Below are 144,179 nucleotides of genomic sequence, written 5' to 3' on the forward strand. Positions count from 1 at the left end.
TGGTGATTTCCTCTTCGGTGTTCTTTTTGTTGATGTAGAGGAATCCAAGTGATTTTTGTATGTTTATCTTATAACCTGAGACTGCCAAACTCTTCTATTAGTTTCTGTGTGTAAGATCATGTCATCTGCAAATAGAGATAATTTTACTTCCTCCTTGACAATCCGGATGCCTTTTATTTCTTTGTCTAGCCTAATTGCTCTGGCTAGGACTTCTAGCACAATGTTGAATAAGAGCGGTGATAAAGGGCATCCTTGTCTGGTTCCCGTTCTCAAGGGAAATGCTTTCATGCTCTCTCCGTTTAGAATGATGTTGGCTGTTGGCTTTACATAGATGCCCTTTATTATGTTGAGGAATTTTCCTTCAATTCCTATTTTGGTGACAGTTTTTATCATGTGGGTGTTGGACTTTGTCAAATGCCTTTTCTGCATCAATCGGTAAGATCATGTGGTTTTTGTCTTTTGTTTTATTTATATGGTGGATTACATTAATGGTATTTCTAATATTAAACCAGCCTGGCATACCTAGTATAAATCCCACTTGGTCATGGTGGATTATTTTTTTCATATGTTGTTGAATTCTATTGGCTAGAATTTTGTTGAGGATTTTTGCATCTATGTTCATGAGGGATATGGGTCTGTAATTTTCTTTTTTTGTGATGTCTTTACCTGGTTTTGGTATCAGGGAGATGGTGGCTTCATAGAATGAGTTAGGCAGTATTCCGTCATTTTCTATGCTTTGAAATACCTTTAGTAGTAGTGGTGTTATCTCTTCTCTGAAAGTTTGGTAGAACCCTGCAGTGAAGCCACCCGGGACAGGGCTTTTATTTGTTTGGAGTTTTTTGATTACCATTTCAATCTCTTTTTTTGTTATGGGTCTATTTAGTTGTTCAACTTCTGACTGTATTAGTTTAGGTAGGTAGTGTTTGTCTAGGAATTCATCCATTTCTTCTAGGTTTGCAAATTTGTTAGAGTACAATTTTTCATAATAATCTGATATGATTCTTTTAATTTCAGTTGGTTCTGTTGTGATGTGGCCCATCTCGTTTCTTATTCGGGTTATTTGTTTCTTTTCCTGTATTTCTTTAGTCAGTCTGGCCAATGGTTTATCAATTTGGTTAATTTTTTCAGAGAACCAGCTTTTGGCTTTGTTAATTCTTTCAATTGTTTTTCTGTTCTCTAATTCATTTAGTTCAGCTCTAATTTTTATTATTTGTTTTCTTCTGGTGCCTAATGGGTTCTTTTGTTGCTCACTTTCTATTTGTTCAAGTTGTCGGGACAGTTCTCTGATTTTGGCTCTTTCTTCTTTTTGTATGTGTGCATGTATCGATATAAATTGACCTCTGAGCACTGCTTTTGCTATGTCCCAGAGATTTTGATAGGAAGTATTTTTATTCTCGTTGCATTCTATGAATTTCTTTATCCCCTCCTTAATGTCTTCTATAACCCAGTCTTTTTTGAGCAGGGTATTGTTCAGTTTCCAAGTCTTTGATTTCTTTTCCCTAATTTTTCTGTTATTGATTTCCACTTTTATGGCCTTGTGGTCTGAGAAGATGCTTTGTAATATTTCGATGGTTTGGATTCTGCAAAGGTTTGTTTTATGACCTAATATGTGGTCTATTCTAGAGAATGTTCCATGTGCGCTAGAAAAAAAAGTATACTTTGCAGCAGTTGGGTGGAGTGTTCTGTATAAGTCAATGAGGTCAAGTTGGTTGATTGTGGAAATTAGGTCTTCTGTGTCTCTATTGAGCTTCTTACTGCATGTCCTGTCCTTCTCCGAAAGTGGTGTGTTGAAGTCTACTACTATAATCATGGAGGTGTCTATCTCACTTTTCAGTTCCATTAAAGTTTGTTTTATGTATCTTGCCACCCTGTCATTGGGTGCATAAATATTTAATATGGTTATATCTTCCTGGTCGATTGTCCCTTTAATCATTATGTAGTGTCCTTCTTTATCCTTTGTGGTGGATTAAACTTTAAAGTCTATTTTGTCAGAAATTAATATTGCTACGCCTGCTCCTTTTTGATTGTTGTTTGCTTGATATATTTTTTTCCATCCTTTGAGTTTTAGTTTGTGTCTCTAAGTCTAAGGTGTGTCTCTTGTAGGCAGCATATAGATGGATCATGTTTCTTTATCCAGTCTGAGACTCTCTGTCTCTTTATTGGTTTGTTTAGTCCATTTACATTCAGCGTAATTGTAGATAAGTATGTGTTTAGTGCTGTCATTTTGATGCCTTTTTGTGTGTGTTGTTGACAATTTCATTTTTCCACTTTTTTGTGCTGAGATGTTTTTCTTTGTAAATTGTGTGTTCCTCATTTTCATAGTATTTGACTTTATGTTTGCTGAGTCGTTATGTTTTTCTTGGTTTTTATTTTGAGTTACGGAGTTGTTATACCTCTTTGTGGTTACCTTAATATTTACCCCTGTTTTTCTAAGTAAAAACCTAGCTTGTATTGTCCTATATCGCCTAGTATCCCTCTCCAAATGGCAGTTCTATGCCACCTGTATTTAGTCCCTCTTTTTGATTATTGTGATCTTTTACATATTGACTTCAATGATTCCCTGTTTTGAGCATTTTTTTCTTTTTAAAATTAATCTTAATTTGTTTTTGTGATTTCCCTATTTGAGTTGATATCAGGATGCTCTGTTCTGTGGCCTTGTATTCTGCTGGTATCTGATATTCTTGGTTTTCTGACCAAACAATTTCCTTTAGTATTTCTTGTAGCTTTGGTTTGGTTTTTGCAAATTCTCTAAACTTGTGTTTATATGTAAATGTCTTCATTTCACCTTCATATTTCAGAAAGAGTTTTGCTGGATATATGATCCTTGGCTGGCAGTTTTTCTCCTTCAGTGCTCTATATATGTCATCCCATTGTCTTCTTGACTGCATGGTTTCTGCTGAGTAGTCTGAACTTATTGATTCTCCTTTGTAGGAGACCTTTCTTTTATCCCTGGCTGCTTTTAAAATTTTCTCTTTATCTTTGGTTTTGGCACGTTTGATAATAATATGTCTTGGTGATTTTCTTTTTGGATCAATCTTAAATGGGGTTCGATGAGCATCTAAGATAAATATCCTTTCGTCTTTCATGATGTCAGGGAAGTTTTCTGCCAACAGATCTTCAACTATTCTCTCTGTATTTTCTGTTATCCCTCCCTGTTCTGGGACTCCAATCACATGCAAGTTGTTCTTCTTAATAGAGTCCCACATGATTCTTAGGATTTCTTCATTTTTTAAATTCTTTTATCTGATTTTTTTCCAGCTATATTGGTGTCAATTCCCTGGTCCTCCAGATCTCCCACTCTGCATTCCAATTGCTCGAGTCTGCTCCTCTGACTTCCTATTGCATTGTCTAATTCTATAATTTTATTGTTAATCTTTTGGATTTCTGAATGCTGTCTCTCTATGGATTCTTGCAGCTTATTAATTTTTCCAGTATGTTCTTGAATAATCTTTTTGAATTCTTCAACTGCTTTATCAGTGTGTTCCTTGGCTTTTTCTGTAGATTGCCTTATTTCATTTATGAGGTCATTCCTGATGTCTTGAAGCATTCTGTAAATTAGTTTTTTATATTCTGTATCTGGCAATTCCAGGATTGTATCTTCATTTGGGAAAGAATTTGATTCTTTAGTTTGGGGAGTTGTAGAAGCAATCATGGTCTGCTTCTTTATGTGGTTTGATATCAACTGCTGTCTCTGAGCCATCACTAAGATATTGTAATGATTTATTCTATATTTGCTCATTGAGTCTTATCTTGTTTTGTTTTCTTTGAATATACATAAATGGGCTACTAGATTGGGCTGTCTTGATTGTTGTAGCCCTTGACTCACTTATGTCCTATTACCACCTGGTTTGGGCTGTTACCAGATATATAAGCCTAAGAGTCCATTCACTATTCTTGAGTAGAATCTGACTTTGGGTCATCAAGTGTGTGGTGCAGACTGTTGCCTATCCACCTAGAGAAGTAGTGGTGATAGTTGTGTGCACCAGATTCTAGTAGCAGCAGGGGTTCACACTCCGGGGGGGGCAGGATGCTGACAGGCTTCCTCCAAGTGTCAGTGAGGTAGGTGTGTCTCTATTCCTAAAGCACTTTGGTGGGTGGGCTCTGCAGCTGTACCTTAGGCCCCCAATGCAAGTACCTCTACAGATTGGTAGGTGTCACCCTCCTTAGACCCCTAAGGCAGGAGGCTAGGTGGTCTGGGGGGGAGCTTCAGTCCTCAGTTCCCCGTTAAAGGTCAGTGAGGGCTCTGTTTAATATGCAGAGATATCAGTCCTGGGAAACTTGTCTTTCCAGTAATTCGCTAAAACAATTACAGTCAGATCCCTATCAGAAATGCCTTTGCATTATAATAGCCACCTTGTTCCCTGTAGGGATGAAAGCCCAAGACTGTGGATCACATATGCTTGGCTAGAGCTGGTTCTATGTTTTTAGTCCAATTAGGGAACGATTTTTGGTCCCTGGGTTTTTTGTAGCTGCTTCTCTCAGGCCAGGAGAATGGGTTAGGAAAAGACCAAAAAAAAGAAAGAAAAACTGTAGCGCAGTTCACTCTGGCTCAGGAAATTCCAATGTTAATGAAGCTGCCTGGGAAGCGGAGGGGAGGGCTCAGATAAATAGGAGAGAGTAGCACCCCGGAATATAGACAACGTTATTTATCTTGCTTGGTGATGACAGTTTTATCTGAGATTCCCGAGGGATGTGTAGCCTGTATGCATTGGCCGGGTCGAGATTGCCCTCGAGGGTAAGGCCGGCGTCCTGTGCTTGCGCTGTCTCAGAAGCCGCAGTTAGTTCCTCCGCTCCCAGTCCAAAGCCCAGCCCCAAGGTTTCCTGGCTGGGACACTGCATTCCCAGGTCCAAAACCAGTCGCTGCCTCTCAACAACTTCTCTTTCTGTCAGCCGTGTCACTGCGCTACCTGCGTGCACTGGCTGGGCCTCCCCCGAGGTCAATTCTGGGGGCTAGGGCTGCACCCCACGTTTGCACCATCTCAGGATGCCATGCTCAGCTCCCCTGCACCCAGTCCAAAGCCCGGCATCAAGGTTTCCTGACTGGGACGCTGCCTCCAGGCTCCAAAAACAGTCGCTGCTTCCCCGTAGTTGTTCGTTCTCAGTCTCTGTCACTCAGGTCAACTCTTTAGATCTGTGTTTGATGGTCAGGGTTCGTAGATTGTCATGTATGTGATCAATTCACTTGTTTTTCTGAGTATCTGTTGAAAGAGGGATCCGATGTAGCTTCTACCTAGTCAGCCATCTTGGCCCCACCTCTCATTGGTTCTTTATTCAGCCTTGTCAAATCTATTCGTGAGTCCTATTAGATAGAATATACAGAAATCAAATTGACTACCTCCGTGGAAAGAGATGATGGAAAAGCTCAATCTCATCAGTGAGAGCAAGACCAGTGGCTGACTTTTGAACAGATCATCAATTGCTCATATGCAAGTTCAAGCTGAAACTGAAGAAAATCAGAGCGAGTCCATGAGAGCCAAAATATGACCTTGAGTATATCCCACCTGAATTTAGAGACCATCTCAAGAATAGATTTGATGCATTGAACACTAGTGACTGAAGACCAGACGAGTTGTGGAATGACATCAAGGACATTATCCATGAAGAAAGTGAGAGGTCATTAAAAAGACAGAAAAGAAAGAAAAGACCAAGATGGATGTCAGAGGGGACTCTGAAAGTTGCTCTTGAACATCGAGCAGCTAAAGCAAAAGGAAGAATTGATGAAGTAAAAGAAATGAACAGATTTCAAAGGGCGTCTCAAGAAGATGAAGTATTATAATGACATGTGCAAAGAGCTGGAGATGGAAAACCAAAAGGGAAGAACACGCTTGGCATTTCTCAAGCTGAAAGAACTGAAGAAAAAATTCAAGCCTCGAGTTGCAATAGTAAAGAAGGATTCTATGGGGAAAATATTAAACGATGCAGGAAGCATCAAAAGAAGATGGAAGGAATACACAGTCATTATACCAAAAAGAATTAGCCAATGTTCAACCATTTCAAGAGTTAGCATATGATCAGGAACCGATGGTACTGAGGGAAAAAGTCTAAGCTGCTCTGAAGGCATTGGTGAAAAACAAGGCTTCAGGAATTGATGGAATATCAATTGAGATGTTTCAACAAACAGATGCAACGCTGGAGGTGCTCACCTGTCTATGCCAAGAAATATGGAAGACAGCTTCCTGGCCAACTGACTGGGAGAGATCCATATTTATGTCTATTCCCAAGAAAGGTGATCCAACCGAATGTGGAAATTATAGAACAATATCGTTAATATCACATGCAAGCAAAATTTTGCTGAAGATCATTCAAAAACAGTTGCAGCAGTATATCGACAGGGAACTGCCAGAAATTCAGGCTGGTTCAGAAGAGGACGTGGAACCAGGGATATCATTGCTGATGTCAGATGGATCCTGGCTGAAAGCAGAGAATACCAGAAGGATGTTTACCTGTGTTTTATTGACTATGCAAAGGCATTCGACAACATGAATCATACATAACAAATTATGGATAACTTCATGAAGAATGGAAATTCCAGAACACTTAATTGTGCTCATGAGGAACCTTTACATAGGTCAAGAGGCAGTTGTTCGGGCAGAACAAAGAGATACTGATTGGTTTAAAGTCAGGAAATGTATGCATCAGGGCTGTATTCTTTCACCATACCTATTCAATCTGTGCGCTGAGCAAATAATTTGAGAAGCTAGACTATGTGAAGAAGAGCATGGCATCAGGATTGGAGGAAGACTCATTAACAACCTGCATTATGCAGACGACACAACCTTGCTTGCTGAAAGTGAAAAGGATTTGAAGCACTTACTGATGAAGATGAAAGATCACAGCCTTCAGTATGGATTGCACCTCAACATAAAGAAAACCAAAACCCTCACAACTGCATCAATGAGCAATGTCATGATAAATGGAGAAAAGATTGAAGTTGTCAAGGATTCCATTTTACTTGGATCCACAGTCAACAGCCAGTGAAACATCAGTCAAGAAAGCAAAAGACATATTGCATTGGGTAAATCTGCAGCAAAGGACTTCTTTACAGTGTTTAAGAGCAAAGATGTCATCTTGAAGACTAAGGTGCCCCTGACCCAAGCCATGGTATTTTCAATCCCATCATATGCTTGTGAAATCTGTACAATGAATAAGGAAGGCTGAAGAAGAATTGATGCCTTTGAATTGTGGTGTTGGTGAAGAATATTGAGTATCCCACCGGACTGCCAAAATAACGAACAAATTTGTCTTGGAAGAAGTACAACCAGAATGTTCCTTAGAAGCAAAGATGGCGAGACTGCATCTTACATACTTTTGACATGTTGTCAGTAGGGATCAGTCTCTGGAGGAGGACATCATGCTTGCAAAGTACAGGGTCGGTGGAAAAGAGGAAGACCCTCAACGAGGTGGATTGACACAGTGGCTGCAGCAATGAGCTCAAACATAACAATGCAGAACCGGGCAATGTTTTGTTCTGTTGTGCATGGGGTCATTATGTGTTGGAACTGACTCAATGGCACCTAACAACAACAACAAACTTGTTACAGTGTTTTTTTTTTTTTTAATTTCAAACATTTCTTTTTTATTCTTTTTTAGAATGTTTATCTCTCTGCTGACATTAGCCACCTATGCTTGTATTGTGTCTACTTTTTGCATTAAAGCCTGAACATATCAATTACGGTGATTTAAATTTCTTATCTGATAATTCCAACATCTGAGCCATATTTAGTTCTGGTTCTGATACTTCCTTTGTGTCTTAATTCTTTTTTTTTTTTTTTTCTTGACCTTTGGTATGCCTTGGAATTTTTTGTTGATATGTGCAGATATTGTGTTGGGTAAACGAAAGTGTGAGAATTTGTGTTCATTTGGCAAGGGTTTGTGATTCATGTAATGTTTGCTCTAGTTATATGTGCCAGAAGCTTTAGATTCCTTTAATATCCTTGTTTTTGTTGTTGCTCCTGACTTTGATCTTTCTTAAGAGAGAGTCTGTATCTTCCAGGGCTTTCAGCAGGAGTCCATTGCTATTATAGTGATGACCTGTTGGTGTTGTGTTAAGCTGTGGTGGAGGGGGTCATTCTGAATCTAAGTTAAATCTGGGTCTTAGAGTGAGCAGCATCTCTGGCCTTTGACTTTCACAAGTGTTTCTTCTTGTATAGCTCACCACTTCCCTTAGGTGATATTAGGCCTTTCGAGACCCAATTATTTTCTGCCTCGAGTTTTTTTTGATACCACATATTTTCATTAATGGAAGCATGCTGAGTCATGGAAGGTGTTTAAATTTTTGACTGGTATTATAGATTTTGAGAAATATTATCTGGTACTACACAGTTACCACAGAGCTTTTAAGGCTCTTGAACCCCATACTTAGCAGGCACCTGTCTGTACTTCTGGACCTCGGATGTTGATGTTTTTCATGGTGCCTTCCATTAGGTTATATGGGGAACCTCTGGTTTTCCAAATATGATGCACACACACACTAAACCTCACCAGGGCTCCCTAACTATCACACAGGGAACGATAAATGTGCTTACAAGTCTTATCCATGGGTATGAAAGGCAAATAAAATAAAATTTTTACCTCATCTCACTTCCTGGTTGCACTACCTTACTTGAAAGCCTCATACTGACATTTCTTTCATCCTTTGCTATTAAGCAACTCCCCACTGGGGGGCAGAAAATATTTACAGTGATAGAAGTATACTATCAAAAAACCTGAAAGCCAGAAAAAGTGTGTGGTATACCGTATGCACCACGAATCACGAAAGGGTTGAAAGGCGAGATGGGGCTAGAGTGAGAGGAATTCTTTTCTCTCATCCTTCTGGGACAAGGCTGGTGGAGTCTTCCCTCCTGGAGATCAGGCCTTTGTTATGGAGAAAACTTTAGCTGAATTTCACAGGGATTACTCTTCCTTTTCCCTTGCCTGAGACCCAAGGGGATATTCCTTGGATCTTTGAGAACCTAGTGGAATTCCTGGAGATCAAACCCACAAAAGTGGAGAGGACCCCCTGAAATGGCAGCCCCCAGGAGTTTCTCCCTCTCATGCTAATCCACACTAAGCCTCCAGCAATTTGTCAAGATTACCATGTAAAATTTCCTCCAGATTAAGGTTCTAGAAACTTCCTCTCCAGGTAAGCATGTCTCTGCTATGCCTCTCCAGATGTGCCTGTTCCTCCAGATCCTGAAGTGGCAGCTCCTCCTGCAAACTAAGCTCTCTGACGGGTATAACAATAGTCATTGATCTTCCATTTGTCCTCATTTTTATTGTTTCAAAGACAGGAGTGATGATGGCTTCCAAGCTGTTTACAGGTAAATTTACAGTTTTGCCAAGTTTCTCATGTGGTAGTTAAGTCAATGAATGAGAAACAATGGAATTCTGAAATTTTGGATGGAAAATTTGGGTGAACACACACTGACTGACAATATTATACTCCCAATGTATGGGAATCTTTCATATCAGTGGCAGTAGCTTGCCCTCCAGTATCTGAGACTGGCCGTTCTTTGCTCGAAAACCTTGTGATGACTTCACCTGGGCTGATGCCTTGAAAGGGGATTTTCAATTATTTTCCAGTCCCACCACAAACACAACTCGTTCTCACCTAACCCAAACCTAGGGCCAAGTATCATCACGCACCAGTGGAACAGGAGTACGATAAGACCCAGGAGTGAATACCTTACACAACAAAAGAATTGCAAAACTTTGTCGTATCAGTATAGTGTTGGCTTTATCAAAAAAAAAATTTTTTTAAACCCTCCCTCTCTCAGTATTTTGTGAGTTAAACAAAATTGAAGTTTAAAGTTGCCCGATTATTTGAACAAATTTTCCTCTTAAAATATCTAGCCCTGATACTTGTTTGATAAAATATGATAATTGTGTGATTACAGCTTATTTTCAATAAACTGTGGTAACATATTACTACATATTGTCATAGAAAACATGTTGTTGCTGTTGTTAGGTGCCGTCAAGTCAGTTCTGACTCATAGTAACCCTATGCATGACAGAATGAAACACTGCCCAGTCCTGAGCCATCCTTACAATTGTTGTTATGCTTGAGCTCATTGTTGCAGCCACTGTTGAGGGTCTTCCTCTTTTCCACTGACCCTGTACTCTGCCAAGCATGATGTCCTTCTCCAGGGACTGATCCCTCCTGACAACATGTCCAAAGTACATAAGACGCAGTCTCGCTATCCTTGCCTCTAAGGAGCATTCTGGCTGTACTTCTTCTAAGACAGATTTGTTCGTTCTTTTGGCAGTCCATGGTATATTCAATATTCTTCACCAACACCACAATTCAAAGGGGTCAATTTTTCTTCAGTCTTCCTTATTCATTGTCCAGCTTTCACATGCATATGATGCGATTGAAAATACCATGGCTTGGGTCAGGCGCACCTTAGAGTTCAGGGTGACATCTTTGCTCTTCAACACTTTGAAGAGGTCCTTTGCAGCAGATTTTCCCAATGCAATGCGTCTTTCGATATCTTGACTGCTGTTTCCATGGTTGTTGATTATGGATCCAAGTAAAATGAAATCCTTGACAACTTCAATCTTATCTCCATTTATCATGATGTTGCTCATTGGTCCAGTGTGAGGGTTTTTGTTTTCTTTATGTTGAGGTGCAATCCATACTGAAGGCTGGGGTCTTTGATTTTCATTAGAGACAAAACATACGTTTGTCCATATAACTGTAGTGAATGTACAGATAGTTGAATAAAATATTCACTTTCTTAAGTTTTCTATATATTTTTTATTTTCCCATTATTATCCTTATGACTTTTAAAATAGTCAATTATTATCAGTGTTCCTCAAACAGCTCAAAAGAAAGTGTAATCTCTGTTTTAGAGGTGGGAGAGTTTATTACTTCTATTAATTGTGCATCCAGATGAGATTTTAAAGTATTTTATTCCTATAGTGTATCTCCCTATCTCTCCTGAAGTTTCTATCATTTTGGGGTCATTATTTTTGTTTCTTGGTTCATGAAATAAGCGGCGCATCTACATTGTAGATTGTATCATTAATCATTATAAAGTGGCCAATTTCTGCTTTGTATCATGGTAAGATAATGCCCTTGCTTGCTATTTTTTCTACTTGCTTGATATGTCTTTCCCATTTCTCCATTTCCGAAGTATTTAATTGTTTTTAAAAAGATGAATCCCTTGGATAGGATATGTCAAGTGCTGGATTTTCCCAAGATCTAATTAAAGGTGTTTTTTTTTTTCCTTAGTAGTTGGTTTTATCAAATTTACATGTCTTGAACTTTTTCTGTTTCCTTTTTTAATATAATGACACAATTTCAATGTTTACTACTTAGCTTTTTAAAAATTTCTTTTGCACTTAAATAGTTTGGTAGATTACACATGCTCTTTGCTTTTTCTCTGTTAAACATTATATAATACATTTACACTTCTATTACTTGAGTTATGGTCTTTGAATTTATTTGTTCATCACTATAAAGAAAGTCTGTATACTTACATTGTCTTTTTTTTTCTTCTTAGGCCAGTGTTTTACCATAGGGGCTTAAGTATTTTTTCTATGATGTATTTTTGGTTTTTTAATCAAAAGAATGGCTAAATAAAATTATTTATTGCCTTTCTAACTTTGAGCAATATGCTGCTTTTGTTCTCTGGATTTTCGACATAACTATTGCACAGACTTGCTGGTACTTTATTATCCTGCAATTAAAATGCAGAGTTCAGATGCATTAGGTCTGTGTAATCCATTAGAAAACTTGGATTGTAGTCTGTTCTCTGATACTCACTTCTTGACTGTGGAAACCTCTGGAATATAGTTTCGTCTCTAACAAATTTAGCGGCATGGATTTAATGGTGTCATGAATTGAATTGTATCCCTCAAAAATATGTATTGTAAATTCAAACCTCGATGCCTGTGGTTATAATCCCACCTGGGAATCAGTTGTGTTTGTTATGCTAATAAAGTAGGATTAGTGTAGGGTCTGTCTTGAGCCAATCTCTTTTGCTATATAAAAGAGATTAAACAAGTGATAAGAGCAGAGACGGGAGAAGAGAGATGTCAAGCCACGTGAAGATTTCCCAGTAGCAGAAGCTTATAAGAGAAAAGGGCTTTCCTCCAGATACTACAGAGGGAGAAAGCATTCCCCAAGAGCCAGCACCCTGAATTCAGACTCCTGGCCTCCTAAACTGTGAGAAAATAAATTTCTGTTTCTTAAAGCTGGAAACCCTGGTAGTGTAGTGGTTAAGTGCTACAGCTGCTAACCAAGAGGTTGGCAGTTCAAATCCGCCAGGTGCTCCTTGGAAACTCTATGGGGCAGTTCGACTCTGTCATATAGGGTTGCTACGAGCCCAAATCAACTGGACCACAATGGGTTTTTTCTTAAAGCCACCCAACTGTGGTATTTCTGTTATAGCAGCACTGGGTAACTAAGAAAAAAAGTATCTAAATTTACTCTCCAGCACTAACCTCCTATGATTCCTGAATTATCCATTGAAAAGAACACTTAAGACTGTAGTAGGAACAGGGCTCTTTGCATAGGATGCCTTCAGCCAATGCTTGCTGATTTGATGTTTTTCTCATATTAGCTGTAGTGAGGCATATGTAATAAATGGGCCTAATAAATGTCAGGGGAAAACTCATTGAAGGGAAAATATAAAATTATAATTTACAACTATGTATTTTAAAACTGAAGAAACCAAGATGAAAAGACAAGATTATAAAGAAAGTACAGTGTTATAGAGACAAAAATATGAAATTGAATACATTCAGTAATGAAGAGAGGTAGACCACTTAGACTCGTCTTAGTTTCTTCTGAAAGCCATCTAATTACTCTAATTGACTCAAAGTTATTAGCTTTCTTTTTTTATTGGTTTAAGGCATGTTCTTTTTATTACTGAATGAATTTTAATATAACTACTAAATACTAATGTTTCTCTCTACCTGATACCATTCCCAATTTAATTCAAAAATGACTACTGAAGTTTTATTGGAATCCTGCTAAGTTATTTTCCCTTTTATAATTGCATTGTTTTGTCTATCATATTTTGAATTTCTCCTGAGTATACGACTTTACCTTCTCCTAAATTTTGATTTTTTTTTTTTTTTCATTTTTGGGAGATTGCTCACAGATAGAGAATAAAGATAGATTTTGGCTAGAATCAAGTAAAGAACAACTATCTGTACATTGATTACATTCTTGTTTAGTTCTCTTTAAAAAGAATTATATGCATTTTTAATTTAAATAAGATAATAGCTTGAAGAACAATTATATTTTTAAAAATATTCATTTAGCTTAAGTATCAGATAAAAATAACCATATATTTACGACGTTAAATAAAGCACTTACAACTGATAATGAGTTGTAAACATTATACATTTATTCAAGTGTCATTTTTATTATTGTTAGAAAACATTTTGTTCAATATCCATTTGTATTTTGCTTCTGGGATCTAATCTGCTGCATGATATGATAAATAATAAAATTGACAGACTGAGGAACTTTTCAATGAAACAAAGTATAATTCTGTTTAGTAAATTATATTTCTATAAAATACTATGAAAGTATAGTAAGAACTTTGAATCACCATCTGCTTGAGGGTACACACACACATAAAAGTATAAACTATGATAACTGACAACAATCATGCAAATATTCATTGCTATCTCATTTCTGAAAATGAGACCTTCACTGAGGCTGTAGATAACAGGGAAGTATTTAAGGAGTGAAATCCCTGGGTGGTGCAAAGGCCTAACGTGCTCTGCTGTGAACTGAAAGATTGGAGGTTTGTATCCACCCAGAAGTGCCTTGGAAGAAACACCTGGTGATCTACTTCTGAAAAATAAGCCATTGAAAACCCTGTGGAGCACAATTCTGCTCTGACACACATGGGGTTACCATGAATCAGAATTGACTAACCTGCAACTGGTTTATTTAAGGAGCAGCAAGGACTGAGTTGAACCTTTGGTTATAGGTCTCACTTGGATAAGTAGATAAGGCTAATGAAGATAAATGGTAGGAACCCAGGTCCCAGTAGAATACTGAGCAGCACACTCTGAAACAATTATAAGTCAGTATGAATAGACAAGAAAGTTTATGGCAATATCGGAGGCAATGTGTAATCGGAGGCTAAGACAGTTGATTCCCAGTATTATGTGGTTGTCCTCCATTTTGTGATCTGATGTAATTTTCTTATGTGTTGTAAATCCTAATCTCTGCCTGTGGTTAAGGAGGAAAGATTAGGTTATGCTAATGAGGATTAGGGTGAGGTGCAACGCCCCACAGGTTACAGCCCCCCTGCTCCTATGTAAGGAGAGTTTCCCTGGGGGTGTGGCCTGCATCACCTTTTATCTTATGAGAGATAAAAGGAGAAAGAAGGGAGCAGAGAGATAGGGACCTCACACCACCAAGAAAGAAGTGCTGGGAGCAGAGTGCTTCCTTTGGACCCAGGGTCCCTGTACTTAGAGGCTCCTAGACCAGGGGAAAATTGATGACAAGGACCTTCCCCCAGAGCTGAACCAGACAGAAAGCCTTCCCCTGGAGCTGGCACCCTAAATTCAAACTTCTAGCCTCCTAAACTATGAGAGAATAAATTTCTCTTCATTAAAGGCATCCATCTGTCGTATTTCTATCATAGCAGCACTAGATAACTAACACAAGTGTCTTAACTCTGTAAAAGTTTATTTCTCACATCCACATGAGTTCAGTGAGAGTGTTGCTGGTCAGTAAGAAAACTTTCAATTGGTGATATGATCGGGGTTATCTTCAGTTTAGCAAATCTACCTCCTTCTAAAGTCTCCTGTTCTTCACCATCCTGTTGGAGAGCTGAAGAGAGAGAATAAGAAGTAGTTATGGAAACTACTCATTCATATCTCATGGGCAAAAATTAATCACTTGGATCTAGCAAGATATACTTGTAGTGCTTAGCTGGGCAGGTGGTTTTCAGCAATAACATTCTACAAGGGGCACATAGGTCTTTAGGTCTTTGATGGTTAGGTAATCATCTCTGCCATTTCTGGTAATGACATAACCTTCATTTTTAAATCTATATGATAACAGAGATTTTCAACATAAAGAGATGAAAGATGCACACACACACACACACACATTCACACACCAGTACCTTTAATCCTTTGCTTTAGCCATATGCACAGGCAAGTGCCAAAAGCATTGAATAAAACAGTGACTTTAGGCCCATATCATACAACATAAATACTTTATATGGTCTGTGAAGATGACACAAAGAAATGTGAAGTACTTTCATTTGATCCTATGAATGATGAAAGAGTTTCCAGTTTTCCTGAGATTTTAGGTGAGATCTAAGAATGTTTGCCAAGATATGCCTTGTAAATAAATCAGTTCCTTCTATGCTACAAGTACTTTAGACAGATGGTCATTTAAAATTCAGTGTTTCACTGGGGAAAGAAAAGAACAGAGGAGGGAGAGAAAGAATAAAATAACATGTTAGTGCATATCTTAAACCACAGTAAACTCATTGTGAAAACACAACCAGGCAAAATATGCCAAGAGAATGGATAAATACGCAGCACTTTTTTGTATTCATAATTAGAAAATATGCATTGATGCACAATTAACATATGTATATTAACATCTATCTATGCAATCTAGAAGGATGAGTAACTTTTATTTTAATATTGACCACTAATATAAAATGTTTCAAGAACAAAGCATAGAGATAATTTGAGGTATTACTTAAAATTCTGTTTAGAAATTATGCACCTTAACTTGAATTCTAAATTAATTTTCAAGATAATGACATTTATACATATGTGTGTGTGTGTGAGAGAGATCTCATTTATCAAACGTAGTCTATCATCTGATTTTTTGAAACTATAGAAGGATAATATAGTTCTAGTGGCATTTTATCTAAAAAAAATAAGTAATTCATTGACTGCCTATCATTCTGGGAATGTTCGGTCTTACTTAGGTTTTTTTAATCACAAGTGTAGGATATGGGTATATAAATATCACCATATCCATTTCCTTGGAGGAGGAGGCTGAGACTCAGAAACATTGGTAAACCCCCTGTGGCTTCAAGTCTGGTGAAGGGAGGAGCCTGTGTTTGAATCAAGGACTGAAGATCCCCAAAGCTCATTCTCTGGAACCTTCTTTCTGTGATGTGCTCCCTGAAAAACTGAATAGAAACAGCAGATGTTGCATGGATATCTGAAATAGTAAAAAGAGTTTACTCAATAACTTTGATAAGTATAACAAATATAATAACGTATGAAAGGTTCTGTAACGAAATTTCAACCATGACATTCCCCAGATTTAAAAGGTAAGCTATTAATCCTTATTGTTTCAACTTTATCCTTGTTTGACACTTTCTGTAGAAAATTCAAATAAATTTTGAAGTACAATGTCAGACATTGTATGAAGCATAAATAAATGTGATGAATAAACGTTAGTCTGTTTTCCGCTTGATGCCTTTTTTACTTCTCAGAGTTTTTTAAAATCTAAAGCATAACATATTTCAAAACTTGACTGAAACCTGTTGCCTTCAGTCATTTTGATTGGCCTACCTTCCCCAGTACAAAAGTCACAAAGGGTAGCTTCCATCAAAATTGAGAATTATTTTTAGACCAATTGTAGTAGATCTTATGATAAGCTCTTAGAAAGTAGCGAGTAGAAGTTACTCTGAACACACTATCACTGTTGGACTGCTCCACGGAGGTCATTTTTTCCAATGAAATTAAAAAAAAAAAAAATTGATCGCCATTCAGCCATTTCAGGAGGTAGCATATGACCAAGAACTGATGGCAAAGAAAGAAGTCAAAACTGCACTGAAGGCATTATAAAAAAACAAGCCTCCAGGAATTGAAGGAATACCAATTGAGGTGTTTTGACAAATGGGCGCAACATTAGAAGTGCTCACTTGTCTATACCAAGAAATTTGGAAAACAGCTACCTGGCCAGAGAAGAGGTCCATATTTGTGCCCATTCCAAAGAAAGGTGATTCAACGGACTGCAGAAATTTTCAAACAATGTCATTAATATCACACAGAGGTAGTATTTTGCTGAAAATAATTCAGAAATGTTTGCAACAATACCTTGACAGGTAACTGACAGAGATTCAGGCCAGGTTCAGGAGAAATCCTGTTGCATGGGGTCAATTCCAACTCATAGTGACCCTATACGACAGAGTGGAACTGCCCCATAGGGTTTGCAAAGAGCAACTGGTGGATTTGAATTTCCGATCTTTTGGTTAGCAGCCGAGTTCTTAACCACGTTCCTATTCAGGCCAGATTCAGAAGAGTACATGGAATAAGGCATATCGTTACTGATGTTAAATGGATCTTGGCTGAAAGCAGAGATTATCAGAAAGATGGTTACCTGTGTTTTATTGACTACGCAGAGGTATTTGACTGTGTGGGTCATAACAAATTATTAATAACATTATGGAGAAAGGAAATTCCAGAACATTTATTTGTGCTCCTGAGGAAGTTGCAAATAGACTAAGACTCAGTCTTCTGAACAGAGCAAGGAGATAATACAAGGTTTAAAATCAGGAAGTGTGTATAAAGGTTGTATATTTCACCATACTTCTTCAATCTGTAATGCTGAGTAAATAATATGACAAGCTGGACTATATGAAGAAGAACACAGTATCAGGATTGAAGGAAGACTAATAACAGCCTGCAATATACAGATGACATAATCTTTCTTGCTGAAAATGAAGAGGACTTGAAGCACTTACTGATGGTGATCAAAGACTACAGACTTCGATATGGATTACGCCTCAACATTAAGAAAACAAAAACCCTCACAACTGGACCAATAAGTAACACCAAGATAAATGGAGAAAAGACTAAAGGATTTCATTTTACTTGGATCCATAATCAACACCCATGGAAGCAGCAGTCAAGAAATCAAATGACATATTGCATTGGGCAAATTTGCTGCAAAAGACCTCTTTAAAGTGTTGAAAAGTAAAGATGTCATTCTGTGGACTAAGGTGCACCTAACCCAAGTTTGTATACGTGCAAAAGTTGGACAATGAATAAGGAAGACAGAAGAAGAATTGATGCCTTTGAATTAAGGTGTTGGCAAAGAATATTGAATATACCATGGACTACCAGAAAAGCAACCAAATCTGTCTTGGAAGAAGTACAGCCAGAGTGCTCCTTGGAAGCGAGAATGGTTAAGACTTCCCCTCACATACTTTGGACATGTTAGTAGCCCCTGGAGAAGGACCTCATGCTTGGTAAAGTAGATGGTCAGAGAAAAATAGGAAGATCCTCAATGAGATGGACTGACACAGTGACTGCAACAATGGACTCAAACATAGGAACCATTGTGAGGATTGTGTGGGATTGGGCAGTGTTTTCTTCTATTGTACACAAGGTTGCTATGAGTCAGAACCAACTTGACAACACCTAACAACAACAACTTAATTGTCTAGCTCAGGCGATAAGAATGAACATCAGTGAGTGTGGTGGCTACTCACCTAGAAATTATTCAATAGGAAAAGGATCAAAATATTTTGTTATTTATTGAAACAAAAAGGAGCCCTAGTGGAGCAGTGGTTTAACATTTGACTGCTAACTGAATTTTATTTTTCTTGGATCTACAATCAACATCCACAGAAGTAGCAGTCAAGAAATCAAAAGACACATTGCATTAGGCAAATCGGCTGCAAAAGGCGTCTTTAAAGTGTTGAAACGCAAAGATTTCACCTTGAGGACTAAGGTGCACCTGACCCAAGGCAGGGTGTTTTCAGTCGCTTCATATCCATGCAAAAGCTGGGCAATGAATACGGAAAACTGAAAAGAATTGACACCTTTGAATTGTGGTGTTGGCAAAGAATATTGAATATACCATGGACTGCCAAAAGAACAAACAAATTTGTCTTGAAAGTACAACCAGAATGCTCCTTAGAAGCAAGGATGGTGAGACTACGACTTACATACTTTGGACATGTTATCAGGAGTGATCAGTCACTGGAGAAGGACATCATGCTTTGTAAAGTAAAAGGTCCGCAAAAAAGAGGTAGACCCTCAAAGAGATGGATTGACACGGTGGCTGCAACAATGGGCACAAGCATAACAACAGTGGTGAGAATGGCACAGGATAGGGCAGTGTTTCCGTCTGTTGCGCATAGCGTCAGTGTGAGTAGGAATCCACTTGACAGCTCCTAACAATGACAACAGCTAACCAAAAGATCATTTGTTCCAACCCATCAGCTGCTCTGCAGGAGAAAGAAGTGGCAGTTTTCTTCCATAAAGATTTCGACCTTGAAAACCCTATGAAGTGGTTCTACCTTGTCCTATAGTGTCGCTATAAGTCAGAATCGACTCTATTGCAACTTGTTTGGGTTTTTTATTTTTACAGAAACAAAAGTCGCTACTTGCTTTCATTTCTGGAATGTGTAACTAATAGACTCAGAAAAGAAATTAATTCACATAATTGTTCATGAAAATAAGTATTTCTGACTATACAGATCAAAGACTCTTGTTTAGTGACCCCCAGTTTGCTTACTTATTTGTTGATAAAATTACAAATTTATTACTATATGTAAAGTTTTTCAGGCAACAAAATAAGGTGCAGCAATATGTAACATCTTTTTCTCCTCATTTTTTTTAACTAATGGGAAAAACTCTTTTACACAGTGTGGTAGGCAAAATAGTGACCCCCCCCCCCCCGCAAAGGTGCCCATGTCCTAATCCCTGGGACCTGTGGATATAATGTTACCCTCCGCGGCAGAAGTGGCTTTGCAGATGCGATTAAGGTTAAGGGTCTTGAGCTGGGACGAGGAGCCTGGATTATCCACGTGGGCCCAATTTAATCACGTATGTCCTTAAAATAACCTTTCCCAGCTGAGGTTACAGTCACGGGGCAGAGTGGTCCAGAACTAAGAAAGAATGGTCGTAGAGAGGAACGTTAATGGCTTTGAAATGAAGAAAGTGGCCTAGAGCTAGGGAATTTCAGAATCCCTACACTCTGAAAGGAAACCCTGGTGACGTAGTTGTTAAGTGCTACGGCTGCTAACCAAGAGGTCAGCAGTTCAAATCCTTCAGGTGCTCCTTGGAAACTCTATGGGCAGTTCTACTCTGTCCTACAGGGTAACTACGAGTTGGAATCAACTCGATGGCAGTAAGCGGGTACACTCTGAAAAAGACAAGGAAACAGATTCTCCCCTAGAGCCTACAGAAAGATACGGAAGACTACTACACCTTGATTCTAGCCCTGTAAGAGCCTGGTCAGGCTTCTCACTTACAGAACTTTAATATTTGTGTTATTTAAGCCACCAAGTTCATGGTCATTTACTAGAGCAGCAGCAGAAAACTAATACACTCATATTTGGCTAATAAATTCAATGGAAACCGTGATTTTTTATTAATCCAGAGACTAGTAGATAAGACTCAACTCCTGTTTCTTTATTTCCTTTTCTCATTCCTAGACGTCATTGCACTTGCATTAACTTGATAAAGCTGAAGCCAAGGGAGCTTTATCTTTCTGGGTTTTCTCAATCTGTGGCCTGCAATTCTACTGGAAGCTTCCCAAGAATATCTCTGCACCTCCACTTCTGCCTGCTCTAAAAAACAACAAAAGCACAAAGCTTCAAACCACATCAATAAAATCACAGCCAGGATTCACAGAACCTTCTCTCCTGTGCGTGAGGGTGTCAGATGTGCAACCATATTTTTCTTTTATTTTCTTCAACTTTTTTGTTTTTTTCCTCCTTTATATGCTTTTTCTTTTCCTCTTTTTTTTTTTTTGCTTCCTTTGTTCACCTGGATTATGGTTTATCAGGCTTTTACTGAACCAGAGCTCCAACAGTCTCTGTTTCCATCCTTCCTGTTGCCTTCGCTAAGGCCACATTAAAAAGATACCATGTCACCAAAGTTGGTAGGAGTTGCCAGTCATTCATTATGTTCTTTTGTGTCCTCTCCACACTGTCTAATGTGTGTCTCAAAGCCACTGACTCCAGAGCCTTCACCTGCACCTGTCCCCTCTACACTTTTCAACTAACTTTTCTATATCTTTGAGAGCCAGAAATGAGGTCTGTCCCATAGTTTTTCCTTTTCCAGTCATGGAGCTTGGGCATTGTCTTTTCACCTCCTTGCTCAGAAAGCCGTGCTCAGGATCTAGCTGAAGTTCAAATCTGTGCCTCTCTCAGTCTCCAATCTTTTAAGGAAATTCTTCTGCAGATTCGCTTTGAAGACTCATTATTTTCCCATATTTAATTCATGTCAATAGCCTGAACTTTAAGAGAGAATGAATCCCTTTTGCTCTCATAACGTAACCTGACCTAAATCTCAGCCTCCCATGACATATACAGAGCACACAGATGTGTAGTAAGAGCATCTTGATGCAAGAGGCAACTCTAGCACATTAGAGTTCTTATTTAAGAAGTTGTCTTTATTGAAGCTCAACCCATGTTGTTCACTGCAAGAGCTACATCATGTTTTAAAATGCATGTTTCAGAAAGACCGAAAAATTAATTTAGAAAGGCTTGTGTTTTTGATTCTAGACAGTGGTCTTGATTCTACAGTAAGTAGGATCCAAATCGTTAACCTGATTAAACATTGAGTGACATCTTCTGTCCACTCAAATTCTACTTTACTTCTCACTTTCAGGAACCTCTTACCTGCTAAGACACTGGGGAAAACTCCCTCCCCTATCATAGTTTGCAGGCTTTCTTTCTCCCCTCTTCCACTCTGTGTTAAGTTCTTCCCTCCTTCATAGACCTGCCCTTCCTTGGCCAATATTGGTATCAGCATCACTGAAAAACCCAGGACCTGGCCTGGAGGGACTCAAATCTCTTAGGCAGGTAGAAAGGTAATATTAGGTGGGGGCAGTTGTGGTGGGTGAGTAATGTGCCATTGGAGCCATCATTACTGATTTTACTTTCTCAAGCACTGGGGAATCCTGAGAGGAACCAATAGAGGTCAATTCTTTCCAGTGGCAGCTGGACAGCTAGTGATCGTCAAGATCTCCAGCAGGCTAATTCTGGTGCCATCTTACTCTGTTTGCCTCATAAATAATTTCAACTCCTTAACACTCCCTGAAGTAAAGGAACAAACCCAGTCAATACCCTTAATAGACACAACTGTGTTGTAACAACACAAATATCAAAGGCAGCAGGAGCTTGAGTAACATTCTATCTGTAGCTTTTTTAACCTATCCCCTTATTAAAAAGTATTAGTAGATTTATTATTAAGTGATATTTCCATCCTTCTACTGTCAAAATTACCTAAAAACTGCCCACTGTCAGAATACTCATTGAAACCCCACAGCTGGGATGGTTCCATTTTAAGTCAGCATCACAGGATGTGATGTCTCCAGGTTCTAGGTGATAACTTTGCTTTTCTGTAGCCGGAGCTCCCCTTTGCTTGCAGTAGCAATGTGACTAGCTTGGGTTGACACAATAGAATTACATCTTGAAAAAACACATTTTCAAAAGCAAATATGGGGCTTGGGTTTCACCACTCTTTCCATCATCCCTTCCTGAAGCATTTTGCAGTTCCCACCCCTTGGCCAGAGTTCTCCAGAAATCTGCTGTACTGCATATGGATTTTTTAAATATTTGTTTGCTTTTGTTTTACGCACTAGATGCCATAGCAATTGCCATAGAGATTGAGTATGTGATAGTCATAAATTGTAACTCATATGACTGTAGCTTAGCAAGGTCTTTAGACCCAAGTAATACATGTCCTTTCTTATAAGATTTTCCATCAAAAAGAACTAAAATAAAAAAGAGAACAAAGAGATAAAAGGTGGCATAGTTTACAACAAAATATCAGCTATGTATAAATCTCTATTAGAACATAGAAATATGAAAACACCCAACATTCAAAAGGCTATGTCTACTCTTCTCATTATATGAGGAGTAGAAACTAAGGAAAGGCAAACGGTCTTTGGTAATATTGCGAATTGTACAGAGCCTAGTATTATTATCATGAGATGTGAATGAGAGGACTCCTATAGACTATGAAATAGAGCATCGTTGTTGTCGTCAGGTGCCGTCGGGTCGGTTCTGACTCATACTGACCCTATGTACAACAGAACGAAACACTGCTTGGTCCTGCATCATCCTCACAATTGTTGTTATGCTTGAGCCTGTTGTAGCCACTGTGTCAGTCCATCTCATTGACGTCTTCCTCTTTTTCACTGACCCTTTACTTTACCAAGAATGATGTCCTTCTCCAGGAACTGGTTCCTCCTGATAACATATCCAAAGTATGTGAGAAGTCTCACCATCCTTGCTTCTAAGGAGCATTCTGGCTGTACTTCTTCTAAGACAGATTTGCTCATTCTTTTAGCAGTCCATGGTATATTCAGTATTCTTTGCCAACACCATGATTCAAAAGCATCAATTCTTTTTCAGCCTTCCTTACTCATTCCCCAGCTTTCCCACACGTAAGAGAGGTGACTGGAAATACTATGGCTTAGGTGACATCTTTGTTTTATTAAGAGATATTTGTAAAGAGATATTTTGTAACAGATTTGCCCAGTGCAACACTTTCTTTGATTTCTTGACTGCTGCTTCCATGGGTGTTGATTGTGGATTCAAGTAAAATGAAATCCTTGACGACTTCGAAATTTCTCCATTTATCATAATGTTGTCTTTTGGTCCAGTTTTGAGGATTTTTTTTTCCTTTTTTATTTTTAATTTTTTTATTGTGCTTTAAGTGGAAGTTTGCAAATCAAGTTAGTCTCTCATACACATATTTATATACACCTTGCTAAGTAGTCCTAGTTGCTCTCCCCCTAATGAGAGAGCACATTCCTCCTCTCCACCCTGTATTCCCCCATGTCCATTTAGCCAGCTCCTGTCCCCCCCTTCCTTCTCATCTCCTCTCCTTACAGGAGCTGCCCACATAGTCTCATGTGTCTACTTGAGCCAAGAAGCTCACTCCTCACCAGTATCATTTTCTGCCTTGTAGTCCAGTCCAATCCCTGTCTGAAGAGTTGGTTCTGGGAATGGTTCCAGTCTTGGGCTAACAGGTCTGGGGGGCATGACCCTTGGGGCCTTTCTAGCCTCATTCAGACCGTTTAAGGCTGGTCTTTTTACGAGAATTTGAGGTCTGCGTCCCACTGTTCTTCTGCTCCATCAGGGATTCTCTGTTGTGTTCCCTGTCAGAGCAGTCATCAGTTATAGCCAGGCACCATCTAGTTCTTCTGGTCTCCCGCTGATGTACTCTTTTATTTACACGGCTGTTTCTGTCTCTTGGGCTCATAATTACCTTGTGTCTTGGTGTTCTTCATCCTCCTTTGCTCCAATTGATGCATCTTAGATGGCTGCTTGCTAATGTTTAAGACCCCAGATACCACTCACCGAAGTGGGATACAGAATGTTTTCTTAATAGATTTTATTATGCCAATTGACCTAGATGTCCCCTGAAACCATGGTCCCCAGATCCCCGCCCCTGCTACTCTGGCCTTTGAAGAGTTTGGTTTATTCGGGAAACTTCTTTACTTTTGGTTTAGTCCAGCAGTGCTGACCTCCCGTGTTGTATGTTGTCTTTCCCTTCACCTAAAAGAGTTCTTGTCTACTATCTAATTAGTGAATACCCCTCTCCCTCCCCACCCTCGTAACCACCAAAGAATATTTTCTTCTGTGTGTAAACTATTTCTTGAGTTCTTATAATAGTGGTCTCATACAATATTTGTCCTTTTGCAGCTAACTAATTTCACTCAGCATAATGCCTTCCAGATTCCTCCATGTTATGAAAATTTTCACGGATTCATCGTTGTTCTTTATCAATGCTTAGTATTCCATTGTGTGAATATACCAAAATTTATTTATCCATTTATCCATCGATGGGCATCTTTTTGCTATTGTAAACAGTGCTGCAATGAATGTAGGTGTGGATATATCTGTTCGTGTAAAGGCACTTATTTTTCTAGGATATATTCCAAGGAGTGGGATTGCTGGATTGTATGGTAGTTCTATTTCTAGCTTTTTAAGGAAGAGCCAAATCGATTTCCAAAGTGATTGTACCATTTTACATTCCCGCCAGCAGTGTATAAGTGTTCCAGTCTCTCCACAACCTCTCCAGCATTTATTATTTTGTGTTTTTTGGATTAATGCCACCCTTGCTGGAGTGAGATGGTATCTCATTGTAGTTTTGATTTGCATTTACTAATGGTTAATGATCATGAACATTTCTTCATGTATATGTTGGGTACTTGAATGTCTTCTTTAGTGAAGTGCCTGTTCATATCCTTTGCCCATTTTTTAACTGGTTTATTTGCCTTTTTGTAGTTGAGTTTGTACAATATCTTGTAGATTTTAGAGATCAGACACTGATCAGAAATGTTATAGCTAAAAACTTTTTCCCAGTCTGTAGATAATTTTCTTACTCTTTGGTGAAGTCTTTGGATGAGCATAGGTATTTGATTTTTAGAAGCTTCCTGTTATCTAGTTTCTCTTCTGGTGTTTGTACATTGTCAGTAATGTTTTGTAAACTGTTTATACCATGTATTAGGATTCTTAGCCTTGTCCCTATTTTTTCTTCCATGCTCTTTATTGTTTTAGATTTTATATTTCAGTCTTTGCTCCATTTTGATTTAGTTTTTGTGCATGGTGTGAATTATAGGTCTTGGGATTTTTGTTTTCTTTATGTTGAGGTGTAATCTGTAATGAAGGCTGTGATCTTTGATCTTCATCGTAAATGCTTCCAGTCCTCCTCACTTTCAGCAAACAAGTTGTGCCATCTACATGTCACAGGTTGCTAATGAGCTTTCCTCCAATCCCGATTCTTTATTCTTCTTCATATAGCCCAGCTTCTTGGATTATTGAAAAAGAGCATGAAACATGTTTAATTCCCAGTCTTGACTTTTCCTTTATGTAAAAATTATGCAATTTTTTATTTCGTGTTGTTTTTGTTTTAATTATGTACATTGATAGAAATTTGGAATAGACCTTCTCTATATTTATCTAAACACCCCTTGAGTGAAATATACTGTGCTTAATGTCTGAGTAACTGAACACATTTGAAACTTTTTAATAAGAAGAAAAACAGTCACAGGTGCTGAGAGTAATGGCCACCATCCTTGAAGTTATACCATTCTCCCAGGGACTCGCAGGGTTTCAGGTTCATTTTTCAAGTGTGTGTTAAGGAAGACAGTTACCACTTCAGCTGAAGCCTCTTTCTTCAGTGTCATTGGGGTGCCATTAATCAAAAAGGAACCTTTTGAAAAAAAACCCTACAATCATCCTTGACTTAGTGGGTTTTGAGAAATACAGGCACTAAAGACTATTTAGGATTTTTATAACCATTTATTTATTTTTGTTGCTTTTTAATCCTGTATGTTAAAATTTACAACAAACCATACCGTGGAATACATATAAAAACTATTCAAAAATAATGCAGGTAAACTCTATACCTGTTATGGGAAGTAGACCACAATATATTGCTGAATTTTTAAAAACCCACTTGCATAATGGTATATTTAGTACAACCCTATTTTTGTAAGCTGTGAGTGCTCAAGAGCGTGTATGTGTTGCAAAAGGTCTGAAAAGACACACATCCACCTATTAACAGCATTTTCCAGTGGAGAGTGGGATTGTGTAATTGTATATATATTTTAGCTTTCTAATTTTAGCAACAAACATAGGCCTTTTGTAAAAATAAAATCAACTTAAAAAAGTAAAAAACAACTCCACATTTATTTCAAGATTATATTTACATAATAATCCATTACTTTGTCATTTTACTTCCCTCAAAATTTAGACAGGATGAGGAACTGATGCAGATTATATATTTATTCATACAAATAAATTCCACCCCAGACTTCCTAAGTGTCCTGTTTAGATGCCCTGGGAAAATAGTTGTTTTCATGGCAATGCCAGGGAAATCCTCCAAGTAGCAATATTTTCCTCAAGGCAAGAAGCATGCAGTAGTCAATGATGGGAAAGGAAAGTGTTCGTGGCATTGGAAGGAAATTTCAGTTAATGAAATTTGTCGGAATATATTGTAAATATGTCAGAGCTTAGAAAGAAAGACTTTATGTGAACAAATCCACAGTGTTGGGAAATATTTAGAGTGCTGTAGAGCTGGCCCCTACATGATGCTGATGTTCAAATTCTGCTGCAAAGATAGGACAAGGCTCAGAGCAAAGACTGTCCATCAGACACAGGGATGGTTAGTAATGGCTGCAGAGTGGATAAAATGAAGTGTTGATTTAAATAGGAAGTTGACTGTCAATGGCACTGTAATTCAGAAAGGGCTGCAGAAAATGGCCATGTGAATTACCATCTTTCATTCAAGATGCTGCAGCAGTATTTGGCACCTTTTTTCCTTTTATTCTCATTCGAATTTAAAAAATGCATTCCTGCCAGAGTGTGACCTACCTGTCGTCTCATCTCAGGCGCTTTCCTTGGATGGTGACAGAAAAGCCCAAGGCACAACCATGCAGCATCCTTATTCTTTAAATTTCTGGTTTTGTCAACATCTTTACTTTTATATTTACTCTCAGAGATAAATACCATTAGCATGTAGAACAGAAGGTGATTTCACAGACGGAACAGAATACAATCATAAATTGTGATCCAAAGATAAGATTAGTTTTATCTCCACAATATTTCTTGCATCCATTTCCATAATGTCACCCCCCACTAGCACTTCTCTTCACCACTCACCTCAATATGTCTTTTCTAAATTATACCACGGCTACTCACTTATCTAAAATATTTAGAATAGTGTATTTAAAATTACCTTAGAAGATTGCTTCATGGATACATTTGGGGGAAAAAAATTTTATTGGGGACCTAGAGTTCCTGGGTGGTGCAAAGGGTCAAAGTGCTCAGCTGCTAACCAAAAGGTTGAAGGACCAAATTCACCCAGAGGTGCCTTGGAAGAAAGGCCTGGCAATTTACTTCCAAAAAGTCTGCCACTGAAAACCCTACAGAGCACAGTTCTACTCTAACACAAATGAGGTTGCCATGAGTCAGGGTTGACTTGACAGCAACTGGTTAGGAGTCCCTGGCTGGTACAGTTATTGTGCACAGCTGCTAACTGAAAGATTGGAGGTTTGAGTTCACTCAGAGCACCTCAGAAGAAAGGTCTGGTGATCTATTTTCAAAAAATCAACCCCTGAAAACACTACGGAGTACAGATTTACTCTGACACTACAAGGGGTTGCTATGAGTTGGAATTAGCTCCGCAGCAACTAGTGGTGCCTTGTGGAGCCTTAGAGGAAGGAGGTGCTGACCTGTAGACCTGATATCACAGAAGAAGACAACCAGTGCCAGAAACAGAACAAAACAAAACTCAAAGTGGAGTTAGAGTTGGAGAAAAAAATCCCTGTCTCCACTCTCTCCCTACCCTTCCACCTACCAGTGCCTCTCATGGCCTGGACTCAACTAGAACCCACAATAGTCCATGTGATGTGGGCATAGGGTCAGATGTTCGTGAGGCAGGGGGGACAATGGATGGAAGAAGAAAAATAACTTGTTTATGATCAGAGACTCAGTGAGGAAAATCTAGGACTAGAGCTCCACTTGCGGTGTATTTTTTATTTACCCCATACCCTACTCTTATTCTCCTTCCTTCAAACATAGGTTGTTGTTGTTAGATACCTTTGAGTCGGTCCTAACTTACAGCGACCCTACATATAACAGAATGAAATAGTGCCTGGACTTGTACCATCCTCACAATAGTAAGTATGTTTGAGCCCATTGTTGCAGCCATTGTGTCAATCCATCTCATTGAAGGTCTTCTTCTCTTTTGCTGACCCTTTACTTTACCAAGCATGAGGTCCTTCTCCAGGGACTGGTCCCTCCTGGTAAGTGTCCAAAGTACTTGAGATGAACTCGCACCACCCTCACTTCTAAGGAGTGTTCTGGCTGTACTTCTTCCAAGACAGATTCATTTGTTCTTCTTGCAGCCCATGGTATATTCAATATTCTTCGTCAACACCGTAATTCAAATGCGTCAATTCTCCTTCAGTCTTCCTTGTTTTCCAGGTTTCACGTGCATATGAGGTGACTGAAAAGATTACGCTTGGGTCAGGAGCACTTTTGTTATCACAGTGACACATCCACAGATTAAAAAAAAAAAAAAACCTGTTTCTGTGGCGCTGATTCAGACTCACAGAGACCTCACAAGACAGATCAGAACTGCCCCATGGACTTTCCAAGGAGTGCCTCGTGGATTTGAACTGCTGACCTTTTGGTTAGCAGCCAGAGCACTTAACCACTACGCCATCAGGGTTTAACCATAGGTAGTGTGACCATATAATTTATTTTCCAAATCTGGATCCTTTTTTGAGATTGACTGAACTGGGCTGAAGGATCACCTTACTCTTAACATTCTGGTACGTTTAACGCATACCTTCCCTTTGTCTCTCTTCTTGCCAGAATGTTACATATAGACCTTTTGGTCATCCTTCATTATATTTCTATATCCTTTGAGTATAAGGCTCCGACTTTGCTTTAATCATATTCATCAATTTTTACCATATGCTTCGTGCTTTTGAAGTTTTGTGTAAGATGTCATTTCCCCTTCTTAGGTCACAAATAAGTGTTTCTATATTTTTTTCTATTAACCTTATACAGTGAAACCTGTGAGAGTTGGAACATGACAGAACTGCCTTGTTTTTCTGGGTCTCACAAATTTTCCACCTTTTACAGGCTGCAGTCTTAACACTTTTCTATCACTCGTTTTAGTGGAAAATATTTGAGGTTTCTTTCTCTGACAGATTTCCACTTTCCACAGGGTCTGGCTTTCACGGTTTTACTGTAACTTTATCTTTCAAATGTTGGTCTTCAAGACAACTAGAATCCACCCAAGTAGCTAGTATGAGGTGGGGAATCATTTCCAACCTTCACCTAACACTCTGGATTTTCCCCATTGACTTATGGTATTAGCTCTTTTTGCATTAAATTTCCAAATATTTATGTATTTCCCTTTGGGTTCAACTCAATTATTCTCACCTATTTGCCTGTACTCACACCGAAACCACTCCTTTTTTCCCCCTATGGATTCATAATATATCTTAGCTTCTGGTAGAGCAAACTTCCCAGTTTTGTTCTTATTTGTCACAGGTATTCCTTGGTGCATGGGCAAAAGGAAATGAGATAAGAAAGCAGGAGGCAGGGACCTTTAGAAAACATTGACTCATTTACTAAATGCTGGCTTCGTTCTCAAATCAGTGCCACTGGCTTTATGAACTTTTTATTACTCCTTAAATGGACCAGAGAGTAACTGACAGTATGATTCTCGGATTGTTTAAAAAGGTCAAAGAGGATATTTAGGAGAAGAAAATGAAGTCATAGTTTGTTAAGTAGAAGTGGATTTTATGTCAAAATTCTGTATGCTTCTCAGCCTCAAATGAACTAATTCCTGATGCATCTATCAGTCTATCGATCTATCGGTCTGTCTATCTATCTATCTTTCTATCTATCTGTCTGTCTATCTATCATCTATCTATCTATCATCTATCTGTCATCTATCTATCATCTATCTATCTATATCTATCAATCTACCTATCTACCTATTATCTATCTATCTATCATCTATCTATGTATGTATCTATCTACCTACCTACCTATCTATCTATCTATCTATCTATTTATCTATCTGGAGTCCCTGGGTAGTGCAAAAAGTTAACATGCTAGACTTCTAACTGAAAGGTTGGAGGTTCACGTCCACACAAAGACACTTTGGAAGAAATTTCTGGCAGTCTGCTTCCAAAAAAATCACAGCCATTGAAAACTTTATGGAGCATAGTCCTACTCTGACACACATGGGGTCACTGTGAATTGGAATTGGTTTGGTTATAGTACTCTGAGCTCAGTCAGTTTTGCCTTTTCTTCTTTTAATCCAGGGTCTACATTGCTGGCAGTGTAATCATATGAAAATGTAAACCTGGCCAGATGACTCTTCTGCTTCCTGTTGTTTTTAGGATAACATCAAAGTTCTTACAAGTTCTTGTGTTACCTGGCCCCTGCCTTCCTCTCGGGGCTCCTTAAACATATCTCTCACCCTGGCTTGGTAACTGCTGGACTTAATAAGTTCTTTCCATTTCTTGAAAGGAACATAGTCCTTCTACCTTTAAGGATTTTGGCCCTGTAGTTCCCTTTGCCTGGAACATCATCACCATATAGTGAATTCCTATGTATCATCTCTCAGATCTCAGATCAAGAATTGCTTTGTCAGGGAAGCGTTCCCTGAACGTATGAACAAAATCTTACCATCTTGCTACATGTGCTCACATCTGTCTTCATTTTTAAGTCAGAGCACTTATTGCAGCATGTGTTTACTGAAAAAGTTGAAAATAATCTCCCTTTTTCAGAGTCTGTAAATTCCACAAGGGTCGGGATGCTTCCTGTTTTGCCCACTTAGTGTTTCTATTGTGTGACAGATTTAAGTTCTGGGGAATATTTGTAAAATAGACGTAGGTTAAGAAAAACAATCTGTTTCACGACTAGGTATATATTGTCCTCTAACCAATTGTGTTTGCTTAGTTAAAGGGCTTGGCAGGTGGTCACTTTCTTTTACTGACTTAGAGGCACAAGGCTCTAAGAAAGAAAATAACTGGGCAGTTGCCTGGCTACTGAGTAATGAGGTGAGTTACAAACGTATATACTATAATTAATATGAAACAGTTCATATGTGTGATTATTAAAAATAAGTGTTATCACAACAATATCCAAAATTAAACTGATGGGAAAAAAAGCATTAATCAGTAGTAAAGACCTAGGACTTAATCTCATATTCACTTAATAGAGAATGGGAAGAGAAACGGAAGACGAGAGCACACCATGCTAGAAATGTTTTCTTCTGTATTTATGTATTTTCTCAGCCTGCTTTGATTATAAGGGAGTATCTCCTATAAGTACTACAGGGGTAAACAGTTTATGTGAAAAGTAGGTCTTTCGTAAAAGTGGAGGAAGCTGGTGGGTAAAGATCTAGAAGGACACAGTTGGAGGATTGAAGAAAACAGCCATTTTGACACCATCTTGACACTTAAACATAGAAGAAAGCCTTCAGCTATAGGGAAGTTTGTATTTTCATGTCTGAAAAGTGGAAGCTTATTAAGAGGCTTCAAAACCTGCCATCGCTGACAATCCTTCATGGCCTCTTGGGAAAAACAACGGCTTCCGGTTCACTCCTACGTTCCAAATCTTATGTGCCTTCTCCTCACTGAAAGATTTTAATTCACAACAATAGGGAAGGGGGTTTTAGGAGAAGGCGGAGTAAGCGTAATGTTGAGTTGAGCTGATGTTTTTATATAAGCACATTAATCAGAAATTCTGGAATCAATGTGTTAGTTTTAGCAGGTGGGAGAGGCACTGACAAATTTTCTCAGTTGGTTTACTGACACTTGTACAAAATGGCGGTCTATATTTGAGATGCTGGAAATTGCTTAATTCACAGTAGAGGAAAGAATAACTTAATATGGGGAGTTAGTTAAACAAGTTTTGGAGGACAGAACATGCAAATAGAGAATGTGGAGTTAATACAGAGGTGGTAACAAAGGAAAAAGTTGAGGTTAGTGCTACCTGGAAGCATTGAAGAAGGGCTCTGTGGTTGACAGCCTAAACTGTAAGAAGTGGTTCCAATCCTGTGTTTATACATCAGGAGACAGAAGGAGGAGGCTTACGAATCAGCGATACCAATTTTTTAATGGTACTGGCACGCCCTGGCAGTGCTGAGGGTGTGAGTTCAGATTGGTTGTTAAGAGTGAACAGGGAAATACTGAAGTGTGGAATCAAATTTTCACTAAAAAGGAAAAAATGTATATTGGTGTGATGCTGAGAGTAATCACAAACCAACAGGCAACAGGGAAAAGAATTTTTTTCTCTTTCCTCCTGAATTTTAGTCTCCCTAGTATTCTTTATTAGCAGAACAAAGGGAGCTAGGTTAAAAAAAAAAAAAAACTCTGAACCAAACTGGTTGCTATCAAGTTGATTCTGACTCATAGCAACCCTATGGGACAGAGCAGAACTCCTTGGAAAAGGAGTGACTGGTGGATTCCAGCTCCCAACTTTTTGGTTAGCAGCCAAGCCCTTAACCACTGCACCACCAGGGCTTCCAGGAAGCCAGCTAGTCAAGTTTCAATATAGCACTCAGAATCCTAGCTCTAGAATCAACATGCAAAATATAGCAGCATAATAACCTACATAGTCCATCCCTTTGGTAACCCAGCATCCATAAAAGCTTTCTACACATATTTGAATTTCTGAACAATAACATTAATAAGTTTATACTGTTGTCTACAAGATGGACATATTGCTTTCACAAACCAAGATATTATCATTGTCTCTCCAAAATGGGCAAACGAAAAGTTCCAGTAGTTACTGTATCATTCATGTTATCTATCTCTGGAAAATGTTAATTACTTCTCAAATTTAGCCAGTGATTCTCCTTATTATTCTGTCAGTTAAAAACTAAGTTGCAAAATGAACCACTAAAGCCATTCTTATTTGAAATAAGAAGGCAATGAGAGAGAAAAAAAGTTAATATTACAAATATTTCCAATGTGTGATATATATGCGTAGATATTGATAAGTATAGAGATATTGATACAAATGCAGAGAAGGATACAGATATAGAAATAGGCATACATGCAAGTACAGAAAAATACATACACACAACTATGGAAAAATATGTACATACTCACTACAGCCCTCATTTAGGTAACTGATTGCCCTGGTTGCTATTTATAAAAGCTATTTATAAATTCTTTCCCTTTCAGGAGAAAAAAAAAAATTTTTTTTTCAGTGCCTCACAATATTCAAAACCATAGGGTGGCTATGAGTTGGAATCGACTAGATGGCACTGGGTTTTTTTGGGGGGGGTTCACAATATTCAACATATAAGTACTGAGAAGCACTACACAGCATTCCAAAGAATGTCCTGAATTCCAGATCTAGGCCTTCCTGACCCCACCGTACAGCAAACAAATTTCCCTTTGATAATCACAGTCCATCACTTTGCATATCACTTCAGTGGCGTGTGTAATCCAAAGTGGCCAGATGACAGCTCAACGGAACCACTCTTGTTCAGCGGAAACACTCTTCTGTCCCAATGTGGAAACATTCTTCACTTTGTAAACACGATCTCCAAAACAGTCAGTAGAGTTCAAGGTGATGGAGACAGAAAACAACAATAACAACAACAACAAAAAAGCTTTAAGGGGGTTATTAGGTAATTTTATGAATTGTTTTCATCGACATTTAAACGATTATCCCTATACCATTTTATTTCCAAACGAAGACATGTTCAATAACTAAAGATTTTGTTGAAAACAGAAGTCATTTTTTTTAAAAGTAAACTTCAAGTGGTTTAAATAAATGGTGTGAGATATTGTTACTAAAAGTAATAGATCAAAATTTGAGAATTATCATGAAAGACCTTTAATTTATAAAGTGATAAAAAGATCCTAGAAATTAAATCCATATGTGCAGAATTTAAAATCTCTTTCTCATATAAAGGTATCTCTGTATAAAAGCACACATATTGCTTTCGTAAAACATTTATATGTTACTATCATATCCTCCTCTTTTATATCTATAGATTCCTTTTTTTTTAACAGTCACAAGATATGATTTTTCACCTTATTAAAAAAAAAAAAAAACCAGTGACATAGGCAAGCAGGAGATTTGCTTGAATAAACCTCAGTATTTTTTTTTTTTCAAATCAGGAAAATAATTTTTTCTCTCTCTTTTTTCTTTAACCAATAACATTTAGCACGAGTTCAAAAAGAGAGTTGCTGGAAAATATTTCTATAGATGGCTGAGAGTTAGTAGCAGATTTAAATTATATAAATAAATTCTTATTTTATACAGAGGTGGCTTTCCTCTGAGAAGTCTCTCTGAGGAAACGAGCCCAGCTTCTATGGCCATGGCATCTTCAACACTGTATTTTTGTACATTTATTTTTTTGTTAGCCAGTTTAATTGGATTAGTTATAAATTCATATGGAAAATATTCCAACACTACGAAAGAGTGCATAATCAACAGTGAGGCAGGGCCCCATCTTCCCCAGAAAACTGGTTTGCCTCACAAAGTAAAACACTGTTAATTTTTTTATGTCAATAAAGCATATTATCATATGCTTTATATGATGTATATTGTATGTACCGTGGAATGCCAAAAGAATGAACAAATCTGTCTTGGAAGAAGTACAGCCAAAACGCTCCTTAGAAGCAAGTATGGTGAGACTGCATCTCACATACTTTGAACATGTTATCAGGGGGGACCAGTCCCTGGAGAAGGACATCATGCTTAGTAAAGCAGAGGGTCAGCAAAAAGAGGAAGACCCTCAACGAAATGGATTGAACAGTGGCTGTAACAATGGACTCGAGCATAATAATGATTGTAAGGATGGCTCAGGACAAGGCAGTGTTTCATTCTGTGCCAACTCAATGGCACCTAATAACAACAAAAACTACAGCACACAATATAAAGCAAATTATACACATATAAAACATTTTTTTCACCAGTGGGAGCATATTCCACATTGTATCTTGACCCGTTGCTGTCAAGTTGATTTCAACTCATAATGACAAAATAGGACAGAGTAGAACTACCCCACAGGGTTTCCAAGAAGCGGCTGGTGGATTTGAACTGCCAACCTTTTTGTTAGAAGCTGTAGCTCTTAACCACTATGTCACCAGGGCTCCTCATTGTATCTTAGTAAGTGTTTACTTCTCTATATCCGCTTGAAGATTATAAACTCTAAAAGTTCAGGAAAAGTGTACTTACCCTTCTTAATTTTAACTTTTCTTCCTATCATGGCACCTGGCTCTTGGCAGTCACTCAACATATATTTGTTAAAGAAATGGCTGAAAATTTGGAATATATATAAAATCATCCATGATGGAAAGAATTATGTACATGCATTTGAAAATGCCATTCAGCCTGTTAAGGAAGTAAAGTGAACAAAATAAGGTTTTATAAAACTAACAATTTTATAGTAAACTATTTTTTTTTTTCTTCACACATCACAGTGGTTTATGCATCTGTGGGGCCCAGTATGCCCTATTGTTCCAATCATTATCAAATGATACTTGCAAACTGTTGCAACTTAAGAGTACTATTGCCTTGAAAGTAATAATCCATTACGGACTTAAGAACAATAACAGAGGGAAAAAAAGAATTGTCCCATTTATTCTTCCATCATGACTATGCCTGAGTATCCTAAAAATGCCAACTCTATAGTTTTATTTAAAGTACAAAAGATATACAGACACACACATAAAAGATGAACTATGAATTTCCATGACAGGAAATAGTCAAAAATTTCAGAAAGTGCAGGGTTTAAAAGCAGTGGATAAATATTTATAAATGTCAACTCAAAAAACTGTAGTCAACAGAATTCTCCAGAAGAAGTTTGCGCTCGATGTTTTTTCTTTGTATCATTAGGCTGCTCCTTGAACTTTAGATCTAAGAATAAACGTTACTTTCACTCCAGCATGCTTTCCGGTTTTCCTATAATTTCTGGAAACAGTTAGTTGTTAAAATACTGTCAAATTGGATTTTTAGTAAGTTTTCTGGTTACTAATGATACACTCTTTCTTGTAATCCAAAATCTTGTCTGTTAATATTTCGAGAGTAACAATACATAGGTCCAAAGATAAAAAATATAAATTTAGCTTTCATTTGTGTATTAATAATACATGTGCATGTTTAATAGAATAGACAATAGCATTAGCATTTGTTTTAAATAATGGACACAATATTCTGCATCAGGCACAGATCTCTCTCTGCCATTTCAATGCTCTTTGGTGTTGACAACATTAATGAAAGCCATCAGTTAAAGTTATGAGTTTGTTGTACCCCAAACTGAGCATAGTCATTGGCACATTCTAGGCCCTCAAAGTATTTGTTAAGTAAGGAATCATTAAAAACATAAAATGTTATTTCTTAAAATATAGTTGATAGTCATTTTTGTTTTTTGCATACAATAAAATTTTAAATATAATTGATAACCTGTTCAGTTTTTGACTATAAGTTTACAGTTATTGATTTCAAAATAATTTGTTTTATATGCAGTGGATAACCAAATTCATGAAGATTTGTTGTTTGGAATTCTGAAAGAAAACCTTTCCCGCGATAATTTAGCTAGCAATTAGCAGAGCTCTGATTTTTACGCAGGGAGTTTAAAATTGGGAGTGCAAAGCAACAGATATAAAATGAGGCTTAAGCAATACCATTCAAAGAATCACAGGCAAACAAGGAAGAGAATAGGAGTGGCCGATAATCAATTTTAAGACATGGAAGAAAGTCTTAAGTAATTGCAATGAAAATGTACCAGGGAAATACGTACTAATGAATTAAAGCAACTAGAAATAAGGGCATAGAGGTAGAGGCAAAGTAAAATAGTGTACAATACTTTAGGTACCAAATCTCCAAATAGAACTTTTGTTGATATAAAAGAAAATTTATTTTCTAAATTGAAATCAAAACTAAATCTTCAGATACAAAGATGACACAGTAGTCTCTGATATTTGGTAAATGACACAAAGACACAAGTCATTAAAAGCATTGCATATCAAGGAAAGAAGTAAAACAAATGCTCAGGTAAACAGAAAAACACTCAATCTAACCACATTGAGTAAGAGCTCAGTCAGGTCTTAGGATCCTCCACAAATATTCCAATGCCACACATCTTTTAAGGTGGCAGTGAGGGCAAATCCAGAGAAAAGGAAGTATGAGTCAAGAATACTACATCCTCTAGGATTTCCACTGGTCTCACTCATTAGGGAGAAAGGAAGAATGAAGAAAACTAAAGATACAAAGAAAAGATTAATCCAAAGGACTAATGGACCACATCTACCACCGCCTTCACCAGACTGAGTCCAGTACAACTAGATGGTGTCCAGCTACCACCACTGACTGCTCTGACAGGAATCACAATAGAGGGTACCGACGGAGCTGGAGAAAAATGTAGAAGAAAATTCTAACTCAGAAAGAAAGACCGGATTTGCTGGTCTGAAAGAGACTGGAGAAACCCTGAGAGTATAGTCCCTGGACACCCTTTCAGCTCAGTAATGAGGTCACCGCTGAGGTTCACCCTTCAACCAAAGATTGAATAGGCCCATGGAACAAAACAAGACTAAAGGAGTGCACCAGACCTGGGGCAGGGACTGGAAGGCAAGAGGGAACAGGAAAGCTGGTAATAGGGAACCCAGCTTTTGTTAAGAAGGGAGAGTGTTGACATGTCATGGGGTTGTTAACCAACGTCATAGAACAATGTGTGTACTAACTGTTGACGAGCAACTAGTTTCATCTGTAATCCTTCATCTAAAGTACAATTAAAAAAAAAAAGAATACTACATCCATCTAAGTTCAAACACATATGTAACTGTCATACTCCCAAGTATGAGATAACTCAAATTGTAGGGTTTAGGAGTACTTCTTGAATAAAGCTATTTGAAGATGAATTTCAAACAATGGAAAGATAAATGAAGAAGATATTGTAGACATCATAATCACTACTGATGGGCTCTGAACAATTTTACATAACTAAAAACTAAGACCAAACAACTGTGGGAAATAGAGTCACAGCGGGGATGTTTTATAAAACTTGAATACATAAAAATAATGTAGCAAAAAAAAGTGTGAAATAACCTATAAATACAGGGACATGGTACAACAGAGGTCTGGGAGAGAATTTATTAATTGCTTCATTCATATTAAAAGGGAGTTAATCATATTTTCTAATTTCAGTGAAGCTGGAATAATGCTTTAAGCATATCACTTTCAACTTATAAAAAAAAACTAAAAAAAATTTCCACATTTCTTGAAAGATTTCCCAAAAGACTGTTTAAGCTTATCAGTGTTAAGAAGAATTAGAACGTAGAGGCTATGAAAAGAATAAACACTTCAATCATGGACAAATATTAACATTATTTTCCAATTAAACATTGGAATTTATAAAATGATACATTGTGGTTGTTAGACGCCCTTGAGTTGGCTCTAACTCATAAAAAAAAATACAACAGAATGAAACACTGCCTCGTCCTGTGCCATCCTCACAAGTGTTGCTATGTTTGAGCCCATCGTTGCAGCCACTGTGTCAATCCATCTCCTCAAGGGTCTTCATCTTTTTCACTGACCCTTACTTTACCAAGTACGATGTCCTTCTTCAGGAACTGAAAATGCCCAAATTATATGAGATTACATCTTGCTATCCTCACTTCTAAGGAGCATTTTGGCTATATTTCTTCCAAGACAGATTTGTTTATTCTCCTGGCATTCCGTGATGTATTCAATATTCTTCAACAACACCATAATTCAAAGGCAGCAATTCTTCTTCGATCTTCTTTATTCATTGTTCAGCTTTCTCATGTACATGAGGTGATTGAAAGTACCATGACTTGGATCAGGCTTATTTTAGTCTTCAAAGTGACGTCTTTGCTTTTTCACACTTTAAAGCGGTCTTTTGCAGATTTGCCCAATGCAGTACGTTGTTTAAAAACCATTTAAGGACAAATAGAGTAATTATATTTTAAAGTGGTTTCCTTATATTGATACGTTTCCATGTAACATTCACTATATGATGTCTGGAATGGGGATTGACTTTTTTAAGAATCAACTCAATGGCACTGGGTTCTTATAGTTAACTAGCATTTTAATTTTAAAAAGGGAACTTAATGTTTCTGAATAAAATTTCTATTTTCAGCAAATCAAATATTTAAAGGAATGAGGTGATTGTAATTTCATTTTTGAATGTTTCAATACTTTGTTCCTTTTTGTTGCTGAGCTGTATTCCATTGTATGGATATGTCACATTTTGTGTAATTATTTAGTCACCAACTGATTGACACTTGGGTTATTTCCTGTGTGGTGCTATGAGGAAAAAGCAATCATCAATTCATTATAATGTCATTTACCTTAGGTAAATATCTAGTAGTAAAATTCCAGGGTGCTATGCTAAGTTGTAAAGGAGCCCTGGTAGCACAATGGTTAAAGCACTAAGCTGCTAAGAGATAGGTTGGTTGTTAGAAGCCATCAGCCGCTCTGCAGGAGAAAGATGTGGCAGTCAGGCTTCCATGAAGATTACAGCCTTGAAAACCCTATGTGGCAGTTTTACTCTGCTCTACAGGGTTGCTAAGAGTAGGAATTGACTCGATGGCAATGGGTTTGTTTGTTTTGGTTTATGCTAAGTGTACATTTAACTCCATGATAAACTGCCAGAAAGTTTTCCAAAATGGCTTTAGACTATTATATTACCTGGAGCCGAGTATGAGAGATCTAGTTGCTCCACAAACTTGCCTGAACTTCGTTTTATCAATGATTTTAATATTTTCATTCCAGAGGTTGGGTGTTGGATCACACTGGGGGTTAATTTGCATTTTCCTATTGATCAATCCCCACGTCTGTCATTTTGTAGTACTGTGGTGGCTTGCATGATGCTGTGAGTTATCAACATAAATGGCAATTATACACATGGAGTTCACTGGATGGAATACACAGAAATCAAGTTTACTACATCTGTGGAAAGAGACAATGGAAAAGCTCAATTTCATCAGATAAAACAAGGCCAGAGGCCAACTGCAGAGCAGATCATTAATTGCTCATGTTCAAGTTCAAGTTGAAGCTGAAGAAAATTAGAACAAGTCGACGAGAGTCAAAGTATGACCTTGAGTATATCCCAACTGAATTTAAAGACCATTTCAAGAATAGATTTCGGACATTGAACACTAACAGTCCAGTTATAGAATGACATCAAGGGCATCATACAAGAAAAAAGCAAGAGGTCATTGAAATGACAGGAAAGAAAGAAAGAAAAGATCAAAATGGATGCTAGAAGAGACTCTGAAACTTGCTCTTGAACTTGGGGAAGCTAAAGAGAAAGGAAGAAGTGATGAACTAAGAGAGCTGCACAGAAGATTTCAAAGGGTGGCTCCAGAAGACAAAGGAAAGTATTATCGTGAAATGTGTAAACATGTGGAGTTGGAAAACCAAAAGAGAAGAAAAGGCTTGGCATTTCTCAGGCTGAAAGAACTGAAGAAAAAATTTAAGCCTCTAGTTGCAGTACTGAAGGCTTCTACAGGGAGAATATTAAATGACTCAGGAAGCATCAAAAGAAGGTGGAAGAAATACAGAGTCACTGTACCAAAAAGAATTGATCGATGTTCAACCATTTCAGAAGGTAGCATATGATCAAGGACTGAGGGTGATGAAGGAAGAAGCCCAAGCTGCACTAAAGGCAGTGGCGAAAACAAGTCTCCAGGAATTAACAAATACCAATTGAGATGTTTCAACAAATGTAGGCAGCACTAGAATGCTCACTCATCTATGACAAGAAATTTGGAAAAGAGCTTACTGGCCAACTGACTGGAAGAAATCCATATTTGTACCCATTCAAAAGAAAGGTGATTCAATAAAATATGGAAATGTGGAAATGTCAATCACAATGTGATTAATATCACACAGAAGTAAAATTTTGCTGAAGATCATTCAAAAGTGGTTGCAGCAGTACATCAACAGGGAACTGCGAGAAATTCAAGCCGAGTTCAGAAGATATCCTGGAATGAAGGATACCGTTGCTAATGCCAGATGGATCTTGCCTGAAAGCAGAGGACACCAGAAAGATTCCAACTGTGCTTTATTGACTGTGGAAGAGAATTGTCTGTGTGTATCGTAGCAAATTACTAATAACATTACAAAGATTAGGAATTACAAAACACATAATTGTGCTGATAAGGAACTTGTAGATAGACCAAGAGGCAGCCACCAGAACAGAACAAGGGCATGCCGAGAGGTTTAAAATCACGAAAGATCGGTGTGTATTCTTTCATCATATCTATTCAATCTGTATACTGAGCAAATAATCCAATAAACCGGACTATATGAAGAAGAACGTGGCATCAGGATTGGAGGAAGACTAATTAACAACCTGAGATATGCAAATGACACAACCTTGCTTGCTGAAAGTGAAGAGAAACTGAAGCACTTACTGATGAAGATCAAAGACCACAGCCTTCTCTATGGATTACGCCTCGACATAAAGAAAATGAAAATCCTCACAACTAGACCAATAAGCAACACCATAATAAATGGAGAAAAGATTGAAGTTGCCAAAGATTTCATTTTACTTAGATCCACAAACAACACCCGTGGAAGCAACAGTCAAGAAATCAAAGGATGTATTGCATTGGGCAAATCTGCTGCAAAAGACTTCTTTAAAGTATTAAAGAGCAAAGATGTCACATTGAAGACTAAGATTCACCTGACCAAAGACATGGTATTTTCAGATGCCTCATATGCATGATAAAGCTGGACAATGAAAAAAAAAAGAACAAAGAAGAATTGATGTCTTTGAATTATGATGCTGGTGAAGAATACTGAATATACCCTGGACTTCCAGAAGAAGGATCAAATCTGTCTTGGAAAAAGTACAGCCAGAATGCTCTTTAGAAGCGAGGGTGGTGAAGCAGTCTCACGTACTTTAGACATGTTATCAGGAGGGGCCAGTCCCTGGAAAATGATATCATGCTTGCTGAAGTAAAGGGTCAGTGAAAAAAGAGGAAGATGCTCAATGAGCAGGATTGACACAGTGGCTGCAACAATGGGCTCGATCATAGCAATGATTATGAGGATTTTGCAGGACTGGGCAGTGTTTCCTTCTGTTGTCCATAGGGTTGTTATGAGTCAGAACAGACTGGACAGCACCTAACTGTAATAACAACAACACTGACCAAAACAACATATTTCCATGTGCTTTTTCACCATTTGTAACTTTGTGATATTTATTTTCAGAATTTTCACCTGTAATTTTTACTGTGCATTGTTTTCTTATAGTTGAGTTTTAAATATCATTTATATTTTCTGCATATAAGTCCTTTGTCAAATATGTTTTATAAATATTTTTTGTAGTATATAGCTTTCATTTTCTTCATGATGTCTTTAATGAGAAAAATATTTTTATTCGATAAAACCCAAATGTACCAGTTTTATTTTTTGACATTTTTGTGTGTGTGTGTGTGTGTGTGTTTTGTTAAAGAAATGTTTGCCTACCCAAGATTACAAAGACTTTTTCCTCTGTTTCTTTTAGACGTCTTATGGTTTTTAGCTCTAATGTTTAGGCCTACGATCCATACTGAACGTATTTTTTTGTACAATATGAGAGACTGTCAAGATATATTTTTGCCCATATAGATATCCAGTTATTTGAGTATTATTTATTGAAAGCACTTAATTTCCCCATTAAACAACTTTGGCAGCTTTGTCAAAATAAATTGAGCATCTAAGTTTCATTAGGGTTCATTCCTGGATTCTCTGTTCTACAGTATTGAAATATATGACTGTTCTTATGTCAATAACACAGTGTCTTCATCAATGTTGCTTTGTGATGATTAATGTTATACGTCAACTCGGCTAGGCCATGATCCACAGTGGTTTGGCAGACATTATGTTATCATCCTCCATCTTGTGATGTGTTGTGTGTAGCCAGTCAGTTCAAACAGGAGTTTCCTTGGGAGTGTGGCCTGCATCCAATATTTATGGATGCTCATTCTCTGTGTCCTGCTTTTGTCTCGTCATCTTCTGACCTCCAGTTCTTGGGACATGAGCCAGCAGCCTGCCTCCTGTCCTGCAAGATTTTGGGTTCATCAGCCCCTGCAACCACGTGAGTCAGGAGAAGCCTCCAGCCTGCTGCCTGACTCACAGATTCCTGGGACTTGTCAGCCTCCACATTTGTGTGAGCCATTTCCTTGAAATAAATCTCTCTATTTTTTATATATTTATACATACACTTCACTGGTTTTCCTCCTCTAGAGAACCCATCCTAAGATGCTCACGTATTATAAATGAATTGAACTTGATGTGCTTTTTTAAAATGATTTTGGCCATATTAGATCCTTCAATTTGGCTATACATTTCAAAATAATTTTGTAAATGTATATTAAAAAAGCCTGCTGGGATTTTGGTTGAAGTTGCTCTGAAACAATAGATCAATTTGGGGAGATTTTCCATCCTAAAAATATTGAGTCTCCCGATCCAAGCACATAGTGTATCTCTCTATTTATTCAGATCTCCTGAAATTTTTCTAAGCAATGTGTTGTTGTTTTCAGTGTACAGGTCTTTTGCACCTTTTATTAAATGTTTTGACACTACTTTGGGAGTCCTGGTGGCACAGTGGTTAAGAGTTACGGGTGCTAACCACAAGGTCGACAGTTTGGATCCACCAGCCACTCCTTGGAAACCCTATGGGGCAGTGCTACTATCTCCTGTAGGGTTGCAATGAGTCAGAATCGACTCCGTGGCAACAGGCTTTTTTGGTTTGGTGATTGAAGTTGAAATTTTGAGTACCATTTTTGGCTTATTCTTTGCCAGTACATAGAAAATAGTAATTTTGCCTCTCTTTTTTTTTTCTATTCTACACCACTAAAACCATTACCCTCAAGTTCCCATCATAGGTGAGGACCCCACATGTGTCAGCAGAACTGTGCTCCACAGGATTCTCAATGGCCTGTTTTTCCGAAGTAGATCGCCAGGCCTTTCTTCTGGAGGTGACTACAGGTAGATTCAAAACCCCAAACTTTCAGTCAGCAGCTGAGCATGTTAACTGTTTGCACTACCCAGAGACTCCATCTTCTATTTTAAAGCTGCTAATTTCGCTTTCTATTTCTAATATTTCTTTTTTCTTGGTTCATTAGGATTTTTCGTGCCATTGGCAAATAAAGTTTTATGTACGCTTTTCCAATCTGTATGCCTTTTATTTATTTTTAGTGGATGCACGAAATGGTGGTAGTTAGGGTTTGTTTGATAAAGAATACTATTAGAATGACCCAAAATGGCAATGCTTATTAATAAAAGATTTATTGCAGGAAAATAATACAGTATAGCAAGAACATTAAAGTAAAGATATGCATCTCACTCCAAAGCTACCTCACAGCAAAGCACCTGAAGACTCAGGCAAGCTCTACATATCCCTCTCTGCAGGGCCATAAAGGGGGGGTTGCCCTCTTGGATCAGAAACCAACAACCATCAGCTTGGAACCTGAAGCCCCAAATGGAGTTCAGCTGGAAATTCTTATTCCCTGCTGGTATCATAGGCTTTTTTTTCACTATGTAATCAGTCCCGACAGCAGAGACCTCTGGGAGCATCACTAAGACTAGGTATAAATCATCATTCTTACTGCTATCTTATGCAGGCACAAAGTGTTCCCAAAGCACCTTGAACCAATGGTTACCCAGCAACAGTATTAATGGGCACATTCCATTCCTTGACCAGGGGTCAGTGTCATGCAAGTGTGTCTCTTATTTCCACAAAACAGTTCAAGTGCATTCCCAGCCCACTGGAATTAATTCTCAGGGCCCAGTGCCTTACTAATTGGCTAGGGCCTGCAGTACAATGTTAGACAAAAGTATTGAGAGTGGACGCCCTTGCCCCGTTTCTCATCATAAGTATTCAGTCTTTGACTATTCAGTTTTTAGAGAATTTTATTAAAAATCGATGTTGAGTTCATCAAATATTTACTCAAACCTATTGAAAATATCACTGGAGTCCTGTTGGCTCAGTAGTTAAGAGCTCAGCTGATAACGAAAAGGTCAGTAGTTCGAATCCACCAGCTGCTCGTTGGAAACTCTATGGGGCAGTTCTACTCTGTCCTATGGAGTTGCTATGAGTTGGAATCATCTTCCTGGCAACAAGTTTATTGCAACTACCATGTTCTCCCCCTCCCCACTTTTCTGTTTAACAAGTTGAATCACATTACTTAATTTTAGATGTTAAAACAAGTTGTCACACTTGACATAATCCTCAGTTGGTCAAGATACATTACAATTTTTATACATTGCTTGGATTCTATTTGCTAACATTTTGTTCAGGGTGTTTGTGTCTATATCCCTAAAGGTCCCCAGTTTTACTTGACATATCTGGATTTGGTATATGTTATGGATTTGTTATAAGAATAATAATAACCATATAAAATGAGTTGTGAATTACAGAGTCCTGTATTATTTTAATAATGTGTACAAGATTGTTAACACTGCTTCCTTAAATTTTTAAGATAATTTCTATTGAAAGAATCTTGGTGTATATATTTTTGGAGGAAAATTACTAGTTACTAATTTATTTCTTTATTTGATAAGTCTATACATTGTTGGATTTCTTCTTAAGTATATTTAATTAATTTGTGTTTTCAAGGAATTTTTCTATTTCATCTAATGTGTCAAATTAATTGGCATAATGTTGCTTATAAAAAAAGCAATTCCTATCAAAGGGACCCTATAGGACAGGATAAAACTCCCCCAAAAGTTTTCCAAGGCTGTAATCTTTAGAGAAGCAGACTGTCACATTTCCTCCCATGAAGTAGCTGATGGATTCAAACTACTGATGTTTTGATTAGCAACCGAGCTCTTAACCACTGAGACAGGGCTTCTTAAAGTTGCTTATAACATTCCTTTATTTTCCCTTTAATATCTATAGCCTTAGTAGTAAAGTCAGTCCTTTCAATACTGATATTGGTAATGTGTGCCTTCTCTCTGTTTTTTTCATTATCAGGCTCACAGGTCTTTATCTTTTACTTGATTTTTAAATATTATGCTTTAATTGTATTGATTTCTGTTTTTTTTTTATCCTTTCCACCCTTTTACTTATTTTTTTGCTTAATTTTCTCTTCCTTTCCTGGATTACTAAGGTTTAAGTTTACCTTATTCATTTTTTATTTATCTTTTTTCTAATATAAGCATTTAGAGCTATAAATTTTCCTCTAAACACTACTATAGTTGCTACTCACATATTTTGATTTTTGCATTTTCATTCAATTATTTTATAATTTCCATTTTGATTTCTTTTTTGAAGAATGGGATTTTTTTTTTTTTTAGAAGTGAGTTTAATTACCACCTATGTGGAAATTTCATAAGTTGCTTTAATTTATTAATTTATGATTTAATTTTGTTTTGTTGAAGAGCATACTTGATATTATTTCAATCCATTTACATGTATTAAGCCTCATTTTATAGTGCAGGATATAATTTATCCTGATGACAGTTCTATGTGCACTTGCAAAAAAAAGTTGTATAATTTTTTTTTGAGGGTGAGGCATTTTTTAATTGTCAGTTACATCAATTTGTTTGATAGTTGTTCTTATTTTCTATACCCTTATTGATTTTCTACCTACTTGTTCTATCAATTACTAAGAATAGAATTTGTAATAATATCATGATAAACAGAGAAAAGATTGAAGTTGTCAAGAATTTCATTTTACTTGGATCCACAACCAACACCCATGGGAGCAGCAGTCAAGAAATTAATCCACAATCAACACCCATGGGAGCAGCAGTCAAGAAATTAAAAGGCACATTGCATTGGGCAAATCTGCTGCAGAAGACCTCTTTAAAGTGTTAAAGCAAAGATGTCACCTTGAAGACTAAGGTTCACCTGACCCAAACCATGATATTTTTAGTTACCTCAGATGCATGTGAAAGCTGGACAAAGAAAAAGGAAGACCAAAAAATAATTGACACCTTTGAATTATGGTATTGGCAAAGAAAATTGAGTATAACATGTACTACCAAAGGAACAAACAAATCTGTCTTGGAAGACGTACAGCCAGAATGTTCCTTAGAAGCGAGCATAGTGAGACTATGTCTCATATACTTTGAACATATTATCAGGAGGAATTAGTTCCTGAAGAAGGACATCATACTTGGTAAAGTAGAGGGTCATTGAAAAAGAGGAAGGCCCTCAATGAGACGGATTGACACAGTGGCTGCAACAATGGACTCAAGCTTAACAAAGATCATAAGGATGGTGCAGGACCAGGTATTATTTAGTTCTGTTGTACACGCTGACTAGATGGCACCTAACTACAACAACGACAAACTAAATATCTTATTGTGATTTCAACATTTTTTTCCTTTTCTTTAAGATCCAATTTTCTGTACCAAGGTCATAAACAGGATCCCACTGTGCACGTAGCTGTTATTTCTCCTTAATCCTTTGTAGTCTTTAGAGGCTCCTCATCTTTTCTTTCATTATCTTGATGCATTTCAAGGTGGGTGACCATAAATTTTGTTCAATTAATTTTGAGTTTTCCATGTATTTTCTCATATTTGTACTGAGATTATGCATTTTGGCCAAGAATGTCTTAACTTTCTAAATGCCTTATATTACAGTTGTTGATTTTGATACGTCTTAAAACTCGTAATTTGTACCTTCATCTATTAGTTAGGGTAATTTCAACCAAGTTTATCCAGTGTAAAGTTACTAACTTTTCCTTAGAAATTAATGAATATGAGTAAAATGGAGTAAAAATGAGACTATGCAAATTCAGTTTTCCTTGAAATCTTTACTCATTAATTTCAGCAATGATTAGTGAACCTTGCCGTAAAACTTATCACTGGAGAGTGGAGCCAAGATGGCGGACTAGGCAGACGCTACCTCGGATCCCTCTTACAACAAAGACATGGAAAAACAAGTGAATCGATCACATACATAACAATCTACGAACCCTGAACAACAAACACAGATTTAGAGATGGAGAACGAACTAATACGGGGAAGCAGCGATTGTTTCCAGAGCCTGGAGCCAGCGCACCAGTCAGGTAAGGCACAAGCACAGAAAGCTGCTCCACCCCCATGAACTAACCCCGGGAGGGGGACAAGCCGGTTCCGTGGGCGGTGTGGGACGCAGCCGGTAGGAGAAGTCCCCGGGAGGCAGTGACTGGTCTCTGAGCAGGAAGAGCAGTGTCCCAGCCGGGCAACCGTCCCGCCGGGATTTGGACTGGACGCAGGTACGGCATAAACACGGAGAACTGCTCCACCCCCCTGAACTAACCTCGGGAAGGGGCCCAGCCGGGTTGCGTGGGCGGCGTGGGACGCAGCCGATAGGAGCAGTCCCTGGGAGGCAGCGACTGGTATTGGAGCAGGGAGATCAGCTTCCCAGCCGGGACAACGGTCACGGCACAAGCACGGGGAGCTGCTCCACCCATCTGAACTAACCCTGGGAGGCGGCCCAACTGGTTCGCGGAGGCGGCACGGCCATGCGGCTGGAGGGACGAGAAGTCCCCGGGAGGCAGCGACTGATTTTGGAGTCGAGAGTGCACCGTCCCAGTAGGGGAGCCTTGACACTGGGCGTGCGGCCGGAAGCGGAGGATCTGACCGTGACTCCAGCGGGCCAGACCCCCCAGGGGCAATCTCCACACAGCCAGCACACATAGGCGACACGCCCGCGGGAATCTCAGATATAATAGTCATTCCAAGCAAGACAAGCAACTCTGGCTATATTCTGAGGTGCTACTCTCCTATCTCTCTGTTCCCTCCCCACCCTCCCCAGGAGGCTTCATTAACATCTGGATAGCCTGAGCCAGAGGGAGAACTCTGATAGGGATCTGACTGCATTTTTTTTTAGCAGATTTTCTGGAAAAACTAGTTTCCCAGTGATGGCTCGGAGACAACAATCCATCTCAAACCACTTAAAGAAGCAGACCATGACAGCTTCTCCAACCCCCCAAACAAAAGAATCAAAATCTTTCCCAAATGAAGATACAATCCTGGAATTATCAGATACAGAATATAAAAAACTAATTTACAGAATGCTTAAAGATATCACAAATGAAATTAGGATAACTGCAGAAAAAGCCAAGGAACACACTGATAAAACTGTTGAAGAACTCAAAAAGATTATTCAAGAACATAGTGAAAAAATTAATAAGTTGCAAGAATCCATAGAGAGACAACATGTAGAAATCCAAAAGATTAACAATAAAATTACAGAATTAGACAATGCAGTAGGAAGTCAGAGGAGCAGACTCGAGCAATTAGAATGCAGACTGGGACATCTGGAGGACAGGGAATCAATACCAACATAGCTGAAAAAAAATCAGATAAAAGAATTAAAAAAAATGAAGAAACCCTAAGAATTATGTGGGACTCTATCAAGAAGGATAACCTACGGGTGATTGGAGTCCCAGAACAGGGAGGGATAACAGAAAACACAGAGAGAATAGTTGAAGAACTCCTGACAGAAAACTTCCCTGACATCATGAAAGACGAAAGGATATCTATCCAAGATGCTCATCGAACCCCATTTAAGATTGATCCAAAAAGAAAAACACCAAGACATATTATCATCAAACTCACCAAAACCAAAGATAAAGAGAAAATTTTAAAAGCAGCCAGGGAGAAAAGAAAGGTTTCCTTCAAGGGAGAATCAATAAGAATAAGTTCAGACTACTCAGCAGAAACCATGCAGGCAAGAAGGGAATGGGACAACATATACAGAACACTGAAGCAGAAAAACTGCCAGCCAAGGATCATATATCCAGCAAAACTCTCTCTGAAATATGAAGGCGAAATTAAGATATTTACAGACAAACACAAGTTTAGAAAATTTGCAAAAACCAAACCAAAGCTACAAGAAATACTGAAGGATATTGTTTGGTCAGAGAACCAATAATATCAGATATCAACACAACACAAGGTCACAAAACCGAACGTCCTGATATCAACTCAAATAGGGAAATCACAAAAACAAACAAATTAAGATTAATTAAAAAAAAAAAATACACATAACAGGGAATCATGGAACTCAATAGGTAAAAGATCACAATAATCAAAAAGAGGGACTAAATACAGGAGGCATTGAACTGCCATATGGAGAGTGATACAAGGCGATATAGAACAATACAAGTTAGGTTTTTACTTAGAAAAATAGGGGTAGATAATAAGGTAACCACAAAAAGGTATAACAACTCTATAACTCAAGATAAAAGCCAAGAAAAACGTAACGACTCAACTAGCATAAAGTCAAACACTATGAAAATGAGGATCTCACAATTTACTAAGAAAAACGCCTCAGCACAAAAAAGTATGCAGAAAAATGAAATTGTCAACAACACACATAAAAAGGCATCAAAATGACAGCACTAAAAACTTATTTATCTATAATTACCCTGAATGTAAATGGACTAAATGCACCAATAAAGAGACAGAGAGTCACAGACTGGATAAAGAAACACGATCCATCTATATGCTGCCTACAAGAGACACACCTTAGACTTAGAGACACAAACAAACTAAAACTCAAAGGATGGAAAAAAGTATATCAAGCAAACAATAAGCAAAAAAGAAGAGGAGTAGCAATATTAATTTCTGACAAAATAGACTTTAGACTTAAATCCACCACAAAGGATAAAGAAGGACACTATATAATGATAAAAGGGACAATTGATCAGGAAGACATAACCCTATTAAATATTTATGCACCCAATGACAGGGCTGCAAGATACATAAATCAAATTTTAACAGAATTGAAAAGTGAGATAGATACCTCCACAATTATAGTAGGAGACTTCAACACACCACTTTCGGAGAAGGACAGGACATCCAGTAAGAAGCTCAATAGAGACACGGAAGATCTAATTACAACAATCAACCAACTTGACCTCATTGACTTATACAGAACTCTCCACCCAACTGCTGCAAAATATACTTTTTTTTCTAGCGCACATGGAACATTCTCTAGAATAGACCGCATATTAGGTCATAAAACAAATCTTTGCAGAATCCAAAACATCGAAATATTACAAAGCATCTTCTCAGACCACAAGGCAATAAAACTAGAGATCAATAACAGAAAAACTAGGGAAAAGAAATCAAATACTTGGAAAATGAACAATACCCTCCTGAAAAAAGACTGGGTTATAGAAGACATCAAGGAGGGAATAAGGAAATTCATAGAAAGCAACGAGAATGAAAATACTTCCTATCAAAACCTCTGGGACACAGCAAAAGCAGTGCTCAGAGGCCAATTTATATCAATAAATGCACACATACAAAAAGAAGAAAGAGCCAAAATCAGAGAACTGTCCCGACAACTTGACCAAATAGAAAGTGAGCAACAAAAGAATCCATCAGGCACCAGAAGAAAACAAATAATAAAAATTAGAGCTGAACTAAATGAATTAGAGAACAGAAAAACAATTGAAAGAATTAACAAAGCCAAAAGCTGGTTCTTTGAAAAAATTAACAAAATTGATAAACCATTGGCTAGACTGACTAAAGAAATACAGGAAAGGAAACAAATAACCCGAATAAGAAACGAGAAGGACCACATCACAACAGAACCAAATGAAATTAAAAGAATCATTTTAGATTATTATGAAGAATTGTACTCTAACAAATTTGAAAACCTAGAGGAAATGGATGAATTCCTGGAAAAACACTACCTACCTAAACTAACACATTCAGAAGTAGAACAACTAAATAGACCCATAACAAAAAAAAGAGATTGAAACGGTAATCAAAAAACTCCCAACAAAAAAAAAGCCCTGGCCCGGACGGCTTCACTGCAGAGTTCTACCAAACTTTCAGAGAAGAGTTAACACCACTACTTCTGAAGGTATTCCAAAGCATAGAAAATGACGGAATACTACCTAACTCATTCTATGAAGCCACCATCTCCCTGATACCAAAACCAGGTAAAGACATTACAAAAAAAGAAAATTATAGACCTATATTCCTCATGAACATTGATGCAAAAATCCTCAACAAAATTCTAGCCAATAGAATCCAACAACACATCAAAAAAATAATTCACCCTGATCAAGTGGGATTTATACCAGGTATGCAAGGCTGGTTTAATATCAGAAAAACCATTAATGTAATCCATCACATAAATAAAACAAAAGACAAAAACCACACGATCTTATCAATTGATGCAGAAAAGGCATTTGACAAAGTCCAACACCCATTCATGATAAAAACTCTCACCAAAATAGGAATTGAAGGAAAATTCCTCAACATAATAAAGGGCATCTATGCAAAGCCAACAGCCAATATCACTCTAAATGGAGAGAACCTGAAAGCATTTCCCTTGAGAACGGGAACCAGACAAGGATGCCCTTTATCACCACTCTTATTCAACATCGTGCTGGAAGTCCTAGCCAGGGCAATTAGGCTAGACAAAGAAATAAAAGGTATTCGGATTGGCAAGGAAGAAGTAAAGTTATCAGTATTTGCAGATGACATGATCTTATACACAGAAAACCGTAAGGAATCCTCCAGAAAACTACTGAAACTAATAGAAGAGTTTGGCAGAGTCTCAGGTTATAAAATAAACATACAAAAATCACTTGGATTCCTCTACATCCACAAAAAGAACACCGAAGAGGAAATAACCAAATCAATACCATTCACAGTAGCCCCCAAGAAGATAAGATACTTAGGAATAAATCTTACCAAGGATGTAAAAGACCTATACAAAGAAAACTACAAAGCTCTACTACAAGAAATTCAAAAGGACATACTTAAGTGGAAAAACATACCTTGCTCATGGATAGGAAGACTTAACTTAGTAAAAATGTCTATTCTACCAAAAGCCATCTATACATTTAACGCACTTCCGATCCAAATTCCAATGTCATATTTTAAGGGGATAGAGAAACAAATCACCAATTTCATATGGAAGGGAAAGAAGCCCCGGATAAGCAAAGCACTACTGAAAAAGAAGAAGAAAGTGGGAGGCCTCACTTTACCTGACTTCAGAACCTATTATACAGCCACAGTAGTCAAAACAGCCTGGTACTGGTACAACAACAGGCACATAGACCAATGGAACAGAATTGAGAACCCAGACATAAATCCATCCACATATGAGCAGCTGATATTTGACAAAGGACCAGTGTCAATTATTTGGGGAAAAGATAGCCTTTTTAACAAATGGTGCTGGCATAACTGGATATCCATTTGCAAAAAAATGAAACAGGACCCACACCTCACACCATGCACAAAAACTAACTCCAAGTGGATCAAAGACCTAAACATAAAGACTAAAACGATAAAGATCATGGAAGAAAAAATTGGGACAACCCTAGGAGCCCTAATACAAGGTATAAACAGAATACAAAACATTACCAAAAATGATGAAGAGAAACCCGATAACTGGGAGCTCCTAAAAATCAAACACCTATGCTCATCTAAAGACTTCTCCAAAAGAGTAAAAAGACCACCTACAGATTGGGAAAGAATTTTCAGCTATGACATCTCAGACCAGCGCCTGATCTCTAAAATCTACATGATTCTGTCAAAACTCAACCACAAAAAGACAAACAACCCAATCAAGAAGTGGGCAAAGGATATGAACACACATTTCACTAAGGAAGATATTCAAGCAGCCAACAGATACATGAGAAAATGCTCTCGATCATTAGCCATTAGAGAAATGCTAATTAAAACTACGATGAGATTCCATCTCACACCAGCAAGGCTGGCATTAATCCAAAAAACACAAAATAATAAATGTTGGAGAGGCTGCGGAGAGATTGGAACTCTCATACACTGCTGGTGGGAATGTAAAATGGTACAACCGCTTTGGAAATCTATCTGGCGTTATCTTAAACAGTTAGAAATAGAACTACCATACAACTCAGAAATCCCACTCCTGGGAATATACCCTAGAGATACAAGAGCCTTCACACAAACAGATATATGCACACCCATGTTTATTGCAGCTCTGTATACAATAGCAAAAAGTTGGAAGCAACCAAGGTGTCCATCAACGGATGAATGGGTAAATAAATTGTGGTATATTCACACAATGGAATACTAGGCATCGATAAAGAACAGTGACGAATCTGTGAAACATTTCATAACATGGAGGAACCTGGAAGGCATTATGCTGAGCGAAGTTAGTCAGAGGCAAAAGGACAAATATTGTATAAGACCACTATTATAAGATCTTGAGAAATAGTAAACCTGAGAAGAACAAAAAAAAAACAAAAAAACTTATCACTGTGTTCCCTTCTTTCTATATTTACTAATTGGAATTCTACTGTAAGAAATAATTGTCCTCTACTATGATATTTGTGGAAGATATGCAAGCAAATTCTAGTTTAATAATTAGTTAATTATAAGCTTGATATGAACCCTGTTTTTCTGGGAGGAAATGTGTTATTACGCGGTAAGCAATTGATGAGAGGAACTCCGTAAGAGGGTGCTTTACATTACTGATAAACGCTGGTTAAAAAAATGTGGACTAAATAGCAGAATTTAAAAAATATATATATTTCACAAGCCATAAAGCATTTATTGATTCAGGCATGAATTATTAATTAATGTTAAGAAAAGTTATATGTATGTTTCATATAGAGCTTGTACACTGCAAAATTTCAAGGGAAATGTGTACATAGATTACTCTTTGATCATAAGCAGAAAACAAAACAAAAAAATATGACTGCAAAAAGAGGGAATCAAATTGTCATTACTCTGATTCAGTAGACAGGGTTTTCATCATTAAGAATAAACCCGGTATGATGTGTTTGATGATGTGAGGCAAGATGGAGAACAAAATATCACCTATACTATATTCTGTCCAAAATGGTTCAATTCAGCCCACTGTAGCTTTAGTTGTTATATCTAGGCTCAGGGAGAGAAAAAAGGAGACTAAAGTTAACCCCAAACCGGAAAGTAAATGTAACCAACCAAATGCTGAAAGTGGGGCATTCTTCATGACTCCTTGTCTGGTTTCTTCAAAATTTAGTGTGAAGATTTTTTATTTCTGATAAATTAAGAAAGTTAAGAGAAAAAAAAAATTACATAAAATGCAGGCCTGTACTGGATAAGCTCTCAGTAAACCATATTTTTGAGTCAGTTAGAGAAACTTGAACAAAGTCTGGGTGTTGCATAAAAATGTACAGAAAAAAGTGGATAATATTGGCTGAAAAGAAGACCATGCTAAGAAATAAGATGTGGAGTATTATTCTTTTTGGTTTTAACAACAGTGCCATATTTTTATGCAAATAACACACAGGTTGTATGTTTTTTGTCAACCACACAATCCTCTCGCACTATTTTCATAAGCACACTATGCCACACGTTATATAGGTGGGCAACATTATTTATATGGATACATTATTTGGAAAAAAATATGATAGACTCTAGATACTAGAAGTAGGATGATGCTACTGTTTTAATGTTTGCTTGTTTGTTTTATTCTTATTTCTTGAAATAACAAAAAGTTATTAAGAAAAAAAAAAAAAACTTATGGTAGAAGATTCTGTCCATGAAAGAGCTAAAATTAGGTCCATAATTTCTAATGTTGACTGCTCTTTCTTCTACACCTTTATACTAGCTTATTTTTAAAATTTTTACTCCCAAATAAATAATTATGAGATTTAAAAAGTCAAACAGCATGCATAGGTATTTTAAAATATATATTACAACATAAAAGGATGAAATAGTAACACTTAGTGCTAGAAGAAGTAATTGTTGAAGTTGAGAGTATCAATTAGAATTAACTAAAGCAACCTCTCCAGGTTTTAGTCTGTTTTCTAGAATGATTACATTACAAAATCATTACATTTTATGTCTTCAGGAGGTATATATTTCAAAATAAAGATTTAGTTGCTGTAGTTTATTTTCCTAATGACCTCAAGAAAATTAAATATAATATGGCTATAATGACTTTAAAGATGGAATAAATATACAATCAATGAAAACAAATTAGATTTCTGTTTGCAAACAACTTTCTTGAAAGTCTGACTGTACAATTGTTAATCGAATGTTAAAATCCTGCTCCAGTTTGCATTTCTTTTGTGTGACTGTCTCCAACTAAGTTTTACATTTATTAACAGATCTTCTTAAGACATTTTACAAATAAAATAAGGCCTTGATTAAATATTCTATTAATATTCACTCATCATTATGATTTCTATTATGGACACTAAAAAGACCTTTAATCCATTCACACACACATATTATTCCTTAACTATAGCAGTTTAGATAAGAGAGCACAAGTTAGGATTTCTGGATCTTTTGTGGTGTCTAAGAATTCTTGAAGACCTCTGTTTTCTTCTTCTTTTGATTTCATATTGGAATTTGATAGTATTTATAATTTTTTTTTTTATACTCTAAGCAAGGATCCCTGGTGGCACAGTTGTTAATCGCTCAGCTTCTAACCAAAATGTTGGTGGTTCGATCCCACCAGCCATTCTCAGGAAAAAGTTGTGGAAGTCTGCTTCTGTAAATATTAAATCCTTGGAACCCTCATGGGGCAGTTCTACTCAGTTCTGTAGGGTTACTATGAGTTAGGATTGACTCGACAGAAACTGATTTTTTGTTTGGTTATACTTTAAACAAGTAAGTCTATATTTTTTTACCTTTAATAATCTATGGGTTTAACTCAGATGCTACTAAGAAAAACAGAACAAACAAAAAAATACTTCATTCTCCCAACTGTGTAAATAAATAAAACATTTTCTTACATTGTCCAATAAAACAGTTGCATCTACTTAGGATCTTGGATTAAGACAAAACAAACAAAAATTCAGTTTGCAGCTACATGGCTGTTGCATACTTTTGTCTGGGATCAAAATTGCCTGAGTCTTATGATGGAGAGGATGCTACTCTCAGTGCACAAGTATTCTGCGACCTGGACATATCGGTGAGTCTTTCTTGTCGCCTTAGACACTCTGAAGGCTAGCCAATAAAGCCACCATCTATTCCTCATGAATACCCATTCCTCATGATGTCTGTTTTTGGTGCCTTTCCCCTTCAACTTTAATGTTGAAAAAGAGCTTCGTTTTAAATTGAGAGAATTAATCTGGACCCCTATTAAATATATTAACTCAAGCTTACTCTCTTTAATATTTTCCCTACCACTGTGCTCTGTTTAATTTCTGGTCTAAACCAAGGCAGCATAAGCGGTGTTTGACCTGTGCAATCACAAAAGAAAGGGTCCATGTTTTGTTTAATACTCTGTTGTCACCCACACTCAGAAGGGTCCAGACTTTGTTTAATGCTCTGCTGTTACTGTCTTGAAATTCTAAATAATTTTTTTTTTTTTAACAAGGAGCCCCACACTTGTATTTTGTATGGGGCTCATAAATTATTTAGCCAGTCTTCTCTAACACCTTCTGATTCCTTTTTCATTAAAGAAGCAACTTGACTTATTTCTTTTAACCTCCTTTTTATCTGACAGTCACTCTAATCCATCTTTTCTTTCCATGCACAATGGATATATTTTCGTTCCCCATCAAATCTATTAGTTTTTACATAGAGGTAAGAATCAGGATAATGTTCAAATGCTTAGATTTTGAGCTATGTCAGAACCACCTGGACACTTTTATCATGGATAGGTACCTCATGTCACAAGGTGGTATATTTCATCCAAGGCTAAATGGGGAAAAGTGGTTATATTGCATTTGCCACATAGAAAGGCAGGCAATATGCATCTGTAATGCCTCTTGAGAGTCTGGGAGTCAAATTAAGTGTCTTCTCAATAATTAGCCAGATCTGTAAATGTCTTGCTGTATTCAAATTCATGATGTCATGATAGTAGTGGCAGTGATGATGATGGTGGTGATTGGGGTGGTGATTTCTGGTACCAGTACATGTCAAAATATTGTCTAAACTTAGAGACCTAGGCCAAATACTGCATTATCAATGGTTGTTATTGTTAGGTGTTATCAAATCTGTTCCAACTCATAGTGACCCTATGTACAACAATACTAAGCACTCCAGTCCTGCACTATCCTCACAATTGTTGCTGTGTTTGAGTCCATTGTTGTAGCCACTGTGTCAATCCATCTCATCAAGGGTCTTCCTCTTTTTCACTGACCCTCTACCTTACCAGGCATGATGTCCTTCAATGGTGCCTTTCACTATTTTAAATTAAATAATTTTTAAATTTAATTTTTAATTAAATAAATTAAACATTTTTTGAGATCCATATACTTTGCCTGTCTCTAATAAAAATACATTATGTCATATATTTTAATATACATTATTGTATATTATTTTATAGAATAAAGTCTTCACAGATTAATCAATAAATATTGTAATATAAATAAATAAGTAAAAATTATTTTCTTTAATAAAATAGTGGGGAATAAATGATACATAAAATATAATCTTACAACTTAAGCATTTTATATCTAGTACAGGAACTTGAAATCTACCATGAATAACTCTATGAGTCTTCAGAATTATAAACGGATTTCAAAGTATTGTGTGATCCCCATATTTCACGTAACAGGTGAATTCGATTGCAGTGGGTTTTGGGGTACATTCATTAAAATTAAAGTTGCTTTGCGAGTATTAGGTACAAAGTACTTTATAGACAACAAGTAAAATACAATATTACATGAGAACACATCTGCTACCCAAGTTGCTTAGAGAACTGTGGGTGGATCGTATACATGAACAACCATATAACATTGTAGAGGGTTGTTAATAAACTCTACAAATACATTTTGTTCAGATGTACAGAATTCTTGGAGTTTGCTTGCTAAATAATGTTTATGCAATATATGTAATGGAATCACTGTTTGTACACACGTGGTTTAAAATCCAATTTTGTGCTGTTTCCTCACAGCAGTTTTGCTACACCAGCATAACAGTAGAATACAGGTACACCATGTCTCCAAGTATGCACCCCATGTAAGAGGACAGTTTGACAGATGTCATCTATAGTATGTATTAAATAAATTTTAATAAGTTAGATGATGAATATAATGGTGCCTTTGTTATCTAGCGCTACTGTAACAGAAATACCACAAATATCTGGCTTTAACAAAGAGAAATTTATGTTCTCACAGTTTGGGAGACTAGAAGTCTGAACTCAGTGTTCTGGCTCTAGGGGAAGTCTTTCTCTCTCTGCTCTGGAGGAAGGTCTCATCTCAGCTTCTGTTTCTGGGTTCCTTGGCAATCTTCATGTGGTGTGGCATCTCCTACCATCTCTGCTTGCTTGCACTTAATCTGCTGTTTCATATCTCAAAAGTTATTGATTTAAGGCACACCTTGCGCTAATACTGCCTTATTAACATAACAAAGAAAACCCATACCCAAATGGGATTATAACCACAAGTATCACGTATAGGATTTACAGCACATATTTTTGGAGGACACTATTCAATCCTAACAATAGTCAAAAGTTAGATAAAATATTTCTGCTGCCTGGAAATCTGGGAAGTTTATCAAGGTCTGAGCCTATAGTATATATGTAAACTAAGAACACTACTACCTATTTGACAAATATTACTAAGTGTATTCCTCTTCACGGCTCTCAAAACAATGTTTGATATTCTTTATCTGATTTGGTCATATAATGTCAACACTCTCCAAATCTTTATCTAATTTCCTACTGATATTTTTAATTTTTCAGTATTTTAAAACAGTGTTTTTTGAAACTACAGATGAAATAGATTAATATATATTATTGAAAATGACACCTTGGGTTTGACATGAAAAGGTATTATTGAGAAGAACCTATCATCACGCATGCCATTTCTCTAGGTTATTAAGAACATTGCTGTTATTATTCACTCTCATTCTAATACAAAAGGTAAAAACATGGTTTTGATAGCAATGGAAGACAAGAAAATCCAGCAATTTCCTGCTGGAAGGAGAAATGATTTCTTTCTTCACTATTTTTGTGCACACATAATTCCATGAATATGGTTCTGTTAGTTACACATATAAGCCTGTATCAAAGTATTTGAATGATAATGACTTCTGCTTATATAATGTTATGTAAGGTAGAGCACTGCTATTTTTGCAATGACAACAAGAAGGGCATGGATAAGTATTCTGTACGGATTGTTATCTCTCTAAACCTCCTAAAAAATTACTGCCACTTTGCATGACAAATACTCTAGAAGAAATTAATGTAAATAGTTTTATTAAATTTACATTATAAGAAATGAAGTATGGAAAATGTTGTGTTTCAGAATTTAAAACTTTCTGTTTGATGTTAAATAATGGTTGAGACCACCATCCGCCTGTCACTTTGCCATGCTTTAGTGGCTTGCTTGTTGCTGTGGTGCTGGAAGCTATGCCACCGGTATTTCAAATACGAGCAGGGTCATAATAATGGACTAAATTCACCAGAGCTTCCACAGTAAGGCAGACCAGGAAGAAGGACCTAGGGTCTACTCCTGAAAAAATTGGCCAATGAAAACCTTATGGATAGCAGCAGAATATTGTCTGATATACTGCCGGAAGATGAGCCCCTCAAGTTTGAATGGGGAAGAGATGCCTCCTCAAGGTAGAGTCAACCTTAATGATGTGGATAGAGTCAAGCTTTTGAGACCTTGTTTTTCTGATATGACATGGCTCAAAATTAGAAGAAGGAGCTGCAAATATCCAACAATAATCAGAATGTGAAATATACAAAGTATGAATCTAGGAAAATTGGAAATTTTCAAAATCATCAAAACCCAAATGCAATGCATAAACATTGATATCCTAGGCATTAGTGAGCTGAAATGGACTAGTATGGCCGTTTTGAATTGGATATCATATAGTGTACTATGCCAAGAATGACAAATTGAAGAGGAATGGTGTTGCATTAATCATCAAAAAGAACATTTCAAGATCTATCCTAAAGTACAACACTGTCAGCGATAGGATAATATACATATGCCAACAAGGAAGACCAGTTAATAGGACTATTATTCAAATTTACATACCAACCACTAATGCCAAAGATGAAGAAATGGATGATTTTTGCCCACTTCTGCAGTCTGAAATTGATCAAACATGTAATCAAGATGCATTGATAATTACCAGTGATTGGAGTGTGAAAGTTGGAAACAAAGAAGGATAAAACCAAAAAAAAAAAAACCATGGCCATCGAGTCCATTCTAACTCATAGCAACCCTATAGGACAGAGTAGAACTGCCCTATAGGGTTTCCAAGTGTTGTTATCTAGTAGATTCAAACTAAGCCCTTTTCATTAGCAGCCGAAATCTTAACCACTATGCCACCAGGGTTTCCTAATGTCTACATGAGATAAAGACTGTGAATGTATATGATCTAAACTAGAAGACTGTGCTTAAAACAAGTGATCATTTCCCTTAAACTAGTAACTTCTGTTTATAATCACTTTGGCTAATGTAAATGCTGAATTATTAATACAGAAAGAAATGCTTTAAGAGTGGTCAATAAAGTTCCCTTTAAATAATCCTCCATGCTTGAAATGCTCCTTACAAGTACCTTAGATGAATTGTTTTATCGTTATGCCTTTTGGAGTTTACTAATGATAGGTAGTTGCAAAATATGGCCTTGCTGATAGAAACAGTGCCAGAGATTGCATGACAGAATTTTGAGAGATCAACGGCTTCTTCATTGCAAATACCTTCTTTCAACAGCATAAACAGCAACATACAACTGAACCTCGCTGGGTGGAATAAACAGGCATCAAATGAACTACATCTGTGGAAAGAGACAACAGAGGAGCTCAATATCATCAGTCAGAACAAGGCCAGTGTCTTAATGAGAAACAGATCTTCAATGGCTTTTATGCAAGTTCAAGTTGAAATTGAAGAAAATTAAAATGAATCCATGAAAGCTGAAGTACAAACTTGAGTCTATCCCACCTGAATTTAGAGAACATCTCAAGAGTAGATTTAAAGCATCATACATTAGTGAATGAAGATCAGATGTGTTGTGGAATGACATCAATAACATTATACATGAAGAAAGCAAAAGCTCCTTAAAAAGACAGGAAAGAAAGAAAAGACCAAAACGGATGTTAGAAGAGACTCTGAAACTTGCTCTTGCATGTACACCAGCTAAAGCAAATGGAAGAAATGATAAAGTAACAGAACTGAACAAAAGATTTCAATGGGCAGCTCAAGAAGACAGAGTAAAGTATTGTAATGAAATGTGCAAAGACCTGGAGTTACAAAACCGAAAGGGAAGAAAGTGCTTGGCATTTCTTAAGCTGAAAAAACAGAAGTAAATATCCAAGCCTTGAGTTGCAATACTGAAGGATTCTATGGGCTTAATGTTGAATGATAGAAGAATCATCATAAGAAGATGAAAAGGATGCAGAAAGCCACTGTACCAAAAAGAACTGGTTGACGCTCAACCATTTTAGAAAGAAGCATATGATGAAGAACCGATAGTACTGAAGGAAAATTCCAAGCTGCAATGAAGGCATTGGTGAAAAACAAGGTTTTTTTTTTTAGGAATTGATGGAATACAAATTGAGATGTTTCAACAAACAGATGTAATGCTGGAAAATGCTCACTCATCTATGCCAAGAAATTTGGAAAACAACTACCTGGCCTACCAACTGGAAGAGATCCATATCTGTGCTCATTCCAAAGAGAAGTCATCCAACAGAATGCAGAAATTGTTAAATAATACCATTAATATCACAATCAAGTAAAAATTTTGCTGAAGATAATTCAGAAGGGGTTGCAGCTGTACATTGACAGGGAACTGCCAGAAATTCAGGCCACATTCAGAAAAGGTCTTGGAACAAGGGATATCATTGCTTATGTCAAGTGGATCTTGGCTGAAAGCAAAGAATACCAGAAAGATATTTACCTGTGTTTTATTAACTATGCAAAGGCATTTGACTGTGTGGATCATAACAAATTATGGATAACATGGCGAAGAACGGGAATTCCAGAACACAGAATTTTGCTCATGCAGAATCTGTATGCAGAACAAGAGGTAGTTGTTCGAATAGAAAAAGGGTATACTGCGTGGCTTAAGACCAGGAAAAATGTGCGTCAGGGTTGTATCCTTCAACTATACTTATTCAATCTGTATACTGAGCAAATAATCTGAGAAGCTGGACTATATGAAAAAGGATGTAACATCCAGATTGGAGGAAGATTCCTTAACAACCAGCAATATGCAGATGACACAACCTTGCTTGCTGAAAGTGAAGAGGGCTTTAATCACCTGTTGATGCAGGTCAAATACTACAGCCTTCAGTAAGAATTATACCCTAACATAAAACAAAACAAAACTCCTCACAACTAGACCAATAAGCAACATCATTATAAACAAAGAAAAGATTGAAGTGGTCAAGGATTTTATTTTACTTGTATCCGCAATCAATGTCCGTGGAAGAAGCAGTCAAGAAATCAAAGGTTGTATTGCCTTGGGCAAATCTGCTGCAAAAGACCTCTTTAAAGTGTTAAAATGCAAAGATGTCACTTTGAGGACTAAGATGCCCCTGACCCAAGTCAGGGTATTTTCAATTGCCTCATAAGCATATGAAAGCTGGACAATGAATAAGGAAGCCCTAAGTTTTTTTTAAGGAGAATTGATGCCTTTGGATTATGATATTGGCAAAAAATATTGAATACATCATGAACTGCCAGAAGAACAAACAAATCTGCCTTGGAAGAAGTGCAGCCAGAATGCTCCTTGAAAGCGAGAATGGTAAAACTTCCTCTCAAATGCTTTGGACATGTTATCAGGAGGGACCATTTTCTGCAGAAGGATATCACGCCTGATAAAGTAGAGGGTCAGCAAAAAAGAAGAAGGCTTTCCAGGAGAAAGATTGACACAGTGGCTGCAAAAATGGACTTAAACATAGCAATGCTTATGAGGGTGACACAGGACAGGCATTGTTTCATTCTTTTGTACATCAGTCACTCTGAGTGGGAACTGACTCAACAGCACCTAACAACAATAACAATGGATGAGGGAGACCATGAAATTTATTTAAGAAAACAAACTGAAAGTAGCAAAATAACTTTTCCCCTGACTAAAGCTGAAATAAACCAGAAGTGAAAAGTGAATCCTAAAAACCATGTATAAATACATAGTTCTTTATAATATATAAAAAAAAGGCATAGCATATTCTATAGTACGTTCTTTGTTATTTGGTTTCCTTTAAGTCACTATTATTTTATCAAAGAAAAACAAAGTGCCTATGAGGTATAAAATTTCATAAAGCTAAAGTATGTTTTCAGAATTATTCAAGTGGAGATTTGAAGCAATAATCATATTCAAAAGCAGAGTTGTTCACCTTGGTTCTGTATGATTAAATTATTAAGTGGAGTTGAAAATAATTTGATGCCACGCTGATCAGGAGATAAATTATTATGAAACATTAGAATTGGTAGGAACTGCTTTGCTAAACATTTTAAAATTTAATCCTTTCTTGTACTATCAAAGCAAAATCAAATAATCAGTTTAAAAAGAACCATATCCTTCATTCAAAGTAATCTGGAATAAGTCTATTCATTTAATATTTTTGAATGTTAAATGATCTCCTATTTTCTAACCCATCAGAACAAATAACAAAAAAAGTTTTTAAAAAAAGCATTTAAAAAAACTTTTTTCTATATTAATATTCATGAGAAATTAGAATAGGTGTGTGTTGGAGTTGTATCATTTCATGATAATTATTCAATCTGTATGCTGAATAAATAATTTGAAAACCTGAACTATATGAAGAAGAAGGCAGCGTCAGAGTAGGAGGAAGACTCGTTAAGAGTCTGCAATATGCAGGTGACACAACCTTGCTTGCTGAAAATGAAGAGGACTTGGAGCACTTACTGATGAAGATCAAAGACTACAGTCGTCAGTATGGATTACATTTCAACAGAAAGAAAACAAAAATCCTCACAACTGCACCTACAAGCAATATTAGGATAAACAGAGAAAACATTGAAGTTGTCAAGGATTTCATTTTACTTGGATCCACAGTCAACACCCATGGAAGCAGCAGTCAAGAAATCAAGAGTTATTGCTTTGGGCAAATCTGCTGCAAAAGACCTTGTTAATGTGTTAAAAAGCAAATATATCACTTTGAGGAATATGGTGCAGCTGACTAAAGCCATGGTATTTTCAGTTGCCTCATATGCATGTGAAAGCTGGACAATGAATAAGGAAGACCAAAGAAGAATTGATGTGATTGAATTATGGTGCTGGTGACAAATTTTGAATATACCATGAGCTACCAAAAGAACAAACAAATCTGTCTTGGAAGAACTACATCCGGAATGCTCCTTAGAAACAAGGATGATGAGACATCGTCTCACGTACTTTGGACATGTTATGAGGGACCAGTCCCTTGAGAAGGACATCATTCCTGGTAAAATAGAGGTTCAGCAAAAGAGAGTAAGACCTTCAACGAGATGAATTGGCACAATGGCTGCAACAATAAGGCCAAACATAGAAAAGATTGTGAGAATGGCACAAGACAGGGTAATGTTTCGATCTGTCGTACGTAACTTTGCTATGAGTAGGAACCAACTTGGTGGCACCTAACAACAACAATATTCATGAAACTAAATACTTGGTCAGCACCAGAAGGAAGGAGATAAGGAAGGGAGACAGGGAGTGAGGGAAGAAGGGGAAGGAGGGAGAGAAGGAATTAAGGAAGGAGGAAAGGAGGGTGCGTCAATAGGTAGTAACTAAGAAATGATTGGGTTGAGTACTTTGAATGCTGAGCATAACTAGTAAATAAGGAAAAAAATGTGATTATTTTGTGTTAATAAAAATAATAGTGATGAAAGTAATTATTTTCTAAAGATGAGGTTCATGTTTTAGAAAATGCCAGATGTGCAGGGCCTCTTAGACCACAATAATTACATAGGATTTTGTCCTAAAAGCCTTTTGATTATTTTAAGCAAAGCAGTTATATGATTTTACTGGCATTATTAAAATTCATACTGATAAAGTTTCAGTTAGAAAAAAAATCACCAAAAGAGCACTTGACCTGCACTTTGTGTGGTGCAATTGCCTTCTGGACCTATGGACTTTTACATGACACAAAAATGAGGATAAACAATGATGAAAGACATGATGAAAATAAATATACAACACTGACTACGCTGTGAGTGAGCTGATAGAAAGCAAGAAGGAATGAATGCATGCAGATTGGCTAGTAGAGACTATTAGGAATCACATTTAATGACCAAGTGGCCTTGGACGGAATGTTATAGATATGAAAGAGAGCTGGCAGGACCTACTAGTAATAACTAGTGGAGTGTGTTGCCTGTGGAGTGTGTTGAAGTGGGATTTGCAGGACATACTCCCAGGATTCTAGTTATTGCAGCTAGACAGATGGCTATCTTATTATCTATAGATATATATTTTCAAAAGTATGGAATTTGAATCAGTTTTTGTTGTTTTTGGGTGCTGTCAAGTCAAATTTGACTCAAGGTGATCCCATGTAACAGAGTAGAACTGCATATAAGGTTTCCTAGGCTGTAATCTTTATGGGAGCAAATTGCTAGGTCTTCCTCCTGTGGAATTATACAGTGAAACACATGAGAGCTGGAACTTAATGAGACTGCCTTGTTTTTCTGTTTCACAAGTTTTCTGCCTTTGACAGGGTGCAGTCTTACCACTTTTCTATCTCTCCTTTTAGTGGAAAATACTTGAATTTTCATTCTCTGACAGGTTTCCGCCTTACACAGGTTCCAGCTTTTACAAATTTTACTATATATGAATGATGCTGCTATTTGAGTAAACATGGCTTTGAAGGTGATTAATGACTTTAAAAATGATAGGAAACTTATAATGTGGAGGAAAAAGAATGTAGGATTAAAAAATAGGTCCCAACATTGATAATTGGATATTCTTAAAACTATCGCAATTACAGAATATATAGGAAACTTCATTCTTAAAACCAAAATGAAAACTTCATGAAAAAGATTATAGAGTTCAACATATATTGTATGATAACTCTGACAATAATTGGGCCATTAACAATGTGGCTTTATAGAAATGCCTAGTATAAGTAAATATTTTCACTGACAACATGAATTGTATCATCACAAAAATTCAGCACTTTGCAAAATGTTTTATGCAAAGCTACACTTAGTGAAAAATAGCTAAAATGTTATTGAAAGAGCCTTATTATATATGTGTGACATCAATTTTAAAAAAAAACCTAGAATTTTTCAGAATTGTCATACTTAAAAAAGTCATTAAGGTCTATAATTATATAACCTATGTAAACAGGAGTCAAAATCAACTTGATGGCACTGGGTTTATGGGTATGTAAACAAAGCATGTAAAGAAAGCTTAATTTTCCTTTGTGAACATATGAGCCATAAGCTATCAAACAGAAATTTTTAACTCAGATAATCTGTAATTTTCTTGATAGATTTTGTTATAGGATAGTCATCAAAGGTCATATGATCATGGTGTAGCATAGCTCTCTTGTTGTTAGGTGCCATTAAGGTGGTTCTAACTCATACTAACCCTATGTATGACAGAGCAAAACACTGTCTAGTCTCACAATCATTGCTATGTTTGAGCACATTGTTACAGCCACTGTGTCAATCCATCTTGTTGAAGGATTTCCTCTTTTTTGATGACCCTCTAATTTACCAAGCATGATGTCTGTCTCCAGGGAGTGGTCCCTCCTGATAACACATCTAAAGTACTTGAGATGAAGTCTTGCCATCCTCACTTCTAAGGAACATTCTGGCTGTACTTCTTCCAAGACAGATTTGTTCGTGTATTCAGTACTTTTCACTAACATCATAATTCAAAGTCATCAGTTCTTCTTTTGTCTTCCTTATTCACTGTCCAGCTTTTGCATGCATATGTGGTGATTGAAAATACCATGGCTTGGATCAGCTGCACCATAGACCTCAAAGTAACATCTTTGCTTTTTAACACATTAGAGGTCTTTTGCAGCAGATTTGCCCAATGCAATACAACCTTTGATTTCTTGACTCCTTCCATGGGTGTTGATTGTGGATCCAAGTAAAATGAAATCCTTGACAGCTTCAATATTTTCTCCGTTTATCATGATGTTGCTTATTGGTCTAGCTTTGAGGACTTTTGTTTTCTTTATGTTGAGGTATAATCCATTCTGAAAGCTGTAGTCTTTGATCTTCTTCAGTAAGTACTTCAAGTCCTCTTCACTTTCAGCAACCAAGTTTTTGTCATCTGTGAGTCTTCCTCCAATACTGATGCCATGTTCTTCTTCATATAGTCCAGATTCTCATATTATTTACTCAGCACACAGATTGAATAAATATGGTTAAATGATACAACCCTGATGCACACCTTTCTAATTTTAAACCACACAGCATCCCTGTGTTCTGTTTGAAGTACTGCCCCTTGGTCTATATATGTGTTCCTCACGAGCACACTTAAGCAGTCTGGAATTCCCATTCTTCACAATAGTTGTCTTAGTCACTACAAAACTTGTCTCAAATTTTCAGAAATATAAAAACTGCAAGAGTATTTTATTTTCCGTATTGCTATAGCAAAATCACACAGGACCTGCAATAAATACAAAAAAGTTTCAATCACAAAATTCTAGTTTTTCTGACAAGCAGTTCACATTTTGTGATATTTTTAAATTGCTGACTATTTTCATATAGAAGATATAGGACTGTGCTTTGTGGAAAGACACGGACTTTTAAACATAAAGCTGCAGTAGAATCTAGACTTGCACATGTGTATTTTAAAGATAAATTGAAGATTTCTCATTTTTTTCATTCTCTCTGCAATATTAAAATCCAGGTTTACATTTTTTTACTGCTGAATACATTTGATGACTGATTCCTAATAAAGAGAGCATTTGTGAAGCCCATGTTGGTTTTACAGGGCTAAGAAGTAAAAACATTTGGTCCATATTTAGTTCAAAACTACATATTATTATATTTTGTAAAGCTACAAAAAAATAATGTTTCTAATCTTTTGTTTCTCATAACCCTAAACATAATTATTAAGATATATTTACTAAACAGGTAAATAATGTAGATATTTGGGAAAAAGTTTTCAGAAAAGATTCTTACAGAAAAGAAGACTTTCCAGATTATATATTCTTTATTAAGTATTTTGGATGCTTCCAGTAGACTTGAGTCATGAGCATAAACAGGGAATTTGTTTGAATAATAAAGTCCAGTCATGGCAAACCACTCTCAAGAATACAATATTGGAAGGAACTGAACAAAAGCCATTTTCCTAAATCAACAATATCCAGTATCTGTCTATCCCTATGTGTGATATTCATCATGTGTACAGTTCTTCTGACCTCCTGAGATTATCATAGGCACAGATTCACTGATTTGCATTTGTTAGAACCAATACTTTTCATACCTCAGTTTTTCAGTTGTTTCTTTTTCCATTTTGATTTGTCTAGGAACAGATGCATTTAAACGAAACAAGTCCTTCATTTAAAAGAAACAAATCAACAGTTTTAATTCTGTGAAACAAGAAAAAAAGTTACGTGATATTTTAAAATATTTAATATAAATAATTTATTTTGAGATCATTTCTCTCTGGCCAACATAATTTGACAAAGAAGTAGAAGTCCGTACCTCAATGTTAGTAGGAAAAGATATACTTGTGAGGAAACGCTTGCGGTCATTAGCCATTAGAGAAATGCAAATCAGAACTACAATGAAAAACTGTCTTACCCTGACATTACTTGCAGTAATTAAAAAAAAGAAAAACAGAGAATAACAAATGTAGAAGAGGCTGTGAGGAAAATGAAATTCTTATGCACTGCTGGTGGGAATGTAAAATGGTGCAACCACAGTGGAAAACAATATGGTACCTCCTTAAAAAGATAGAAATAGAAATATACGATCCAACAATCCCACTTCTAGGAATATATCCTGGAGAAATAAGAGCTGTCACATGAATAGACATATACACACTCATGTTCATTGTATCATTATTCACAATAGCAACAGATTGAAACAACCTAAGTGCCCATCAACAGATGAATGGATAAACATTTATGATACATGCACACAGTGGAATGCCATGCAAAAATAAAGAACAATGATGAATCCCTGGAACATCTCACAACATGGAAGACTCTGGAGGGCATTATGTTGAGTGAAATAAATCAATCACAGAAGGACAAATTCTGTATGAGACTGCTATTACAAAAACCCAAGAAAAGGTTTAGACATATAAAAAAGAAAAACAATCTTTGATGGTTATGAGGGAGGGGAGGGGAGGGATAGGGAGGAAAAGTCACTAGTTAGATAGTAGACAAGTGTTAACTTTGGTGAGGGGACAGACAGCACACAATATAGTGGAATCAGTACAATTTGACCAAGGCACAGTCATAGAAACTTCTTAGACACATTCAAACACCTTGAGGGATCACGTTAGTGGGTCTGAGGGTTGAGGACCATAGTCTCAGAGGGCATCTAGATCAATTGGCATAACAAAACTCATAAAGAAAATGTTCTATATCCTACTTTGAAGAGTAGGGTCTGGGGTCTTAAAAGCTTGAGAGTGGCCATCTAAGATACATGTATAGGTCCCATCACATCTATAGCAAAGGAAAATGAAGAAAACTGAAGACACAAGCAAAATATCAGACCAAAGGACTAACGGACCACATGAACCACTCTAATGGACCACATGAACCACTGCCTCCACCAGCCTGAGTCCAGAGGAACTACATGGTGCCCCGCTACCTCTACCGACTGCTCTGACAGGGATCACAATAGATGGTCCTGAACAGAGCAGGAGAAAATGTAGAATAGAATTCAAATTCATGTAAAAAAATCAGACTTACTGGTCTGACAGAGACTGGAGGAACCCCTGGACTACTGCCCCAGGCACCCAACTATCTCAAAACTGAAGCCACTCCCATAGTTCTCCTTCCAACCAAAGATTAGACAGGCCTATAAAACAATAACACATGTGAGGAATATGTTTCTTAGTTCTAGCAAGTGTATGAAACCAAATGAGCAATATCTGCCCAAAAACAAAGACAAGAAAGCAGAAAGGGACAGGAAAACTGGACAAATTTACATGGAGAACCCAGGGTGGAAAGGGAAAGGAGGGGAGTGCTGAAACAATGTGGGGATTGCAGCCAATGTCACAAAACAAATTGTGTATTAGTTTTTGAATGAGAATTAATTTACATTGTAACCTTTCACCTAAAGCACAATAAAAAATTTTTAAAACAGTGAAAGTTATGAATTACTTATTTAGTTAAGACTGTTTAACAATTATTAGAGCCATTTTTTTTTTGTTTTTTAAACACAACATTCCTGGTGTGAAGAATCCTGATCTTATAGGGGAGTTTTTTTTCCTCTAATTTTTATGAAATGTTAATGCTTTTAACTTGTAAACATGGAAAATCACAGTAAAAACATAAACAAGGAAAAGAATTTGAGCACATTCGAATGCAGCTTAAATTCCATATCATGGTACGCAAGGCCTTGAACTGAAACATGGCATCTTATTTGAGTTACTTTCTCCAAAGGTGGTTATCTAAAAACTATTACATGACCTCCATGTGTCTGCCAGTTTCTTGTACTGTTGGGACTTGCGTGTTGCTGTGTGATGCTGGAAGCTATGCCACCATTTTCAGATACCAGCAGGGTCACCCATGGAGGACAGGTTTTAGCTGAGCTTCCAGACTAAGACAGGCTAGGAAGAAGGACCCAGCAGTCTATTTCTAAAAGCATTAAAAAAAAAAAGCATTAGCCAGTGAAAACCTTATGAATAGCAGTGGGATGTTGTCTAATATAGTGCTGGAAAATGAGCCCCCCCAGGTTGGAAGGCGCTCCAAAGATGACTGGGGAAGAGCTGGCTTCTCAAAGTAGAGTAAACCTTAATGACATGGGTGGAGTAAAGCTTTTGGGACCTTCATTTGCTGATGTGGCACGACTCAAAATGAGAAGAAACAGTTACAAACATCCATTATTAATAGGAACCTGGAATGTACAAAGTATGAATCTAGGAAAATTGGAAATTGTCAAAAATGAAATGGAATGCATAACATCGATATCCTAGGCATTAGTGAGCTGAAATGGACTGGTACTGGCCATTTTGAATCAGACAATCATATAGTCTACTATGCTGGGAATGACAACTTGAAGAGGATGGTGTTGCATTCATCATCAAAATGAACATTTCAAGATCTATCCTGAAATACAACGCTGTCAGTGATAGGATAATACCCATACGCCTACAAGGAAGACCAGTTAATACAACTATTATTCAAATTTATGCACCAACAACTAGGGCCGAAGATGAAGAAATAGATGATTTTTACCAGCTGCTACAGTCTGAAATTTATCGAATATACAATCAAGATGCATTGATAATTACTCGCAATTGGGATGAGAAAGTTGGAAACAAAGAAGAAGGATCAGTAGTTGGAAAACATGGCCTCAGTGAGAGAAAAAATGCCAGAGACCGAATGATAGAATTTTGCAAGAACGACGACTTCTTCATTGCAAATATCTTCTTTCGCCAACATAAATGGTGACTATACACATGGACCTCACCAGAAGGAACACACAGAAATCAAATTGATTACATCTGTGGAAAGAGACGATGGAAAAGCTCAATATCATCAGTCAGAACAAGGCCAGGGGCCGACTGTGGAACAGACCATCAATTGCTCACATGCAAGTACAAGGTGAACCTGTAGAAAATCAGAGAAAGTCCACAAGAGCCAAAATATGACCTTGAGTACATCCCAACTGAATTTAGAGACCATCTGAAAAATACACTTCGTGCATTGAATACTGGTGACCAAAGACCAGACGAGTGGTGGAATGACATCAAGAACATGATACATGAAGAAAGCAAGAGGTCACTGAAAAGACAGGAAAGAAAGAAAAGACCAAGATGGATGTCAGAGGAGACTCTGAATCTTGCTCTTGAGCATCGAGCAGCTCAAGCAAAAAGAAGAATTCATGAAGTAAAAGAACTGAACAGAAGATTTCAAAGGGTGTCTCGAGAAGACAAAGTATTATAATGACATGTGCACAGATCTGGAGATGGAAAACCAAAAGCGAAGAACATGCTCGGCATTTCTCAAGCTGAAAGAACTGAAGAAAAAATTTGAGCCTTCAGTTGCAATAGTGAAGGATTCTATAGGGAAAATGTTAAATGATGCAGGAAGCATCAAAAGAAGATGGGAGGGGAGGCGGGGCCAAGATGGCTGACTAGGTAGAAGCTACCTCGGATCCCTCTTGCAACAAAGACTCAGAAAAACAAGTGAATCGAGCACATACATGACAATCTACGAACTCTGACCATCAAACACAGATCTAAAGAGTGGACCTGAGTTACAGAGATGGAGAAAGAGCAACCACGGGGAAGCACCAACTGTTTTCGGAGCCTGGAGCCAGCTTTCCAGTCAGAAAACCTTGGCGCCAGGCTTTGGACTGGGCTCAGGGGACCTGAGCATGGCATCCTGAGACGGCGCAAACACGGGATGCAGCCCTAGCCCCCAGAAGTGACCTTGGGGGAAGCCCAGCCAGTGCACGCAGGCTGACAGGAGGAGAAGTCACCAGAAGGCAGTGGCTGGTTTTGTAGCCTGGAGTGCGGCGTCCCAGCCAGGGAACCTTGGCACTGGGCTTTGGACTGGGAGCAGAGAGCTGACCACGGCTTCTGAGGCAGCACAAGCACAGGACGCAGGCCTGACCCTTGGGGGCAATCTCGACCTGGCCAATGCACACAGGCTACACACCCCTCGGGAATTGCAGATAAAATATTCATCACCAAGCAAGATAAGTAACTTTGTCTATACTCCAGGGTGCTACTCTCGCCTATCTATCCGATACCTCCCCTCCCCTTCCCAGGTAGCTTCATTATCATTGGAATTTCCTGAGCCAGAGGGTGAAATGCTCTGTAGTTTTTTTTTTTTTTTTTTTTGGTCTTTTCCTAACCCATTCTCCTGGCCAGAGAGAAGCAGGTACAAAAAACCCAGGGACCAAAAATCCTTCCCTGACTTGCCAAAATTGGACTAAAAATACAGAACCAGCTCCAGCCAAGCATATGTGATCCACAGTCTTGGGCTTTCATCCCTACAGGGAACAAGGTGGCTATTATAATGCAAAGGCAATTCTGATAGGGATCTGACTGTAATTGTTTTAGCGGATTACTGGAAAGACAAGTTTCCCAGGACTGATATCTCTGCATATTAAACAGAGCCCTCACTGACCCACAACAGGGAACTGAGGGCTGAAGCTCCCCCCAGACCACCTAGCCTCCTGCCATAGGGATCTGAGGATGGTGACGCCTACCAATCTGTAGAGGTACATGCACTGGGTGCCTAAGGTACAGCTGCAGAGCCCACCCATCAAAGTGCTTTAGGAATAGGGACACACCTAACTCACTGGCACTTGGGGGAAACCTGTCAGCATCCTGCCCCCCCCCAGAGTGTGACCCCCTGCAGCTGCTAGAATCTGGTGTGCACAGCTATCGCCACTACTCCTCTAGGTGGATAGGTGACAGTCTGCAACGCACAGTTGGTGACACAAAATCAGATTCTACTCAAGAATAGTGAATGGACTCTTAGGCTTATATATCTGGTAACAGCCCAAACCAGCTGGTAATAGAACATAAGTGATTCAAGGGCTACAACAATCAAGACAGCCCAATCTAGTAGCCCATCTATGTACATTGAAAGAAAACAAAACAAGATAAGACTCAGTGAGCAAATATAAAATAAACCATTGCAAAGCTTAGAGATGGCTTGGAGACAGCAGTCGAAATCAAACCACATAAAGAAGCAGACCATGATTGCTTCTACAACACCCCAAATTAAAGAATCAAAATCTTTCCCAAATGAAGATACAATCCTGGAATTGCCAGATACAGAATATAAAAAACTAATTTACAGAATGCTTCAAGACATCAGGGATGACCAGAAATGAAATAAGGCAATCTACAGAAAAAGCCAAGGAACACACTGATAAAGCAGTTGAAGAAATCAAAAAGATTATTCAAGAACATAGTGGAAAAATTAATAAGCTGCAAGAATCCATAGAGAGACAGCATTCAGAAATCCAAAAGATTAACAATAAAATTACAGAATTAGACAATGCAATAGGAAGTCAGAAGAGCAGAAACGAGCAATTGGAATGCAGAGTGGCTGACCTGGAGGATAAGGGAATTGATACCAATATAGCTGAAAAAAAGTCAGATAAAAGAATTGAAAAAAATGAAGAAACCCTAAGAATCATGTGGGACTCTATCAAGAAGAATAACCTGCATGTGATTGGAGTTCCAGAACAGGGAGGGATAACAGAAAATAGAGAACAGTTGAAGATCTGTGGGCAGAAAACTTCCCTGACATCATGAAAGATGAAAGGATATCTATCCAAGATGCTCATTGAACCCCATATAAGATTGATGCAAAAAGAAAATCACCAAGACATATTATCATCAAACTTGCCAAAACCAAAGATAAAGAGAAAATTTTAAAAGCAGCCAGGGATAAAAGAAAGGTCTCCTACAAAGGAGAATCAATAAGTTCAGACTACTCAGCAGAAACCATGCAGTCAAGAAGGCAACGGGATGACATATATAGAGCACTGAAGGAGAGAAACTGTCAGCCAAGGATCATATATCCAGCAAAACTCTCTCTCAAACATGAAGGTGAAATTAAAACATTTACAGATAAACATAAGTTTAGAGAATTTGCAAAAACCAAACCAAAGCTACAACAAATACTAAAGGAAATTGGTCAGAAAATCAATAGTATCAGATACCTGCACAACACAAGGTCACAGAACTGAACATCCTGATATCAACTCAAATAGGGAAATGATAAAAACAAATTAAGATAATTTTAAAAAGGAAAAAAATGCTCAAAACAGGGCATCATTGAAGTCAATATGTAAAAGATCACAATAATCAAAAAGAGGGACTAAATACAGTAGGCATAGAACTGCCATATGGAGAGGAAAACAAGGCGATATAGGACAATACAAATTCGGTTTTTCCTTAGAAAAATAGGGGTAAATATTAAGGTAACCACAAAGAGGTCTAACAATTCCATACCTCAAAATAAAAACCAAGAAAAACGTAACGACTCAGGAAACATAAAGTCAAATACTAAGAAAATGAGGAACACACAATTTACAAAGAAAAACATCTCAACACAAAAAAGTAAGTGGAAAAATGAAATTGTCAACAACACACACAAAAAGTCATCAAAACGAGAGCAATAAACACATACTTATCTATAATTATGCTGAATGTAAATGGCTAAATGCACCAATAAAGAGACAGAGAGTCTCAGACTGCATAAAGAAATATGATCCGTCTATATGCTGCCTACAAGAGACACACCTTAGACTTAGAGACACAAACAAACTAAAACTCAAAAGATGGAAAAAATATATCAAGCAAAGAACAAGCAAAAAGGAGCAGGAGTAGCAATATTAATTTCTGACAAAATAGACTTTAAAGTTAAATCCACCACAAAGGATAAAGAAGGACACTACATAATGATTAAAGGGACAATTGACCAGGAAGATATAACCATATTAAATATTTATGCACCCAATGACAGGGCGGCAAGATACATAAAACAAACTTTAACAGAACTGAAAAGTGAAATAGACATCTCCACAACTATACTAGGAGACTTCAACACACCACTTTCGGAGAAGGACAGGACTTCCAGTAAGAAGCTCAATAGAGACCCGGAAGACCTAATTGCTACAATCAACCAACTTCACCTCATTGACTTATACAGAACACTCCACCCAACAGCAGTGAAGTATACTTTTTTTTTTCTAGAGCCCATGGAACATTCTCTAGAATAGACTACATATTAGGTCATAAAACAAACCTTTGCAGAATCCAAAACATCGAAATATTACAAAGCATCTTCTCAGACCACAAGGCCATGAAAGTGGAAATCAATAACAGAAAAATTAGGGAAAAGAAATCAAACACTTGGAAACTGAACAATACCCTGCTCAAAAAAGACTGGGTTATAGAAGACATTAAGGAGGGAATAAAGAAATTCATAGAATGCAACAAGAATGAAATCGCTTCCTATCAAAACCTCTGGGACACAGCAAAAGCAGTGCTCAGAGGTCAATTTATATCGATAAATGCACACATACAAAAAGAAGAAAGAGCCAAAATCAGGGAACTGTCCCTACAACTTGAACAAACAGAAAGCAAACAATAAAAGAATCCATCAGGCACCAGAAGAAAACAAAAAATAAAAACTAGAGCTGAACTAAATGAATTAGAGAACAGAAAAACAATTGAAAGAATTAACAAAGCCAAAAGCTGTTTCTTGGAAAAAATTAACAAAATTGATTAACCATTGGCCGGACTGACTAAAGAAATACAGGAAAGGAAACAAATAACCCAAATAAGAAACGAGATGGGCCAGATCACAACAGACCCAACTGAAATTAAAAGAACCATATCAGATTATTACGAAAAATTGTACTCTAAAAAATTTGCAAACCTAGAAGAAAAGGATGAATTCCTAGAAAAACACTACCTACCTAAACTAACACAATCAGAAGTAGAACAACTAAATAGACCCATAACAAAGAAAGAGATTGAAACGGTAATCAAAAAACTCCCAACAAAAAAAAACCCCTGGCCCGGACGGTTTCACTGCAGAGTTCTACCAAACTTTCAGAGAAGAGTTAACACCACTACTACTGAAGGTATTTCAAAGCATAGAAAATGACGGAATACTACCCAACTCATTCTATGAAGCTACCATATCCCTGATACCAAAACCAGGTAAAGACATTACAAAAAAAGAAAATTACAAACCCATATTCCTCATGAACACAGATGCAAAATTCCTCAACAAAATTCTAGCCAATAGAATTCAACAACATATCAAAAAAATAATCCACCACGACCAAGTGGGATTTATACCAGGTATGCAAGGCTGGTTTAATATTAGAAAAACCATTAATGTAATCCACCATATGTATAAAAGAAAAGATGCAAGGCTGGTTTAATATTAGAAAAACCATTAATGTAATCCACCATATGTATAAAAGAAAAGACAAAAGGCACATGATCTTATCAATTGATGCAGAAAAGGCATTTGAGAAAGTCCAACACCCATTCATGATAAAAACTCTAACCAAAATAGGAATTGAAGGAAAATTCCTCTACGTAATAAAGGGCATCTATACAAAGCCAACAGCCAACATCACTCTAAATGGAGTGAGCCTGAAAGCATTTCCCTTGAGAATGGGAACCAGACAAGGATGCCCTTTATTACTGCTCTTATTCAACATTGTGCTAGAGGTCCTAGCCAGAGCAATTAGGCTAGACAAAGAAATAAAGGGCATCAGGATTGGCAAGGAAGAAGTAAAATTATCCCTATTTGCAGATGACATGATCTTATACACAGAAAACCCTAAGGAATCCTCCAGAAAATTACTGAAACTGATAGTTCGGGAGAGCCTCAGGTTAGAAGATAAACATACAAAAATCACTTGGATTCGTCTACATCAACAAAAAGAACATCGAAGAGGAAATCACCAAATCAATACCATTCACAGTAGCCCCCAAGAAGATAAAATACTTAGGAATAAATCTCACCAAAGATGTAAAAGACCTATACAAAGAAAACTACAAAGTACTAGTGCAAGAAACTAAAAAGGACCTACTTAAGTGGAAAAACATACCTTGCTCATGGATAGGAAGACTTAACATAGTAAAAATGTCTATTCTATCAAAAGCCATCTATACATACAATGCACTTCCAATCGAAATTCCAATGACATTTTTTAATGTGATGGAGAAACAAATCACCAACTTCATATGGAAGGGAAAGAAGCCACGGATAAGTAAAGCATTACTGAAAAAGAAGAAGAAAGTGGGAGGCCTCACTCTGCCTGATTTTAGAACCTATTATACAGCCACAGTAGTCAAAACAGCCTGGTACTGGTACAACAACAGGCACATAGACCAATGGAACAGAATTGAGAACCCAGATATAAATCCATCCACATACGAGCAGCTGATATTTGACAAAGGCCCCGTGTCAGTTAATTGGGGAAAAGATAGTCTTTTTAACAAATGGTGCTGGCATAACTGGATATCCATTTGCAAAAAAATGAAACAGGACCCATACCTCACGCCATGCATAAAAACTAACTCCAAGTGGATCAAAGACCTAAACAGAAAGACTAAAACGATAAAGATCATGGAAGAAAAAATAGGGACAATGTTAAAAGCCCTAATACAAGGCATAAACAGAACACAAAACGTTACCAAAAATGATGAAGAGAAACCAGATAACTGGGAGCTCCTAAAAATCAAACACCTATGCTCATCTAAAGACTTCACCAAAAGAGTAAAAAGACCACCCACAGATTGGGAAAAAATTTTCAGCTATGACATCTCCGACCAGCGCCTGATCTCTAAAATCTATATGATTCTGTTAAAACTCAACCACAAAAAGACAAACAACACAATCAAAAAGTGGGCAAAGGATATGAACACGCAGTTCACTAAAGAAGATATTCAGGCAGCTAACAGATACATGAGCAAATGCTCTCGATCATTAGCCATTAGAGAAATGCAAATTAAAACTACGATGAGATTCCATCTCACTCCAACAAGGCTGGCATTAATCCATAAAACACAAAATAATAAATGTTGGAGAGGCTGAGGAGAGATTGGAACTCTTATACACTGCTGGTGGTAATGTAAAATGGTACAGCCACTTTGGAAATCAATCTGACGTTTCCTTAAAAAGTTAGAAACAGAACTACCATACAACCTAGAAATCCTGCTCCTCGGAATATGCCCTAGAGAAATGAGAGCCTTTACACGAACAGATATATGCACATCCATGTTTATTGCAGCTCTGTTTACAATAGCAAAAAGCTGCAAGCAACCAAGGTGTCCATCAACAGATGAATGGTTAAATGAATTGTGGTATATTCACACAATGAAATACTACGCATCGATAAAGAACAGTGACGAATCTGTGAGACATTTCATAACATGGAGGAACCTGTAAGGCATTATGCTGAGTGAAATTATTCAGAGGCAAAAGGACAAATGTTGTATAAGACCACTATTATAAGATCTTGAGAAATAGCATAAACTGAGAAGAACAGATACTTTTGTGGTTACGAGGGAGGGAGGGTGGGAGAGGGTTATTTACTGATTAGTTAGTAGATAAGAACTACTTTAGGTGAAGGGAAGGACAATACTCAATACACGGAAGGTCAGCTCAACTGCACTGGACCAAAAGCAAAGAAGTTTCTGGGATAAACTGAATGCTTCAAAGGTCAGTGGAGCAAGGGCGGGGGTTTGGGGACTATGGCTTAAGGGGACTTCTAAGTCAATTGGCAAAATAATTCTATTATGAAAACATTCTGCATCCCACTTTGAAATGCGGCATCTGGGGTCTTAAATGCTAAGAAACGGCCATCTAAGATGCATCAATTGGTCTCAACCCACCTGGATCAAAGGAGAATGAAGAACACCAAGGTCACACGACAACTAGGAGCCCAAGAGACAGAAAGGGCCACATGAACCAGAGACTTACATCATCCTGAGACCAGAAGAACTAGATGGTGCCCGGCCACAACCAATGACTGCCCTGACAGGGAGCACAACAGAGAACCCCTGAGAGAGCAGCAGAACAGTGGGATGCAGACCCCAAATTCTCATAAAAAGACCAGACTTAATGGTCTGACTGAGACTAGAAGAATCCCTGCGGTCATGGTCCCCAAACCTTCTGTTGGCCCAGGACAGAAACCATTCCCGAAGACTACTCATCAGACATGGAAGGGACTGGACAATGGGTTGGAGAGAGATGTTGATGAATAGTGAGCTACTTGTATCAGGCGGACACTTGAGACTGTGTTGGCATCTCCTGTCTGGAGGGGAGATGGGAGGGTAGAGAGTGTTAGAAACTGGCAAAACCGTCACAAGCGGAGAGACTGGAAGGAGGGAGCGGGCTGACTCATTAGGGGGAGAGTAAGTGGGAGTATGGAGTAAGGTGTATATACGCTTATATGTGACTGACTTGACTTGTAAACTTTCACTTAAAGCACAATAAAAATTATTTTTTTTAAAAAAGAGATATTGACTTAAAACACACACACACAAAAAAGAAGATGGAAGGAATATACAGGGTCATTATACCAAAAAGAATACGTCAGTGTTCAACCATTTCAAGAGGTGGCATATGATCAGGAACCGATGGTACTGAAGGAAGAAGTCCAAGCTGCTCTGAAGGCATTGGCAAAAAACAAGGCTCTAGGAATTCATGGAATATAAATGGAGATGTTTCAACAAACAGATGCGATGCTGGAAGTCCTCACTCATCTATGCCAGGAAATATGGAAGACAGCTTCTTGGCCAACTGAGTGGAAGAGATCCATATTTATGCCTATTTCCAAGAAAGGTGATCCAACCGAATGCGAAAATTATAGAACAATATCAGCAATATCACACACAAGCAAAATTTTGCTGAAGATCATTCAAAAACGGCTGCAGCAGTATATCGACAGGGAACTGCCAGAAATTCAGGCTGGTTTCAGAAGAGGACATGGAACCAGGGATATCATTGCCGACAGATGGATCCTGGCTGAAAGCAGAGAATACCAGAAGGATGTTTACCTGTGTTTTATTGATTATACAAAGGTTTTTGACTGTGTGGATCATAACAAATTATGGATAACATTGCAAAGAATGGGAATTCCAGAACACTTAATTGTGCTCATGAGGAACCTTTACATAGATCAAGAGGCAGTTGTTTGGACAGAAAAAGGGGATACTGATTGGTTTAAAGTCAGGAAAGGTGTGTGTCAGGGTTGTATTCTTTCACCACACCTATTCACTACGCATGCTGAGCAAATACTATGAGAAGCTGGACTATATGAAGAAAAACAGGGCATCAGGATTGGAGGAAGATTCATTAACAACCTGCGTTATGCAGATGACAGAACCTTGCTTGCTGAAAGTGAAGAGGACTTGAAGCACTTACTAATGAAGATCAAAGACCATAGCCTTCAGTGAGGATTGCACCTCAACATAAGGAAAACAAAAATCCTCACAACTGGACCAAAGAGCAACATCATGATAAATGGAGAAAAGATTGAAGTTGTCAAGGGTTTCATTTTACTTTGATCCACGATCAACAGCCATGGAAGCCGCAGTCAAGAAATCAAAAGATGCATTGCATTGGGTAAATCTGCTGCAAAGGACGTATTTAAAGTGTTGAAGAGCAAAGATGTCACCTTGAAGACTAAGGTGTACCTGACCCAAGCCATGGCATTTTCAACTGGATCATGTACGTGTGAAAACTGGACAATGAATAAGGAAGACTGAAGAAGAATTGATGCCTTTGAATTGTGGTGTTGGCAAAGAATATTGAATATACCATGGACTGCCAAAAGAACAAACGAATCTGTCTTAGAAGCACAACTAAAATGCTCCTTAGAAGCAAGGATGGCGAGACTGCGTCTTACATACTTTGGACATGTTGTCAGGAGAGATCAGTCCCTGGAGAAGGACATCATGCTTGGCAGAGTAGAGCGTCAGTAGAAAAGAGAAAGGCCCTCAGCGAGGTGGATTGACACAGTGGCTGCAACAATGAGCTCAAGCATAACAACGATTGTAATAATGGCTCAGGACCAGGCAGTGTTTTATTCTGTTGTGCATAGGGTCGCTATGAGTTGGAGCTGACTCGTCGGCACCTAATAACAAACAACAACTTTTACATGAAGTTCACTGCAGGTAATGTCCTACCTAGAATATCTTTTCTTTCCTTTATTCTCCATGTGTACCTACTGCTTTCCACCTAGTCTAGAAGTATTGTCTTAAACAATTCATTTTACATAGTTCACCATATCCTGGACTCAGCATAACTCTGACTTTGTACATTGTTGGCTGACGGGATTCTGCTAACTAGGAGATAAAGAATTTACTATGCGCTGGGGTAGCTATAAGGTCACTGCTTGGTGCAAACAGTTTGCACTTGGACACTAACATAAGGGTTAGTGGTTCAAACCCACCCAGCAGCACTGTAGAATAAAGTCCTGGCAATCTGCTTGCATAAAGACTAAACCCATTGTTGTTGAGTCCATTTCGACTCTTAGTGACCCAGTAGGACAGAATAGTACTGCCCCATAGGGTTCCCAAGACTGTAAATCTTTGCAGAAGCAGACTGCCACATCTTTCTCCAGCAGAGAGGCTGGTAGGTTTGAACCACAGAACTTCCTGTTAGCAGCCGAACTCTTTAACCACTATTTTGTGGGAGAGTTCTGTTCTGTAACACATGGGGTAACCATGAGTAGGAATTGACTCAATGGCAATAAATTTTGTTTCGTTTTGGGGGTAGCTATGTATTAAAGCCTGATCTAGGAGTATTTTTAGTACTTTGTACCTGGTTTTGGCTGTTACCCAAAAAGTTGGCAGTTCAAATCCACCAGTCGCTCCTTGGAAATCCTATGGGCAGTTCTACTCTGTCCTATAGGATTGTTATGAGTTGAAATCAACTGGAGGGCAATGGGACCTGGCTTCTAGAAGTCCTGGTAGTGTAGTGGTTAAGCACTTGGCCACCAACTGAAAGGTCAGCAATTCAAATCCACCAGCTGCTCTAGGGTAGTCTGCTACTATAAAGAAAACTTATGGGGCAGTTCTCTGTCCTACAGGGCTGCTGTGAATTTGGAATCCAATCAACATCAGTGTGTTTGGTTTCAGGTTTTGGACTTGGTTTCCAGGTTGTTTAATATATATAAGTGTGCAATTTATGGACTACAATGGGAACAGCCTACCCAGGTGCAGGCCCTCAGGTGATATATTGTTATTTAACAACAATTCTAAAAGCCTACTAAAAGTCAATTTGCTTTTTATTATCACTGTGCACTGACAATTCTTAAACAGTTCACTGATAAAATACCCACTTCGCTGGGCGTCCCATTCTCCCGATGCCACTGAAAGTTAATCCATGTAGACAAACCAGGGCTACCTGACAAGCAAAATATGTAAACCGATGGACCCCAGACTCAGTAGTTTCCCTGACCAGCTCTCAGTCACCTCTCGTCACTCCTGAACTAGAACCTGTCACAGTGTGTTGAGGGCCACTGGAAGCTGCATCTTAAAGACAGGAGGCTTTGATATTTTCATGCCAAATACCTCCCACTCCTGTCTTTTTATCCTTTGCAATACTAGCAAAGTTTTGTGCTGGGTAAGAATTAGGTATCCTTTGAGTCCGTTTTGACGATTTGATCTTTCGATTACAAAATCCCACAAGAGGCATTAAGTTATTTAATTAAAGTCATTATTAAACATTACCTTGTTTATTTGTTCCCTAAAGGAATGGTGTGTATGGTACATCTGATATCTTGTAAAAAAAATAGGAAAACAACAAGAGCAGGACAATCTTTTTATGAGGCACATCAGAATCCAATGATGGAAGACCTTCTGCACAATTACATTTGTTTGCCAGCAGAGTGTCACTATGCTTACAACAGTGTTGTTTATTAAACCAACCCAAACCCAGCGCCGTCAAGTCGATTCTGACTTGGTACTATTTCTGGATGGAGAGAATAAGAAAAAATAAACTCAGGAAAATTAATGACAATAATCTAGACTTAACATGATGAGGTGATTGGCTATAAAAAAGTAGAGGAAGTAAAAGATGAGGGAAAGTTCAAAGGGCGAATCAACATAAGGTGAGGTTATTTAGATATAAGGAGCCTTGGTGGCACTGAACTGATAACCAAAATGTCTGTGGTTCAAAACCACTAGCTGCTCCATGGGAGAAAGATGCAGCAGTCTGCTTCTGTAAAGACTACAGCTTTAGAAACACTATGGGGCAGTTCTACTGTGCCTATAGGGTCACTATGAATAGGAATCGACTCCAAAGAAGAGAGTTTGCTTTGGTTTTTATTTAGATAAGTAGAATAACTAGAGTTAAGTTAAAAGTGGCAGTAGGGCTGTGAGCTTGTGTTATGTGAGGATATCTTAGCCAATAATGGACACAGAAATATTTGAGAGGAAACTAGGTTAGTGCCTGTGGTTGGGGAAAAGAAAAAAAAAAAAAGATGAGACATTTAAAGTGTGTTGACATTCAATGGGTATAATAGAATGATGGATGTTGGAGACTTATTTTAAAAAAATAAATAATTGATACCTGAGCCAAAAATAAATCCCAGGACCCTAACACCAAGAATTATAATTAATATCAGATCAGAAAGCCATCCTGCATAATACAACCCTTGGAACAAAACTGTATTTTATTTTATGTTTAATAGAGTCAAAGGAAAAGTCTGCTTTTGAGTGTCAGATCCATGCACACCTGTGCTCAGGAAGTTAATATAGTGTATTACTGGGCTTCCATGAACACACTTGGTAGCCCTGTCTAAGTTATTTAACATCATATGTCCTTCACCAAAAAAATGTTTTTAGAAGTTCTCAAAAGCTTTGTTAAAAACGTGCAGGGACTCCCACGTGTCTCTGGAGACCTGGGCTACTTGTGTGCACTATTAATGTTCTAAAGAGATTCAACTCTTAAAAAAAATCAACTCTTACTCATAGTAAATTCAACAGAAGTCTATGATGACCTGCAGCCTCAAACCCTGGATGTCAGGATCAAAGGGGCCGTCTAAGATGAGGTTCATATCAATTTCCAATGAGTAAATTGGTCTTTCATCATTTACTAAAATACAAATCCAAGATTCTGGCAAAAAAATGAAGTGTTTTTGAGGTTTTGTTTTGAGGTATCTTTTTGTTTTTTAATTCTTATGTTTTAGTGAAGTTATTTGGAGTTCCAATTTAGACTTAGACATCATGAGTTATTCCTTACCTGCAAGTATCCCTCAGGGAGAATGGCAGCTAAAAATTTCAGAATTGAGAGGGGGGAGGCCAAGATGGCTGAACAGTCAGATGATTCCTGTGGTTCCTCTTACAACAAAGACCCAAGAAAACAAGTGAATCAAATTTTATGACAATCTAGGAGCCCTGAACATCAAAGACAAACTTGAGGAGGCAGACTGAGGAGCAGGGAGAGGAAGAGACAGTTCAGAAGCAGTAGGCTTGAGCTAGCAAACATTCCGAGGGCTGGATCAGCTGGTGCCCATGGCTGAGGTAAGCAGTAGATCTCGGGACACATTTCACCACATTGGGAGAGACCAAGCAAAGGAAAGTCTGCACAAGTCTCTGGAGCCAAGGGGATGTGGTACTGGATCTGCAAAAGTTAGGTGCAATCATCTAACCTACCACATGCATTCAAAATAACCCCTCCCCTCATAGCAGAGAAATCTCTCTTTTCCCCTCACCCAAATCCCTCCCCACTCTGCTCTGAAACCAGTCAGGCAGTATTCAACTATTGGGAGTTATTGCACCCAAACCAGCCTCACAGCTTTAGGGAAAAAATAAACAAAAAACCCCACCAATTGCCCTAAGTCAGGAATTCAGGGCAGGCACCACCCCTTTGCCTAGGCACAAGCATAAGGGGCCATGGACTTCAAATGTCCTTCACCCCTGCCTATACCTGTGTGAGCTTATTCAACAGCATAGGCCCTCATTAGCATTGAACAACAGGTTTTATACCTGAAGACTATGTTCAACAACAGCAGCCAAGGGGGAGTGGCAAATTTGTGACATTTGACACCACTCTGCCCATTAAACAGCATCCTCATCCACCTACATCAGGGGCCTGAGGACTGGTGGTTTGAACCATTCTTCCTAGCCACCCAGGACAGGGATCTGAGAATAAGTAGCACTTCCCAGTCCTTATAGCCAACAGCATTGGGTGCCCAAAGTCCACCTGCAAAAGCCACCTACCTATACACTCTAGGGGACAGGGACAAGCCTTCCACCTAGGTACTCAGGGGCAGCCATCAGCCCCCTACATTTGCTTAGCACATAACTCCCCTACTGCAGCCAGACACCTGTGCCTGCTTCAATCACCCATATATAGCCCTGCCTAGCTAGGACTGTAGGTGAGAGTCTGCAACACACACTTGGTGACAGATGACCTGGACACCTGAACTAAATTCCCACAATAAAAGTAAATGGACTCCTGCGCTCGCACACCTCATAGCAGCTCTAACCTCATTGTGACAGGGTGTGAGAGTTCAAAGACACCAATAAGCAAAGTAGCTCACACACCCAGCCTATTTGGGTATATCAAAACAAAACAAAGAGCTAGGAAACAGTAAGCAAACATGCAATAAATAAATATAATAACTTATTGATGGCTCAGAGACAGCAGTCAATATAAAATCACATAAGGAAGCAGATCAAGATGGCTTCAGCAAGCAGCCAAAACAAAGGCCAGAAAACCTTTCAAAGGAAGAAAGGATCTTAGAATTATAGCAGGTAGAATCCAAAAGATTAATATACAGAGTTTTTCAAGAGATCAGGAAGGAAATCAAGTAAAACTCAGACCAAGCCAAGGAACACACAGACAAAGCAATAGGGGTTTCAGAAAGCAATCCGAGGTCCAAATGACCAATTTAATAGGCCACTGGAATTCATACAGAGACAGTAAATAGGAATCCAAAAGATTAACAATAATATTTCAGAATTGTACAATTCAATAGAAGGTCATAGTAGCAGAATTGAGTCAATGGAAATCAAAATTAGTGAGATTGAAGATAAAGCACTTTACACCAATTTATTTGAGAAAGAATCATATAAAGGAATTTTTTATGAAAGAAGAAGCCCTAAGAATTATGTGAAGAAACCTAAGAATTACATGGGACACTATTAAGAGGAATAACCTACAAGTGATTGGAGCAACAGACGGGGGGGTGGGGGAGGAGAATAACAGAAAATACAGAGAGAATTGTTGAGGATTTGCTGGCAGAAAACTTCCCTGATATCGTAAAAGATGAGATGGTATCCATCCAGGAAGCTCACTGGACTCCGCACAGGGTATCCCAAAAGAAAGTCACCAAGACATATCATAACCAAACCTGCCAAAACCAAAGATAAAGAGAAAATTTTAAGAGTGGCTAGGGATAAATAAAAAATCACCTACAAAGGACAGTCAACAAGACTAAACTCTGACTACTCAGCAGAAACCATGCAGGCAAGAAGGCAATGGGATGACATATATAAACCCTTGAAGGAAAAAAATTGCCAGCCAAGAATTGTATATCCAATAAAAGTATCTGAAATATGAAGGTGAAATTAAGGTATTTCCAGATAAACAAAAGTTAAGGGAATTTGTAAAAACAAAAACAAAATTACAAGAACTATTAAAGGGAATACTTCAGCTTGAGAACCAACAATATCAGATAACAACCCAAGACTACAACACAGGATAGAAAAACCAGATATTGGCTAAGACAGAGAAGTCCCAAAAATAAATCAAAGCTAAAACAATGAAAATAGAGAATCAGAGTTGCCAATACGTAAATAATGACAACATTAAAACAAAAAAGATGGACTAAATAGTATAGTCATAGAACTTTATATGAAGAGGAAGTTAAGGGGATATCAAGGAATAAAACACTGGTTTAAACTTAGAAAAATAGAGGTAAATTTTAAGGTAACCACAAAGGAAACTAATATCTACCCATCAAAACAAAAAAAGAAGAAAAACATAAAGACTTAGCAACTACAAAATCAACAATAAGGAAAAGATGAAAACACATAAAGAAAAACGACTTACACAGAAAAGTAGACAAAGAATTTGTCAACACCACAAAAAAAAAAAAAGAAAGAAAATGACAGCACTAAACTCATACCTATCAATAATTACACTGAATGTAAATGGACTAAATGTACCAATAAAGAAACAGAGAGTGGCAGAATGGATTAAAAAAAAAAAAATGATCCATCTGTATGTTGCCTACAAAAGACACATCTTAGACTCAAAGACACAAACTACAACTCCAAGGATGGAAAAAAATATATCAAGCAAACAACAACCAAAAATGAGAAAGAGTGGCAATATTAATCTTTGACAAAATAGACTTTAAAGCAAAATCCACCAGAAAAGATAAAAAAGGACACTATATAATGATTAAAGCTTCCTGATTATCTGCCCATCTGTCTCCATTCCAAGCTTCAGGACCCCCTTTCTTCCCAATCAATGCCCTTACTTTAAATTCAGATACCTCTCAAGGTTGGAGATTGAGCTGGCATTGTAATTCAGCCACTCTTACAATAAGACTCTGGGTTTGGTTTTCGGCAATTTCAGCTCTGTTACTACAAGAAATAAGGTTTCCTTTCAAAGCACAAGTGGAATACTTGAGGTCCCTTATATAGCATTTGAGCTTTGACTCTGAAGCCCTGAGTGCATCTAGTTCTTTCACCAGTTTGTCTAGTATGACCAACTAATTAGCTTCCTTATACTTCTCAATCTATGAAACTGTAGAAAGGTATCACACGTGTTCATCCAAAGCCTCATCTTTAAATCAATGCCTGATCTATCGGTGGTGATATTTTGCATATTTGTACAGCCACCTCACAGCATGGATTAGCAGTGTCCTCTTTACTGCTGGATGCAGAGTCATCAACATCTTTGAGGCTAGCCAGACTTGAGAACCAATTTAGAAAACTCATCCTTACAATTTTGTTTCTCTAGAACCACTCTTGGTTCCAAATGTCTTAGGCTGGATTCTCTAGAGAAGCAAAACCAGTAAAGAATATGAATATATAAATAGAATATATATATATATATAAAAATAGAGAGAGAGAGAGAGAGAGATTTATATCAAGAAAATGGCTTACGCGATTGTAGAGGCTGGAACATCCCAAGTCCGTGAATCAGGATAGAGGCTTCTCTCAATTCACATAGCCATGGGGACTGGTGAACCCAAGGTCAGTAGGTTGGAGGGCAGGGCTCCAGCTCACAGGCTGTGAAGATGGATGTATCCCAAGATGGCAGATAAACTGATAGCTCAAGTCCTGAAAACCAGAGGTCAGATGAACAGGTGGCAGCTACAGGATCCAGAGTGATCAAAAAACCAGAAAGTTTGCTTATATTTGGATACAAGCCACACCCCAAGTCAACTTCGCTTCAGCTGCAACTTCACAGTGTATTCCATCATGGGAGTGGTCACATATAAACACTGAGAATCATGGCCCAGCCAAGTTGACACACAATCTTAACTATCACAAGACTTTAATTAAATTTATGCCAAACTCTAACAGCCAGACTCCAGAAGCTCCCTGGCCCTGACAGTGTTTGCCTCTAGCCTAGTGCTGAATGTCCTAAGAGCTAAGACAGTTCTGTGTATATGCATTTGCATTATTACCATGTAGAACACTACCGTATACTCTCGGTAAACTTCAGGCCAGTTCCCCAAAGAGATCCCAAAACACATTTAATAACTTGCAGCAACTTCTAGATTAATTTCTTTGGGGCCATTCTTAAGGATGTACTTAATATAGTTAAACATTTTCCTGTGAGAGTATAATCATATCTTGACATGATGAAAGTGTTCTTCTTGTGTTGATAACCCACTTAATAGATATCTTTTTTTAACCACTTAATTTTTAATAGATATCTTTATGGTCACCTTAATGTTGCTAGGTAGATATAAACCATCTGGTGAGCATTAAATGTCCTTTGGTTCGTTGGTGCTCTGAAGCAAAGGTAGACCCTACAGCCTATTGGAGACATAACATAGATTCATTTCTAAAATGTTTTTGGTGTGTTGATACATAGGAAAGCATGAAATTCTTAAAAGAGCAACAGAAAAAAAAAAAAAGCTAACAATCGAGATTTGCAGAAATGGACTCAAAGCTCATTTTTTTAAAATCACTTAAAAGTTATGTTAACCTGAACAAATTATTTACAACTTTGAATCCTCAGTTATATCCACATCAGAAAGATTTAACCCAAAAACCCACTGCTGTCAAGTCGATTCCAACTCACAGTGACCCTTTAGGACAGAGAAGAACTGCCACACAGGGTTTCTAAGGACCAGCTGGTGGATTCGAACTGCAGACCTTTTGGTTAGCAGCCATAGCTCTTAACCACTGTGCCATCAGGGCTCCCAGAGAGGTTTATGAGATATTAAATGGTAAGAATGTAAACAAAAAATGTATGGGCATTGCTCAGCACCTCTGATATAATATCGAATTATAGGTGATAAGCATCTTTGTATTGCTACTAAATTTAGGGGCAATACTCCTAGAATCTCTCTATGGTATAATGTTTGATATAATTTCATAAAATAATATGCACTCACAGTCTAAGTATGCAGTATGAAGATCTTTGATGTATGCATAAATCCATGTTACCACCAACCAAGTTAATACATAGAACAATGTTCTAAAGTTTATTGGAAGATTAAATATTGTTAATGTGTGGGAAGCCCCAGTATGCTAAGGTGTCAATTTTACCAAGCTGATCTACATATTTGATACAATTCTAATAAAATCCCAGAAAGCAGTCTTTTTATTAAAATGAATAATCTGCTTCTGAAATTTACACAGAAATGCAAAGAAACCTGAGGAGCCAAAATAATTAAATAAATAAATTAAAAAAAAATGAGAGGACTTCTTCCCCAACCTCATGATTAAAGATTTACAGTAATCGAGAAAGTGTGGCATTGGCGTTTAGTTTAAAGGCATCCTGTTGAGTGTGTGTATTCTTATCTGATAAGAAAGATGGTATAATAATGCACCTTTTAAATTTTTCCAGATGATGACACTCTTAATGTGAAGCCAATCATTTTATTTGCTGTCTCCTCATACAAGTTACTCAAAACAGCAGGATTAGAGAAATCAGAGGATCATAGTTTCTCATTTGGAATAAATCACAGAAGTACCTCAATTAGCCACCTGCACTCCTTCTGTACTTTTCCAACATTTGATCAAGAAAATATTATTTACTATTATGGCTAATAAAAACAGTCTGCCAAGTATCTGCTGTTTAATGCAAAAATAATGGGCTGCATTAAGAAAGGGAAACACTGTACATAATGAATAATCTTTGTCATATTATAATTCATTCAGAACCCCACTTTGCCACTGTAAAGGACAAACAGCCAGGAAATGGAGATGACATTCATCTACAAGTCAATTTGAGAACATTGTTAGGCCCAAGATTCGACCTTATTTAAATAGCTCCAGGTCCCTGGACCAGTTATCAGCTAATTTAGGAAGAAGACTTAGGGGAGTGTCAATCCTGACTTGAGGGAGTTAGCTTTCTATGGGTACAGATGGAGTTTTTATAAGCATTCAACAAAGTAAGGCATTTCTTCATCTTCTCCTGCATAATGTTTGTTAGCTGATAATATCTCTGGTCTGCCTTTCATACCTAAGATTTCAAAACTCCAGCTCCATACGCATGACTTGGTTTAGTCCCATTCTTCATAATCTCCCACATGACCTTTCTGATGCTTATCTACTACAGCTCTACCCCTAGCTCACCAGCTAGAGGTGGCACTTGGCCAGCTTGATTCCTGTGAATTCCACTCACCAGTCTACATCAGAATCTTTGCAGTTACTCATCTTTATGCCTGAAATACCTTCCACACAGATGTCCATGTGGATGACTCTCTTATTTCAATTTTGTCTATGATCAGATAGCAAGCATAATATCTCCACGTTTCAAATCCATGTGGGAAAAACTGAACGTTCGTTTGTTTGTTGGATGCCACCAAGTCAGTTCCGACTCATAGTGATCCTTTGTACAACAGAAAGAAACACTACCTGGTCCTCACAATCATTGGTACCCTTAAGCCCATTGTTGCAGCCATTGTGTCAAGCCATCTCATTGAGGGTGTTCCTCTTTTTCACTGACGCTCCACTTTGCCAAGCATGATGTCCTTCTCCAGGGACTGGTCCCTCCTGATGACATGTCCAAAGTATGTGAGACAAAGTCTCACCATCCTCCCTTCTAATGTCCATTCTGGTTGTACTTCTTCCAAGACAGATTTGTTCTGGCAGTCCATGGTATATTTGATATTCTTCACCAACACCATAATTCAAAGGAACCAATTCTTCCTTGGTTTTCCTTATTTTATTGTCCAGCTTTAACATGCGTATGAGGCGATGGAAAACACCAAGGTTTGGGTCAGGCTCACCTTAATCCTCAGTGACATCTTTGCTTTTTAACACTTTGAAGAGGTCTTTCGCATCACGTTTGCCCAGTGCAATGCATCGCTTGATTTCTTGACTGCTGCTTCCATGGCTGTTGATTGTGGATCCAGGTAAAATGAAATCCTTTACAACTTCAATATTTTCTCCATTTATCATGATGTTGCTCATTGGTCCAGTTATGAGGATTTTGTTTTCTTTATGTTGAGATGCAATCGATACTGAAGGCTGTGGTCTTTGATGTTCATCAGTAAGTGCTTCAAGTCCTCTTCACTTTCAATAAGCAAGGTTGTATCATCTGCATAATGCAGGTTTTTAAGGAGTCTTTCTCCAATCGTATGCCACATTCTTTTTCATATAGTCCTGCTTCTCAAATTATTTGCTCAGTATACAGACTGAATAAGTATGGTGAAAGGATACAACCCTGATACACACTTCTCTTGACTTTAAACCACATAGTATTCCCTTGTTCTATTCAAATGACTGCCTCTCAGTGTAAGTACATATTCCTCATGTGCACAATTAAGTGTTCTGGAATTCCCATTCTTCACAATGTTAATCCATGATTTGTTATGATCTATGCAGTTGAATGCCTTTGCATAGTCAATAAAGCAATAAAATCTTTCTGGCATTCTCTGCTTTCAGCCAGAATCCATCTGATATCAGCAATGATATCCCTCATTCCATGTTCTCTTCTGAATCCAGCTTGAATTTCTGGAAGCTCCCTCTCAATGTACTGCTGCAATTGCTTTTGGGTGATTCAGCAAAATTTTACTTGCATGTGATATTAACAATATTGTTTGATCATTTCCACATTCTGTTGGACCACCTTTCTTTGGAACAGGAAAAATGTGGATCTCTTCCAGTTGATTGGCCAGGTAGCTGTCTTCCAAATTTCTTGACATAGACAAGTGAGCGCTTCCAGTGTTGCACCCATTTGTTGAAACTTCTCAACTGGTATTCCATTAATTTCTGGAGTCTTGTTTTTTGCCAGTGTCTTCAGCGCCTCTTGGACTTCTTCCTTCGTTACTATCAGTTCTTGAAATGATTACTTCCTGAAATGATTGAACATCAGCAAATTATTTTTGGTATAGTGACTCTGTATTCTTTCCATCTTCTTTTGATGCTTCCTGAACTACTCTTCCCTAAATCTTTTCTATCATCAGACTTCCCCCGTCCATTTTTTTCTGTATTTTTTCCTATATCATACACATCCTTCTGAAAATCTTGCTAATGCTACCTTCAAAATACATGTACAATATAAGCACTCTTGCCACTTGCACAGTTACCATACTAAAAAAAAAAGTATCCCTTTTCATCCAGTTCATTGCGCATGTCTAATCGTAGTCCCTTTTTCTGTGCATACTCCCTGTGATAGTTCACGTTATGTGTGAACTTGACTAGGCAATGATTTTCGATGGATTAGCAGACCTTGGACTTGTTCGTAATGTAGTACAAGTAATCTCCGGATTACAGATGAGTTCCATTCCTAAATCTGTCTTTAAATCAAATTTGTATGTAAGTCAGAACAGTATGGTTCATATCTCACATCAATTAGTCAAATGTTGTCTTAATATATAGCATATAATGTACTTTTCTATGCATAAAAAACAAACTCTTCTAGACATATGAAAATATCTTTACCATAATACAGTAATAATAATAAAAATGTTTCATGCATGTTGCGAAGTAGCTCCTGTTTGTTATTACAAGCCATTGTACGTGCCTCAAATTTTTAATATAATAGGCTTTATGGGGGTTGGTTTGTAACTGCAGGCTGTAAGTCAGTCATATGTTCGTAACCCGGGGACTGCCTTATAATGTAATGAACTTCCATTTTGTGATCTTATGTGAGCAACCAATCAGTTGAAAGGCAGTTTCCTTGGGAGAATGACCTGCCTTCAATATAAAAATGGATGTCCTGGTAAAGCTCATTCTGTCTTTTGACTCTGCCCTCTTCTTGTTGCCTGACCTCTGATTCTTGGAACATAAGCCTGCAGAAATGTTCAGCCTACTGCCTGACCTGCAGATTTTGGATTCACCAGCCTCTGCAATAAGTCAGAAGAGGCCTCTATCCTGATGCCTGACCTGTAGATTTTGGGTTGTCCAGCCCCTACAACCATGTGAGCCAGCAAGCTCCCTCAGCCTTCCACCTGACACAGAGTTGGGACTTGTCAGCATTCACAATTGCATGAGCAAGTTTTTTGAAGTAAATCTCTCTTTATATATTTATACATTCGTTTTACTGGTCTTGCTCCTCTAGAGAGCCAAGACTAAGACTCTCCCTTGTAGTTTACCTTCAAAGAAATAGTTAAGTCATCCTTTAAAGTAAATGTCAAATTCTATTGCTTCTCAAGTCAAAATGAAGAAGACTTTCAGGAGGTTTAATCGAGCACTGGACCTCCTGGGTAGCACAAACAGTGAATATGTGCAGCTAGTAATGGAAAATTTGGAGGTTCAAGTCCACCCAGACGAGCCTCAGAAGAAAGGCTTGGTGATCTACTTCCAAAAAAATCAGGCCTTGAAAGCCCTGTGGAATGCAGTTCTACTCTGAAACGCATGGGATGACTGTGAGTTGGAATCAACTGGACAGCAACTGTTTTTTAGTGGACAACCAATTGAAGAATGTGATTATTTTAACTTTTCATCAGAACTGAAAGATTAAAAAGAATGAGCTATGTTAGTCTTCCAGTCTTCTGTGGAGTAGAAATAAAGATGGATTGCAAGTCTAAGGACTTTCCATTGCCGTTGAGTCGACTCTGACTCATAGCGAGCCTATAGAACAGGGTAGAACTGCCCCGTAGAGTTTCCAAGGAGCACCTGGTGGATTCGAACCACTGACCATTTTGGTTAGCAGCTGTAGCACTTACCTATTATGCCACCAGGGTTTTCATCTAAGGACTAGTTAGGAGAAATGCCAGTGGGATAAAATGGAGAGGGAGAGGATGGGAGAGTCTTAAGACTGACATTTACTTCTGACCTTGAGGGAAGGAAGAACTTTTCAGTGGAAGTGTCCTAATGTGTTGAATATTCTTGTAAAGATTCAGCAAAGCAAGGCCATTGAGAGCCCTGAGTGAGCTAAAGTCCAGGTCAGATGTCTTCTTTCCAGGCCCTGTCTTCCTGGAAAGAGCCTGCCTCAGTATTCCATGCATGCTCAGCCCTGGCTGGAAGCTGCCTGAGGGAAACGTGGTCTTCTGCAAACACAACCATGGGCTTCAGAGTGTGGCAGCTGGAGCCATGAATCTGTTAAGTAGCCTTTACAGGAAAAGAAAAGAAAATATAGAACATGTTTCTTTTTTAAGCCATGTTGGTTCTTATCTTCTCCCCTAAATTATCATAGCACACACTAGCGTGTTTCTGATTATAGATTGTCCAGACAAGAGAGTCTTACCTGGGAAGCATGAATGAAACCAAGCCCAAAATTTGTGTTCACTCACCACAGATGCAAAGGAGGAGGCTAAAACTCTCTATATAACCAATCCTATAATTTAGAGAATTCCAGGAAAGGACAGAGAAAGATGTGAGAGTACAGGAAGTCTAGAATGCCTCAGCTGCATCATGTAGGACATTACACTCTCTTTGAGCATGTTTCTTCACACTCCTTGTTCCCAAGCTCAGATGAGAAGGCCATATTTCCCAAAACAGAAAGCCTTCCCTCATAAGGCGTACAGGTGGATTACAGTTTGCTTGGGCCAACTCCACGTTAATGCACATTAGGATTATGTTACCATGTTTTTAGTCTGAAATTCAGTAGCGTATGTTCACCATGCAAGGGCTCTGAGCCACTGATTTGGTGTTCAAGCTATGAGCAACGGACAGGTGATATAAGTGACAGAGCATAATAAATGTAAATTAATCTGAGATTGACTTGATGTTGCTGAGAATAACCTAAATCTCCTCCTACTTTTGAATCACAAGCCATGCCACAGTTTCTTTTGTGCCTTGATCCCTGAATGAATACTAAGGTCTCTGGAAGGCACAAAAAGTTTGCTCTCGACCAGTAACTTAAAGGTTGGCAGTTCAGACCCATCCAGTGGTGTCAATGAAGAACAGCCTGGTGATCTGCTTCTGTAAAGACTACAAACTTGAAAACTCTCTGGAGCAGTTCTACTCTGTAACAAATGACATCCCTGTGAGTCAGAATCAACTGAACAGCACAAGACAACAACAATGAATACTACCTAGCCCCCTTGACCAATCCATTATTGTTAATTATTCATGACCTGTGTGGTCTCATGAAAGGATGAAGCTGGAAGAGGCATTAGTTTCTATAACCCAAACCAAAAAAACCCACTGCTGTTGAGTCAATTCCAACTCATAGTGACCCTATAGTTCAGAGAAGAACTGCCCCATAGAGTTTCCAAGGATTAGTTACTATAGAATAATAATTATTATTATTAAAAATTATTAATAATAAATAATTAGTTACTATAAAATAATAATAGCTTTAATTTGGGGATATGTATTTAGTTCTCTAGTAATCCCACTTAATGCTCACACTAAATATTTAGTAAGTATTATTGCCAAGATTAAAGATAGAAGGCATACTACAGATGGTAAGACTAAGTAGTTTGCCTAAGTTAGAAGTAGCATAGCTGGGATCGGAGCTGTTCTTTTTTGGTCCAAACTCAGCAGCATTAATCACAGTAGCTCTGCATTTTCTCTAATCAAGCTCCTAACTTAAGAGATGGAGAAATTGGCCTTAGAAAAGTTAAATGCTTAAGATCAAAATGCACCTAAACAGAGACAACCCCAGAAATATGGCAAAGTCACTCCTAGTATAATGAGCTTTACCTCATGTACTCTGGAACTATTCTTCATAAAGTGATGCATACTGTAAAAAAAAAAATTTAAAAATTCAAAATGTACTATACCTATGATTTTATAGAGGGAATATTTCATCTCCAATGAGACTCTTCTTCCAAAACAAATAAGGTTCTGTAAAGAGATTACTCCCTCCTATGAGAAAACTGAGCTATAAATATGAATATTCATTTGGGAAATTTATATACCAATTAAAATCTGATTATTTTCATTTTTTAAATGTTGGCATTAGCCAAGCATTGAGATTTTCCAAATATCTGAATTAAATATGCCCAGAGCAAGAAATAGACTATTCAAGTGTTTGAATTGTAGCAATCTGTGGGGTCGTTATTCTAACTGCCGAAAGAATTCTACTGCTCAATTTAAGGTTCTACACACCATTTGGTACATTTATTTCACTTGAATATAACTATGGACTTCCATATTAAATTGAAATTATCAAGTTAAAAAGGAAAGCCTCGATATAACATATATCTAAAATGCATTAACAGATGGGAGTTTGATTCATGTGGACATTAAAGTCAGTCAGTTGTTGTATAGGTAGGAAGAGGAACAGTCTTTCTCTCCATCACACACACTCACACACAAATACATATGTGCACCATGTTTCTTTTCCCACTAAATTGTCAAGGAGATCACCATCTTTGATCATTTTACAGTACTTATAATCTTGAAAACATCCCATTAATAAGTATTACTCAACCTAATGAATACCTGTGAATGCCACTTTTGTGTCAGACACTAGACTAAAACACTGGAAGACATAAAAAGTGAGTTGGGTTCTATTCTTGAGATTTTTACAGTGATACGAAGATATAAGAAATATCCCAATAAGATTCAAATTATACAAAGTCATGAATATAAAAAATTTGTGTATTGAGTATAGGAAATTAATAATATATGATATTTAATTGAGATGAGCCTGAAAAGATGATGAAAACGTGACAACATACATGTCCTTGAAGTAACCTTTTATCGAGATTCTTAGCTGTTAAAAACACTATTGAATTTATTACTCCATAAGAGATTCCAAATAGAAACCTCTATGGTGATGCGTTATCCTCTATTTGATCAATCTAAAGCTCTCACAGGCTTATAGAATTTTGGAATACTTCATATGGTCTAGTCTAGCTTAGGTATTCACAATCCATTCTATCCCAGAGAAAAGGATAAAAAACGTTGAGTGGAAAATAATTATTTCCCTTTTTATTTAATATCGACACACAGTATCACAAGCTAAAGGATAACCATATGATCATGTAGTTATAACAGATTAATGAAATTATACTTGAATATTAAATTTTATATAGATCTAAGCAAATATTTACAGCTATGCAAACATACAAATTTTTGGTAGAATAAGTAGTGGATTAATTACAAGAAGATATTTGTAAACACAAAGATGCTTTTGAAACTGTCCTGAATGTACTTCTATGACTTAGTATGTCCAATATGAAAAAATAAGGACAGCAAAACTACTTGATAAGGAGTATTCATAATCAACACATTATATAACTTTGTTAAGATATAAAACAGCACCCAGGCAAGTTTTCAAACTATTTGGGTCAGGTAATTTCCGTATTTAACCAAGGCACAAAAATCTTCAAGAATTATTATGCTTCTAAGTTTCCTTGATGTAGTCAAATGGAAAAAGTAATAATTACTTCCAAAGCCTGTATTAATCGTAGTTTAATTTCCCAGGATTATTTAGTTATCAGAAAGATGGCTGCTTCTCACCTCAAAATAATGCCATCTGAAGTAAATAATATGAAATGTGTCCTGTGCTTAAAAATTATATGTCTTTTACTTTATACGCTGGTAATCTCTACATATACCGTGACAGAGTTGTTTAAAAAAAATAAAATTACTGATTATGACTAGATTCATGAGTCCCCTTCTTGACACTAAAAGCATCAATTCTTTTTAAGTTGTTAGTTGCCCTTCAGGTTGATTCTAATTCATGGTGATCCCATCCGTGCAGAGTAGACCTGCTCCATAGGGTTTTCCAGGCTGTGATTTTTTAGAAGCAGATCACCAGGCCTCTCTTCTGAGGCACCTCTGGGTGGGTACAAACCACTAATATTTCAGCTAGTAGTCAAGCACTTAACCAGTTGCACTACCCACGGACTCCTTACTTTTTTAAGTAAAAGGAACATGCTAGTCATTTCTAAAATTCCACCTATCCAAATTGAAAAATCATTAATTTCCCTTATATTTAAATCAAAGTATATATGAAGTATGTGTTTAACATAACTGTGTTAATAAGATTACATCATATATACTTATTTAGAGTCATTTTCTCATTCTTATAAACAGTTTAGTAGGGGGAAGACTTCAGATATTCTCCTATATGATAGAACCTGTGTTTCCAACCAGGGCCTATTCTACATGTCACAGATTATCTTAGAAATGCAATTCACTGAGAAATTTTCAATCATATTTAAAAGAATTTAATAATTGCAATGGTTCCCACATTTTGCAATTGCAGTTTGAGTAAAACACAACCTGTTTTACTGTAACCTATACTGTAACATGTGACAGACTAGTATTGATTGATCTTGACATGATTTCCACTGATCCTGGATGCAGACCCCAGTTTAGGATCCATCTTAAAGGATATCTCCAGGAAGTTATTACTAACCTATCGGAGTTGACATGAAAGATGAAAATAAATTTAGAACATAAAAACTTCCAAACTTCAAATATTTTGGAGAGATGTCATATTAAAAATTACAATATTGATACCTACTTAAGTTTTTTTTCTTAAAATATAATTTACATACCAGAAAATTAACCTTTTTAAAGGGCAAAGTCTGTAGGTTTTAGTACTCAGTATACACCAAGGTTAGAACCATCACCATTATCTAATTCCAGAATATTCTCAACATCTCAAAAAGAAACCCCATGCCCATTAGCAGCCACATCCCATCCCAACCGTCCAGGCAACCTATTACAATCACTAATCTACTTTCTTTCTCTGTGAAGTTGCCTATTCTGGACAATTAACATGTGAGCTTTGTGTCTGACTTCCTTCACTTAGTACATGGTTTCCAAGGTTCATCTGTGTCATAGCAACTATCAGCATTTAGGTTTTTGTTTTTTTTTTAATGACTGGATAATTTGTTGCATGGATGTATTTATCCTTCCATTCATTGATGAATGCTTGGGTTGTCTCCACTTTTAGGTTTAAAAATTCCACGTGGAAATATTGACTCAAGAGTAATTTAAAAAGACAAAAAACACTGCAAAGGAAAACTCACAACTCCTACAAATAATATGAGAAGTGACACACTAATTCAGTTTAGCATCCCTTCCTTGGAATTGTATGTCAGCCTTTAAGGAGAAGATTTTGGTGAAGATTTTGGCGATATACGAACAAGATAAGGCATGAGTTAAAAAATACGAGAGTAAAGATCTATTTAAAACTAAAAATGTTAGACTTCCTAGATAAATCTCATTGCCATCTCTTATATTAATTTTTAGAACTGTATCTTCATTATTATTATGAAAAATATCATTTGTTCTAAAGGAAAAATTAGAAGCTTTTTTCTCATGTTATTTTGATAAATTGAGTAGTGTATTTGTCATATGAAAGCAGGCTGAGGAAAAAAAAATTACACAGCAAGCATGTGAAAGTTTTCATGAAAATGAAAGGCTATGCCAAAGACCCATTTGCATGCATCAATGCGTAAATGCTACTTTCTGCCATCACCAACAGCTTTTCACATCACTAATGGGAATTGTATGAACTGACGAATTATTAACTTGTTTTTTTTTTTTTTTTATAGCCTTAGTAGAGAATGAAATCTTAACTGGCTTAGCACATTCTGTGAAAGTTAAGCAATCCTAAAGTGTCTTAAAGAGATTCTGTTTGTCTGGTTAAGTGCATATATCTTATTTTAATATTTCTCGGCACCCTTTTCAAAATTAAATTGAATATCTAGACGGCCGTGACTTTGCTGTATTGAATAAGCAACAGCCCTTTTGCATTAAGATTGGAAAAGAAAACATTTCGTTAAAAAGCACTAGAGATGCAATGAGGTGCCTTTTTGAGTTGCATTTTATCATTTTGACTTGGAGCACAGCGATATATAAACGTTAGTAGTCACTAAGCACATGGCCAGCAGGTGCAGCACATTTCGCCAGTGGAGAGCTGACATTTTTATGAGATTTGTCAGCTGCAGTGGCAAAAGAGCACGGGAGGGGTAAAGGAGAAACACCTGTCACCCACTCACTTTATTTTCGATTGTAGTGTCTTGAAGGGAAAAAAAATTACATTAAAATGAAATATCTACCATGATTGAGATACAGGCATTATATCCATGCTGTTTGCATCCATTACCTTGACATTGAGAGAATTTTAAACGCATGATAATATTTTAAGCAGGATATATTCCGATGTCTATATGTTTCAAAAGATAAAATCCTTTAATATCATGTATGATAAACCACAGTCTACAAATATGTTTTCTTTGTTTGTTGTTATTTTCTTTGTCATGATGATATGTCCATAATTGAGTTTCTTTATTTTTCTCGGTCCGTTGTTTGGTTTAGATAACAGTGTAAGATTCCAGAAAAAATAAAGACATTAAGGACTACATGGTACCTGAGCTCATAATCTTGTCATTTCAAATAAACAACTAATGGATCAAAGGACGTAGAAAGAGAGAGCGAGAAAGAGCCCCTTATGAAGGAACTATAAAGGGATGTTGATTTAAAAAGGGATAGCTTACCAACTTGGCCACAGTAGTCAGAAGTTTTCCAGAAAGACAAATAAATTGGGATTTGAAGGATATTATAAAATTATATTGTATAATTTTCCTTCTGCCTAAAGGGATTCTTCTATCATTTTTAGTGCAGATTGCTGGTGATTCAATCTTTGTTTTCAAAATGTATTTTGCCGGCTGCAACATTCTATGTTGACAGTTTTGTTTTGTTCTGTTTTTCTTTCAGTGCTTTAAAGTTGTTTCACTATCAACTCACTTGCATTTTTTCCTACAAAAAAATCAGCTATCCTCTTTACCTTTGTTTCTCTGTATTTTTTTCCCCTCTGCTTTTTTTTTTAATTTTTATTGTGCTTTAAGTGAAAGTTTACAAATCAAGTCAGTCTCACACAAAAACTTATATACACCTTGCTACATACTCCAAATTGCTCTCCCCCTAATGAGACATCCCGCTCCCTCCCTCCACTCTTTTCCTGTCAGTTTCGCCAGCTTCTAACCCCCTCTACCCTCTCATCTCCCCTCCAGGGAGGAGATGCCAACACAGTTTGAAGTGTGCACCTGATCCAAGAAGCTCACTCCTCACCAGCATCCCTCTCCAACCCATTGTCCAGTCCAATCCCTGTCTGAATAGTTGGCTTTGGGAATGGTTCCTGTCCTGGGCCAAAAGAAGGTCTGGGGGCCATGACCACTGGGGTCCTTCTAGTCTCAGTCAGACCATTAAGTCTGGTCTTTTTATGAGAATTTGGGGTCTGCATCTCACTGCTCCCTCAGGGGTTCTCTGTTGTGTTCCCTGTCAGGGCAGTCATAGGTTGTAACCAGGTACCATCTAGCTCTTCTGGTCTCAGGCTGATGTAGTCTCTGGCTGTAACTGCTTTCAAGATTCTCTTTATCATTTGATTGGAGTTATTTGATTGTTCTGTGCCTTGGTGTAGGTTTCTTCAGATTTCTTATGCTTGAGGTTTATTGCACTTTTTCAATCTGTGGGTTTATAATTTTCAATAGTGGGAAGTTTTTCAGCCTATTTCTCTAAATATTTTTTTCTGCACCACTCTTTTTTCTGAATCTCAAATTATACATATATTAGACGGCCTGAAGCTGCCCCAATGCTTGCGCTGCTCTGTTCATTTTTTATACTCTTTTTTCTCTGTGTTTCATTTTGGTAAGTTGCTATTGCTATATATTCAAGATTATTCCTATTTTCTTTGGTGGTATCTAATATGCTATCAGTTCTATCAGATGCTTTTTTTCTTACCTAATATAGTTTTTTTCTCTCTCTAGAAATTAGTTTCTTCTGTCCTCTGTTATGGATTGAATTGCCACCCCCCCCCCAGACATGTTGATGTCTCAACCTCTTTACATGGGAATATGACCTTGTTTGAAACTAGGATCCTTCTTTTGTTATTAGTTAAATAAGACCATACTGTAGTATGATGAATCCTAATCCCTTATGAGTAGTGCATTTTTTTTTTAAAGGAAAACAAGGAAGAAATGATAGTCACACACATACACACACAGGGAAGACAACATGTGAGGTTTCATCTAAAATACAAGGAACATCAGGAAACACTGGGCCACCAAAAGCTGAAAGAAGCAAGGAAAAATAGCCCCCTAGAGTGCTAAATTCAGACCTATAGCCTCCAGAAATGTGAGATAAATTCATTTTCTAAAGCCACCCATTTTGTGATATTTTGCAGTGGCAGCCCTAGGAAACTAAGACATCCTCCACAACTCTACTTAAATTTTGAACACACAGAGTAGAGTTGTAATAACTATTTTAATGTCTTTGTCTGCTAAACTAACATTTGTATCAGGTTCAATTGATTGGCATTATCATGGGTCAGAGTTCTCTGCCTCTTTTTCATGCCTAGTAACTTTTGAGCAGATGCTATATTATACATTCTGAAATTTACCTTGATGGGTGCTGGATATTTCTGTACAGGCAGTCCCCTGATTATAAACAAGTTCCACTCCTAAATCTGTCTTTAAGTAGAATTTGTCCATAAGTTGGAACAGTTAGGTATGGTTTGTATCTAACATCAGTTGTCAAATGTTCATCTTAATAGGTAATATATAGTGTACCTTTCTCTGCATAAAACAACATTAAAGAAACATTTCTAGATACACTAAAACATCTTTAACATAACAATAGAGTAGTAATTATAATAATGTTTCCATGTATGTTGCAAAGCAGCACCCGTTTGTTATTACAAACCATCGCATGCACCTCAAATTTCTAATATGATAGGCTTTACAGGGGTTGGTTCGTAACCACAGGTTGTACATAAATTGGACATTTATAACCCAGGGGCTGGCTGTATTCCTAAAAACATTCTTGAGTTTAGTTCTGGTATATAGTTTCATTATTTAGTAGCTGTATGGTCTTTTCAGTTCTTGTTTTTAAGTTGGATATGTGTTTTTTTATGTAGTATCAGAGTAGCCTTCAATCTAGGGCTAATTATTCTACATTACTGAGAAAAGACATTTTTGTGTACTCTACTGAATTCCCTAAGTATTACGAAATCTTCCCTTAGGATGGTCTGATAAGGCACTCTTCCCAGCCCTGTGGGTGCCTTGGCGAATGTTAGCACTAATCCTTAGGAGTTGTTCTTTCCTGTACTTTCTTCTCAGACATGCAGTAATCAGCACCGCTATGCGTTGCTTAATGTTCATGATACCTTCTTTGAGATAGGACGTTAGGTGATTTGGATGTTGTGCAAACACCATATTATATATAGTATATATGTTTGTATATATTTGATATATATATACACATATCAAATTAACCCCACACAAGCTGCTCTGTCTCTCCCTTAGCACCCGGAGGCCTAGGGTTTGCAAACTTGCACCTGCATTGGGCTGCTTCTGGGTGCTCAGTGCTCTCTGAGCAGCCCCGGGGAGCCCGGTTGGATTCTGAAGTCTCAAGGGACAGATCTAATCGGCCACAGCCCAGCGCCTCTCCGCAGTCACTGATCCACAGCACAGCTGGGCAGGGCACTTGCCAGCCACAGAAGTGGCTGCAGCCTGAGCCCCAAATTCAGTGCTGGCCTGCCTTCTGGCAACTTCCAAGCAAGCCCCTCCTTCCTGCCCCACTGTCATATGTGGGGTCAGATGTTGCCCAGATGGTCATTATGCACAGCATAGCTGTAATCAGCTTAATACCTGAGGAAAACCCTCTGCGAATATGCAGAGTTCTTGCTCTCCTTGCACACCTTTCTTCTAGCCATTACACTATCCTGTGACCTCTATCTGCCATGTTCTTAGTTCTCATCACCTTAACTCAAGGATATTCCAAGGCTTTGTCTAGGTTTCCCCTTTGTGGTAAACATAATAATGCTCCCCCAGGAAAGGTTCTCATCCTAATACCTGGAACCTATAAATATGATATGTTACATGGCAAAGGGCAGTTAGTGTTGCTTATGAAATTAATGTTGCTTATCCACTGTTCATAAAATAAGGAGATTATCTTGGATTATTCAGATATGACCAATGTAATCACAAAGGTTCTTAAAAGCACAAGAGAGATATCAGAGTGTATTTAAGGCATGCAATGTGAGAAGGGCTTTATCCACTATTGCTGGTTTAGAAGGTAGAAGAAGGGGCTACAAGCCAGTGAGTATGGGCAGTCTCTAGAAGCTGGAAAGGACAAAGAAAATAATTCTTCTTTAGAGCCTCCAGAAAGGACTGAAACCTTGCCAACAATCTGGTTATAGCACAGAAAAATCCACGTTAGAATTCTAACTTACAGAATTGTGAGATAACAAATTTATCTTGTTTTAAACCGTGAAATTTGTGGTAATGTGTTGCAACACTCGTAGAAAATGAATATGCTCCCTCTGCCTCACAGTGGGAAGCTCTCTCAAAGTAGTAATATGGGGCAATTATAGAACTCACTGTCTTAGGCTTGGTTCTCTGGAGAAGCAAAACCAGTGAAGCATCTACATATCTATACACAGAGAGAGAGAGATATCAAGGAAATGGTTCACACGGTTGTAGAGGCTGGAAAGTCCCAAAATCCATGGGTCAGGCTGGAGGGTTCTCCCAACTCACATAGCTGCAGGGGCTGCTAAAGCCCAGATCCAGTCCACAGAGGGTGACAAATCCCAAAAGTGCCATGTAAGCTGCTAGCTCAAGTCCCAAAAACCAGAGGTCAAATGAACAGGAGCCAGCTGCAGGATCCAGAGCAAGCAAAACCTGTGAGCCTTGCCAGAAAGTCTACCCATGTTGGACGAAGGCCACACTCCAAAGGAAACTCCCTTTCAATTGATTGGTCACTCATAGCAGATCCCGTTATGGAGGTGATCATATTATATCAGATTTCATCATGGAGGTGTTACACCATTATATGACTACCAAACTACATCATAACAGCCAAACCGATGAGAATCATGGCCCAGGCAAGTTGACACGCAACTTTAACCATCACACTCACCTTCTTTATTTTCTTTTTCTCAGGGATCACTGTCTTCTTGTTGCCAGATGTCCAGTGTGTTGCAGACTGTTGCTTCATATATTTTGTCCAATACTTGTTGTTTTAAGTTCCAGACAGATGGGTAAATCCAATCTCCATTGCTCCATCTTGCAGAAGAAAAATTCACCCATGTATTTCTTAATGATAAAAAATATTATGTGAAAGCAAAACTCTTTTCTTCTCAATAGAGCAATTAATTTATGAGATTAATCAAGTTAGTTAACCTCATTTGATTTTAATTACATTTTCCAAAGGATGTTGGCTCCAATATTCTACATAATTTTTTTTTAACCTATTTAAGAAGAAATATTTGTTCCATAATTGGTGCTCTGTCAATACCTTATATATCTCTGCAATTTTCATCTTTATTTTCTAAGTAGTCTTAACCATTCAGTGACCTTTATTTTCCAAATAAATTTTAGGATTTTTTTCATTGAGTACTTAAAAATATTCTGCCAAAATTATTTTAATTGCCTTGCATTAATTTAGTAATTAAAAGGAAACCAACAACATTAAAACATAAAATTCTCCCATTTATAAAATATTTCATTATCCATAATTCCATTTACAACTTTTAATAGAGATTAAATTTTTTTCTACAGTTATTTTTATTTTTTAGATTTTTTGTTTTAACATTATTTAACATACATTTTTTCAAGAATAATTCAAATGACCCCTTTGTAGCTTGTAACTGGTTTTGCAACTTTTTTCTGTCATGTTGAGTTGGTGGCTTAGCTCATTAGTTTTTCATTCAGGAGTATTTTAAGAAGGGCTTTGTGGGATAATTTTTCATAACTCTGCTGGAAAATATGCTATTTTATTCTGACACCTACAGATATAATTTAGGCAGGCATCAAAATCTGGTTTCAAAATTATTTTAACTTACTCTAATTTTTTAATTTCAGACTTAAAAGTGAGAGACCAAAATGGATGTCAGAAGAGAATCTGAAACTTGCTGTTCAACATAGAGGAGCTAAAGAGAATGGAAGAAATAATGAAGTAAAAGAGCTGAACAGAAGATTTCGAAGGGTGGCTCAAGAAGACAAACTATTCTGCTTATCATGATATTGCTTGTTGGTCCAGTTGTGAGGATTTTTTTCTTTATGTTAAGATGTAATCCATACTGAAGGCTGTAGTCTTTGATCTTCATCGGTAAGTGTTTTAAGTCCTCTTTACTTTCAGTGAGCAAGTTTGCGTCATCTGCATATCACAGGTTGTTGATGAGTCTTCCTCCAATCCTGATGCCACATTCTTCTTCAGATAGTCCAGCTTCTGGAATTATTTACTCAGCATACAGATTGAATAAGTATGGTGAAAGTATACAACCCTAACACACACATTTTCTGATTTTAAACTGTGCAGTATCTCCTTGTTCTGTTTGAACAATTGCCTCTTGGTCCAGGTACATGAGCACATTTCAGTGTTCCAGAATTCCCATTCTTTGCAATGTTACCCATAATTTGTTATGATCAACATAGGAGAGTGCCTTTTCACAGTCAATAATATGCAGGAAAACATCTTTTTGGTATTCTCTGCTTTCAGCCAAGATTCATCTGACATCAGCAATGATATCCCTCATTGCAAGTTATCTTCCTAATCCATCTTGAATTTCTTGACATTCATGGCTGAGCAGACCAGGTGATGAGAGGGAGTCAGAAAGAAGGCACCCTCAATTGTCTCTGAATGAGTTGCTATCCACACCTCACCCCATTAGGCTCTGGAGCTGCTGCCATGATCAAACACAAAACCCACTAGACATGCACTCTGTTTTCCTGTTCCTCAATCATGACAGGACAGGTCATGTTCCATCCTGATTACCGTGGAGGAGAGGAAATGAAAACACCCGCTGAATAAACAGGCTCTTTTAAACTTGTTAGGTGCTCTCAAGTTGATTCTGACTCACTGTTGAATTCAGAGTAGAACTACCTCACAGGATTTTCTAGGTTGCATTCTTTATGGGAGCAGAATGCCAGGTTTTTCTCCTGGAGAGCTGTTGGGTGGGTTCGAACCTCTGACCTTTCAGTTAGCAGCCGAGCACTTAATCTTTGTGCCACTAGGGCTCCTCTTTTAAAATATCTACCTATTGTGCTGAACTTTCTCTACACCAAGGTGCAACTTCAGGGTTTTCCCACATTTGCTACCTCAGCCCCATACACTTCCCCATTTCTTCTATGGCATTCACAGGCCTGGCCTGAGAGAGGGAAGCAGAATAATGCACTACTCCACCACCTTCTCAGGAAACAAAAACCAAAAAACCAAACCCACTGCTGTCGAGTCGATTCCAACTCATAGTGACCCTGTTGGACAGAGTAGAACTGCTCCATTGGGTTTCCAAGGAGTGGCTGGTGAATTCAAGCTGCAGAACTTTTGGTTAGCAGCCTGAGCTCTTAACCATCGAGCCATCAGGAAACCAAAGGGGGAAAAAAAAAAAAAAACCTTCCTAATTGTCTGTTAAATCCATTATCTTTTTTCCACACCCATCAATCCTCCTGAGTCCATTGAGCTATCATATCCATTCACCATACTTGACCCAGAGTGACCTATTGAAAAAACAAAATCTGATTGCATTAAGCAGTTAATGAAAAACGATTTAACCTGCTTGATAAGCTTTGTATAATCTGACCCCTGCCTACCTCAGGATCCTTATAATGCTTCCCTTTCCCCATCACTCCAAGTTGTTCTACAATGATGCCATCTTGTTTGTTCAAACATGCAATTCTCCACGTGAATCAAAGCCTTGATGCAAATTTTCTGTACCCAGAATATTTTTTCTCAAATTTTCATTCATTTAAAACCAGTCCAACTCACGCTAAATCAGGATTCTCTTTTATATGCTTTCATAATGCTTTCTTTTTGGTACTTTTCAGAATTTTCAATTAACATTTATGTGTGGAATTTTTTTTAAATTGAATATTCATTACCCAGTTACATTTCTATCATCTTATCTTCAGCAGTTAGCATATTATCTGTACATAGTAAACACTGCAGAAATATTTTAAATGATGGAGTTCATAACAAAATTAAATCATGCGTATCCTCAAATAACTCTACCTTAAATGTTCCATTCATATATACTCTGAAATATGTAGTTTAAGATATGCACTTGCTTTGGTTGATATTTCAATTTATCCTTTCACTACATGTCTATTGCTCACTCCATTGGATATATCTTTAACGGTACCCTTCAGTCTTTCTGGAATGTAGGAAAATTAAAATCTGATTTCACATATAAAAGGCTATTTGTTTTTCCTTGTGGAAAGTACATTTTTTTTCTTACTGACATGTAAAATATTTCTTTATAAAGATGAAACCTTGGTAATGATATAAACATTTTACTACAAAAATATTTATTCTCTCCATAAATCATGCATCTTCTTCAGAGAGAGAGAGGAGAAGATAAGACAATTTTTTAGAGATATGGAGACAAATAAAGTGTATTTTGGTCTACTAATAGCAGCAAGAGAAGCCATCTTAGGAACTGAGTAAATGATTTGTTTTAAGATAAAAAAAGAAGGAAAAAAAAACACACACACACATCTACTGCTCACAGTATTTCCATTGTTATCCTGTCTTTCAAGCCCTTTGCTTGAACCCTGTGTATTCTCCTAAGCGCATATCAGAAGCCATCTCCCCAAGGAATCCTTTCCTGGGTGTTTCATCCTCTTACTACCTCCCCATTTGCGTGGGGATACTAGTTATTTAATGTTTAATAGATGATACCTTATGTTTCTCTTTTTCTTTTATGAATATGCCCTGTCTCCCAAAGTAGACTTTAAATATTTGAGTTTAGAGACCATCATATATTTCCCTTTGGCTGAGCCCAATCTGAGCACAGTAGAGAGTTGTTTTGGTTTCCTAGGGCTAGTATAAAAAAGTACTAAACACTGGGTGGTTAAAACAACAGACATTTCTTGTCTTGCAGTTCTGGATGCCAGAAACCTGGATTCAAGGTGTTAGTAGGGCCATACTCTCTCTGAAGGCTCTAGGGAAAGATCCTTCCTTTCCTTTTCCTCTCTGCTGATGGTTCAGGGCAGTCCTTGGTGTTCCTTAGATTGTAACTGCATTGCTTCAGTCTCTGCATCTGTCTTCCCATGGCCATCTCCCTTCTGTGTCTGTCTGTGTCTTTTTCCTTTTCTAAGGACACCAGTCATATTGAAATAGGACTCACCCTACTCCAGTACACCTCATGTTAAGTACTCCTTACGTTAATTTAACTAAGAACATCTTCAACGAGCTTATTTCCAAACAAGATTACATTCACAGGTACTAGCGTTAGGTCTTCAGCATATCTTTTTGTTGTTAGGTGCCATCGAGTCAATTCTGACTCATAGTGACCCTACATACAACAGAACGAAACACTGCCTGGTCTGGCTCCATCCTCACAATTGTTGCTATACTTGAGCCCATTTCATTGCAGCCACTGTGTCAATCCTTCTCATTGAGGGTCTTCCTCTCTTTTGCTGACCATCTACTTTAAGCACTATGTCCTTCCCCATATCTTTTGGGGAGACACAATTTAATCCATAACAATAGTGTAGCATAAAGAAACAAAAATAAACTTTCTGCATTTTGCCAATCTAGTCTTAAATTCCAACTCTACCATTTTGGTTTTATGAGCCTGGAGAAAGTATTTACCCACTCTGACATAGTTTCTTCATCTATATACATCATAAGATAAAATATATAAATCATCTCCACACAGCTAATATGCAATCAAATATACTGCCTTCCTTCAATAACTAGAAACATAACGAAAAACAGGGTTGAAAATCTCTTAGAAAATAGACTTTGCCCGAATAACAAAACCATGGCATTTGCAGGCCTATGTGTCTATGTTTTATGACAAAACTTTTCTCATGGAAATCAATAGTTACAGATACATTAAAAAAAAAATTTTTTTTTTTTAGGTTATATTGCATGTTCCAGTGACATAAAATAAATTCTTATACTCAAAAAGCTTTTTTTTCAGCCAGCATACTTGACAAGATTTTTTCCTTACATGTAGTTGTGTGATTTACTTTTTTTTTTAGAGCATTTAATTGTCTGCAAAGGAAAGAAATAAGCCTTAGCCTTTCAGATTTTCGGTGTAACCTTTTCTGCCTGAAAATCCCCTGAAAGACACAACCTCTTCTGCAGCAGGTGTAGTTTTAACGATGCTTTGATGCCATATGTCAAATCTCATCACTTGCTGTGAGGAGTGACATTTCTCTTGAAAGCCCCTAGCAATGGCAATGCAAGTTGTTGTTGGGCATCTCACACAACGCAAATAACTCCCAAAGCCAGCAGATTTATTTTAAACATTCTGCTAGGATGCATAGAACTGTCCCATTTCCACCACACTGCTTTGAGAAAGAGAACTTTTATAACCACAGAACAAGAGCTGGATAGCTTTTGTCTTTGCCGTTAATTTAAAAATGGTGATTTTGTTCATTCACTTTTTGAACACTCTGCATATTTTGGGAAAGTATTTTGTTTGCGTATAAAATAGTAAAACAGATAAACTTTAAACTACATTTGAGAAATTTAAGATTTCCTAATTACATCATATTTCTGATTAAGAAATGTATTTTTTTACATGTTTATTTATAAACTGTTTAGAATTCACAGACGATTAAGGTAAGAATACTTTAAAAATCTATCTAGTCGAAGCTCCATCTTCCATGAGTGAGATATGTAGGAAATATCTGAAAGAAATATTCTATTTTTGGATCACTAATGCAACTTTGCCGAAGCACATTGAGAGGTCGTTCAAGAGTTCAGTACTTTTCCACTTTGGTGCCAAATTGGATTTGGACCAGAAACCCAGGGAAGATTTTATGAATCAGAGTACACAAATCCCCAGGCAAGTGCATTACTTTCTAAATCCCCCAGGAAGATTCCTCCAAATGGTGAGTGCCACATAATTAAGATTATTATTTATACAGAGAGTAGGGTTGTTTTGCTTTGAAAACTCACCGTACGAAATGGTACCTTCTCTTCACCACTCAAGTGGTCACTAAGGAATCCACAGTTTCCTGGGTTTCCTAGTTGTTAGATGAAATATTATTAAAGGAGGGAATAGAATATCACTCATTTATGTAAATTCAATAAAATTTACTGAGGGTTTCATGTCTACGAATATATAACAAGGCACTGTGTCGTTATTCAGTAAATACAATGCTTTACGGATTTGTAAATTCTCATTATAAAAACTTCAAAGTACAGAAAATTTGAAAGTAGCGTTTTAGTGAATGCTGATATAGACACCACCTAATTTCTATAATTTACATTGTATCCTATTTTGTTTTAACTATGTATGTGTGGGGTTTTTTTTATGTATGTGTATGTGATACACACACATGCACACACACAAAAAAATGTATGTGTATGTGATACACACACACGCATACACACATATGTGTGTGTGTGTGAATCAACTCGACGGCACTGGGTCTGGGTTATATATATATATGGAGCCCTGGTGGTGCAGTGGTTAAGAGCTTGGCTGCTAACCAAAAGGTTGATAGTTCAAATCTACCAGCTGCTCCTAGGAAACCCTATGGGGCAGTTCTACTCTGTTCTATAGGGTTGCTATGAGTCGGAATCAACTCCACAGCAACGGATTTGTTTTATATATATATATATATATATATATATATTTACCAAGTATGATGTCCTTAACACTTTCAAAGTATGTGAGATGAAATCATGCCATCCTTGTTTCCATAGAGCATTCTGGCTGCACTTCTTCCAAGACAGGTTTGTTCATTCTTCTAGCAGTACATGGTATATTCAATATTCTTTGCCAACACCATATTCAAAGGCATCAATTATTCTTCAGTCTTCCTTATTCATTGTCCAGCTTTCACATGCACATGAGATGATTGAAAATACCATGGCTTGGATCAGGCATACCTTAGTCTTCAAAGTGACATCCTTGCTCTTCAACAATTTATACAGGTCTTTTGCAGATTTACCCAATGCAATGTGTCATTTGATTTCTTGACTACTACTTCCATGAGCATCGTGAATTTAAGTAAAATACCCATTCCTCTTTTCATTCATTAAGGAGAGCTAGTTGCTCAATGGTTAAGTGCTTGGCTCCTAATCAAAAGTTTGGTGATTCAAATGTATGCAGCGGCTCTGTGGAAGAAAGACCTTGTGATCTGCTTCCATAAAGTTTACAGTCAAGAAAACCCTGTTGGACATGTTATAGATTGAATTGTGTCTCCCCAAAAATGAATATCAACTTGGTTTGACCATGTTTCCCAGTATTGTGTCGTTGTCCACCATTTTGTGGTCTGATATGATTATCCTATGTGTTATAAATCCTAACCTCTATGATGTTAATGAGGCAGGATTAGAGGCAATTATGCTAACGAGGCAGGACTCAATCTACAGAATTAGGTTATATCTTGAGTCAATCTCTTTTGAAGTATAAAAGAGAAGCAAGCAGAGAGGAGATGGACCTCCTACCACCAAAAGTGAAGAAGCGGGAGGGGAGCATGTCCTTTGGACCCAGGGACCCTGCGCTGAGAAGTTCCTAGACCAGGGGAAGATTGATCACAAGGACCTTCCCACAGGGCCTACAGAGAAAGAAAGCCTTCTCCTAGAGGTGGCATCCTGAATTCAAACTTCTAGCCTCCTAGACTATGAGAGAATAAATTTCTCTTTGTTAAAACCATCCACTTATGATATTTCTGTTACAGCAGCACTAGATGACTAAGACAGGGCAGTTCTCTGTCACACTGGGTCACTATGAGTTGAAATAGACTCAACAGCACCTAACAAAAGCAACAACATTGATCCATTAGTCCCTCTTTTTTTTTTAATTACCCCTAAACACTTTAGCATGCAAATTATTAACAAGAGTTTAATACTTGTCTACGCTCAGTTCGGAAACCCTGGTGTCATAGTGGTTAAGTGTTATGGCTAATAACCAAAGGATCGGCAGTTCGAATCCACCAGGCACTCCTTGGAAACTCTACCGTGCAGTTCTACTCTGTCCTACAGGGTTGCTATGAGTCAGAATTGACTCGATGGCACTGGGTTTGGTTTGGTTTTTTTTCTTATGCTCAGTTCATATTTTATAAAACTGGAGTACATTGGAAAAACTGATATTGACCAATTTAATTTTTTTTTTTTAATGTATTAGCCTCGGTGTATAAATCCTAAGGAGAACAATGGAAAATCGAAAGCAACAATATTTTCAAACAATACCGCTACTTATTGAATATACATCATCTCAGGCAGGTAAGGATAAGTTAACATCAGAAAAACAAATGCAGATTTTGTTGTTGTTGCTGGGTTAGTTCCACAGTAATGGAAATAGTTAACCATTTCTATTTAGCTGGGGAATACAGTGAGAGCAAATTAAACTTGGATCTTTCTCAAAAATATTAATCTTGGCGTATTTTTCTTTCCCACAGACTCGTAGGCTTAGAGAAAAGAAAGATCCTGAGTTGTTACAACACCATTCTCTGCCCCAGGAGTGTGACGCCCCTTCCCTCTTACCAGGCTTGGTTAAGGGCGAATATGGATAGTTTGTCAATGACTATTGGGAATGAATATTTGGGGAATAAAAGCGATGTAGTCTGTCTCATTTTCTTCCAACCTCTAGCCTCACTCACGGGGCAAAAATAGATCAAAATAGTTCTCAAGAAATTTTTCTGCAGCATCAAAACAACAAAATGAGGCTGTGAACCTACTTCCTCATTCTCATTCCTTTCTTGCCTGTGCTTACCCCTAAAAAGCAATAAAACCTTAAATAAAGGAAACCCCTTCCTTAAATAGATACAGGCAAGAGCATCTCTCTCTTTCCAATTAATCCTTACTTTTTTTTTTTACTACCTGGCATAGAATGAACAAAAAAAAAATCAGGGTATGTTGTAAGCTTATATTATCAATTTGTACATCTCAAGAAAATAATTCTCGGAATTCTTCCTGTGCAGCTATTCCTGTGGCTACTTATTAATAGATGCTTTGTTTTCTTTTCCAAATGTCATAATTGCAGCTATCATTATTCAATTGCCAGACCCCCTCATAGAATATTTTCATCAGATTTTGTGCTCTGCTTTGGGTTATTGCTTTGTACCAGGAAACAGCCAAGCTTTCAGAAATCGCCCTACAGGAAAAGGAGGAAAGAACAAGGCCAGGGTTTCTGGCAGGAGACAGAACAACTGGCAGGCGTTGTGCCTAAGGCAGAACCCAGAGGAAGGCGGACGTGTAACAGCAGTCACCTGGTCAACTCTTGAATGAATGAGTCCATCAATAATTTAGATGTACCTTCTCCATGAGCAATATCCTTAAAAAAAAAAAGCTTTCTTTGCCTCCTTTGAAAAATGTTACTGGCTTCTTTCTGAAGGAGCAGTGCACACATGCCAACTGTATACTAAAAAGCAAACAAACTCTACCAGTGAAATGACAGATTAAATAAAATGTGCTTCTCATGAAGGGTAAGGAAAAAAGCATATAAAAATTTTGCTTTGCCATTTAAATTAAACCGTAGATAAAACAAGACAAAAACACCTTTGTGGAGACTGTGAAATACAGACTTTTTAAATATGAAAAGCAGCATAATTTTTACTTATCTTTTGTGCATGCTTTAGGTCATAAATTGATACGGTTTTATCTATGAATTAAAAATTCATGACTCAATTTTGAAGAAACTGAATAGTTAGTATCTATAAAACGATACCAACTCATCACTATTCTAAGATTTTTTTTATAACATTTTGATTCCAAACCTTAAGTAAAAATCTTCTTCTTTAATTCTATAATTGTGGATGTCTCTGTGATAAATTGGCACTGATCTCTCCTTCAAGATCTTATAAAAAGTATTCAAAGTATTCCTAAAATGACATTAAAAATCATAAAATGTATACTGTGAAGAATATAAGTCTGGATAAAATAACCAGTTACCGTTGAGTTGACTGCGACTCACGGTAACCCCACGTGTGTCAGAGTAGAACTGTGTTCCATAGGCTTTTCAGTAGTTGATCTTCCAGAAGTAAATTGCCAGGCCTTTCTTCCGAGGTGCTTCTGGGTGAACTCAAAGCTTTTGGTTAGCAGCTGAGTATGTTAACTGTCTGAACCATCCAGCGCCCCCACGGATAACATGTTGTTGCTGCTGTCAAGTCATAGTGGTGTGTAAAGGAAGGAAAAGCTCACAAATGGAACAATAGAAAGTGACAACTTAGGTGAAGACATGGTAAATTGAACAATATCTCTTGGCAGTGTTCAGAGATGGTCAGTAAAACTTCCCACTCCTAGGCCCTTCTCCAGCCAGAGATTTGAGAGACTTTTCTGCACTTCCTTATGCACACCTGTGCTTCGACAACACAGGATCATGTGCAGTTTCTCAGTTTCCTGTGTGCTTGCTTCCTTCAGGGCCTCTGGGCAGGACCTTGGAGAACGTGAGGAACCTGGCCAAACAGAAAGCCTCCAGCCACAGCATAGAGAGAAGAGAATGTTTGACAAGAATTGTCACAGGGGAATTGAAAATACATATATTTCAGTCTCAACCTCACTTTTAAAGTTAATTATCCTGATCAAAAATTCATCAAAGCAGAGAAGGTATAATGTAGGGAAAGTGCGAAACTCATAGAATTTAGAAACTGCAGGCAGTAAGTCCATAGAAAGATGGCTGTGTACGTTGCAGAGAAAGAGAAGCTAAACGGATCAGCCAGCTAACCCCCAGGAAGAAACATAACTCTGACCACAAATAAAGCTGTGACAGACACACTTCAGGCCCTTACCTAGAAAAATGAGTGTGACCCGTCTCACTGTATTTCAAATATTTATTCCCTTCATAGCCATTTAGTCCCGAAATTAGATTAAAAGTAATGCATCCAACAATGTCCTATTGTAATTCTCTTTTGGTCTCTATGGGTTTTTCTTTCACGTGGCTGATGCCTTTTCTCTCCTAAAAAGACAGGCATCAGCGTAGAGATGGGCAGGTGTCACATGCTTCCTCCAGGATAAAGGGATGTTTGAGCCCAAGACTCAAGTACTCATAGACAATCGCCGTTCTCTCTGCCTCTTCTCTGTCCTACCACACTGTCAGGCAAGCACCCCTTCTCTGCTTTCTTTCTTTCTTAATATGTATTCTCTAAACCCCATATAGCCTTCCCTGCCTGGTGAAGACCTTCATCTGCTTCCATGGAGACTATTACGGCAGCACTCAGCGCTCTGACTGGCTCTCCTTCCTGAGATCTGCACCTCACATTGCAGCAGAATGAGTCATCCAAAAAGCAAATCTGAAGATATCATTCATCTGTTTATAAAGACTTCAAAGCACCTAGATGCTGCAGGGTAAATTTTAAGATTTACAAAGGAAAATAAAATTCTACTTTGGGCTACTCATAGTACGGTCCTATCACAGGTGCCAGTTTTAATTTTCACTTACCTGAGTGTCAATGGGACTGAGCACTTTGCCTTATGTTCGTGGCCGTTTGGACACTCTCTTTTTTAAAGCATCTCTCTGAGTCTTGTGCCTGTTTGTTTATCGAGATGTCTGTTCTTCTGAGTTTAAGGAACTCTTTAAATATTCTGTGCAACAACTTCAGTTGGATCCATGTGTGCAAATATCTTCTCCCACCTAATGGCTTGCCTTATCACTCGCTTAATGCTGCTTTTTAATGAACAGAAGTTCTTCATTTTAATATAGTCCAAACTATCAATTCTTTCCTTTATAATATGAGTTATGTCCAATTAAAAAAACCTACTCCAAGGTTATTCTCCTATATTATCTTACAGAAGCATTTAACATTTAAACCTACAGTCAACTTGGGATTAATGTTATGTATGGTATGAGGAGGGAGTCCCTGAAAGTGCAAATGGTTAATGTGCTTGGTTGCTAACTGAAAGATTGGAGGTTCAAGCCCACTCAGAGGTGCTTCAGAAGTAAGGCCTGGCAATCTACTTCCCAAAAACCAGCCCTGGAAAACCCTATGAATCACCGTTTTACTAAGACACGGATGGGGTTGCTATGAGTTGGAACTGAATCCGTGGCGACTTGTAGATATTATTTTCATCTAGAGGATTGATTAGATTTGGTTTCTTATTTTGGCAATAATAATGGTTGCTGTTTTGTGCTTCCTATTATAAACAATGTTTGGTTGTCTCTATACGAAGATTATTGAATGGATTCAGGCTTTTTAAGCTAACATACCATTAAAAAGAAGTTTCCTATTGTGTGATAAAAGCAAAACTACAGAGACAACTAAAAGATCCATGGTGGAGGGGGAAGGAAGAATGAGTGGGACACAGGACATTTTTGGGGCAGTGAAACTATCGTTTAGGACACTGTAATGGCAGACATATGACATGATGTGTTTATCAAAATCTATAGGACTTTTCAGGACAAATTCTTAACCCTAGTGTCAACTACAGGAATTTCTGGGTGGCACAAACATTTAAGCACTCAACTACCAGCTGAAAGACTCACAGTTTGAACCCACTCAGAGGTGCCTGGGAAGAGAGACCTGGCTATCTGCTTCTGAAAGGCCGCAACCTTGAAAATCCATCGCAGTTCTACTCTGCATATATGAGGTCACCATGATTTGGAATGTCCCTGAAGATAACTAACAACAGCAATGTAAACTGTGGGCTTTACTTAATAATGACATATCCATCTTGGTTCCTCATTTGTAACAACTATACCACAGGAGTGCAAGATAAGAATAGCAGGAGAAGCCGTGTGCAGCGGGGAGGGAAGCATACGGGAACTCTTCGTACTTTCTCCACAATTTTTCTGTAGACCTAAAACTGCTTTAAAAAATAAAATCTATTTTAAAAAGTTCGCTGTCATTTTTTTTTTTCTTTTTTACTGATCGGTTTTAAGAAATCATTTGTCCCCACTGCCTTGAAATGTTATTTAATTGGTCATTATAAAATAGTGACATTTTAATTCTTGCATTCCTCGTCAACTACTTGGAAAGTCTGGGGTACTGTTTATGCAGAAAAGGCAGAAAGTATTTAGGTTTATTTGCCTTTAATTTTGTTTTTTTGGGCGATTGCTTTGTTTCCTAGAATCTTCTGAAGCTGATCAATAAATATTGGTGTAGAATTATGGCCTCATGCATCATAGCATATTTATGTGTTTCAATATATTACAGAATGCTCAAACTGCCCCAAGCTGGGTCAGCAGCACCCTCTTAAATTATGATCCGTTCCTCTTTGCCATAACCTCCATAGTCTTTGACAGCTTTTTTTTTTGTCCCCCACTCAGCATGATGCAATGTTTCACACTCGTCGTGTACAGTTTTGTGCCAGAACTGCATGCAGCCATGTCTCTAAAATTTTCCTCTTCCTGAGAAATCGTATTTAGTGTGCACGCTCTGGGTACAGAGCTGCTTATTGATGCTGGTTTATCATCGTTTCTAGGTCATTCCAGCAATTACATGCAGAAAAAAAGGCATACTATTTTAAAAAGAAAGTCTATCCTGGATCCATAACGACACTTTCTGTTAAAAGTTAGGACTGCAAGGTTTTTTTTTTTTTAATCTTATTTGATTTTATATTGTATTCATTACCTTTAACACTGAAAAATTTAATCCCTAACAACACTAAAATAATGATACACTTGCCTTATCCTACTTTCTGTGTTATTATTTCTAAATACTATTACCAATATAATTACTAACAACGTGACCATAAAAAACAGTTTAATATTTATACTCCTTTTTTTTGTCCTTATTGTACACATTTACATTAATGTATCTTAAAATTAAAATATTTTCTCTATGTAATTTAGCCAACAACTTGATATGCACTTAGGTTGTGCAGTTAACACATTTATTAGTTTTTGATGTATCCTTCCAATTTCAATATAATTATGCTTGTGTGTTATACATACAGAGCCCTGGTGGCACAACTGTTAAGAGCTTGGCTGCTAACCAAAAGGTCAGCAGTTTGAATCCACCAGCTGTTCCTTGGAAACCCTATGGGGCAGTTCTACTCTGTCCTACAGGGTTGCTGTAAGTCGGAATCAACTCATTGGCAACGGGTTTGGTTATACATACATTGGTTTGGTTATACATACATTATATTCATATCACTCTTCTGTAGATACATGGCCACATTATGTGCAGTGTTTTCTCCACTGTACTATTTTCACTTAACAATATATCCTGGTGATCCATCAATACCACTCTATAGAAATATCTTTCATTCATTTTAACAGCCGAATACTCATTTGTGTGGAAACACCACCATGTATCTGACTCCCTTACTTGCAGTCTTTTTGTATTATCAATAGCACTGCACTGAATACATTCGTGGATATATATTTTTGTATTTTCATCACGGTTTCTTTAGATTGAGTCACAGAAATACTATTGCTGAGTTACAAGAGTACCTGTATATTCCGCTTAAGTACATATTATTAAATTCCATCTATAGGAGTTAAACCACTTTTCATTATTACAAGCAGTTTTTGGAAGTGCCTACCTCTTGATAGGCTTAAAAATTGAAGATATATTCAATCTTGTAGATTTTATGCAATCTAATAAGATAATGTGGAATTATCAAACAATATCATTAATATTGGAAACCCTGGTTGTGTAGTGTTAAGTGCTATGGCTACTAACCAAAAGGTCAGCAGTTTGAATCCACCAGGTGCTCCTTGGAAACTCTATGGGGCAGTTCTACTCTGCCCTATAGGGTCGATATGAGTCGGAATCGACTCGACGGCAGCGGGTTTGGTTTTTTTGTTTATCATTAATATCACACATAAGCAAAATTTTGCTGAAGATCATTCAAAAGTGTCTGCAGCAGCATATCGACAGGAACTGCCCGAAATTCAGGCCGGATTCAGAACAGGACATGGAACCAGGGATATCATTGCTGATGTCAAATGGATTCTGGCTGAAAGCGGAGAAAACCAGAAGGACGTTTACCTGTGTTTTACTGACTTTGCAAAGTATTCGACCGTGTGGATCATAACAAATTATGGATAACACTATGAAGAATGGGAATTTCACAATGCTTAATTGTGCTCAAAAGGAACCTGTACATAGATTGAGAGGCAGTTGTTCAGAAAGAACAAGGGCACACTGCCTGGTTTAAAGTCGGAAAAGGTGTGTGTCAGGGTTGCGTCCTTTCACCATACCTATTCAATTTGTATGCTGAGCAAACAATCTGAGAAGCTGGACTATATGAAGAAGAACAGGACAACAGGATTGATGGAAGACTCATTAACAACCTGCATTATACAGATAACACAAACTTGCTTGCTGAAAGTAAATAAGACTTAAAACACTTACTGATGAAGTTCAAAGACCATAGCCTTCAGTATGGATTATTCCTCAACAAAAATCAAAAATCCTCACAACCTGACCAATAAGCAACATCATGATAAATGGAGAAAAGATTATAGTACCAGGGATTTCATTTTACTTGGATCCACAATCAACACCCATGGAGGCAGTAGTCAAGAAATTAAAAGACGCATTGCATTGGGCAAATCTGCTGCAAAGGACCTGTTTAAAGTGTTGAAAAGCAAAGTTTTCACCTTAAAGACTAAGGTGCACCTGACCCAAGCCACGGTATTTTCAACTGGATCATAACATGGGAAAGCTGGGCAATGAATAAGGAAGATGGAAGAACTGATGCCTTTGAATTGTGGTGTTGGTGAAGAACCGTGAATATAACATGGACTGCCTAAACAACAAACAAATCTATTTTGGAAGAAGTACAACCAGAATGCTCCTTAGAAGCAAGGATGGCAAGATTGAGTCTTACATACTTCGGACATGTTGTCTGGAGGGATCAGTCCCTGGAGAAGGGCATCATGCTTGGTAAAGTACAGGGTCAGTGGAAAAGAGGAAGACTCTCAATAAGATGGATTCACACAGTGGCTGCAACAATGAATTCAAGCATAACAACGATTGTGAGCATGGCACAGGATCAGGCTGTGTTTCATTCTGTGGTCGCTATGAGTTGGAACTAACTTGATGGCACCTAACAAAAACGACAACAATAAGAAAGAAACTGTGTATAGGTGTGTATTTTTCCATCCATGTACAAACTTTCTCAATGTTCATATTTTGTATATCTCTTGAAGAAAACCTTGGTGGCATGGTGGTTAAGTGCTATGGCTGTTAACCAAAAGGTCAGTAGTTGGAATCCACCAGGTGCTCCTTGGAAACTCTGTGGGGCAGTTCTACTCTGTCCTATAGGGTTTCTATGAGTTGGAATCAATTCCACAGCAACGAGTTTCTTTAAGCAGCATATACTTTTTTTTATACGCAAATCTGATATTCTTGTGTTTTTAATCAGAGTGCTTATTCTAATTGTACTTAAGGCAATTACTCACAGATTTGCTTTTCAAACTCTCATGTTACTATTTACATTATACTATCCACATGTGTTGTGTTCCATTTTTATCTCTTTTCATGCCTCCTTTTATAATATGATTATTTAATTTTATTTTTCTATTTCCTTGCCATAGATATACACTTAACATTATTTTAATTGTTACCCTAGAAATTAAAACATACCTCCTTAATTAGTCAAAGTCTAATACAAGGTATTGTTTTTACCTCTTCCTGTACATTAAAAAAAAAAAATTTTAGAACTCTTTAAATACACTTACCCTCTATGCTGACACGTATACTACTATTACCATATATTTTAATTATGTGTATAAACATATTAAAGTCTAACAAATATTACGTTTGCTTTATAATATAATTTTTTGATACCTTGAATGAGTCTTCTAGAATTTTCTTTAATATAGACATGCCAATGATGAATTATATCAGATTTTATTGCCAAAAAATCTTTATTTCACCTTCTTTCTAGATTAACTGGGTATTGAATTCCAGAATTCCAATTGTTTTATTTAAGTATTTGAAAATATTAGTTTATTGCTTCTTGGCTTCCATTGTCACTGTTGCCAGGTTAATTGATGCTCTACTTGGCATTCTTCTGAAAGCAGTTCAATTTTGCCTTCAATTCTATGAAAATTTTTACTAATAGTTTATTTATAGTCTGTGTTATGTAATGCCACTATGTGTACACTATCTGGGACCCCTGTGGTTCTGCTTCTACCATTTGTTACTTCTCTTGATTTTCAGTTTCATTGTGTGTGTGTATACAAGCATATGTATATACAATGTGAGTGTAACATAAATTACGTTAGACATAGATGCATAGATAGATATTAGAAATTGCATACAAAAAGTTTTAGAAATGATTTAAGGTGATGTATGATTTTTTTTTTGTCTGCAGAGAGGAGGAGTTACCATTAATCTTGTAGGTTTCCAGATGCAGTAGAAAATTTATATTGCTTTTATAATAGGAAATGACATGACTTTTAACTGGGCCTCAAAAGAACAAACACTGAATAAAGGACAAACATTGTGTTCTTTAGTCAAGGGTGTAAGTCTTGACTCCCAATCTAAAGCATGATATGTTTGCCAGGCACATGATCCTGCAAAGTTTTCAAAAATCTCAGCTCAGCTGTTCAACTTTGCAAGCAAGCCTCTTTCTGGAATAGTCAGATACCCACTGGGGAAATGAGGAAACTCAAACTTCAACATTATCATTTTTCTTATTCTTTTATATTTTATTTCTTCAATTCTTTCCTGCTGTGTTAGCTCTCGGAAGCTCTCAATCCCCTTATACATGCACATAAACTCACACACCACACACACACACAATACCAGCTTTCTAGTTGTCCTCATTGAGAAGGTTGTTCCATGTTACTTTGTACACCATTAATTTTAGTATGGGTTCAACATGCTGTCCTATTAATATTAATTTCCGAGTGAACGAGTAAAACTGCAAATTTTTCAAATGCCCTCCAAGTCCCCTCACTAGTGTTAAAAAAAAGTATTTGTTGGTTTCCCTAAAGGATTTTCTAGTAAACTCAAAATAATCTGCAAGACAACAAGTCCATTTCTCTCTGATAATGCAGATTTATCTTTTTTTGTTGTTGTTGCTTTTCATCTGCTGGTCTTTCACAGATTACAGTTAGGAATTTTTAAGTGCTTGTATTGATGCACCTGTTCTAGTTTCCAGCTAAATTCTCGCTGAGAAGCTTGAAAGGAAAAAGCTCTACCTCAATTGTCACAGGTTTGTTTTTTCTCTCCCTTTCAGAAAACATTGATTTTCCTCCCTAGCATTCCTAATAGAACCATGATTCTGTTTTTGTTTATTTCCTGGTTGATTTGCTGTACTAGTGTCATTGATAATACCAGTCTTGTTCTGGGAATAGCTAGCAGCTGCTACTGCGAAGACAGCAGGAAGGCCGGATGGAGTCTGAAAGCTGTATGCTGAAACGAATTAAACATAGATATTTAAAGACCAAATGACAATTGGTGATGATAGAAAAAGCCCAACCTGTCAGCCAAATTAATTAAAATATTGTATTCTGTTTATAACAATAAAAATTACCTTGTGACTAAATAAAATCTGTTACATTTTTAAATATATACATATAATTCTGATTATCTTGTGCTAACAGTAATGAAGAATTTTGGCCAAAGAGAGAGCGTGTATTTTGACTTCTTCTAACTATCTTTAGAATATGCAAACTCTTCTGTATTGTCATCAAGCTTGCATCTAAATAGCATCCACTTTAAGATACTCCAAAAGAAGGATAAAGCCTTAATTGTCACTGTGAACAAGGTCTGGTCTTTGAGAGTTTAATTCCCCAATGAAAATTCCTTTTTTAAAAATGTGGACAACTTCAACCTCTGATTTAAAGTTGTGTTTCTGTGCATGTATCTGTGTGTGTAAGTGTGTTATGCATGCCTGTGTACACTTTCAAATGATGTTCTATTTAGAAATTATTTTTAGCCCATTAAGGAAGAAATTCTAAACTCCAATTGCTTTCATGTAAATTAACTGTATTCACCTTGTCCTGAGCATCTTTCCCAATAACGCCTCTTGTGCCTTTTGTTATACATCAGTGTCTGATAAGATGCTGAATTTGCAAGGGTTGCAGGTTTTCCTCAAAAACAATTCAGTTCAATTCAATTTGATATTTACTCAGTGCCTACTTAAAGCATCAGTCAGCTCATGTCATTCTTCTGCTGAAAACTTGTCCACCGTTTCTCATTTCACTCATAGTAAAAGCAAAGCAAAACCACATTATAAGGCCCTGTAAGGCCCTCTGTTACCTTGCATCAGCCTCTCTGGCTGTGTTCCTTCACTAAGTACAACCCCACATCATTGGATCCTCACTGTTGCTCCATATACAAGCTCCCCCTAAAGTCTTTGTCTGTTCCCTTTGCTTTTGCCTTTACCTATACCCAGGAAACCCTGGTGGAGTATAGTCGTTAAGAGCTATGGCTGCTAACCAAAAGGTCAGCAGTTTGAATCCACCAGGTGCTCTTTGAAAACTCCATGGGGCAGTTTTACTTAGCCCTATAGGGTCGCTATGAGTCGGAATCAGCTCAATGGCAACAGGTTTGGTTTTTTGGTATACCTGCACCTACAGCTATACCCATACCTACAACTGTACCTATACCTGGAGCCCTGGTAGCACAGTGGTTAAGAGCTCAGCTACCAACCAAAAGGTCTGAAGTTCGAATCCACCAGCTGCTCCTTGGAAACACTATGGGACAGTTCTACTCTGTCCTATAGGGTCACTATGAGTCAGAACCAACCCGACAGCACCTAATGACAACAACAATATACCTATACCATCATAATATAATGTGTCAGAGTATCAAGAAATAATAAAACTAGAAAGTGAGTCTTAAATGGTTAAAATTTAGTTTAAAAAGAAGTACCTCCCCCCCCCCAAAAAAAAACCATTTGCCGTGGAGTCTATTTCGACTCATAGCAACCCTATATGACAGAATTTCCATGGAGCGAACTGCCAGCCTTTTGGTTAGCAGCCATAGCACTTAACCACTATGCCACCAGGGTTTCCAAAAAAGAAGTACAGACAGTCCTAAATGATTAATAGTTTCTAGTTCAAAAGAGAGTTCTGTTTGAAACTTTGATCACATTTTCTTATTCTAGAGATATTTTTGAGAGTAGTAGATATACTCTCTTGCCAGCCCACCTATAAAAAAAAAAAAAAAAAAAACCTATAAAGTAGCTTAAAAATGTGAATTTTATTAGTTTGACCTTGGACCTTGGAAGTAGAAGCCTTAAAATAGAGTGCAAGACAGGGAGAAACAAAAGCAATAAAGTAGCTTCCTTTTTATTTTGTTAATTTCATTTTTACCTTCTGTTCATAGAGCAGACCTAAGGTGATATTTTGAAATCAGCACATTTTTTGGCATCCTTCCTTCCCTATTTTCTTTAGAATACTCATAATCCAGGCCATTCTTGACACCACATTTTGGCCACCTGCTCAGGTTTGCCATACCTTTCAACAGTACCAAGTCCAGAAGTTAAATATTGTACCTACTCTATCTGAAGGCATCAGGAAGGAGGGGAAGATAGATAAAGACACAATTAAATAACATTCAGTGAACAGCTACTAGCTGTGGTTGAAACCATAATTGTGTGTGCATGTGTGTATGTGTGTGACTTCACAACAACACTATAGTGTTTTGATTTTTTTCCAGACTACTGAAATGGAGTGTTATAGAATTTAATACCTTCTCTGTGATAAGAAAAAGTCACAGAGACTAGAAACAAGAAGACTTTCTGACTCCAGATTCTGTAATCTCTTAATACAACACAGTTCTCTTTATAATTTTATGCAGTTATCACAAAAAATACCAAATGCTGCTTTAGTTTCACATCATGTTCTGTATACCTACAGCTTTGTGTTATAACCACCTATTAGGTGACCAGTGTCCCCTCCAAGGCAGGAGCTGTAATTCTGTAATTGCATACATAAACACATACACATACAAATACCAAAAGCAAACCTTTTGCCATCCAGTTGATTCCAACTTATAGTGACCCTATACAACAGAGTAGAACTGTCCCATAGGGTTTCCAAGGAGTGCCTGGTGGCCACGGCCTCCACCAGACTGAGTCCAGTCACCATTACCTCAGTTCCTCCATCAGACTGAGTCCAGTACAGCTAGATGGTGCCTGGCTACCTCCACTGACTGCCCTGACAGAAACCACAATAGAGGGTCCTAGGCAAAGATGGAGAAAAATGTAGAACAAAATTCTAACTGACACAAAAAAAGACCAGACTTACTGGTCTGACAGAGACTGGAAAAACCCCATGAGTATGAACCCCAGACACCCTTTTACCTCAGCAATGAAGTCACTCCTGAAGTTCATCCTTCAGCCAAAGATTAGACAGGCCCATAAAACAAATCGAGACTAAAGGGGCACAACAGACCAGGGGCAAGGACTAAAAGGCAGGAGGGGACAGGAAAGCTGGTAATAGAGAACCCAAGGTTGAGAAGGGAGAGTATAGACATGTCATGGGGTTGTTAGCCAATGTTACAAAACAATATGCATATAATAAAAAAGTATTTTTTTTATGTTACAAAACAATATGCATACTGTTTAATGAGAAACTAGTTTGTTCTGTAAACCTTCATCTAAAGTACAGTAAAAAAAAATAAAAATTAGCTAAGAAAACCTCATGGAGTGCAGTTCTACTCAGGCACACATAAGGGGGTCGCCATGAGTCAGAAATGACTTGACAGCAACTGGATTTGCTTATACAAAAATTTTTTTTTAAAATGGTATAAAATATGAAATTAAATCTCCTCCAATCCTAGACTCCAAGACCCCAAATTCCTATCTAAGATCTTCATCTTAGGCTGGGTTCTCTAGAGAAGTAAAACCAGTGAACCAAAACCATATTTGTGTATGTATATATTGGAGCACTGATGTCAGAGTCATTAAGAGCTTGACTGCTAACCAAAAGTCAGCAGTTTGAATCCACCAGCCACTCTTTGGAAACCCTATGGAGCAGTTCTACTGTGTCCTACAGGGTCACTATGAGTCAGAATAGATTCAATAGTAATGGTTTGGTTTGGCTCAGACAGATAGATAGATGATAGATAGACAGATGATAGATAGATAGATAGATAGATAGATAGATAGATAGATAGATAGATAGATAGATAGATAGATAGATAGATAGATAGATAGATAGATAGATGATAGACAGATAGACAGATAGATAGATGATAGATAGATGGATGGATGATAGATAGATGATAGATAGATGATAGACAGATAGATGATAGATAGATATTGATAGATAGATTGATAGATGATAGATAGATAGATTAGATAGATGATAGATGGATGGATAGATAGGTAGATAGATAGATAGATGATAGATAGATGGGTGATAGATGATAGATAGATGATAGATGATAAATAGATAGAGAGATGATAGATAGATAGATGATAGATAGATAGATGATAGATAGATGACAGATAGATAGATGATAGATAGATATTGATAGATTGATAGATGATAGAGAGATAGATGATAGATAGATGATAGATTAGATAGATAGATGATAGATAGACGATAGATAGATAGATAGATAGATGATAGATAGATAGATAGATGATAGATAGATAGATAGATAGATAGATAGATGATAGATAGATAGATAGATAGATGATAGATAGAAAGATGATAGAAAGACGATAGATAGATATTGATAGATGATAGATAGATAGATCATAGATAGATACTGATAGATGATAGAGAGATAGATGATGGATGGATAGATAGGTAGATAGATAGATGATAGATAGATGGGTGATAGATGATAGATAGATGATAGTTGATAAATAGATAGATGATAGATAGAAGATAGATGATAGATGATAGATTAGATAGACAGATGAGAGATAGACGATAGATGATAGATAGATGATAGATAGATAGATAGATGATAGACAGACAGACAGACCAACCGATCGACAGACAGATAGATAGATTTATCTCAAGGAAATGGCTCACAATGTTGTTGAGGCTGGCAAATTCCAAAGTCCTTGGGTCAGGCGTTGGATGGAGGCTTCTCCTGATTCACGTGGGTGCAGGGACTGACAACCCCAGAACCAAGTTAAAGGGCAGGCTGCTGGCTCACAGGGCTACAGAGCTGACTAATCCCATATCAGCAGATCAGATGAGAGGCTGCTGGTTCACAGGGCTGCAGAGTTGGGAAATTCCAAAGTCAGCAGGTCAAGTGACAGGCTGCTGGCTCAAGTCCCAAGAAACAAAGGTCACATGATGACTAGCCCGAAGCAATTGAACTTTGTCAGAACATCCATATATATATTGGGTGCAGTCCAAACCTCTGGGGAAACTCCCCTTACAATTGATTGGCTGATCACATCAGATCACATCATGGAGTTGATCACATTATATCACAAAATAAAGGGTAATTACATAATACTGAGAATCATGGCCCAGCCAAGTTGACACATAACATTAACTATCACAGTCTTATCACTCCAGAATTTTTTGCGTATACGTATGCACACACAAAACTTAGACATTGTTCTGCACTGTAATTTTATCTATGATAATATATCATAGTATTTTCACCACATCTGAATTAATAAATTTCCCCTTGCTCTTTTTAATGGCTGTGTTGTACTTCATTATATAGATTTCTCATAATTAATTATCTTGCCTCTACTGATACAATATCATCTTGAGGACTAAGGTGTGCCTGACCCAACCCATGGTATTTTCAATCATCTCATATGCATGCAAAAGCCAGTCAATGAATAAGGAAGACTGAAGAAGAACTGATGCATTTGAATTATGGTGTTGGCAAAGAATATTGAATATACCAATGACTGCCAGAAGAAAGAACAAATCTGTCTTGGAAGAACTATAGCCAGAATGCTCCTTAGAAGTGAAGATAGCAAGACTTTGGACATGTCATCAGGAGGGACCAGTCCCTGGAGAACGATATCATGCTTGGTAAAGCAGAGGGTTAGTGAAAAAGAGGAAGACCTTCAACAGGATGGATTGACACAGTGGCTGCAGCAATGGGCTCAAACATAGCAAAGACTGTGAGGATGGTGCAGGACCAGGCAGTGTTTCAGTCTGTTGTACATAGGGTCACTATGAGTCAGAACCAACATGACAGCACCTAGCAACAAGAAACACCTGATAGAACTTTACATTGTTACATTTTTCTATGACCATGCCAGAAAAACTCATATACACATCTACATACATGTGTTGCAAAATGTCCACAATAGGAACTTCTGGATCAAAATATATATACACCTTTTATTATTCCTGCAAACTTTTTTCAAATATGACCTGGGTTAAGTTTCCTTAACAGGATTAGATGCAGCATATTGATGGGAAATAGAGTCATAGCAGTTGGGTGGAGATTATGCAGTACTGTTTTATGGCACAGGTTCTAGTGCCAGAATAAGTGTATTCAAATCCCGGGGTCATCTTTCAGTAGTTGGTTGATTTGGGACACAATGCTGAAACTCCCTTGCCTTAGTCTACTCACTTGTCAAGTAGGTGCTTATAATAATGCCTGTCTGGTATATTGTTTTATGAATTTAATGAGATAATCTTTATAAAAACAACAATGTATAGACATCACCACTGTATGAGTCCTCAAAAAATATTAAGCCATCATAATTAGCTGGAATTCACTTGTATCCATACCCCAACTCTCTGTCCAATCCTGCCAAATAGATTTTGTTTGAGTGATGAGGCTATCCTGGTAAGTAATAATTTTCATTTAGAGCTCGGGTTTTGGGCACGTTTTATATTAAGTTGTATATCTATGGTGTGAAAACCATGGGAGCATATGGCTTTTAATTAGGCTTGATCGTAATGAAGGATGACTGTTTAAGAGGTCAGTTAGCACCCCTCTAGAGGCTATACTACTTCATAAATACAGCAAAAGCATAACTCCCCAAGACATTGCAATAAGTTGAAGCCCTATATAGCAGGCATGTCACCAAGGATAGTATTTAACATGCTGGCATTGCTACTTAGCTACAGTTGTAGGATGCCACAAAGATTCCATCACTGACAACAAAGTGAAATATTGACACAGTAATTAGTTTTCTGCACCATATGTTCTGATTTTTTTGCATATAGTTATCATGCAACTCGGATTCCTGGACAGATGACTAGGAAAACAGGAATAACAGCAAGACGTAAAGGTTTTACTGGGATAAACCATAGCCTTCTCCAATAGGAACTAGAGATACAAGCAGGTGAATTTCCTACAGCACCAGTCATCTTTGATGAGATACAATGAATATTAAAGAATACAGGAACCTGACAGGCAAGAAGCAAGTGGAAGAACCTTTTCTCTTTGTTTCCATCCTTCTTTTCCACCTTTATTCTCAGCTTCCTTGATAGTTGTTTTTATGATTGATCAGAGACACCAGCAATCTACAGCAAGGAATTATTGCATCATCTTCAGCCATTAAGTGAAGCTTAGACATAAATAATCATGCTTTCGGTTTCATAGCAATGATTGCTGGTCTTTATAAATATTTGAAGACATAATTATGTAATTGGTTGTAAACCATCTTGAGTTACTGGAGTTGTTGCTTTAAAATGCCCTTCTCTCTAGAGTGCTTTAGTGACCTGTAGACAGTCAGTGTTGAAAAATCTCCCCCAGCCCCAACCCAGGTCAACCACCTCACTCCAAAGAAAAGATAAAGAAACTTAACAAGACATCAAGTGGCAGTGTGGCACAGGAAGGGAAATGGTGTTTAAGGGAGAAACACACATATTTTTTCTTCTTTTTTCTAGTGCTTCACACATTAAAACTTTTTTATTTTTTTATATACATCAGTGGGGCATTGGAGGTTCAGTGGTCGAATTCTCACCTTCCATGTGGGAGCTCGCGGTTTGCTTTTCAGACAATGCACCACATGGCCAGTCACCACACATCTGTCAATGGAGGCTTGTGTGTTGCTGTGATGCTGAACAGATTTCAGACTAAGACAAATGAGAGGAAAAAAGCCTGGCGATCTACTTCCAAAAGGTAGCCACTGGATTACAGTGGGACATTGTCCAGTTCAGAAACTGACCAGGCAGTATTTCATTCTGTTGTGTGTGGGACTGCCATGAATTGGGGGCAAACTCAAGAGCAGCTAACAACAACAATATATGCAATGCTATTAGGGACTTGTTTGCAGCATTATAATTGTTGAAAAAAATAAACGCTGGATTATATTCTTGCAGGTTGATTTATCTCTTTTTCTAAGAATTGTTGAATGGCAAAGAGAGGTCTTAGCTCAAGACTGCAGCATCAGAGTCACATCATTTCTGGCATAAATCCTTCCAATGGGTAAGGCCCACCAGCCAATACCAGTAAATTCACTACTGGGTGGGGCCCCCTACCCAATTTGAGTAAAGCTTGGTAAAGGGGCAGGGTCCCTCGTCAATTCAGGTAAAGGTCAACCAATGTTGTTGTTGTTAGGTGCTGTCAAGTCAGTTCTGACTCATAGTGACCCTACGTACTACGGAACAAAACACTGCCCAGTCCTGTGCCATGCTCACAATCACTGTTATGCTTGAGCCCATTGTTGCAGACACTGTGTCAATTCATCTCATTGAGGTCGTCCTCTTCTTCACTGACCCTGTACTTTACAAGCATGATGTCCTTCTCCAGGGACTGAGCCCTCCTGATAACATGTCCAAAGTTTATAAAACACCATCCTTGCTTCTTCTAAGACAGATTTGTTCATTCTTTTGGCAGTCCATGGTATAGTCAATGTTCTTTGCCAACATCACAATTCAAGGTGTCAATTCTTCTTCAGACTTCCTTATACATTGTCCAGCTTTTGCATGCACATGATGCAATTGAAAATATCATGGCTTAGTATGACAAACTGACAGACACATGGGGGAAGGTCAATGAATAGAGGCTCAGAAACCAGGACTGAAAGGCCAAATTGCTCCTTATTTATTTATTTATTTACTTTAGGAATGTGATTCCATACTTTGCAGGTCTCCTTAGGCAAGTAGACAGGAGTGGGTCCAGGTTGTGGAGGTTAGCCTAGCAGAAGGAAATGAACCATTATGGGCTCATCGATCTGAATGCCAACACTGATGTGCCACATGGGACTCACTGGTCTTTGCCTCAGTCATGATCTGCCCCAGGTAGGACTAATGCATCCATAGCTTCTTTTCCGAAAACACTTGTCTATGTCGCTGCAAGTATAGCAAAATCGCTGCCTACCATAGTGAATTAAAGCATATCCTGCTGTCAACAGCAGCTCTCTCTGTCACTCTGAGGCAATTGGTTTAAAGGAAAAAGATGCTTATGACACAGTGTACACATTTTATCCTGGGAGTCAGCAGAGATCCTGATCCTGTTTGTATCAGCAAACTTGTCTCTTCCTTGGGTCTGCTCTCTAGCTGTCTGGTGATGATTTCGTCTACTCAAATGAGTATAATAAAATGTGTCTGCATTCCTTTTTTATTTCTCTATAACAAATTACACAAATTTAGGACCTTACAACAACGCACATTCATTATCCAACAGATTCCATGGGTCACGATTCTGGCATGGTTTAACTGGGTTCGCACAAGTCTGCATCCAGGTGTAGGCGATTTGATGAGAGCCCTGACTGAGGAAGCTTTCACTTCCCAGCTCCCGCAGGTTATTGGCAGAAATTATTTCCTTGTGGTTGTAAAACCCATGGCAGTTTGCTTCCTCACAGTCAGAGACGGAGAGAGAATGAATCAGCTAGCAAGACAGTCTTATATAACATAATGTAATAATGGGAGTGACATCCCATCAACTTTGTTATATCTTGTGTGGTGCAGACAGTTAAGCTCTCAACTACTAGCCAAAAGTTTGACAATTTGAACCCACCCAGAAGTGCCTCAGAAGACAGGCCTGGCAATCTGCTTCTGAAAGGTCACAGCCTTGAAAACCCTATGGAGCAGTTCTACTCCGCACATGTGGGGTCACCTTGAGTCAGAATCAACTCGAAGACAACAAAAAACAACAGTGTTAGAAGCAAGTCACACATTCCACCCACATTCAAGAGGAATAGATTCTAAAGGGCCTGACACCAGGAGAGACAGAAATCATGGGGGCCATGTTCAAGTCTGCACACCTGTGTGCTACGCGCCTATGCGGATGGGAATGAGGATCTAATGAGCTGCAAATTAGGAAATAACTGTATACTAAAAAATTGTAAACAGAGACACTGGGCAGGAGTAGGCAAGAAGACTCAATTCTCCCTCTGCAGGGAGAAGTATTAAATAATGGATGCTACCATTACGCAATTTAGAGTACCTGAAGAGGTAAAATGATGGATTGACTTAGAAATATCTTAGCAGCCTGTATTTTTTCTTCCATATTATTAAATTTGAGTTCAAATCTCCTCAGTTTTTGTTTGTACACCAACTGCTAAACTAAAATTTAGCTCATGCATACTGTAAAGCAGTCAGTTGAAACAATGAATCATTTTTTCTCTAAAACTTTTTAAATTAAAAAAAAAAAAGCTTTATGCCTTATAAAACATTTTATGTCCAATGCATTTGCCCTGTGCGTACCACAAATGCGAAAGTGAATGAGCAGAATGAATTTGCCTGGAGAAGGCAGTGTAGAGTGCTCTTTAAGAAGACGCATGTGCGCTGCATATGAAAATGTGTCATTTGCATAGACAAGTCAGCTGCACATTTAAATGACAAAAAAAGGCATTAAACAGGGAATGAGTCACTGGACTCACTGGAGGAAGAACTGAGGCAGGGAAGCCTATTGAACAGGCCTTTATAGAGCTTCTCAGACAAGCCAGGTAGGGAGACCTCGGAAAAAGTATTTATCTTCAGAATGTATAAGTCAAATATGGTCAATAATTATTGGCGGGGGGGGGGGGAACTAGCTTAAGAGATGGATTCTGTATTAAAATGCAAAATGACAAATGATTTATATTGCCACTTGTTGGGCTTAAATTTGAGTGCATGCCCATCTATATTTTCTCTACTAGCATTAAACGAATGCCTACTGCATTCACACGGGTTGCCATGCAACAGATTCCACTGGACAGCAACTAACAATAACAGCTGCATTCAGAGGTGTAAGAAGTGTGGAAGGGTGTGTAGAAATGGGTGTGGTGTGGTTTATATCATCAAGGTGCTGAGAGCTGTTAAGGCATTCATTCATATAATCACATTTTTTTGTTCTTATTTTCTGAACTCAAAGTGAGAGGAGACTGTCCACAATAGACAGGAAGGGTGAGCCTTTTGGGTACTTCTGTGCACGAGCAGAGCAGTCATTTGCTTTCTTGGTTATTTCCAAACACATTTGGGGAAATTAATGGAATAAGTGCTGTCACTTGTTCGCTTGGAAAATTGCCCATCTGTAATTGGGAGTCTTGGGCAACATGCAGACTATGGATGACTTGGGAAGAGGCTATGGCAGCTATTGATACTCAGCAAAAGTGTCAAGTGCCAGAGGTTTGCCCAGCATCTTTTGTGTACATACATATTCTCCTACACACACACGCCAACTGTCCTAATTATCTATTGCTGCCATAATAAAAGAAATACCACAGCGGGTGGCTCTAATGAACAGAAATTTATTTTCTCACTTTTAGGAGATCAGAAGTTCAAGTTCAGAGTGCTGGCTCTAGGGGAAGGTTTTTTTCCTCTGTTGCCTCTGTGGGAAGGCCCTTGTTCCTTGTTTTCTTGGCAATTTTCATATGGTGTGGCATCTATCTCCCCCCATCTCTGCTTCTCTAGCTTTCTTCCTTAATCTCTTTTATGTCTCAAAAGAATTTGACTCAGGACATACCAAACACTAATACTGCCTCATAAACATACCAAAGAAAACCTGTTCCCAAATGGAATTATAACTACAGGTATGTTGTTGTTGTTAGGTGCCTTCAAGTCGGTTCCCATTCACATGGACCCCATGTACAACATAACGAAACACTGCCTGGTCCTGCAAGATCCTCACAATCTTAGCTATGTTTGAGGCCATTGTTGCACCCACTATGTCAATACATCTTGTTGAAGGTCTTCCTTTTTTTTGCTGACCCTGTATCTTACCTATTATGACATCCTTCTCCAGGGACTAGTCCCTTCTGATAACATGTCCAAAGTACGTAAGACAAAATATTGCCATCTTTGCTTCCAAAAAGCACCGTGACTGTATTTCTTCTGAGACACACTTGTTCGTTCTTCTGGCTGTCCATGGTATATTCAATACTCTTTACCAACACCATAATTCAAAGCCATTAATTCTTCTTCAGTCTTCCTTATTCATTGCCTAACTTTCGCATGCATATGAAGGGATTGAAAATACCATGGCTAGGATCAGGAACACCCTAGTCCTCAAAGTGACATCTTTGCTTTTTAAAACTTTAAAATAGTCTACTGCAACAGATTTGCTCAGTGTAATACTTTGTTTAATTTCCTGACTGCTGCTTCCACAGGCATTGATTGTGAATCCAAGTAAAATGAAATCCTTGACAACTTCAAGCTTTTCTCCATTTTAAACTACAAGTATTAAAAAAAAAAGAAAGAAAAGAAATCAAACACATTGCTGTCAAGTCAATTCTGACTCACAGTGACCCCATGGGACAAAGTATAACTGCCCCTGAGTATTCCCAAGGAGCTGCTGATGGATTAGAACTTCTGACCTTCTGGTTAGCAGCCCAGCTCTTAACCACTGTGCTACCTGGGCCCCAAGCTACAGGTATGGGGCTTAGGATTTACAACAAGTATTTTTTGGGAACACAATTCAATAATTAACACCAACACACACACCGTCAATAAATGATTTTCGTATGGTTTGTTCCTTGTTCTTTCTCTCACAGAGATATTTTTTCCTTTCGTTTTATGTAGCTGGTTGTTTTTAGCTGCCACCTGGCTGGCCCTGACTCATGGCAACATCATACACAAGAGAATAAAATGATGCCCAGTCCTATGCCATCCCTGTGATCGATTGGTGATCAGACAATATTCCATTGTAATCTCTAAGGTTTTCGTTGGCTGATTCTTAGAAGTAAACCACCAAATCTTTCTTCCTAAGTCAGTCTCAGTCTAGAGCTCTGCTGAAACCTTTTCAGCATCATAGCAACATGCAAACCTGTAAACGTTTCCAAGAAATACAGGTATTCACTATATCTCAGGAGAAAGGGAAAATAATGTTCTTCCACCAGGAAATTTTACCTTCCTCATCTCGGGGATGGTGTGGTTAATAGTGTGCTCCAGGCAGGAACTCAAGACTGCTCTGCCAAGTCGCTGAGTTAGAGGAGCTTGTCTGGGACAGTAAATCTCAATCTTCATGATTGGAGGCATCTGAAAAGTTGATTAAAATATGGAAATTTTGTCAAAAAGAATGTAAGTGCAGAAGATGTGTTATATTTTTCAGAATGTTTATAGATACTTTAAGACCCATCCACTCAATCTTAAAGCAACCCAAAGTCGAAGTTTAGACCCCCTGGGTCCAGACCCTAGGTAACCCCACTTCCATATTTTGATTCATTGATGCGGTAGAAGTTGTATTCGAGTACCTTCCCTGTGCAAAATGAACAATTTGAAGGAAATGGAAAAAAGACAAAGAACCAAATCTTTCATTGTAATATAGGGCCTCTATGAATGAGTTACTCATGTGGATGGAAAATATCAAATCCCACCTTTTCTGACACCAATTATAAGGATAAAAATCAACATAAATCAGAAGCCCCATGTTTCCACTCCTTCACTCAATTATAACACCAGCTGCCGACGTAGCAGTGTTTCTCTTTGACCCTAGCCAACCCAAGCTAGGTCAGGTCTCACAATTTAAAAGGACACCATTTTTCAGACTGCCAAATAGACAGATGCCAGCTGCAGGTTTGGAAGCCCACACAACACCCTCTCTTGACCTGTTGGCTACAAACTCTGAGTTGCCTTCCATTCCCTCAGGATACCAGCTGTAAGATCATGGTTTCCACTGCCTTTTCCTCTAACCTGTTGCCTCCCAGTACTCCCTTAAGTTTGATGATTCATTAGGATGACTCACAGAACTCATAGAAGGGTCTATACTTAAATTACAGTTTTATTACAACAAAGAAAATATAAATGAAGAGACACATAGAGCTTTCAAAGGGCATGCTACCCTCCTGTATACATGGATATCTTTCACCAACCAGGAAACCCATGGATCTTTCATGTCCAGAGCTTTTACTGAGGCCTACTTACATAGGGCTTGGACTTCACTAAAACTCATAATGACCCTATAGGACAGCGTAGAACTGCCCCCCATAGAGTCTCCAAGGTTGTAAATCTTTATGGAAGCAGACTGCCACATCTTTTTTTTCTGCGGAGCTAATGGTGGATTCAAACTACCAGCCTTTTGGCTAGCAGCTGAGTGCTTTAATACTGTACTACCAGAGCTCCTTAGGGACTTCATCACACAGGCATCACACAGACATAATTAGAGATTCACTACCTAGGCATGATTGGGGCTTCATTGCATAGACATGACTGATTGAAACATGCCTCACCCCTTAAAGTCCACTGATATCAGGTCACAGGATGTTCTTTCTTGCTGGACAGCCTCCACTTCATTAGCACAAACCCTTAGGTACAGTCTGGAAGCCTAGATAATATAAGGGACCTCCATTACTCAGGAAGTTCCAGGGGTTATCTCTCAGGAACCAAGAACAAAGGCCAAGGTACTCAAGGTGAATTAATTTTTCACCTCACACCATGGCTTGGCCCTGAGATGACAATATTTCTGAAACCAGTGAGCCTTAGATAACTTCATTTTCCAGAAGAACAGTTCCCAAGATATGACTCTGCATTTGGGTGTCCAGGCCAGGGTATGGTGCCTTAGAGCCAATGAAATACCATTACCACATTTCTCCCAGGAAACTAAATTAAACAATTAAACTAAATTAAACAAAATTTGTTTTTCTAATGTAAAGAAAGATTTAGGCAGAATAAAAATAGCTTTAATCATATAATAATTTAAATAATAAAATGGGGAAGTATAAATCATATGCTTAACATATATATTCTTGGAAATATTAATAATCTGAATGACTACCATCTTAATGACTTGATTTCAAGTTAGAGAATAAAAATGATGATGAATTTTTTTGTTTTCATATCTGGTAAAGACTTTGTGACTACAATGTGTTCAGAGTTCATAGGTTTAAGCCAAAATAACTACAATCTCAATAAATCATCCAAAAAAAGGTACAAGTTAGAGAGTGAGACCATAAATGATAAATAATATAGTAAATATAACATTGGATGTAGGCTGCTATGGATTGAATTGTGTCCTCTCAAAATATGGTTGGTATACTAACCCCTATATCTGTGAACAAGGAGCCCTAGTGATGCAGTGGTTAAGCACACTACTACTAACTGAAAGATCAGTGGCTCGAATCCACCAATAGGAGAAAAGACCTGGCAATCTGCTCCCTTAAAGATATAGCCTAAGAAACCCTAGGGGCAGTTCTATTCTCTCCTATACCAGAAACAAACCAAGCTCGTTGCCCTCGAGTCAATTCCTACTTATGGCAGCCTTATAGGACAGAATAAAATCACCCCATAGGGTTTCCAAGAAGCAGCTGGTGGATTGGAACTGCTGACCTTTTGGTTAGCAACCAAATGCTTAACCACTGCACTGCCAGGTCCTATAGGGTTACTAAAAGTCAAAATTCACTCTGACACACAGTAACAGCAACAACGTAATTTGTGGATATAATCGCAGTGGCTCCTCTTCCCTGTCCAGCATCCTTTCTGTCCAGGTGCTCCTCTCTTTGGATCCTGGGAAGGACCTGGGGGCACATGGTGATGGCGGGGAATGGAGGCGGAAAAGGTGGGCTGAAAGACAGCAAGGAGAGCCCTGGTGAGCTGGGCCTGCTCTCCTCCCCCGAGATTGCCCTGGGGTAGAGGTGACCCTGGATGTTCTGGGACCCTCAGGACTTTCCTGTCCATGCTGCTGGAGGGTAGGCCCAGGTCCTGGTCAGTGTGTGCCCAAAGGCATGGTTTATGCACCCCCCCAAAATGGACAAATCCTGGCCATCTCCTTTGGCGGAGTGTTGAGGGTGCCTAGGCCACTCCGAAAGCCTAGGAGGTACAACAACCAGTATCAGATCCCTTCTGGAGAAAAGGAGATCTCACTCCTTATCCAGGATTTAGTTCAGACTGGGGCACTGAGGGCAGCAGTTCCCCTACAACAGCCCCATGTGGCCAGTAAGGACGGAAGGTAATTCTCCTGGTGTCTCACTGTGGATAATCAGCTTCTCAATGCCAAAGTGGACTCTTTTGCCCTGCCATGCCCGATATTTTAACAGTGACTGAACAGATGTTGGAGACCCAGGGTACTTAGTATGCCACTGTAGGCCTCACTACATTTAATAATCTCCTCCAAGGGTGCCCTGCCATCTGCCACTGGTGGATAAGACAGGATCTGGCCACCCTGAGCCTCCTGGAAGAAGTTAAAGCTTCTCATTACATCCATGATGTGATGATCATTGCCCTTGAGGAGGACAGAACCACACGGGCTTTGGAAGTACTAGTGGCAGGCCTAAGGCAGGCAAGATGGGAGATTAACCCAGATAAGATTCATTTAGGGCTTGGTCAGACAATAATGTCTTTGGGCCTTGTACCAGAGTCCATGAGGGCCAAGGTGCGAGTTCTCACCTACCAGACCACTAAAAAGGAGGCTCAAACATTGATTGGACTTTTGGAGACTTGGAGACAACATATACCCAATCTGGGTGTTCTGCTCATTCCTCTCTATAATGTGGCCAGGAAGGCAGGTCATCTCCAGTGGGAGTGGAGAGGAAATTGCATGCAATCCCTCCAGGAGGCAGTGGCAGAGGTGATCTCTATGGGACCTGCCGAGCCACTTTCACCCACTGAGCTTCAAGTGTCTGTTTTAGGGGAAAATGCTGGTTGAAGCTTGTCTTATGGCAGAAAGAGAGTGAGGGAGTTAAGGCACCCTGCAGTGTTTTGGATCTGCAAGCTGTCTACTGCTGCTACTCCTCCTATGCTGCTACTTGCTATACCAAAACCCCAAACCCAGGGCTCCCAAGTCAATTCCTACTCATAGCGACCCAATAGGACAGAGTAGAACTGCCTCATAAGGTTGGCAAGACTGTAAATCTTTATGGGAACCAACTGCCACATCTTTCTCACACAGAGTGGCTGGTGGGTTCAAACTGCTTACCTTTCAGTTAGTCCTTTAGCCACTATGCCACCAAGGCTCCTCTGAAAAACAGTCACTAGCCTGTTACTGGGTTCTAATAGAAACAAAGTGCCTGACGCAAGGCACAAGACTCTCCTTCACCCAGGGCTGCACATCCTTGCTTGGATTAATCAGTAAGGATGCCAAGCCAGGTTCAGCCCAACAACGCATCATTGTCAAATGGAAATCATACATTCAGGATAGGGTAAAGCCCAGAGCTGGGGAGTTACCCCATCTACACAATGTATTGACAATGAGTACCTCTCTTATGGTGCCAGATGACTTGTTGGCTCCCATTGTACAATGGGAACTGTGGCTTGAAGACACACTGCCCTCTGGCACCCACTGGTTCACTGACAGATCTGCTAAGCTAAAACCAGGGAGTGTGAGATGGTCAGCAGCCATTGTCTATCCCAGCATTGGTGGTGTGGTAAATGACAGTGAACACAGGCAGAGTGCCCAGTGGGCTGACCTTTAAGCAGTATGCTTTACAGTGGCCCACTCCCATGATGGGTCTGTTTATATCTATACTGACTCGTGGGTGGTTGCCAACAGAACGGCTGTATGTTTGGGCCCTAGAAGATTCTTGGACAATTGAAGGCTCTCTGGTATGGGGTGCTGACATCTGGGCCAGGTTGATTGAGCAGTCTGAATTATACGTCACCCATGTCGATGGTGGTGGCAAGGGGCCTAACAGGGCTGAGCACTCATGGAATCAGGTGGCTGATGGTGCCTGCCTGCAGAACCTGGACCATGATGAAGAAGATGACATCAGTGAGATGCTGGAACATGGAGGCACCTGTGATGTGGAAGTAGTAGCACTCATAGCTTTCATAGCCACTTGGGTATATCAATGCACTGCCCACAGCAAAATTCCTACAATGGTTGGCTGGGCACTCAACCGAGGGATAGCATTGACCCACATCACAGCAACAGAGTCAGTCCTACCTGTGATGCCTGTCAGCTGTGGGGCCAAGCAACAAAGGGACACCTGGAAGTCATACCCAGGGAACCAGCACCCACTCGTGTTTGGCAAGCAGATTACACTGGACAGCTTCCCTCTTTGTGAGATTACCAATATGCTCTGACTCTAGTGGACACCTTCTCTGGATATATCCTGGCTTTCCCAATTAGATGGCCAAGGGAAGTGACCATCATAATCACCCTAGAAAAGAGACTATGCCACATCTTTGGCTGTCCTGATGCAATTTAATCTGACCAAGGAACACATTGCACTGCTGACACTACTCAAATGTGACCCACCTGCATGGCATTCATTGGACCCTCCGTATTCCTTGTTACCCTCATGCAGCTGGAATTTTGAAATGCTTCAACAGCCAACTGAAGACAAATTTGTTGAGATTGCACACTACCAATGGGCTTTAAGGGTGGAGAGCCAGTCTGTCTCTGGCCCTCTGGAGATTAAATTCTGCAGTTAAGTACAAAAAGAAACAGGGTTTGGAGTGCTCTTAAGGGGTACAGCAGATTGAGGATACAGGTGTAAGACGGATTGTTGCAGCCATATCCCCAGGAATGGGAGGATGAAGTTCACGGAGGGCTCTGAGGAAGAATGTTTCTCCACTCATCCTGAGACTCTATGGACTTTTTTCTCTCTTCAAGCTTCTGACAGGTTTTCTGGTTGGTGGGAAGTGAGGACAGCATGGACCTGCCCTGGCCATAGTGACTCCTGCTGTGAGTAGTTTTCAGAATGGAACATCTGGCTTATTGGGCCCCTGGTCCCTGCTGGCCATGCAGTAGGATACCTAAGAGGTATTTTGGTTGTTTCCATTGAATCCCTTTGGAAGAAAATGGC

The sequence above is a fragment of the Loxodonta africana genome, chromosome 11 (genome assembly GCF_030014295.1).
Source record: "Loxodonta africana isolate mLoxAfr1 chromosome 11, mLoxAfr1.hap2, whole genome shotgun sequence".
Lineage (NCBI taxonomy): Eukaryota > Metazoa > Chordata > Mammalia > Proboscidea > Elephantidae > Loxodonta > Loxodonta africana.